Source organism: Rhinolophus hipposideros (genome assembly GCF_964194185.1).
Source record: "Rhinolophus hipposideros genome assembly, chromosome: 4".
NCBI classification, from domain to species: Eukaryota; Metazoa; Chordata; class Mammalia; order Chiroptera; family Rhinolophidae; genus Rhinolophus; species Rhinolophus hipposideros.
Window position 1 is genome coordinate 94,637,233 of NC_138050.1, and position 144,179 is coordinate 94,781,411.

The following is a 144,179-nucleotide window of genomic DNA, read 5'->3' on the forward strand; positions in this document are numbered from 1 at the left end:
AAATAAGTTTCTAATCCTGGTAGCTCACATGGTGGTCCATACCATGTGTATGTCTCTGGGATTCATCTCGAATGCTCATTTTTGCATGTTTCTTCAGGTCTCCCAATGAATCCATAAGGTAATATTTCCTAAGTGATGGGCCAAGGCATGCTAGAGTGTCCCACACGAGCTAAGGGCGCCTTCCTGTTGATTGCTCTCATTCATTAGGCAGCTGGTCTGGGCCAGGCGGATGCAGGTCAACATCCCTGAGACAACCCTACCTGGACAAGAGAATCCTGAATATCCCATATCATGTAAACTTGTGAAACCTTGAGTGGACCCTTGTCATTAAATGGTATGAATCCCTTTCTGTTAAAAATAGGTAGAATTGATTCTTTTTTCTTTTTCTTTTTTTTTGTATCTGACCAGTCGGTCACCCAGTACGAGTTCCTGGAACATCCCTCTCTTCACCCAGGCTCTCCAGAAACTAAGAGGATTTTTGTGGTATTGCTTTATTATGCAGTACATGCTTCAGGATCAGGACAGAGTGAAGTAGGTGATGAGGGAGAGCTACAAGAGTTGGTTATTGAGCTAGTCTGCATTACGTGTGACTGATTTCTTGATTCCATGGGACAGTCTCCAAGAAGCAACTTAAGCTGTGTTTTAGGACAATCTATGATGGGGAAAAAAGTGGGGAAAAAATTAAGCATGAGCTTTTTCTTTCCAATGGTGAAAGCTTTGGCCCAGAAAGTGTTAAATTTCTTGCAAGTTGTGTGTGTATGAGCTTTGAATAGGGTCCAGTGGTATCGAAAGAGAAGCCATGGGTTGGAAACAGAACGCACAGGATATGAAATGTGGCACGGTCACATTATGCAGTCAGTCAAAACCCATGCAGACCTGAACTCTGTAAGGGCAGGTTGAACAAGAATCTGTGGAGGCCAAGAGAAGTTGATTTCACATAGTTGTTCATTTGGTGTAAAGTACACTTCCCTTTATTCTTACCCATTTCTACCCGTTTTGAATGTATCTTAAATGTTACTTTCTTACAGAAGCCTTCCACGAGTCCTCTAGGGAGAGCTAACTGCTCTAATAGCTTATCAGACCATTATGTCCTCTCCTCTATTGAGCCTACCAGAATTTATATTAATATGTACATTTTTTAAAATATTTAATATAAATCTCCTTTTTTAGTTTGATTATCTTTGAGGATAAAGATCATTTTTCTTTACTAATATATCCTTTATATAAAGAACTGTATGTGAAATTTAATAGGTATATTTAATTAATGTTTGTTAAATTAATAAAGGAATTGTTTTCACAATGACTTCATCATTCCTCAATCTCCATAAAGAGGAGGAAAAACAGGTAAAACATATTTATGTAAGATAAATTGAATATCTTCACTCCATGTACAGTTTCACGACAATTTGTTATGGAGTTAAGGCAGGAATGAATAGATTCATTGTTTTCAAGTAAATTCTGACAATCACGTAGCACTTTTTGTTATGAAAAAAAGTTTTCTCCCAGAAGCATCCAAAGTCTATCGGTAAATTAATAGACATTGAGGTAGCAACAAGAATTCTACTTGGTAACCTTTTCTCAAAAGTCATTGCTGGAACTCTTTCCAGTTTAAAGAATAGAACTAACATAATACATATTAATTCAAATGAGGAAACAAAAACGTTAATTTATTTTCATTTCAATAGTAATTATTATTAGAATGAGTTACTAAATTGTAGCTAAAATACTGGTAAAATAGCCTTGTAGTCATTAAATGAATCTTAATGTTGGAAATATTATGTACAAATAATATAGGGGGAAGGATTATAGAGTATTTGTGAAGTGTATATGTACAGGTATTTGAGTCCAGAGTTGGAATCCTGGTTCTAAAACTTGTTATGTATTCCAATTAATCAGGTACATTAGCCTCTCTGATTTTAATTTTTCCTATAGGAAATCCACATTGCCATATTTCAAGGACTCTAAGATGCCGTACTGTATAAAATGCATTAAAATTTTATGTACCATTTGTACAGAAAAACAATTACACTGTGACATTCCATCAATTGTAGCATAAATCCTGATCTCAGAAAGGATAAAATAAAATGGAAAGAAAAAATAATTAATTGACTTAAAATTGATGAAGTAGAATGAGCTTTTGTGAAAATTAAAAGAGATAATGAATGCACAATGCTTAACACAAGCCTGACATATCAGAGTTCAATTACATTAGCAATACAAAAGCCTGGAATTCTATACTATCTTTACAATAAGTGGGAAACATAATACAAACCATTTAAGTGATTTTTTTTTTGTCCTATATCATATATTTCCATGGATTACTTTATAAGCCGGTGTAGCAAGCACTGGTATAATCGTTTTTGTTTTTGATCACTGAATTTCTTTTGTCCTTTCAAATCCATTTCATTTGGTTTAAAAATTCAACTGTAGTGCTTTTGACTTAACAATAAAGTGTAGTAAGTAAAAAAATGACTAAAGTGAAAACAGTCTCTAAATAGGTTTGCAATCCAAAAGTGCCTGCCTTAGTTTGATGTATAAGTTTATTCATTATGTTGAAATGTGCTTGCTTGTTTAAATAGATCATCCGTGCCTATACTCTTCTTGCTTGTCATTTATACTTCTAACCATCTATCATGTTTGTCAAATACTTTCAAGATTAAATTGTGGAACACAATCTTACTTTGATTATCACAAGTGTATTTTATAGATCTATGCGTTTTTGAAAATCAGCCAGCATCGAAATAAAAGAACAACTCACTATATATAATTTTGTGAAGTGTTTATTATTATAGTTGTCTAGTTTTATATATCAAATAGGTTTTAACTCATTGTAACAGCATAGACTGAAAGACCTACCTACATTACAATAAATTACTTTTGTTTTACGAATCTTTTTTTGTGATATATGAAATGTCTATACATAACACTTTCTGAATTAGCAATAAAAGAAGATAGATATCTCATTCCTGCTGAAGGCCAACTGTAGTTGCCAAAAATAATAACTTGCTCTACTTTTACTAGTTGGTCCTACATTTTATATTTGCTTGTACACTCTTATCCCATAGTTCAATGCTTAATCTTCTCTTTCTGCTTTTACTTTTTATTTACGTCTCCGGTCCTTTAACTGTAGAACGTGAACACAAAAACAAATGTGTTATTAAAAACAAAATTCTGCAGAATAATGCATATATGTAATAGTATGATTTTTTTCACTAACAACAACACAGATATCATGCAGCCACCACACTTTTAGAATACCATTTTTCCTGGAAGAGGCTGAACTGTTAGAAGGAAAATCCTGAGAATCTGGATTCTGGATTGTAGAAAAGGTTTTTATGTGTATCCATTTGCTCCTTGGAAGTTGCTGGTGTGTCTGTTGGCATTTGTGGCATTAGAAGTCTTAGAGAAGTGATGGTCAAGAAGCAGTTGTAATAATGCCTGGACCTGACCTTGCAGGATCTCGCCACCAGCTTCATGACTATGCCAGCTGCAGTGATTGTTTTAGCCAGAGATTGCTTTCCTAAGGACTATGAAGCTTTGTTTGGGTGACAATTGTTCGTTGTGCAATGGTGAGGGCAGTGAGTTTCTCGATCTCTGCATTACGGCTATGTTACAATGCTTTCTTGTTTTTATTTTTTATTTTTTTATTCTCCAACCCTTTAAAAATAGATTGGACTCAACTTTTCTCATCTCTCCATTATTGCCTGCAACTAATTCTGTGTAATAAACTTATCTTCCTTTAAAACTGTAGGAAACTTGTATTTACTGCAGCAGTTTTGTATCAGAGGTAAGGGCAGGCATTGATGATCTGACCTGATAGAATGAGTGGGCAGTGAACAACAATCCTGATAATCACTGGAAAATGAGATACTGGTAGTCTGGGGCACACAGTAGCAAAACAGCTATGGAATTAATCAACTGTGGTCACCTGCCTGCAGAGTGTCTGTTAAAGACAAGGTTTAGTATAGCCTTCTCTGCTTCAACAGATCGTTATGGGGAAATAAGAAATACAAATACTCCGGCTTAGTCTGGTGCTCCTGACTACATAGGAGTGTTTAAAGAAAGTTAAAAATATGGCAAGCTCAGAGTTTTACACTTTGACTAAAGACACACTATCAAGGTAGCTTCTGTGACGTCCCCAGACCATCTTCTCAAGCCTCACCGTGGTTTTAGGTATCTAAAAATCACATGTGAAGTATGATCTTACCCATTGCTGATTCCCATGTTAGTGGGAGACTTACTAGGTTTTTTTGTTGGTGTGCTTGTTTTGTTTTGGTGAAATTTGGTCATTAGTTGTAAAGGAATCATCTCTAAGAATTCTGTTTGAAGTGAGAGGCTCTGAACCCCCAACCACACTGAGCTTTTCTTGCCAGGCGAGACTGTCCCTCCCCCTCTTTCTGATGTAAGTAGATCTTCCTTCCTTAGAAATCCTGGCTTATTGGAGGTATTAGTTGCTTTCTTTAAAGAAGCTACGTATTCTTCTCACTCTTCCCTAAACCCCATCCGTGTCTCCACATGTAGCTCGAGTTAAAAGCCATGACCCAGGGAGATAAATGTAACATCTGATAGAGGATAAGACTTATAAATCAAAAGAGTTGCAAGATTTTGTCAATTTATATAGACATAAAATCTGGTAATGGATTCTAAGAATTCTAGAGGAGGAAGAAACATAACTCCATTGGTATGTACATGCTGACCCCAAACTCTGGACTTGACATCTGAGCATACATAGCTAAAAGAGAGAATAAGCTTTATTTAGCTCAATAGGTTGACTAAAACTGGGTTCAACTTTGGCCTCCACTGAATGAAACTAAAATGGATACATTCTCTGAGAAAATTCCAATCTGTGGGGAACCAAATACCACTGGGGTCTACCAGTGGGAATCAAGTGCAAATATGGTTTGAGTCTGACTTTGTCTTATTGTAGGTCAAGAGTCCATCCGGTAAATGTGCCCCAGTTTCTGAGTGAAGTATTGGATTGCTTACACGCTAATCATTGGCCCACGGAGTGAGGATGTGTGATGGGGAGGGTATTGTGGGAACCTCTGAGGCTATATCTCCCTTTGAAAATGGTAGCACAAAATACAAAATCACAGAGATTAGTAGCAAACGTTTGAGAGATTCAGACTGAAATTTATAGTAGGCCTCCAAATAGCTCGCTCATTTAGTCTAAGCCAAAGACATGTAATATTTTGGAAATGATAATGGAAATGTTGAGCTTATTCAAATGATGACTCTTATTATAGATGATGTTCTACATGTGGTTTTTAAACTGAGGTGATTTGACATCGCCACTAGTATCCAATATATGTTTATCTACCTGGTGCTTGGTTGCTATTTCCTTATACCAATAATATGAGAAACCAGAAATAGGTTTTTCCACCAAGTAACAACAGAAGTATACCTTCATCATGTTACTCTGGGGTTATATCACCTAGTTCATCTTATGCCTATTTACTTATTGAGTAAGAAGTATGGAGTATCCTAAAAATCTTGATAAGATACAGACACCTTAGAAAGTAAAAGATATAAATAAACATATTTATATAAATATGCTTACATAGTTATATGTAAATTTATATTTATATATTTACCTTGTACTTCAGTGAATTTTCTAGGTGTGTTGTACTCTGGTGCAGGTTCATTTCAAGGAGAAATGAAAGTTTCAACCCTTTGATCTTCTCAGAGATAAAACAGTTTCTAAAATTCTGGAAATTTGAGACACTATATCACATTTTGGTGTGTTGCTCTGACTTGTTTACTGAGTGACACGCAGGGCCAAAGTAAGAGAAGGCCAGTTCATCTAGGCTACAGAACAATAATAGTGTTTTAAATGTCTTCTCTTTAGGAGAACCAGAAAGTCATCAATACTATAAGCATTTGTAGAATTAGTAGCAAGTATAGTGTGCATGTATATATATATATTTATTCATTATCTTGAGATACATACTTTACTATGTCCCATTATTTAATGTAAGATACACTTTGAAGATTTGCTTTATAATTTTGTTATATTACAGGATATAAAGTAGTTATTGGACGAGCTAGAGTAGGAATGAATACCATCTAGAGTACATGATAACTGATAGGACTTTGAGTCTTTTTTTATTGTGAGTGAACCTCTCTTTATATAAAATGGATGGTTTCATAATGCTGCATATATGTTGTTACTATTACTATATTTGGAAATAAAAATATATATGGAAGTGTATACACGGACATTGAGTATTCAAATAAATGGTCTGGGAAAGTACTGTCCTTTTGTTCAATCCTTCCTATACTGAAAAGACATTGCAAAGTAGAGTCGACCAATTAGGTGGATTCTGGTGCTATTTGCTCTTTCAGCGGGTGATAGAAATCACAGGGAGGTTCCTGTGAAGAGAAGCATCAGTGGTTAGGTTCCACATTCCAGTATCTAGTGACTGCTTTGTGAGTACGAAAAGGCCAGGGCCAGGGCAGTAGCTCCTTGACTTCTGAAGCACAGCTCCAACAACATAGTTTGTTCTGCTCATCTGTATCTCCAGGGACAGCTCCATGACGTCTAGCATTGCAGCCATCTCAATGCATTTGGGAACTCCTAATTTCCTGTATTAGATTCATTCTCTTTCAAGGCCTACAGTGATAGTATTTCTCAGCTCTTCATCGCTAAATTCCATCCTATAGTTCAGATACTGGGCTTTTCCAAAGACGCAATATTCTTTCATCACTCAAATCATAGCACACATTTGAACTGCCTGTATATCCTTCTTTACCATCTGGAAAATATGTTCTCACTCTTAAAGCAAATACAAAATCTATTTTGTGAAGACTTTCCTGTGGACTGCCATTTGTCCGTTGATGTTTTCATAGTTGCTTTTACATATCCATATAGCACTTATCCATCTAGTGCTGTCATTATTTGTTTAAATTTCTTTCCCTATGTTAAATATCAAGTTTTTGGAGAAAAAAAAAAAAAAGCCTATACCTTACTAGTTATCTCTGAATATCAAACATAGCTCCTGGGTGGCCCAAAGTAATTACTCTACATTCAGCAATTTCTTTCTATTCATAGCAAAAGGGATGCAATTTGTAACTTTATTGATGTTTTAATGATAGTTATATATTTATAATTATAACTATTTTTAAAACGAATGCATTATTTGATTATCTTAATTATTTTTAAAATCTTTACTATATTTTTTCTTTATTATATAATTCTTATGTTGTTATCATTCTACCGTACCTAAGTACTTACCTAAGTAGTTTAGTGTGTGTTAACTAGAATAACGAAAAAAAAGAATTGAAAAGAAAAAAATGCTTCAAGTCAAATTCTAATTCCAATTAGTTCAAATGGCTGGGGTGCTGCTGCAAGTGTTAAGAGGTAGGGAGGTGGTTATTTTGAAAATAGAAAGTGTTATAGGTAAGCTGGAGCCATTCATACAGGGAAAGGTTACATTCTACCAAAAGCTAGTGAGGTTTTTAAGTCCTCTCTTATTGAAGCCACAGGTGGCATTTGTGAATGACCACAGGAATGAGGATAGACATATTGTAAAAACTGGACGACAGCCACAGCTGCAGCATGTTCACAGGTGTGTGAAAGAGCAAATCTGTGAAGGAAATAACTGAAATAACAGCCTCACATACAATGGACGTTCTGACTCAGAGACCCTAAATTGGCTAACTGTATACATACAGATAGTATTTGATTTATTTCTCAGTCAGCGGACCTGACCAAGGAGATCTTTTTTTTTTTTTTTTTTCCTTTATGGTGTCAGAAAGAAGGGTAGTTGGGTCTCTTCATTTTAGTGAAGTTTCATAGATCAAGAAAGACAAATCCCAGATTATCCAAGAGCACGTACTGAAGAGTCATGTGGGGACAGAACCAGGAGTGCAGTTTCCAGGCTCTCGGCCTCACGTGGAAAGGTGCTGGCTCAGGTAGTAAATGGCCATCAATTGTGATTGGATGGCCATCAGCTGTGGCTAGTTGGTCATCAGCTTTAACCAGTGAGCCACTGGGCACTAATATAACTGCTGTGGCTACACTAGCAGGAAATGGGGGCTAGCAAGAAGATGGTGGCTGAGCTAGCAAGTGGCGGAGTATGGATAGCGGATTGCAGAGAGGCGGATGCCGCCAGCGAACTATAGTGGTTTGACTCCCCCATCTATGGCTCCGCGGGTGTTCCTTTTTGGCCTCACCATATCCTGCGTTCTCATGTGGGGAGCAGAACCAGAGACCCCACATGACACCCGGCATGACAGGTCACATGGAGGAGCATGCCAGAGGGATCCCGAAGGCAACAAACTGAAGCAAGTTTTGTGAGCCAACATGCAAAGCCAGAGGAGGTCTGAGAACCAAAGAGAATTCGAATAAGGAACAGTTGACCAGGCCACAAAAACAGGCGTCATTGTGGATGAACAAAGCAGAAAGCAGGTCATTGCTCTCTGCTGGGATTTCCAATGATTGATAGATCCATTTATGGGAACTTAAAACTTTGTAGGGTCATGACATGTGTGGTGAAGGGAAACGACCTGGCTGCCTTGAACTATCATAAGAACAGGAAAGTGACTTTCATGAGAGAGGACCCTGACCAGAATCAATACAGAAACTATTTTCTAAAAACATTTTTGTCTCACAGTATATTAAGTGTATAGAATAGTGATAAAAAGCATAGCCCATGGGGTCATCTTTACCTACTTTTGAGTTCTGTATTTGCTCTGTAAACTTTATTTACCATTCTAGGCCTTTGTTTCCTCTTATAGAAAAACAATACAGTACTAATACAATTAATCTCTGAATATTAGTTTTAATTGCTGAACGTAAACTAACTGTATTAATGTATATTTACAACCCATCCCATGTTGTCAGTTCAGATATTTGCAACTACTTACTTTTGTTATTTTATATGTTTTTGAATTAATAGAATTCTATCAGGTGAAATTAAGGTGAACTGTTTTAACTGGGTGAATGCAGTCAATTGTTGCAATCAAATTCCTCTACCCACAAACGAAAAAACAGGCTAATACTATCTTTTCCAAAATCGGTCCTTGTGTTGAGGTGCCCTTCACAACCTTGGACATTGACCCCCAAATTACTGTACTCTTTTTTTCTCTTTTTCTTTCTTTCTTTCTTTCTTTCTTTCTTTCTTTCTTTCTTTCTTTCTTTCTTTCTTTCTTTCTTTCTTTCTTTCTTTCTCTCTCTCTCTCTCTCTCTCTCTCTCTCTCTTTCTTTTCTTCCTTCCTTCCTTCCTTCCTTCCTTCCTTCCTTCCTTCCTTCCTTCCTTCCCTCTTTCTATCCTTCTTTCCTTCCTTCCTTCCTTCCTTCCTTCCTCTCCTGCTTTCCTGCTTTCCTGCTTTCCAAGATTTTTATTGGGGAAGGGGAACAGTGTGTATTTCCAGGACTTTATTGGGGAACAGTGTGTTTTTCCCTAATTCCTGTACTCTTAATTGATTCCAAACTCAATATTTCTGTAGTAGTAAATGTCATTTTAGTTACCTTTCATGACATAGTCAGAGCATATTGAATTCTTATTAAATTGAGTCACCATTTCACTTGATGGTTCTTTGAATCATATTTACTCAAGGAAGAAGGCTAACTTTTTCTAAGGCCAAGTATTTTCATGTTAATTAAACTTAATTCACAGCCTTAGAGTCTGTGAGAGAACTGGAATCATGTGGAGAAAGGTCACTAGTAAGGTTAACGTTTGCTTAGACTCAAGATTCGCCAGATTTTTGGCTTTACCCAAAGGTTACCAGTTAGGAAATGTACTGTTGAACTATTACCAATATTCAATAAAGCAAGTGGATAACCAGCCAAATTCATGAAGAGTAATGGTATATTGAGTAAGCAGTTGTACAATTTTTTTTAAAATTACACTCAAACCAACATCCTGAAAAATCAGTAGCAAACTGAGTGTCAAATAAAGGAAATCATTATACTTTTTCTACTGATTCTACAAAGGGTTTGGAGCTTAAAACCCATCAGCATCTCCAGTAGGACATTTTGATCCTGACAATCAGAGAAGTTGATCAAAATGCAAGTAAAGGTGAAAAAAATTTTGTGAAGTTTATCTTATACTTTAAAAAATTTAAATAAATGCATAAATATATATCTACTAAACCTCTTGCAACTTTCATTCTAGTATTTTTTCAAGTCAATGCGATATTAGTGCTAGATGCACAAATTATGTTCATTTTACAAATTTTGGTTACCATGCTTGTATATTTATACATAATGCATTTAAGTATATACATATGCATTGATGTATATATGTATATACACATAAATATATATATATATATATATGTTATATAAATAAATATAATCAAAATGGCAGAGAATCTAGCTCTAAGTAAAACACACATATATTAATATGACTACTGTAGATAAACATTAATGTTAATTATTACTGTCACAAAAATTTGTGCTAACATATATATATATATATATATATATATATATATATATATATATAATCTAAGTTTTAAAAGAAACAAACATAATTTTAGTATTTTTAATAATATTTTACTTAAGCTAATATGAAAAAATATTATGGAAAATGTATTTCCTCTATTTAAATTTCTAAGGAAGCTTATAAAAACTCTTTGAAGGTTTGAGAGAAGGAATAAAAGATAATTGTCAAAAGAAAAAAAAAATCAATGTTCTGCTTACTATTATTACTGAAATGAAATAATGAGAGCAGGATTAAGTTTCTAAGTGATATAAGAAGTAACCTCTGGAAATGACACCAGAATGACCACCCTCAATCAGTATCTCATTCCCTCAGATGTACCTCTTTTCATAAATATCTCTCTAGTCGGGTCTATGCCAAGTGCAGTGACCTAACACAGAACCAGTTACAACAAAAATGTGGAAACTTCTATCACCCTACATAAAGTCATGGGTCAATCCTTTGTAACTTTGACAGCCTACTTCTGTTCCAGAAGGAGACACAAGCTCCTCATGAAAATGGGTGCTAATTAGAGAAGATGCATTTTCTTCATTACTTCTTAATGTGATCATTATTATTTCACTGTTAAAGGTAATTTTAAAAAAAGGCAATTCACCACATTATGAACACTGTACAATAATCACACTGAATTGAAATACAGCTCATAATTAGAGAGATTTAGATACAACAGGAGTCACAACATTTCTCTCAAAACTGGTGTCAACAAAAAAATTGCACCAACAAGGAAGATTTTATTCAAAACTATTGCAATAAGGACCAAGAATATTGCAATAGGGCAGATTGAATTAAACTGCTCTGGGGGAAAACAGGAAGTAGAGATTTTAAGGAACTGGGATGAGCTAGCAAAAGAGTACTGAGAGATGTGATGAGGAAAGTTAGTCCATGGGATGAGGCCATCTGTGGTTGCTAACTAGAGTTTAGTGAAGTTAGGCCCCTGCCCTCCCACAGAAATGGGAGATAGGGGCTCTATCTATCTTTCTTGATTTCATTTCAAGTGGATGGCCCCCACATCCTTGAGAAAGATTTCCTTGGGTTGTAAAACTGTCAAGAGGCTAGGAGATTTAGATCTCAAAGGAGTAAAGAAATAATTCACAATTAAGTGTTTTCTAAAACAAAGGCTCTAACAAAGGAAGAAGAAGGGTCTACAGTCACCAAGAAACATGTCCAAAGTTTATTCAAGCTTAGCAGAAGTTAAGGCCTTCTTAGTCACTAGAATGTGATAAGATTAACAATCTCGTGAAGCACACTTGGCTGAGAGTTCACATCAAAATTCTAAAGGATTTCCAGTATATATTGAAAGGAAGCATTGCTGCCTTAGCAGAGGTAATAGTTCTAACCATCGCATATAGGTAATGCTCCGAGAAAGCTAAAACAAATTGAGTTATCAAGGAGCAAACTGCAAACTTCCCACACAATATTAATTTTTAATTTACTTTTTTACTAATTTGATTTCACATTCCCTTCCTACCCTCCCGCCCCTCCAACCCCGCCACCCCCCAGTTTCAGCACACTTGATTTCTTCTTTAGACTCTTCACTATATCCTCCCTACTTAGGAGTTTGCACTCTAAATGTCAGAATACAAATACAGCGTAGCACGGACATATCATTCTAAATCAAACATACATTAGTGCCAGTATTGTAGTTAAACAGTAATGTTATTTATTACTGTTACTGGATGTTGGTATAAATTCCAAGTAATTTCAGATAATATTATTGGGAAATAAGAAATACATAAATCATAGTTTAACTTTTTAAAAAATATATGCTACTCAAAACCATATGGAAAAAGAACAGGAGAAAATATGAAAATAATTATAATAGTCAAGTAAATTAAAAAATTTATTTTTTTCTAACTGAAATTTACTGGTAATTGAGGGTAATTTTTGTTTTTAATTTTCTTCTAGTTAATTACAACATGATTGTAATTCATCAATTCATTTGCAAATTTATTTTTCTTGTGTAAATGCAAATTAATTTTTTATGTTGTAAATGGAGTCGGTGAAACAAAAATTAGGAAAACTTTGTCTTCTACACTAATTATCAAGTAGGTGTAACAGCTGTCAAATATGATGTACTTCAAATGTCATCCAAAAGCCTAAAAAGTATTGTGGCTGCGTAGAGAGACTGACACATCATGCTAAGAAGTTTTGAGTACAGCAGGTACCATCTGTGAGAAGCTGAGCCTCCCAGACATTAAAGAACATAATCAGAAACTTATGGAGTAAATGCTGTATAAGCTGCTCTCTGAGTGAGCCCCACCTTAACATAGCAGTAAAAAAGGAGAATATTGTAATGTAAAACCCTGTATTTATATAGATCATTTTCTTGAAAATCGCTTAAATCCTTAACAGATTCTGAGCTCACCAATCCTTAAATTCCAATGAACTAAGAATTATAGAAGCACTTAATCCTCAAAATAATTATTTAGTGATCCAAGAAAGACAATTTTCTGGAGGTCCCCTCTGTTTTGTGAATAGTATGTGATCTTGATAAGCAGATTATTTTTGTTAGAAAAACTCAATCTCCAGAGACATTGGAAACAGAGTACAGAGATTCATCCTATTTCACTATACATATTTCTGTAAGGTGCCTTAAATTCTTTTTGAACTCTCTGTAGTAAATAACTAAAAACAAGATAAGAAATAGGGCACTATCACATTCAGGAGTATTCCATCGTAATTCATATATCGATGATAGCATGGGTCTACCAGACACCCTTACTAGGAATAACAGTTTTTCTAAACATCTAGTTAGTTGATAGGCAATGCTGCTCATGTGTCTAATTTGTCATTTCTGTATTTTCATTCTTCTCCATTGCTAACGGCACTCGCATAGTCGAGATCCACTCAGCATCCTGTAAACAATGGTCGCAGTCTCCACCACCCCCAGAATGCAGGATTAAGACAGCAAGGATTTTTATCTGCTTGTTCGCTAATTTATATCAAAGTATTAGAATAATGCCTCAATGCCTGGATCACAATAGAGGCTAAATACACATCTGTCTGTCAAAGGAATGAATGGATATAAATAAAATGATCTGATGTTTTGTCTTGTAACTCTACCACCCATTTTATACTCTCTTCATTGTACTCCTGTCAGTAGGGAGTCAGTTTTTCTTCTTTAAGTAATTCCCTTTTTTCTCATTTGATTTCTTTTTATTGGAATATCCTCCCCCAAATTGTTTACGTGTAAAAAACCTAAGCTCACCTACAAGATGAAAACTGAAAGTCCAAATAAACCATAAAATCTTCTTACACAGTATCCCTTAAGGACCACTTTTTCTTGTCAACTTTTATTTGAAATTATAATAGTTTCTCCAAATGCTAATTTGGCATTATTAAACTGCATATAGTGTAATGTATGCTTATTAAAAATGATTATATAATACATCAAGAATGAAAACATTTTTTTAATATAACACCAAAAAGCCCACCATTAAGAAATTACCTTTATTAACATATAAAGAACTACTGACTTATGTGGATACACAGATGACATTTTTAAACAGAAAAAAAAATAAGAAAGAGAGATTAGGGTAAAAGATGGATGAAAAATATATTTTTAAATGATTACATTTTAATTTTAGTGAAAATCATTGAATTTAATTTTGCTTGAATGTAAACAAGCGCCAATAAACTGGATAGAAATTGAATGAATTCCTGAGCTATAAACATGTCATTACAATTAGGTATATTCCTAAAACTTATCTGTAAAACAAAGAAATAATTTCTAGAGTCACAATGACTTAGAACTGTGTTTTCTACGTTAGACAATATTTTTCAATAATAGGAAAAATATGAAATGTAGAAAATATAATTTTTCTTACTTCTATCAATCACATTTTATCTTCTATGAAAAGCCCTAATACCTGTAATCTTTTGCCCTTGTTTCTGTATGACTGTTAGTTGCTATTCCATAGATATATGGATGGATGGATGGATGGATGGATGGATGGATGGATGGATGGCTAAATATTGCTCATGGCTTCTATATTTCAGAATCTTTTTTTAAAAATTATGCATTAGTTGTCTTGATTTCATGATTCTTTTCTTTTTTTTAATTAAATTTATTGGGGTGACAATGGTTACATAGGTTACAGGTTACATAGGTTTCAGGTGTACAATTCTATAATACATCATCTATATATCATGTTGTCTGTTCACCACTCAGTCAGTTCTCTTGCCATCACCATATATTTGACCCTGTTTATACTCATCTACCATCCCCTCCCCGCTTATCATCTGGTAACCACTAAACTATTGTTTGTGTCTATGAGTTTCTGTTTATTTGTTTCTCTGGTTCTTTTGTTGCTTTCAGTTTTATATCCCACATATCAGTGAAGCCATATGGTTCTCAGTTTTTTTCTGTGTGACTTATATCACTTAGCATAATAATCTTAAAAGCCATCTATGTTGTCACACATGGCAGTATTTCATCTTTTCTTATGGCAGAGTAATATTCCTTTGTGTATATGTACCTCATCTTCTCTATGCAATCATCTATGGAAGGACACTTTGGTTATTTCCATGTCCTGGCTACCATAAACAAAGCTGCAGTGAACATCAGAGTACATATATCTTCATGGATAAATGTTTTCAGATTGTTTAGGCATATACCCAGGAGAGGGATTGCTGGGTCATTCACTAGCTATTAGGGAAATGCAAATCAAAATCACAATGAGATATCATCTCATACTGTTTAGAATGGTTATTATCACCAGGACAAATAATAACAAGTGTTGGTGAGGCTGTGAATTAAAAGGAACCCTCATACACTATTGGTGGGAATGCAAATTGGTGCAGCCACTATGAAAGGCAGTGTGGTGGTTCCTTAAAAGATTATTTTAGTTTCAAAACAGGGCTCATTTTTTTGTTTGTTTGTTTAGTTGTGTCTTTAATTTGAGAATACTGTCTACTGCTTGTATACATAAAATGTATCTAGACCAGATATGTAATCTAGGGATCATGTACTCCTCCTTCAGAGTTTTGTAAAAAACTCTTCACTACCTTCAAACATCCCATTAATATGCAAAATCTGAAGCTCAGAATATGCAAAAATATTTCAAATGGCAAAAATTATCAACAAACTTAATAAGATGATAATGGTAGTACAGGATACGTATATATGTAAAAAAAAACCATAAATATATAAATAGGGAACTTAATTTTTCTGCATTCTCTAGCATCTAGGTTTTGAATATTATAAGTAAATTGGGAGTATATAGAGATCAAGAGGAACTTAGAAAGAAGGAAAGTGGTCAACTCAAATTTTTCTTTGTTTTTTTTTTTCAGGAGCTACCCACATTTTATTCAGCAAATACATCTGTTACTCCAAATATTTCTAATTGCATACACTCTATCTGGCCAGGCCATTTATATAAACTAACTGAAAACAAACGAAAAACACTAGATACAGCACTAGTTTTGTCTGTTTGTTTCATCTACATATAACCACCAAACTACTGGTAATGTCTGCCTAGACTTCCTTATTCAAAAGGATTAAGAAACCACTTTTGAGTTCAGTGAGGGAAAGATCATGATTGATTGCTAATATGTCACTAATACAAAATAGGGAGCAATATGCATTATGTATGTACTGACTCTGTGCTAGAAGGTAATATATACACATACAATCAAACATGTTCATGCAAAAGTGTCACATAATAGAATTTTGTCCCAGTCTTAGTTATTTTTACCTAAATTGAAGACCAGTAGTAAGTTGTCATGCTGTAGGTATGACACTGCCACTAAACGCGGCACATGTAGGGAAGTATTTTCTATAAAATATGAAACAAGAATTGATTTGATATACCACCAAATAAATATGCACTGATCAACATCTGACCCTCTAAATCACAGCTTAGCATATCGATTGGGTCATTTTCTCTGTTTTTCCTGGGATTCCTTTCTGATGTACATTATTATCTCATGCTACTAATAAATTAATTTCAGTGTGTCTCCTTTATTAAGTCTAGGTGTCTAAATTGTCTGTTTTTGAGAAAAAACAATTTGCATGGAAATTGAGACAATGACAGTGATGTCATCCCATTCATTTTTCACAGCTTGCCATCAGTAATGCAAAAACAAAAAACAAAAAGCTGGTAGAAGAGGGAAAAGGGGGTCAAATATATGGTAATGGAAGGAGAACTGATTCTGGGTGATGAACACTCAATTTTATATATAGACGATGTATTACAGAATTGTACACTTGAACCCAATGTAATTTTACTAACCATTGTCACCCAAATAAATTTTAATTAGAAAAAAATGCTGGTATGGCAAGATTTCTTGTCAAGGCTTTGGTGAAAAGAAGCAAACCTTTTGTTAACAAGGACGTAGTATGCGAATAAACTTTCAGGGGTTCTTGTAGACCCGAGTGTCCAACTAAATCAGTTGAATAAAATTTAAGAGCTGTAGGAAAACCTCAAAGAAGTAGGAATTTTGCCATGAATATTTCCATTCCTTGATTTTTTTTTATTTTTTGGATATGTAGTTTTCTTCTTGTATAATATATAATATGTTATATATTGTATAACATACAATATAACATACAATGTTATACAATATATACAATATATATATACACACACACACACACATGCTTTTTCAGATATTATTACATTAATATCTGAAATTAATGTAATAATGTGTCTGCCAAATAATTTAACCAAGATTTATAATATCCAGCATATGCTTTTTTTTTCCTTTTAAAAGCAGGTTAGAATAAAAAGCTCAATTCTTACCCATTTTTATTATAGGTAGAGTAAGTGGCTTAATACTTAATAGAACTTTGAAACATAAAAAAGCATAAGTTTCCATCGTTGAATGGACTATCAGCTGCTTATTGTATAATACAAAGCACTAATTGAAGAGTCAGATTATTTTATGTTAATTTTGAGGTTCAATTGCTAGTTGTGTGATCTCTGCCAATCGTTTAACCTCTTTGTGGTCACACTTTTTTCTATTGATTTTTCTCCCAGTGTTATTGTAAAGGTTGAAAAATACAATTGAGATTAAGACACATTATAAAGTGTAAAGCATTTACCAGTATAAGAAATCATTATGAGTATTCCATTTCAGTTAAAATTGTATACTGAGGAATGGAAAAAAAAAAAAAGAAAAGAAACCGAACATTTTGATATAACTGTAGCTAAAAGTATATCACATAATTACTTTTCTTGTTTGGAAGAGTTTCCCTGAAGACTACATAAAATACATTTCATTCATTATTTTTTAAATTTCTACTTAGTCTGTCAGTGAAAGCAAGCATGCTAATAGAAAAACAGAATTAGTTGCATGATAATAGCTGCATAAGATTCTGTATTTTTTCCACATAGAAATAGAATAATTTCTACAATGATCAGATTAATTTAAATGAAAGATCATTGTAACTTTGTTTCCTAATTATTTATAATAAACTTTTTTCTCCAAATTGTTTAATTTTAAAAATTGAATGAAAAGAATCACAGATGCAGTTCTGAGTAGAAAAAAAAAATCTAATTTTTCTTTTCTTTTTTTTTTTAATTTATTTATTGGGGTGACAATTGTTAATGAAATTACATAATTTCAGGTGTACAATTCTGTATTACGTCATCTATAAATCCCATTGTGTGTTCACCACCCAGAGTCAGATCTCCTTCCATCACCATATATTTGATCCCCCTTACCCTCATCTCCCTCCCGACACCCACCTTACCCTCTGGTAACCACTAAACTATTGTCTGTGTCTATGAGTTTTTGTTTCTCATTTGTTTGTCTTGTTCTTTTGTTGTTTTTGGCTTATATACCACATATCAGTGAAATCATAGGGTTCTCTGCTTTTTCTGTCTGACTTATTTCACTTAGCATTATACTCTCAAGATCCATCCATGTTGTCACAAATGCTCCTATATCATCTTTCCTTAACGCTGAATAGTATTCCATTGTGTATATATACCACAACTTCTTTATCCATTCATCTATTGAAGGGCATTTTGGTTGTTTTCATGTCTTGGCCACCGTAAACAAAGCTGCAATGAACATTGGAGCACACGTGTCTTTATGTATAAATTATTTCAAATTCTTTGGGTAGATACCCAGGAGAGCGATTGCTGGGTCATATGGTAATTCTATTCGTAATTTCTTGAGGAACCTCCACACTGCCTTCCAAAATGGCTGCACCAGTCTGCATTCCCATCAACAGTGTATGAGGGTTCCTTTTTCTCCACAGCCTCTCCAACACTTGTTACTATTTGTCTTGTTGATGATAGCCATTCTGACTGGGGTGAGGTGATATCTCATTGTGGTTTTTATTTGCATTTCTCTGATGATTAGTGATGTTGAGCATTTTTTCATATGTCTATTTGCGATTTGTATATCCTCTTTGGAGAAATGTCTCTTCAGGTCCTCTGCCCATTTTTCAATTGGGTTGTTTGTTTTTTTGTTGTTGAGTTGCATGAGCTCCTTGTATGTTTTGGATATTAGACCCTTATCGGAGGAACTGTTTGCGAAAATCTTCTCCCATTCAGTTGGTTCCCTCTTTATTTTGTCGATGGTTTCTTTTGCTGTGCAGAAACTTTTAAGTTTCATATAGTCCCATTTGTTTATTTTAGCTTTTACTTCCATTGCCTTTGGAGTCAAATTCATAAAATGCTCTTTGAACCCAAGGTCCATAAGTTTAGTACCTATGTTTTCTTCTATGCAGTTTATTGTGTCAGGGCTTATGCTTAAGTCTTTGATCCATTTTGAATTAATTTTGGTACATGGTGACAGATAGCAGTCCAGTTTCATTCTTTTGCACGTGGCTATCCAAATCTGCCAGCACCACTTATTGAAGAGGCTGTCTTTCCTCCATTGTATGTTTTTAGCTTCTTTGTCAAAAATTATCTGTCCATATTTATGTGGTTTTATTTCTGGGTTCTCAATTCTATTCCATTGGTCTATGTGTCTGTTTTTCTGCCAATACCATGCTGTTTTGATTATTGTAGCCCTGTAGTACAAGCTAAAGTCAGGCAGTGTGATACCTCCAGCATTGTTCTTTTTTCTTAAGATTGCTTTGGCTATTCAGGGTCTTTTCTGTTCGCTTCTATCTTTCTTCTCCTTCTAGTATGCCCATGATTCTTGCTCTTTCTGATGGAGTCAGAAAGTTCTTGTAGAGTTTTTTCATTTCTTTTAAGTCTCAAGTCTCTTTCTTCTTCCATCTGTGTAATTTCCAGGTTTCTATTTTCGATGTCACTGATTCATTCCTCCATCTGGTCAACTCTACTACCTAAGCTGGTTATTTCATTCTTAATTTCTTCCATTGAGTTCTTAATAGCCAGAAATTCCATTTGGTTCTTTTTTAAAATTTCAGTCTCTTTCGTAAAATGCTCATGTTGTTCTTTGATTGTGTTTCTGAGTTCATTAAATTGCCTTTCTGTGTTTTCTTGCATCTCTTTGAGGTTTTTCAGAACTGCAATCTTGAATTCTCTATCATTTAAGTCACATATTTCCATATCTTTAAGTTCCTTTTCTGGAGACTTTTCACTTTCTTTAGAGCTGTCTTGTTGCCTTCGTTATTTATGGCAATTACTGATTTATTATTTTTCTTCCTAGACATCTACAGGAGTGGCTTCTGCAACAGGTTGATAGGAAGAGGTCTTTCTTTTGTTTTCCAATACTTGTTGGTAGAATGTTTTATTTTCTTTCCGACTTCAGCCTTTTTTTTTTTCTCTCTGACACAGTAGTGCTATGTTTTCTCTGCACGATTCCAGCTTCTCACACAATGGGCATTCCCTGGGAGACGGGCCTCTCCTCTGTTAACAGTTCACCTGGGTCATAGGGCGCCACATCCCTATGGGGTTGCAGGGAGCTTTTGAAGTTCCAAAGCTCTTTCTGCACCCGATTCAGAGCCCGTATGTTTCAGAAGTTCTGTTTAGTTCTGCAGGGATCCGCCCAGATTGGTGGAGCCAGGGGCGGGGTGAGTTGTGAGAGGTGGCCCAGAGCAATGGTGGCGACCACCACCACAGCCAGTCCTGCTTCCACAGCTCCCGCCCCTTTGCCGGATCTAGTTGGGCTGTGAATCTGTGTCTGTGGTCCATAGTTCTCAGAACAGCAAATATCCTGTCCTTTTGATCTGACACTGCAACTTTATCGCTTCTAGCACCGGGCAGTTGGGGGTGGGCGAGCTCTGGGAGGGTAGGGAGGGGCGGCTAGTCTCAGTGCCTAAGGCTTCTGTTCTCCGCTTGGCAGTGAGGGCTTAAACCACCGTTTTCAGCCTTCTTCCCTCAGCCTTTGCTCCAAGGTGTCTGCCGTGAGCGTTGGGTTCAGCCGTGCTATATGCTGCCCCCTCAGCCCTGTGGGCTGTAAGCGGAGCCCTAGCAGTCCGAGTCCTTCCCTCTCCCACAACTGCGGAAGATCCGGGAGCAGCGGGCTCGGAGCACTGTGCTAGGTCTGCGTCCTGCGCCCGCGCGGCTCCGTCCCGCACTTCTCCTCTCCCTCCTCTCCCACTCACGCATTTCGCCCACCTGGAGGTGAATTCAGTAGTGGGCCTCTTCGTCTTGCCTGTCTGCTGTGCAGGGAGTCCTTTGTGGAGTTATTGTCCGATTAGTTGTAAATTCCAGGGGAGAGTTACAGAGGCTCACCTCACGCCGCCATTTTGATGACGGTCCACAAATCTAATTTTTCTAATCACAAATCTTACATATTAATTTAAATTCACATGGGTTGAAGGAAAGATGATATTTTCTATTACCCATTATTCTATAAGTATCAATATATAATTTGTAATACATTAAATTGAAAGTGTCCTAAAGAAGATAATTTTCTCTCTAATTTTAAACATAGATCTTTGTTTTAATGTGTAAAATAAAAACAAAACAAAATAATCTAGTATTTATATATGTAGTTGTGAATTTTTGAATGAAGTAGTAGCATTTGTTGGAAAATAATAAAATGAAGTAGATAACATGGGAATTGAGCCAGGGTGGCCAGGTAAGCACTCCGGTCTGACAAAGGTTTTAATAGGAGAGCAGGAATAAATGAATCCATTTGTCGTTATTTATAGCTGTCATTGATTTAATACTTAAAATGTGTTGTCCAGTGGTTGAACACATGGACATATATTATTACTTTTTAAGCTTTTCTAAAATCTAGAAAGGTAGAGATGAATATCTCCATTTAAAAGATGAGTAAACTAAAATTTTAAAAAGATTTTAGGATTTTTCCAACACCACATAAAGCAGACCTGAAATTTTAATCCATCTCTGTTTGCCTTCATATTTACACTTTTCACCATACTCTGCTACTTCCTCAAACAATGACTGATTTCTTAGTGAAAAAGGAACATCTTAAAAATTTCAAAAGATGAGAAGCAGACTATGATAATGGATTAGATATAGTGAATTAAAAATTTGAAGTTTTCTCCCTGTTGTCCTAGAACAAATAGATAGAACTATGGGGAAATTAGAAGACTTGAAAAAGGTCCAGTAAGAAAGCCTTCTGTAGTATCTCGCCAACACAATCAATGGGTGTCACTAACATTCTATTTTACATCCTCTTCCTCTAGGGATTTGGGTTGATGTGGGAAATCATCTATGTCCCAATTTTATTCTGGGAGAAACGTTAACCAAATATATTGCCATTATATAAAAAGACATGCTATTGTTCTAGAGTTTATACCCCTTTTGGCCTGTCATTAGATGCTGTCTGCCCTAGGAAAGGTGTGGCCCTATACAAGGCAGAGGTAGATTTTTAGCTTAAGGAAAATCTGGAAAAGGATAACAGCTAAGGGTTGTACCTGGAGGCACAAATCTTTAACTCCTGAAGGAGAATTTGAGCACATAACATAGTGTCCACCATGCTTAAGATATGTTACCTATTTTTATACTTTATAGCTCTTAACAATTGCGATATCCCTCTATGTCAGGTATCATCAATTTAAATTTTATACAAAAAACATTTAGGATTAGAGTTTTAAAGCTTACATTATTTGAGCTTTCATAACTAAGGAGGAATATAATGTTAGATAGTTTTAATCCAAAACTATAACTACATTTCAAATATTCGTTCTACCTTATTATGAAGTCTGTATAGTGTAAGCCTGCCATAATACATCTGTAGGATTTGTGGACCTCTTAATTAAAAAGGCTATATTGTAACATCAGATCCCATTTAATTATGTTACTCAGATGGTGACTCTTGTTGCTTTATAATGGTGGCTGGTGAGTTCCATTGCTATTGCAGTACATCTTGTCATAGTTAAGCTATAAATCCTAGATTGAGAGAGAAAGCTATGGCATCATAATACTGGGAAGTTAGAGGTTAAACAGAATTTTCTGAGACAGATTCATAATAACACAGTAAATTTCTTGAGTGAATTGAGCGTTTCTTTTTTTTTTTTTTTTTCTCAGAGAAACAGACCTGAGAATTAGGGAAACACATTTGTTATGAAGTTTAATGAAGCTTGTTCTATTAAATCAGTTTTTAGAGTCTTTTAAAACTATGTCAGCTCTGTCTTTATTTCTTCTACTTATAACAGAAAGGATTCATCTAGGGAACCAAAAATAATTATAGATTGACAAGTAGTGGTAACTATACTTTTTATTTAAATTGTTTTTAGACCCAGAGCTACTTATCATTCCAATATATGCCTTTCTCTTACTCCTTACACTAATATTTCTCTATTTATCACTTTGCTTAAAATTGACCTAAACACAGTATCAAAATTTCCCTCACCATATTCCCCTAATCCTAGAACATTATCTTTTCAATAAATCACACATTTTCTTTATCTTTAAATACATTTCAAATCTTAACAACTTCCTTGAATTGTTTTTAGTAAGTCTACACGAGATCCAGCCTTGAAAATCACCTCTTTACACGTCAACTACTAATGGTAAAATGTGTGCATAAAGCTTGTGCTTTTAACTTACACTGGTACTCACAATATAATTTCTTTTTTTGTGATGTCAACCAAGAGGAAATGCTCAATAAACAAATAGGTAATTTTTATGATCATGTAATTTTAAATTTTACTTTAAAAAAAAAAAAAAAAAATATATATATATATATATATATATATATATATATATATATATATATATATATATATATATATAATCTTAAAACAAGACGGTAATTATCAGGACTGTAAATGATTTGTCAAACGGAGTCCTAATTAGTATACATCCAGCATACTTTGGGAGAGATGCAAATATACAGAGACTGAAATATAAGAGATGCCCCATGAAAAAGAGCTCTTGAGACTTGAAATATAGAAAGGATTTGGGTAGATAAAGAAGACTATATGGCTTACTTTAGTTGTTAAGCCCCTGGGGGAAAGGTTAGCATTATGAGTAAACAAACAATGTGAGAAAACTTTGGAAGGAAGAGAAAATATTAGATTAGTAGGGGACAGTTATTGTAGTTCATAAGTATAGTAGTTCGTAAGTATTTTTATAAAGGAAAATTAAGGTGGTGGTACAGAAAAGAAAGGGGTGATAAATATATTTCACTGATAAAGCAATTCTCAAAGGAAAAATCAATTAGAGACTAAATGTAGTTAAGGCTGGCAGTGTGGTAGGGTGTCAAAAACATAATCTATGGGACTACAGTGAAGAAAGTCTTGTGACCCAGGTAATGGATTTATAGCTCACTTTGCTGTTGGGCATGCTCCTTACCTCCTGCTGTTGGGCATGCTCCTTACCTCTTGCTGTTGGGCATGCTCCTTACCTCTTGCTGTTGGGTATGCTCCTTACCACTTGCTGATGGGCATGCTCCTTACCTCTTTGGCCACAGGTTCCTCATCTGTTATTTGGGGATATTAATATGTTAGGATTAAAGGGTAAATAATTGTAGATGAGTGAGAACAGTGCCTGGCATATTAGATGCTATTTAGTAGAAGTATTTGTAAGTTAATAAGCAAATAAATACATAGAGCAATAAATATATAGGTAGATATTCTCATAGAAGATTCATAAGTTTTGAGCCCAGAATTTTGATTAGGTAGGGAAATGTAATGTTGTGGAAGATTGAGTGGTTGTTTGCAAGTTTGCTCCAGATTCTTCTCTTTTGATGACTGCTTGGTTCTAGGATGACCATAGAGTTTATTTTGACCAATTTGAATTTATCAAAGATGAAACAAGCAAAGGTCTCAGAAGTTTATTTTCACTGATGCTTACTCTTGTGCTGTGCTTGTATCTGTGGGATGACCAGGTGAACAAACTTGAGCTCTCCTGCTAGAGTATGAGAAACCACAAAGGGTAGAACTAAAGCTACCTGGTTGTCAATTTGCTAACCAATACACAAGTAATTAAGGCCATGTAAGAACACCTCGCCACTAACCAATCAACCAGCTAACCAAAAATACATGCGATGGATATTATTAGAGCTGACCCAGAACAGAGAACCTCTCTATCATTACGATTCTCCCATTGAACATGAGGGAAGCCATTAAGTTTTGTGGTGATTTGTTATATAAAAGTATACCGATACAAGAATTGGTATCTAGAGGTAGGGTAATACCAAAACAAAAACCTAAAATATGTAGCATTGGCTTTGTGACTGAGTGGCAGGCAAAGGCTAGAAAAATGGTGAGGAAGATATAAATGAAGGCATGAAACAAGAGGTCTAACACCAAAAAGAGGGGGAGGAAATTCTCAGGACAATAGCAAAGCAAGTCCAGGATGAGAACTGGTGAGCAAATAGATAAGACCAGAGTGGGATATCATAGGGCTCTCAGAGGGCTGTCATCAAGAAAAAATAAATAGACCTGATAAATTATCAAAATAGCTTTCATCATCTCTTGATTAAAATGCAGATGAATTTTTGGAGCTTTTTGAGAATATAGGAAAAATGTTCAGATGTGAAATAATAATAAACAAACATAAGAAAGAAGAACTTAAATTAAAATCAAAAAGTTATAGTATAGTGCTTAGCTCAACAGTAAACAATATTTACATAAACATAGTAATTAAATATCAAATATAAATTTAATAAAATTTGAGAGATAATCACATTGGCAGGATGAAAGAATCTACATATAAGTAAACTACTATTTGTATTTACCACCATAGAGCCAATTGGCAATGGCAAAAATGATTAATGTACCTGTAAAAGCTCACAAGAAGTTATAATCACTTGACATTAATATAGGAGTATGGAAATAAATAACAGGTGAAACAACCAAGTTACTATTTTTCTCTTAGAAATGAGTTAAGGTGAAAGAGATTTGGAAATGTTTAAACACAATTTTATGTTTTAATTATTTGCATATATTTGTTAAATAAATAAAATAAAATAGGCATAACCTCCTTATAGTTATGACGTGCTATGGGCTGAATTATGTGTCTCCAAATCATGTGTTGAAGCCCTAATCCCCAGTAGTTGAAAATAGGGCCTTTCGGACAATATTAGGTTTAGATGAGGTCATGAGGATAGCACCCTCATGATGAGATCGGTGCCCTTATATGAAGAGATGCCAGGGAACTTTCTGTCTCTCTCTGCTATGTGAGAGCACAGCAAGAAGGCAACCTCTGCAAACCAGGAGGGGAGCAGAATACTCCACCCTAGAATGTGCTACTTCATATTGTGAATCATTTTGAGCTGAAGACAATCAGGGCCCAAAAGACTCAGGAAGAGCTTTTGACTCTTTAACTGCCTAAAATAATTTAGATAGGTGGCCTGTACCAGGAAGAGAGCTATTACTAGAGATAACGTTTTTGTATCAGAAACTTACCTGCATAGCCTGGCAAACATTTATTATCAAACATTTGCTTTTATCTTCCTGTGATTTGTCTTTCTTTCCTTTGAAGCCCAGACCCTCACCGTCTTCTCCTTGAGTCAGGATGGTATATGAGCATTAGTTAACAGACTGCCAGGGAGTCACATATTTTTATGGGCCTTTCAGACTTACAACATTTGTTTTTCTCCTGTTAATTTGTCTTATGTGACTATATTATTAGACCATTCAAAGAACCCACAAAGGAAGGAGGGAAACGTTTTCCACCCTTACACCAGGAAGAGTGTTCTCACTAGAACCCTACATGCTGGAACACTAATCTCAGACTTTAGACCCCAGAACTGTGAGAAAATAAAATTGTGTTGTTTAGTCTATGATATCTTTTAATAGCATCATGAGCTGACTGAGACAACATAATAACTTGTATTAGATTGACTTTACCACCGAGAATAATTAAAAATGACTGCCGAAATAATCTGTAACTGGGAGCATTGGAAACAATCAGGGCAATCAGGAATTGAAGGACTAAAGACCTAGAGAAAAGTAAAATTCACTATGGTGAAGCTGACACTCTCTGCCTTGTTTCCCTTCAAAGTATTCGCTAATCTGTAAAAGGCATGGGAAAATGTCGAGAAGAGGCAGATGTTTTGAGAATTTTGAGAGAAATGGCTTAGAGATTTTGGTAATCTCATGGGTCCAGCCTATTGCATCTTGGTCTTCAGAGACAGACACTGAGACAGAGTTTGGGGTACAAGATACCTATAAAGACTGATACCTGTAAAAGGAAAATGGTGGGAGTAGGATACGTCAGAGGATATTGTCAAATTGCAGTGTAATCTGGGCAAAGCATTCGTCAACCCAGTGGGAGGCTCTAGAGTAAGGAATGACTGTTAACTATGTTCTGCCTGAAACCAAAATAGTTGGATATCTACTGCTGTGTTTTTTAGTCACTGCATGTAGGCTGCTCTGGGAAGGGTGTATCCTCGTGTTTGCAGACAGGACAGAGCTGATAGCTATGAGGTATCTGATAACAACACTCCCCATAGGTGGGAAGTAAGGCGTTTATTGAAGGGTATCTGGGAAATGTATCTCCTTTTCTTCCATAGTTAAACTTCTGTGTAGTTTCTTTCTACTCCTACATACACACTGATGGAGCAGCTCCTTCTGTGGGCCTGGCTTCCTGAGGGAAGATTTAGAAATGGGAGTTGAGTCAGAAGAATCAGTCCTTACCACTTCCGTTATTCTGGGATCCTCAACTGAAACACATTGTTAATATTAACTGTCAACTGTGACTGGAAAAAAAATAAATAAAAGAAAGAAACACATTCTATCCCTACTCCACTATCCATTCTAGGTTTCTCATTAGTGCCTTAGTATGTGGTAAGCGCTAGACCCTCATCTTGGAGGAGAGTGATCTCCTTCTGATCACCATGTCCTTTTGAGGACAGATGATTGTACCTTTTCATTTATAGCACAATTCAGCAAGGAGGTACCAAGAGGCACCCAAGTGGATCACCTGTGTTGCATACATATTTGTCCTTGGCCTCTCACTCTTCCCCATCATTAGGGTTAATATCGTTGCTGAGAAAGTGACTCTACTTATTGAGTGCTGACTCTACTTATTCATTGGGAGTGACCATTCCTCTTTCTGCTGCCTTGTCCCAGACCTATGTATTCTTATTGAGGACACAGAGTCATATAAAGACCTTTGATTCAATACATGTACCATATCCTGTAGGATGGTACCACATCCCCAGAGATGATTACTTCTTATTTGTACTTCAGTTATGCCTTTAACAAGCTCTCAACATTTTATCAGATTAGCATGACAAACCAGTGGTTTAATGCATGATCTAACTGGTGGGTCCTAAGTGGATCATGAGGCTACTCTTCAGTCTTCTTTTATTAAGAAATGGAATCTCTAGTCTAATGTAATATTTGTAGGATCTTGTGTATGTGAATTAAATGTTAGACAAGACATTGGATAGTTGTGCTGTTTGAGGCCCTAAAGTCAGGAAAAGCAAATCTATATATGGAATATGTATCTATTCCTGGTAGAAGAAACCATTGGTCCTTCTAAGATGCGAGAGGCCCAAGCAGCCAACTTGCCAACAAGTATTTGGTTGATCTCCTCAAGGAAGAGAGCCATACTGAGAGTACAACATAATTGTCTAATGCTGGCAAATCTGACATTCTGTGATGGTAGTAACTAGATCAATTCATGCTTTTGAGTCTGTATTTAGCCTCCATTCCTGCCTCTACTGCCACTTCATTTCTGCGTCCAACGTGCCAGTAATGGGGACAAAGATAAAAACTGGTTGATACCAACTGGCAGGGTCATGTGCTGTGCACTGTTGTTTATGCTTCTACAGTGGGTATTCTCTGGTGGTGAGCAAAGATCTGCACAGTTCTTGTCCAATTTCATGGACACCTTTGTAAGTCTCTACTGCAGATCTTATCCTTACCTTCCAGTCTTTTCCATTTTGGGTCCCTGACCAGCTTGCCAAGTCATTGTGCCACTACTCATGAATCTATATGTATTCTAATTTCAGGCCACTTATTTTTCCAAAAAAACAAAAGTGTATGTGGGTGCACTACTTAAAGTTTTGATTACTCAGAGGCTTTCCCTCAGAATCATCTAAAAATATACTCTTCAGTAAGGCTGTAGTGAAATGGCCATATATTATTGGTCTAAATCTACATATTGAGTTGGCAAATCTATAAACCAAGATTGGACATATTCCTCCTTTCATCTGATTATAGGTCCTTTTCATCTGGTCATAGGCCTAAACAGATGGAAGGGTGTTGCTGCAACAGTGTGTCTAGTCTGCTTATGCAGCTGGCTTATGACCCCGTCCCAGCTAGTGCTGGATGCTGGATCCCAGGTCTATCATTTCATTGTACAATAGGTTGTATTTGGACCTGCTGAACCGTACATCTTTGTGGGTCTGACAGGACCTTGCTCATGATAGACAGTTCTTGCTGCATGATTACCCAGTGTCCCATAGTTAAGGATTCTTCCAGGGCCCAGTAGCACAAAGGTTTTTGTTTTTTTGTTTGTTTTGTTTTTTTTTCCCCCCATAGGGTGTAGAAAACATGGCCTTGATCCTAAAACCCTGCGTAGTGATTCTCCCACTAGGACTTGGCACAGGCTGTACACAGCATTTTTTCTCACCACTGATACTTCAGAAATCATAGGTTCTGCAGGATTATATGGCTCAAGCAACTTATTCCATTTTGAGCCTGTGACAGTCTTTTTCTGCCATGGGCCCCATTCAAAGTTGGCAGATTTTTGTATCACCCAGCACACTGGGCAAAGTATTCCTATGTATAAAACATACTGGTTTCAAAACCTGAAAAGCTTTCCTGGTGTTGAGCTTTGTTTTTGGTTTAGGAACTCTAAGCTTTAATAATTATCTTTTACTTTGAAGGGGATGTCTTGGCACTCTCAGGATCACCAGACTCTTAAATTTCCATAGATGTGACAGGCCACTGAATCTAAACTGAATCTTACTTGATTTCTTATTCTTAGAATGCACGTGTCTCACCAAGTTCTCTGGACTAAGAGTCACCTCCTTCTTATTCAGTCCAACTGATAGAATAAATCCATGAGATATTCTGAGACTGTCAGGATAGTCCAGATTTTCTTAGACTGTACTGTGAGAGAGGCTGGGGGAATTTACATAGCTGGAGAAAACAACGTGTATATTGTTGTTTTTTATAAATAAAGGAAAAATTACTTCTAACACTCCTTTCCAGACTAGGATAGAAAAGAAAAAAATCACATTCTTCCAATCAGTGGTTGCATGTCATGTATCAGGAACCATAATGTATCTGCCACAGTGTTTGTGATTGGGGCTACTATGAAATGAGCTTAAGGTAGACTGCAATCAGCTTCCAGTGTCTATCTGTCCTGCCAGTAAGTAAACAAGCCAGGATATGGTGAATCCATTACCCTTATATAAATTCTTAAGGATGGCATTTATCCACCATTCTTGAGAATTTTTTTTTCTTATGGCATTTTCCCAAATGCCATAAACAAAGATGCAAAACACCTAAACAAAGCGTTAGCAAATAAAGTGTAACAATATGTTAAAAAGATAAACTATCACAATATCTTAGATTTATTTGAAGAATACATTGGCGTAACCAATAATTTAATCAGTGTTACAAAAAGTGAAGATAATGTTCTTAGTTTGACAAAGGGCATCTACAAAAAGTATGGGAAGCATCCGTCTTTAATAGTGAAGTGATGATAGTTTACCCTCCTGACATTAGAAATGAGACAGGATGACCAATATTATGTTGTATTCATCACTATACCAATGGAACCTTGCTAATGCATTAATGAAAGCATAATAAAGGTACTAAGGATTAAATGGAAAAAAAATATTATAAGCAGAAAATTAATTCAAAATAATCTGTATGTAAATAATTAGAATAAGTAGCAGAACTTGATAATTTTATTGAATGCAAAGCCAATATATAAATACCAATTTTACTTTTATATACCAGCAACAAACAGAATACTTGATAAATAATATGCACAAATAACTAAGAATTAATCTAACAGACATCAAATGCCTAAGACTTAATTTAACAAGAGATTTCAAAACATCTATTTATCAGTACCCACAATATTAAAAAAGATGTTAAATCCCTTTAAATTCATATAAATTTTGTCAATGCAAAAACCAATCAAAATCTGAGTAATGTTTTCAAAAATTAGGAAAATAATTCTAAATTGCTTTGGAATTGTAAAATGTCCAAGGATAGAAAAGAGTAGCTTGAAAGAGAGTACCAAATTTGAAGATTTTTTTCCTATCATATGACATAACTTATTACAGTACAAATGTAAGTAAGACAACAGGGAAACAGGAAGAAAAATAAAGTAATAATGAAATAGAGCCCAGAACAATAAATCATGTATAACTAGATTTATGACATATATAATACTGCCACACAGTGACAAAAGCGAGGTCATTTAAATTAATGATGCTAGGTCAAGTTGGTTTCAGTGTGGAAAAAAATAATCTTGACCCTTACTTCTCCAATATAAAAATATCAATTTCACATAGATTAAGGAACTAAAGTTGAAATGTAAAACAATAATTGTTCAAAAATATAATATAGGAGGATTTTTTTTTTATATTTAAGCTCAGGCAAAGATTTCTTAATATTAAAATAACAAGCTACCAATGTACACTCACCAGAAAGACTACCATTAAAAATAGACAATAAGAAGTGGTGTATTTATCATTGCTCCAAACTATCCATCTACCCAACTGTCCATCAGCTGTATAATAAAGCAATTGTGGTATGTTCACAAAGTGGAATACTATATTGCAATGAAAATGAATGAACTATTGTTATGCAACAATATGCAAGAAGACCACATACTGATTGTTGATTAGTGAAAGACATTAGGCAAAATAGAATATATGTGCAATTTAATTTATAAAAATCAATCCCAAGCAAACTAAACTTACATATCAGAAGTCATAATAGTGGTTACCTGTGTGGTAGTAAGGGCTTTGACAGTACAGAGGCACAGGAGAAGCTTCTAAAATCCGTATAATATCCTATTAATGGTGTTAGTGGTAATATGAATACAGTAACATTGTAAAAAATTATCAGACTGTACATTTATAATTTTCACACTTTTCTTCATTAATGTTGACCTTCAATAAAAAACAACTTTTAAAAAGAAGCTAACATAAAAAGAATTTAGGGCTAAAATTACTAGATTTAAAAATCAATGCTAGCTCAATAAATAAAACTCAAATGCATTATCTGCTTAATTGACTAAACGCTTGGAGGAGGAATTGCTAATCAGATTGATCTCATTCTTTGACCTCAATGGGAATATGCTCTTGTGAGGATGGTCATTGTGTGTTTTAGGTGTTTTTTCTCTGCCCTTAATTCTTTCTCTATTTACATGTAAAACTCTCTAAGTTCTTCGTGGTATACTCTTCAAATGTAATAATACTCAAACACAACTTCACTCATTTTTTCATTACCTTTCATGTGAACTTGTTTTCTCAGCACTATGGTCTCCTTTATTTTGGAGCTGGTTGCATCGTGGCAAGATCTTGATTTTTGGTTTAAGTTCAGGGTGAAGAAAAAGTCTGTCAGTCAGGATTTGGGGGTTAGGATACTTACTGCATTAATTAACAGAGACCTCTTTGCTAGGATTTGGAAGACAAGCTTTGCTGATGATCAAGTAGGATTTACATCTTTTTTTAGTCTTGGTCCATTGAGTGTGTGTTTAATTTATAATTTCACTAGGTTAAGGAGTGGCTGGACCAAAGAATTATTCAGTTATCTCCTGGTCCACTGTTGAAAATAGTATCTAATAGCGTCCAAAATAAAAAAAAAAAAAAAAAAAAAAAAAAAAAAAGGTCATTTAACATCCATACCTCAATGGTGACATCTGATTCATGGATTTCTGGGTTGAAGTAAAACAGAAGAGGCCTGTAGTAACACCTACAAGATAACAGCAACGTGTCCTAAACCAGCAAGTTTTCTTGTGGCAGATGATATTCTAGTATTCTAATTATGAATCAAGATTGGACCCATACACTGGGTCTTATAGTAATAAATAAAATTAAACACTTAAAAGGTATATTCTCTAATTCCCTGTGTACATGGCTATGCAATCATAAATAGCAAATGTTCTAAACCTCATCTCTAATAATATAATGCTTTTCAGTTTTATTCCTGGGCTGCTTAGATAAACAGAAGTTAAGAACAAGGAAGAAATGGAGAGACAAAATCTTTTCCTGGTACTAGAGCTCACCATAGGGCAAGAGCAGAGAGATCAACATCATGTTGTGTTTAAGAACATATCCAGGTCAAAAAATTATAGAGCTCTGTGGAAGCGCTGTATGTTACTCCAGCACTACTCTAAGGCCATGCGATGTGGTTACTGTTTGACCGTTTTCCTGCCTCCCTCCAGTGGCCTGCTGTTTGCACATCATAACAGCAGCAAACAAGCATAGAGTGAGAAGGCTAAGTTCAGCCCTGGAAAGAGAATGTAAGTGGGTGTGGGGACTGTGGGCTCGTGTGACGCAGACAGGAAGAAACAAGTTTCATCTGTTGCAAGTGTTCATCTTCCTCTCTTAGAGCTGATTTTTGTTATGTTTGAATGTCACTATGTAAGGTCCAATAAGTCTGTCATTGTTGACAATCATTTGGTCAAGTAGGATCCAAGTTTTCCATATTTCAGAGAGAAAAACAGCCCTCAAATAGCACATCACACCAGAATCAATATTATGAAAAATACAATATGACTAGGTACAATACAATATGACTAGACTGTGTACTATTCAGAATTAAAATACTCTGATGCTCTTCACTCTCTCTTTCCTCCAGAATTCATTGGCCTGTCCTTTGACTAGAAGTTCAAATGTCCCCTTAAAAGAGTCAGTGTACACGCTGTTCCGCTCGGCATTTCATCCTGTGGTGAAGTCACCCTTGACACATGGCAAGGGCTTAGGAACATGGTGCCAGACACATACTGCAACCAACTGCTTTAGGTCCATTAGCCTTTGGGATCACAGCTCTGTCTGCCACCATGGATCACTGTGCTGCTCCTGACCCTTTCTGCCCCTCTGATCATCATGATAAGTTCAACTTACCCTGCATTTCCCCATGCTCAGCTCATTCAAGGAGAAATAGCAGCTTGATGATTGACCCCTTACATCCACACATAATTTTGATTCACATGTGTATTTTCACACCCTTCATTTCTCCTTAAGTCTTTTGGTAATTGTTTTGAAAGGAAGCTCCTTGAAGATATAGGCTATGTGTTTTATTTTTTATTATTTGTATATTATTTGAACACTTAAAAATACAAGTCAATTGTTTAAATGAACAGATTCAATTAAATACTTCTTTGTGTTAGCGACTCTCCATTAATACTCAGATATCCCACACTTGACACAATGAATAGGGTCCTTAGTGTGGACCCCGAGCAGAAAGATTCATTTGATGTGAACCCTGAGAAGGAATTTATCTGCTGAGATGGGCACCCACTGGTCAACCAAAGTCACAAATTTTATAAATAATAAGAGTCTAGTGGCCATGTACTGACAGGGGCTTCTCCTGAACGCTGAATATTGGGAAGAACCTCAGACTCAACTCTCAGATTCCTGCATGTACTCGGCTTGCTTACATCATCTGAATGAGTCAGCTACTACAGGGAAACTCTGGTTTTGAGTTTCTACCAATAGACTGAGACGTGCCCAGTCCAATCAGAACTGCACAATTTGGAGACTTCATTTACGTAAAATGGACCTAATTGGGAACCAGGGCAGGAACTTTTACCACGAAAGATGGTGTGGGGACAGAGCCCCAGAAAGCAGTTTCCAGGCTCTCGGCCTCACATAGAAAGGTGCTGGCTCGGGTAGTAAATGGCCATCAACTGTGATCAGATGGCCATCAGCTGTGGCTTGTTGGCCGTCAGCTGTAACCCGTAAGCCATTGGCCACTAATATAACTGCTGTGGCTACACTAGCAGAAGAAATGGGGGCTAGAAAGAAGGTGGTGGCTGGCAAGCGTGGACTGCTGTTAGGACGGTGGGTTGCAGATTATGTAGATCCTGCTCCCTGTGTCTCCAGCCCAGCCGCCAGCAAGAATATATTGGTTTGATTCCCCTATCTATGGCTCCGTGGGTGTTCCTTTTTGGCCTCACCATATCTTGCGTTCTTATGTGGGAAGTGGGACCAGAGACCCCGCAGGCTGCCCTGAACGACAGATGGCTTTCCCTTTGTCTCAGTGGAGCACAATTTAGGTCACTACCTGAGTCTGTGTCTCCCAGACTGAGCTCCTTTTGCTCAAGTAAATGTGTATTATTCTGTATTATAGTCTAAAATTAATTTTGGTTTACATTAGCCTGAAGGTTAACTGAGGAGAGAAAGAAGCTTATGACTTAGGTAGTCAAACACTTATCTGCATCCATAAAAGGTGTGCAGGCAGAAGACATTGACAGCAAGAGATTTGCACACTCGTCTGAAATTTATATTAGCTCCCTTAAAATGATGAGTGAAATACTGTTGTAGATTTCTTCTGACTGTGTGAGTGAAATCTATCTCATTACCCCTAATCATTCGCACTTTGCTACACAATCTTAAACCAGTGGCCTAAGAACAATGCCTATGAACATTTTTTTCCATTTCTCCCCCCTATTTATTTGTTTCATAATGGAATGTTGTGATTTATAAGAAATATAGGTATTTTGGATCATTCAGATGACCAAAATATATTTCTCATATATATCTGGTTTTCATCCATGATTCCTGATTCGCAGTCCCCAAAATCCTTGGATTTCCTAAGATATAAGGAAACATCTTTTGTCATAATATTTAGTCTCTTGTCCTCAGTCTCTGAAATCACCTCAGATCCATAAAAGGTGAAATGGGTATTTGTTTTATAGCAAGCTGTTTCTACCACAACTGGCTTTATGTTAATGAGTTAACTTTTGGAAAACACCTAAGGATGGGGAACAAACATAAATAGGCGGTTTGGAACTTTCAAACCCATGCACTGATTTCTGGTGAAGGAAGAGGGGCTGAAGATTGAATCAGTCACCAACAATTAATGATTTAATCACTCATGCCTATGCAATGAAGCCTCCATAAAACCCAAAAGAGAAAAGGTTTGGAATGCTTCCAAGCTGGAGGAACTTGCTGGACTCCAAACTCCACAAAGAAACGAGCTCCTTTGTACAGGACTTTGTCCTATGTATCTTTTCATCTGGCTGTTCATCTGAATCTTTTAATATCCTTGGTAATAAACTGACAGTCTAGTGAGTAAATGGGTATCTTGAATTCTGTAGGCTGCACTAGCAAATTAATTGAACCCAAGGAGGAGGTCATAGGAACCTCTTTTTTATAGCCAGTACGTCAGAAGTACAGATAGCAATGTGGGCTTGCGATTTGTGTCTGAAATAAAGGGCAGTCTCGTGGTACTGACCTTTATTGTGGAATCAGATGCCATCTCCAGGTAAATAGAGTTGGAGTTGAGTTGAATTATAGTCTACCCAACTAGTGTTCTGAGCATTGCTTGGTGTGTGTGTTGGGGGTGGTGCAGAGAAAGTTTCTCCCTCTCCCCCAACATACATGCACACTCTTTGGAACTGGTGACTAGAACCACTGATACACAGTAATATATTCCACCCTCTTGTTCTTTAATTGTCACACCTGCAGAATGGAAGCAGTGTGTAGTATGGTAAATAGCATCAAATATGGATGTAAAACGTGTTTTGAAGTTGTAGCACTTATTATTGTTTACACTTAGAAATCTGCTGATCCTCACTGAAAGGTAGTCCATCTATAAAATAGAAATGTAGTGTTTGTTCTATTGAAAACTTGGCATTTATGACGATCAGATGAGATGAAACAATTTATGTGTAAGTATATTTAAAATTTAAAAACTTGGTCCTGAATGTAATGAAATGCTATTAATATGCTTAAAAGAGATAGAACTGTAGACCAAATAACACAGGTCTGAAAAAATAGATTGATACGATCATTTAAAAAAAAATCTTAATAGAATAAGAAATGCCTAAAGATAAATTAACTTTTCAGTATACATATCACTAGTAGGAAAATAGTGTCAATACTGGTCTTAGTGATCGAAATCAACTCTAACTGACTTAAGCCAAAAAGTGATTTTGATAAGGAATGGGAGGGACAGAGATTTGGGAAATTGGCAGAATGAAACCACCTGGAAGTCCAGTCTTGAGGACTGTTGAAATTAAGAAAGTGCCTGAAAGGTAAGAAACAGAAAGCAGGAAGAAAAATAGCCATCTCCAGGGTGGGGTAACTGGTCAATTTACTTGACCAGTTAGTCTCTGTCTCTGTCATCACCCCCTCCCCTCAGTGGTCCCTAGTGATAAGGGCCAACACTTAGCAACTGGTCACGCCAGCCAAAGGCTGACTCAAGTCTTGGATGGAAAAAGGAACTGGCCCATCAGGTTTCTAAGGTGGGCAATGATCATAGGGAAGTAGAAAATACCCTTCTATTAAGACTCTACTCAGTGGAAGAGAGGCAATTACCTTTAAGGAAATCATGTACAAGATTAGTGCCAGAAAGCCCAAAGCTAATGAGGGTCTCCTTTACACAGTCAGTATTTTCTCCAGCATACATGTGGGGGGAGAGGGAGAGATTCTATTTAAGGGAAATTGTAAACTTGAAAGTCATTACAAAAAATTCTATGTCAGTATTACAGCTGTAACTAGGACTCTGAGATTCATTTACTTTGTGTGTATGTTTCTTCCCCCTCTAAGCTACAATAATTAATTATTAAGCATAAACTAAGCATTTTCTCATCCAAAAGATGAATAGCCTACCTATTCCTTATCAGCTAAAAGCAGTTTTTGGAAAACGTTCAAGAAACTTTGGAAATCTTTTTTTTTTTTTTTTTTTTTCTAAGGAATAGTATCTCAGTCCCTGTATTCTACTTACTGGGAAAGTAATCACATAAAATATTCTCTACTGATTTCAAAATCATATGTACAATTTCTGCATATTTTTTGTCATGAAAAGATTATTAATTTCCTGGTGTTTTCAGTTTTTCGTTTTCACTCTATTCCTTTGGACAGTTAAATGACTAGATTTCCAAATGTAAATGTTGACATATCCCTTTATTTGTTGGGTGAAGATGGAGGGTCAATAATGATTGAAGAAATGTTGTTGTTTTCAAGATTAATTTATTAAATAAATAGCAAAATAACAAGAAAATGATATTTTTTATTGTACTGATTATTATAGAAACTGTCTGAAAGAGTAGGTATTGTCCAAAAAATGCTGATTAAAACACTGGCAGTGACAGTGTATTCGGGAAAGTGAATCAGAAACATCATATATGAGGATTAAAGTGGATCATCTAGAATTAAAATTTTCTATGTAAATCCACATAAAAATAGATGAAAGACAAAGTGATTTAGAAGTGTCTCAAAGCCCAAATGTTTCAAATTTAGCAATAATGAAAATTACTGATTCCATGAGATGACTTTGGTTTTCTCCAAACTGCAAACCTTTTCTTAATGCAAAACAAGATCCAAAAATTTCATTTGGTGGTTGTTAGTACCATTTTGTAAACATTTTGAGAATTTGGAAAAAACACGTCCTCCTGCTTTGGCTTCCTGTTTTCAAATCTGTTCTTAGGGCTGCTTTTCAAATATCTTAACAACCAAAAGAATGTTTGGTTCCTCAAGTAATGTGTTTATCAAGTAAGGTTGCTATTTTCTTGCATTGGTGCCAGAAGATTCTTAAGTTGTTGAAGACAATATATAATATAAAATGTTAATGTGTTAATCAGGGAAGGATTTCATTTTTACCACTATCAGTCTGGTCTGTAGAAAAATTCAGTATGATTTTAAAACACATCAGTGTTATTTACAATTATTTCTTTACATATTGCATAATTTATTACTACATATATTATATACTGTCTTCTATTGTGACAGAAGTTTATCTGTTATTAGTATTTACAGGAATGCTCATTTATCATGTTATTCTTCCATAAAAACTCATAGAATAAAGACAATTTGTTCTATGTAATGAGAATAATTTTTGTGGTCTGGGAAATAACTACATTGTTTGTCTGGAATGCAAAACAAGAAATAATTGATGGCATGTCACCAGTTTAAAAAGCTAACTAAACAGCAGAACATCAAATTAAAAAGAACCAGAAAGCAGAATAGAAAAAAAAAAAAATATGTGTATATATACAGAAAGCATTACTTAAAAATATACTACCTTCATTAGTGAGCAGAAAACTGTTATACATAATTAGAAAAGGAGAGTTGGTAATAGCAAATGTATAAACTATCTTGTGTAGATAGATTTTTAAAATTATCTTTTATGCAGTGTGAAATTTTGGACATTAAAATTATATATTTTTTAATTTTATGTTATTGGGAATAGTACTTAATGAAAGGGCTATTGACTAAAGTATTATGTTATATTTTCTAACTTTATTACTCCACCATTTCTCTATTTTCTATTTTAATATATTCCGTTTTATCATAGTAAATGGAAATACATTTTTAAAATAAAATGTGTCAAGGAAAATACCATAATACTTCTTCCATAATATGTTTTTCTCTGGAAAATAAAACCTAGTTGTTCTCTAGAAACTGGCAGTCTTCCACATCTCTTTCCAGAACATATTTCAATTTTTCTAAAATCTTTGATTATTTGCTAATGTATCCAAGAGCTTAGGCAGAAGTTTCTGCATCATTTTAACTCCATCTGCTCTTGTTCCTGGCACATTTGGCAAGGTTTTCTAAATACTAATTTTAACTAACAGAAAATCAGTAATACTTCACTATTCTATTGATATTTGGAGCATCTAGGGTCAAAAGGAAACATTTTAATTTCACGTATGACTAAGGCAACTTACTTTACCTTCTAGTAATGTCTTGTGACTTTAGAAAAGGAGTTTGTTTTTTAAAATATTTCTTCCAAGTCTTTTGTATTCTCATTTTAGAAATCAAAACTTACAAATTGCTGACATTAATGTAATAGATCGCTCTTTGTCTAAAAGCCAGCAGGGTTAAAATCTGTTTCCTGCTAAGTCATTAATCGTCTTGCATAACATCGAGGTTTTGTGATACTGAAGAACAGATATCCATAAAGAAATATATTCCATTTCCCCATCATAACTGAAAGTTAGCATCATTAAAGGGGGAGGGGGGCAGCCAGACTCCAGCTTGACACTGGGTCAAGTATTGTAGCTCATTTTCTGGAACTTTCCCATCTCAGCAATTTGTCTTTTTCTCACGACAAAGATCTGGAGATCACTACTACCCAGACTAAATAAAGCCACTAGGGAATGGAAAATTTGATGATTCAAAAATAAAAATGAGTATTTTGCTTTACGTACTGGAAAAGTGCACCAGCTATGAATTCAAAAGTGAAATAAAAAGAATGAAAGATTTCCTTATTTTTTCAGTGTTTCCTAATTGGCTCTTAAATCGCTCTTAAATAGCCAATAGAGCATAGATTTACTGTGCTATTTTTCCATCATTGTCGTCATGCCAGGTCCTGGTTTTTTACTAATAGCTTTAGGACACCACTCAATATGTAAGAAATACTTCACATTTCATTTAAAAATGCATTTTTCATGTTTATTTATTAACATGTTATCTATTTGAGGTGAGTATAATTGTTGTGACATTATTAGAATTTGTTTACCCTCAGTCACCATCAGACCATTTGTAAGAGTAAGTTAGGCAGTTCCATGGGAGTATTATTGATTATACTGGTGGATCATCATGAAAAATAAAGTAGTAAAAAACTAGTTAATATAAGACCCAATATTTTATATAATATTATATATTATATTATATTATACCCAGTCTTATTTTAAAATAAGACCAGGTCTTATATTAATTTCTGCTCCAAAAGACGCATTACAGCTAATGGTCTGGCTAGGTCTTATTTTCAGGAAAACACGGTATATGAATGTAAATACAGAATTATGTTCATGCCTTGATTACTCATTCAATTATGACATATTTAAAGTAAAAAAGAATTGCCCTGTAATAGTTTGGCTTGATATGGTACCCAGAGTTACCAAACTGCAAGGTTCTCCAGACTGCCAAGTATGCTCAAGACGTCTAACACTCGCTGCGAGTTTCTGGTGTTCCCAAACCACTTTCAAGCTTGATAATTTGCTAGAAAGACTCACAGATTACATTGAAACCTATTACGCTCACGGTTATGTTCATTACAGGAAAAGGATACAAATAAGCAACAGCCAAAGAGACATAGGGCAGAATCTGGGAGAAGGCCCAAGGTGACTTCTGGTCACTCTCTCCCTGTGTGGTCACAGACTATGATTCTTCCTCCCAACTGCAATGTGTGACATCACGCACGGCATATTACCAACCGAGCAAGCTCGCCTGAGCTTTGGTGTTGGGGTTTTTAACTGAGTTTTTATTAAATAGGCATGATTGATTGAGTCATTGTTCACTTGTTTGACCTCTAATTCCAGAGGTGTGGATGATACATATCACATGGCTTTCTGAGCCTACCAGAGATCACCTTGTTAACATAAACCATCAGGCTTAATTCCAGGTACCCACCCTAATCACAGAGGCATTCCTATCCCTGGGGCAGTTCCAAAGGTTTAGACGTCATCCAGGGACAAATGCCAGACCTAGATTTGGGTAAGGTCAAATTCCTTACTATACAGTGGGGTTTGATAATGTTCTTTCGCTATACAATGTGGGTAGAGAATTAGGGCAATTTTCCATTTGATTTAGGCCTAAATAAACACATTTTGTACTAAAATAACCAATAAAAACCCATTTTTAACATAAGTTATATAATGTATATGTTTACATTCTAGTTAATAAAATACTAAGTTAACTCAATATTAAAGGTTTTTAAATAAGAGTACAACATAGAGAATCATGTATGAAACTCATTATACACATATTTCCTCAATATGCACTTATTTCTTTAACTCAAAATTAAGATTCTTGATTCACCTTTAGGAAAGTAATATTTATTCATGTGACACGGCACCATTACTGTTCTCTTTATTTGATGGAACAAGGGAAGAAAAATTCGTTTCAAAGTCCATACACTCACAAACAACAGAAAAGTGCAAAGAGGATACATAAATCCCATTAGCAGATTGACCATCAGGTAAGCACACTGTTGTAAATATGAATTATTTGCAAGATCACATTTTCCATATGTGTGTCCTAATTTATTTGGTATTTTTCAAAAAAAATAAATAAATAACTTACTGTGAGTTTACCCCAAACAAACCTAACATGCAGCTCATGTATAACACATTTATTCAAATAGCATTTTAGCATGAATATAATATGTCACACTTTCAGTATTTTGTTATGAATGTCTCTTCCTTTTAAGGAAATTGACATGCTAATTTTGTCATAGATGAAAAACTAAAATATAGTGATCATTCTTGTGAGTTATATATTAAATACACAAACACTAACACTTGAAATGTGTTTACAGTGAGATACAGATGAGAAATCACAGTTGATCAGATACACATCAGCACTACGACCTTCAGAACAATTAAGTTGTAGAAGTTCCATTGTATGGTTACTATTACAAATTAAGTTGTGTAGATGTTCACAACTCAGTATTTGAGGATTTGTTTTAGAATTACATTTATGTGATGATGGTCATTTCTCTTTAATGTGTTCTCTACAATTAGCTACATGGTCATAAGAACAAATCAGTCTTTTTCCTTTTACTGAGTTGGTGGCTTTTTGTTGGATTTACTTGTGGCTATCAGTTTTATGATCCATAGGCTAAATAAGCACCCTCCAATGATTTTGCCATTTTGTTTGGGTTTTATCACTAATATACTATAGTAAGAAAAACTCAAAATGGTGTTCATACAAAAATTACTGATATTTTAATTTTTAAACTTATTAAGTTTGTTACATAAAAATAATTAGAATAATGGCACTTATTAGGAGAACACAATATTACTGCTTCATCATATGTTCCAGTGCTGATTTGTTCTATAATTTTAAGCTTGGGTTTGATGGTCAGCTGTGGCTCTTTGCTCACCTCCTCTTGTTGAATGTATATTTGCTGGACTAGCATGTAAACTTAAAGTCATTTCGCCATGTGAATAAGAATTATTAGCCTACACAGATGAACCAGCTGTTATACAACACAACCACACAGGTGGGGAATTGGAAATAATGCATTCCCGAGGAAGTAGATTAACCTTCAGTGCAGTCATCTTGCCCTAGTAGTAAATGGGAACTTGTGGAACAAAAACTCATACAAATTAGATACCGAATCTTCCTATCATGGAGTTGGAAAGATTGCCCAAACAGCATGTGTGATGTGGGCATGTCTTCACAATGGGCTTAAGGCTGAAGTCTAAATCACAGCCTCATCATCTTCTTTCACTTACAGATAAAAATTCAAACTACAAAGCTTAGAATCAATTTTTTTTATCTGTATGTTGTTCTCAAAGAACTAGATCTTGTAGCCCAGTACTAAAAGAACTAACCAAATTTGTGAGTTTTCTTCCAATCCTTACTGCGCATCCCTTTAGTATTTCACTTAACGGTACCTGTCTATTGATTGGTTCTTAATATCGTTCCGAATCACATAATATAAAATCCTATTTATTGCTATGCTCCTTCCTGATTGCTGTTGCTATTCCTATTATTGCTATGCTCCTTCCTTCTTGCTATGCTCCTCTCACAATGCTTCCCATGTGGTAGGGAATTTAGTAACTAGTCACTGAATTATTGCTTTTTAAGTTTAGAGGACCATAAAAGGATTTCTTTAGGAAACCACTAATCCATTTATAAATGGGAATCATATATGTTATTCTTTGTTGCAAATTAGATAGAGCAGAATTGAATGCTACATTTGGCTTAATACTACTATTCAAAAATCTGCAACATGAAATTCCTAACTCTCAACTTTATAGTTTTGTGAGTTACATTGAAAGTGTTGCACATTCTACAGTGTTAGCAAAATTATATTTTATTTTTAACAATACATATCACCCATAGCACACATGAGCACACAAAAACATATCAGCACACATTATTATAATATTCACATTCTGTGATGTGAATCTCTGAAGTTTGACTTTACTTAATTGATGACTACTTCTGAGTTTATTTTTTAGCATGAACATATTGTCTTGGAAGGTAACCTTTCTAAATCTCTATTCCTCAAATTCTGTTGAAAAGAGTAATAAAAGGGGCAGAGGATTAGCAAAAAAAAAAAGTGAAATAGGTCCAGTCATATTTTATTATATCTTCAAATTAAGTAAGTCTTAAAGGGAAAATTCTAACAGGCTAAATTGATCTTTGCTAATTTTACATTTGAGTGTCAGCAGCTTATACATATGAATATTTTGCCATCTTTCAATAAATTAGAGATTCAAATACAAAGTACTCAGAATCTTTTCATTGATTTGTTGCTCTCCTCAGAGTAATCCACTTCTATAAAGCAAACGTGTGATAACACAATAATATAGAAATAGGTGCCTTCTTTGATTTATCATCAGATTCCATTTTGTATATTCTTCCACTTTCTTATAATTTGAAAACTATTTTTTTTTAATTTTTAATGTTTTTTTTTATTTTTGTAAATAATCTAACCAACATTTTGTCTTTTAATAATGATGATAATAAAATACAAAACATCTCATACAGTTTCACATGTCATATACATAAGGAAATTTCAATTATAGAATGTAATGCTCCACATATGTCAAACCTTGTTTTTATTTCACTACCCACATACCTCTATATGAGATGCTGGGGACATAAAATGTGCCCACTTGGTTCTATGCCTTCTGGGTTGTACCAGAAGTCCTGAGTTGATAGGAATGCCATATAAGTTGATGCAGTGGGTAGTAGAAGTTTTCCTGGAAAACTCATACATTAGGGCAGCTGGTAATAACTTAGCTATAAGAAAACAATGGTGAACCACACAAATACCTCTTTAAAACCTAATTAAGTGTATCTCCAACTCAATTTCCCTTAGACAGATCCTAATAATGCTCACAAGTCACTCCAAAACAACAAATACAAGGGAAATCATGTGAAGGTGACGTTGAAGTGGAAGGATACAGGGGACTTCACTGATTAAAATTACTAATGTTATATAAATGTGTGATCATATGACTATATTGGCAATCTATATCACCACATGTAGACCTTGGACAAGGGCACACGGGTTCCCTTACATTTAAGAATTATTCTCTTTTACGGTATTTCATGCTCTATGGTAAACATTCTTCTGAATATGTTCTATTGCCAATTTGAGAGAAGGAAAACAGTCTTCTTAACTTCCTTTCTTCCTTTTTTCCTTTCTTTCTTCCTTCCTTCTTCCTTCCTCCCTCCCTCCATCTCTCTCTCTCTCTCTTTTTGCCTCCGCCTGCTTCTCTACCTGTATATTCCTAGGGAAATGACGTAACACTCAGTAACAAAGTTTTTCATATTTAAGGCATTTTATGATAGCATTTCATATAAACTTAATTTTTAAAATGTGTGACAATCTGTTAGTTTGAAATAATGCAGGCCAACTTGTTTTCTATTACCTAGCGCAGCAATCCTTTTAGTGTTGCATTGCACTCTATTTTGTCATCCAAAAAAAAACAGCGAGTAAATATCTTTGAATCAGTGAGGACTTGGAGCCTTTGTCAAACCTAGAATAGTAAGATAAATTTCAGAAATGAACTAGGGAATTGTCCAAACTTGGTGTTGGGGGGGTGGGGCAAAGGGAAACAAATAACAACAACAATGAATCTTCATTGATATCTAACATTTTATTTGGGTTCTGGAAAAGAAAAATCACAAAAAAATACATATTTCTAGGGTCCATTCTCATAGCTCTACAGATATAGAAGGTGCTCAGTAAATGTGATTATTAATCTAAAAATGTCTATCATCAACGACACAGAAGCAATAAACATTCTGTCTTCTATCACAAGGCAGCAAAGACCTCTGCCCTCAAGTTGATGATTCCGGCTTTCTCTTTTGTGCTCCCTGGAATGAGGCAGCATTAATGCTTATCAATCCAATTTTTAAAATTAAACCACACTTGTCAAAGAAAATGAACTTAGTAACAACAAAATAATTTGAGAGGTTCTTTTTTTGGTTCCAATTCTCTCTCTCTCTCTCTCTCTCTCTCTCTCTCTCTCTCTCTCTCTGTAGCTATTCATTAAGTAGTGGTATTTGGTAAACCTCAGTGTGTATATCAATAAATAGTAACTAGACTAATGGTGATAAACTGAGAAGTACTAATAATTTATTATGTAAGAAAACATAATACATATGCTAGTTATTTTCTCCATATTATGAATGAAAAAAAGTGCTTTCTATCAACAAAATATATTTTTATATGAATTTTCATCTCTGAGAATAATTGGGTATCAGAATAAGCAAGAGTATCTTTTGGGGAAAGAGGGGAGATGGAATAGCATGGTGGAAAACTGTCAGGGTGCAAAAACTACTGTCCACTTAGAGGTAGATGCAATGGTTACTTTGAGGGGCACAGCACAGAAGAGTGAAGGCTGCTTTTCATATGACCGCTTCCACTAACGAGCTCTAGTCATTTAAAATTGCCCAGTCATTTCAAATCTCTAGGTCTCAATCTCTTCACTTACAAAATGTGACTCATTAACACTTTCACTACATAGTAGTTAAAAATAGTAAATAACTTATTTGTTTGTTATGGTTTAAGGTAATTATCAGACACTATGCAGGTACAATTCTTTCCCCAGGGAGATAAGAACCTAGTGATAGGACAGTTATTTAACCACATAAGCAAATTTATGGATTATTATAACCAGAGTAACTGTGATGAAGGAGTTATACACTGGGTTTAGAGAACATGTAATATGGAGAGTTGGTCTTGTCTGGCCCAGCAAAGACGTGCTAGAGTTGGTAGTGATGCTGGAAGATTTATAGCAGTCAACCAGGTGAAGGAAGCTGAGGGATAAAATTGTAGGCAAACAAGAGTATGAAAAGGTCCATACCTAGCAGAAGCACAGTTTATTTAAGAAACCAAAATGAAGGGTCAAAGAATAAATGATAGTTAGGTATGAAAATATCTGGCAAGTGTGGTGCGGCCATTTGGAAATAAATGAATAAATAATAATAAGAAACACGGTAAACCTATTCCTGATGTCTGATAGTATTTTTAATTCATCCTTGTCCATATGCTTGATGAGAAGTACACTTCATGTTGCTGCTCCCGAGGAAGGCTGAGTCTGTTCTTGTGAATAATTACTATTTCATGTTTGGTGTTCCACCTTTAAACTTGACAGCTCAACACACAAAGTTTATACTATCTGAAAAATGTATTGGCCCATAGAATAATCAATGTGACTCTATGTCTATGGATTTTCAAGGAAAAAGGCATGATGGAAGAGTCAGGTATTTTCTTCAGTAAGAATCATTAAATGTTTCTTTAAAATTAATTTTAGTATCATTTCCTAAGAACAATATATTGCCAGCATTGCTAAAGTGCTAGGAAGAACCACTGCCAATCAATGGGCAAGTTACATTTTTTTCCCAATTAAGAATTCAAAGTTTAAAGAATAAAATGAATTTTAAATCTTTTCATTATACATTGTCCAATATCTATATCCTTAAGATATGTTTTTCTTTGCAAACCACAGATATCACAGCTGAAAGACAGAAATATTCCAACACTTGTAAGCTGCATTTTTATTTTTAAAATAATAGTTAACATTCATTGACATTTCTAGGTGCTACTGCTGTGCCTTTACACACATCATATCATTTAATCTCCAAAACTCTATTCAATACATATTCATTGAATGCATACTAGATAAAATACTGTCCTGGGCTCTAGGACAATGATGAATAATCCACCAACCAAAGGAAAAAAAATAACTCACTCACATAGTTATTAATTAAATGGGAATCACTGTTATTCACATTCTTCCGTCCAACAGAGATGAGGTATCTCCTAGGAAATTAGTGAATGAGTCGGAGATTAAATCAAGGCCTGTCTTGACATGAAAGCACTTGCACTTGACTACTTCTCACCATGTAAACCTGGTATACAGTAGAAATTCAACTAATCTTTGAACTCTTTTTATTAAGTAAAATTATTCATTTTGTATTTCGAATTTTAAAAGAGCAAATTTCATTTTGATACTATCCGGTCATTTTGGCATTCTTGAAGACAAATCTATGCCTTATTAAATTTGGCTCTTCACGGTCTGGACAAAGGCCTGGTAGAGAGCAGACGTTCACGAAACTGTTTACTGAATTTTGGCTTTTACTCTGAGTGAAAGCAAAAGCTCAGAGAAGCAGGGTGACTTGTTCAAGACTGTTCTATTAGATGTCTATAATCATCTTTTTATGACCATGCTACATCTTTCATGGTCATCTTTTGTGCCTACTTGCTGCTAGCTAAATGCTTTCTTCTTTGTTTCTTTCTTCTTCTTTGGGTTCTTCAGGCCCCTATTTTTGTCTCTCTGACTGCCTTCAACACTACCTCTACATTTTCCTAATATTTAGCTCCCTCACCTTCATTAATTGTTCTCCTCCTTGTACTTCCACCCTACACCTCTCTGACACCCAAGTTCTCCCTTTTACTCTCTCCAATTAGACAATAAGTACTCAAATGTCAACATGTGCTACGCAGCAGGAACATAGGTTTTAATTTTATTAAATGCATCTCCAAAGAGTTAAAAAAGATAGAGCATTAAACTTATAGCTCTTTACTTATCTCTTTCATCTGGTATTTACCACATTTTGCCTTTTTAGAAACCATTATTTATTTATATGGTCTCCTACGGCCTCCCAGATTGTAAAGGAATATTCAGAATGGGACTGTATCTTATGTTTTTCTCTATGCTTTGCAGCATATAGTAGGGTAACTCATGCATGGTAGTTCTCAACAAACATTTATTGAATATTCCATTTTGTTCTTTAAAAATTTGATGTTTGTGATCTATGAAGGTTCACTTGAATGATCCACTTATGAAACATTAATCATTTTCTATTTCCTCATCTTGATAGATTTGGTTTTCCAAATCTCTGAAGGGCTGGTAACTTTTCTAGTTTTTCTTTCCAACTAAAATCATAGCTAAAATACCACTGTGCATTATTATTCATATTCCATATATTCATATCTCAGATTCTTCCTAAGTCTTTAACAACTCAAAAATGTTTTCAATGTAGCTTGATTGTGATTTATTGCATCTTATAAAGCCATGGCCATTTCTACATGTAGGGAAGGAAAAGAAAAAAAACTTCAGAGAAGCAATGTTTTTATGTCTTATCAATCCCTTTGAACAAATGACAAAGAGGGAAGCAAATGAAATAGTGGATAAATTAAAATAAATGTAAAGAACAAAATGTATAAAACATTTGTTCCTGTTTAGTTCTATTTCCATGTGATTTAGATAGCCAATTAATCAGTGGAAAACTTAAATACCTGTAAAATATGGGACTGGCCAAACAAAACTACTTACTTCATTCTTAATGGTAAAACCCACACTTTAAGATAAAATATATATAGAAAGTATCTCTTAAACCCTTGACTCTTTAAACTTTCTGAACTCCTGAGTGCATTATTATAAGCCATATACAAGAGGGAATAGCAAGAAAACCTCTGATGCTAACCTCTAAAGAATAGTTGATCTAATTAATAATCCAAGACATTCCTACAAACAGGGCAAAAATATGTTGCTAATGCATTTATCAAATTGTGAAAGAATCGAAACAATGAACAAAGAACAGATTTCTCAACATTTTATGTTAGTGTAATTTGTTTCAAGATTTGACTGTTCTGTACCTATAGCCATGATGCTCCACTCACAGACCCCTGTTGAAACTAGTCCAAATATGCACCTGACAGTCTTCACTTTTTATCTATCCATGGTCTTCAGACCTTCTGACTTGATGAGCAGCCATAACCTCTTCTGACCAACCATAAAGAAAGTGAATCAGTTAGAAGTTATTCTGCTTGACCAAACACAATTAATAACAAGCCAGGATTCATTTATGAATTATTTCCTTTTACTATTTTGTTTATGTACTAACAAATTTAGGACTAAATATGTTATGAGCTTGCAACCACCTTTCTTACTTGTCCTGACTTAAGTTCATTCTTCGAACTATATCATTCTTCCTTATGATGTCTGAGTCATGGCATTGTCCGTTACTTGTCTGAGTGAATTTGGTTGAAGTGTTTAACAACGTTAGGTCTCAGTTTTATTATCTCTTGGTAGAAGAGACATGAATAAGCCTACCCTCAATATTCCTTTTTCGTCTAGGTTTATATGATTTAATTTCTGTTCTTCAATCATGATTTTAGTCTTAGCTACTCAAAAAAAAAAAAAAAAGAGAAAAAGAAAGACAGAAAGAAAGAAAAGAAAAGGAAAAGAAAAAGGAAAGCTTAAAGAAAGTTCTAGGCTACGTGTTTGTTAAATGCTAGGGAAATAGAAGTCATATTTTTAGGTATGTTAGAAAACCCAACTTACTTGACCTAGCAATATCATTTTTCTAGAAAATATATTCAGTCAACTGACTACCCAGTTAGATTTCACACAGTGCTACTTATAGATTCTATACCATTAAATTCTTGTAAAGTTCTTTGGCTTTTGTAGGTATACTGACAAGCTTTTTTTTTTTTCAGCACCTTGATATTCTACTGTACCCTTCATATATGTGACAAAGGAAAGGCAATTGACTTTTATGATTATGTGGTACAGAATTGATTCAAGGCTTAGTTTTGTTGCTTTCTTGTCCTAAAATATTTGAAAAAGAAAAAACACTCTCTAGCACACTAAGAAAACAGATGACCTCTGAAGGCTTTTACTGTCCTATAATTCTATGGATAGCTGCCTAGAAATGGAAAACCCTGCCCCATTTCCACCAGGACACTAAAACAGTAGGTGTGATTATTTCAGGAAATCATGTGGTAGATTTAAGGTTGAACAACAGTCCTCAGTGTCTTTCACATGTCTACCTAGGAAACTAAAACAGAAAACAAGGCAGCCAAATAGGTCAAATAAATTAAGCTAAGTCTATAAAAAGAAGTTAGTTCCCACTTTCCAAGTTAAATCTCATTAGAGTAAGTATCATAGGTAGGAAAACCAAAAAGGAAGAAAAGAAAATAAAGTAAAACCACTTTAAGTTAAAATAATTGTCCTCATGATAGTATTCAATGCGTTATGTCCCTTAGCCTTAAATTAAAAAGAAAGTGTTTCAGGTATATATTTTGTAGGGCCTGCACCATATGAGGAGTATGAAAAGACCCATATTCTAGCCACAAAGCACACTGCTTAAATCTGCAGCTTGGGGACAGACTTATCCCAGTGGAGACTAATTTTTAACAGAAATATATTTAAAATATAATTTTAATATTTTTGATATTACACTAAGATTTTCAGTACAGTTCATGTTATACTTTGTCTAATGGATTTGCTGTGATTGAATTATCCAAACTTTTTGATATAAGACAAAGTGGTATTTAAGACCAAATATACTTGAAGATATAAATGTGACAAATAACCAGAATAGAAATCTTATGAAAAGAAGAACAGATAAACCTATTCAGTGTGTCTGACTTTGTAGAACTCAGAATCTAGAGTCAGAAAAGAGTATACAGCCTAAGACATTCAATCTGTCTGAAGGACAATATAATGTATCATTCCATAGTAAAACAATGACCAATGGTGGGATTTTTCAGAAAACATTATGGTTCTTCCAACAAAGTGTAGTTCAGAAATAAAATTAAATATTTTTTAGAATATCTTTTTAGATTGTTTTATGGATTTCTCCTCTGACACACCCCTTTATTTATGACTTCATTTGGTTCTTCTCCTATAAAATCCCATGACATCTGGCCCTTGCCTTTGACCCAGCAGTAACATCAGGTTTTGAATTTCATGCTAACTTTGTTGTCTCCTTAAATGATCCTCTGTTGTTTCTAGTGTCTTCTCAAAAGACAGCATATAGCAATTACCCAATACATTTTTCATTTAATTCATTTGATCACATGGTCAAACATAACGTTTTCATATTGTATTTTTTTTTAAATCTTCAAAGTAGTAATTAAAAGCAATTCAGTGATTAAAGCAGAGACATCAAAAATCAGCAAAACCCTATTGATCATGATTTTTAAAATTTTATAAATGAACAGCAAAGAATATATTCAAATCCCTAAAATGGAAATGATTGACATTCATTTCTTGGCACTACTACCAAATAAAGCTTTTTTTTAGAACTCCATGAACAATTAATTACCTACAGACAGTTGTGGATTAAACACAATTAAAATAGCTTATTTTATTGTAGGATCACTCTGCAACCTGAGATAAAAGATAGTTTATTAAAATTTAATGAAAAAATAACAACTGGAGGTATTAATATTTGTAACATCGTTTAGAGTTGTCTGCATTAGACTATTTCATGGTAATTGTACTACAGGCTTGCGAGCATTTCTTTGATATCAGATATATTTAGAATTACTTCCTCTGTACCCCCATTGCATTTTACATATACCTAATCCACAGGATATTTTACAGTATATTTATTTACTTCTTCCATTTGCTTCTTTTTCATATTTAAAATTTTTAGAGAAATTTTAGGTTCACAGCAAAATTGAAGGAAAGGTACAGAGATTCCCATATACTTCCTGCCTCACACATGCAGAGCCTTCCCTGTAACCAATAGCACTTAGTAGAATGGTACATTTCTTACCTAGGACAAGCCTACATCGGCAAATCATAACCTCTAAAATTCCATGGTTTACATTGGAATTCACTCTTTGTATTGTATGTTCTATGGGGCTGGACAAATGTATAATAACATCTGCCCATCATTTTTTATCATACTGAGTATTTTCACTGCCCTAAAAATCCTCTGTGCTTTGCCTGTTTATCTATCTCACTCAACCCAACCTGGAAACTACTGATCATTTTACTGTTTCCATAGTTTTGCTTTCCCAAAATGTAGTTGGAATCAAATAATATGTAGTTTGTCGATATTGGTTTCTTTCACTTAGTAATGTGAATTTAAGGCTTTTCCATGTTATTTCATGGCTTGATAGTTCATTTCCTTTTAGTGCTGAATGATATTCCATTGTCTGAATGGACCACAGTTTAATTTATCCATTCATCTACTGAAGGGCATCTTAGATGTTTCCAAGTTTTGGCAATTATGAATAAAGCTGAGTTTTGAGAGGTATTTGTATATTCTAGATACAAGTGGTTTGCAAGATATATGTATTAGAACTATTTCTCTAAGTAAATTGCTTTTCTGTCATTATTTCAATAGTGTCTTTTACAGAGCAGATGTTTTTAATTTTGATAAAATTAAATTGACCATTTAAAAAATGTGTATCATGCTGCCGGTTTCTTATCTATCTCATAGCTATGTTTAATCTCAGAAAACAGAGATTTTGAAGCTTAAAAATGTACACGGTATGTCAATTTGAGTGGAAAATTATGCAAATTTTTGATAAGTAACAAAATATTTTTAAAGCAGTTTAAAAAACGTTTGTTGATATAGTCAAAATATGATTCTTTCAATATTTTTGTGGCTTGTAAAGTGTTCTTCATTGTAGATAGGGTAGCTGCCTCTCTTTCATTGGGAAATAGTCAAGGTATATAATAAGCCACAGCAAACTCGCTTGAAGCAAACCTGTTTAAACTTTTGTTTGTTTGTTTAGTTGTTTGTTTGTTTAAACCTTAATGTTCTCCAAAGCCTCTACTTGTAATTTAAAAAATTGTTTTGACCTTGATCATTTCATTTAAAGTTATTATTATATGTAATCCCTTATTCTACTCATTTGTTATAGAGAAGATCATTTTTACTACAACAGCCTGAGATTATATAAAGATTTTTATACTTGGAACATGCTGTTTGGGATTATGCACTTATTGAGCATCTAACAAGCAAAGCACTCTATTAGGAAACAGGCAGCATTTCTGTGGTTGAACTGGATATTAACTAGGGGTTTTCTGACAGGAACTTTATTTGGGACATTAAAACAACTGGAAATAAGTGATGAACAAAAGTTTCTCAGTGGGAAAATGTGATATAAATAATAGTAGAGGTCAAAAATTACTAACGGATTATGGTAATAACATATTAGATATGGGTAGAAAGAATGAAAGACTCCACTTGTTAATATGCTTTGGAATTGAACATAAATCACTATCAAGTTATCAAGAAGTTAGGTAACTATATTTCATGGTTATATTTTAGGCGAGCCCATTTCTTACAATTGTTTATTGAGAAATTTCATTATCAAAATATTTTGAGATACTGGAGGAAGTCATGAATCAAAATGAAAGTTTAAAGGGCAATGTAATTTAATTTTTGACTATGCAGTTCAAAATTTAAATACATCTAAATAGGTAATATATAGATACTTATATAAAAGATGAAAATAGCAAGCATAGAGGAGTATTTGTTTCTCATCACTATAAGAGTGCATAATCAGCAGAGATAATTTATAACCATTCTGGGTAGAGTAAGAACTTAATTTTTTAAATTTATGTAATAAAACAATTAGAAGAAATTTATGCTGCATTTGATACATACACATAATTTATCAAAATGATTTTTTTTCTTCTCCTAAACCTAGGCTTTCTCAATGCCGCTTGAGTTCTTCAAGCTTCTTGTAAAAATGGCATTAAACTTTTTTTCCTGATCGGCAATTTGTTTTCACCTTTAAAGAGTAAATTAATTTTCATTCCTTGAGTCCTGAAATTCTGTTTAAGGATTACTGAATAGATTGTGTGCTTGGTAAAATTCAAAGATAATGTTCCTTTTATATCTCAACATATAAAAAGGGACGGGGGGAGGCAATACATCAAATTTTCAGCACTCTCTATGAAGGTACAGGAGTTAAAGGTGATTTTTCCCTCTTCCTTTCTATATTTTTTATATTTTCTATAATGTTATTTATTTTATAATGAAAAAAAGAAATTATTTACCTTCCAAAATGCCCATATACACATAAAATGGACATTCCTATTGTATATTCAAAAATAAATAAATGAAGAAAGACGAAAGAAAGGAAGGAAGGAAAGAAGGAAGGAAGGAAGGAAGGAAGGAAGGAAGGAAGGAAGGAAGGAAGGAAGGAAGGAAGGAAGGAGAGAGAGAGAGAGAGAGAGAGAGAGAGAGAGAGAGAGAGAGAGAGAGAGAGAGAATGTAATTGTTTTTCTTTAAAAAAATAATAATGTTCCCTATAATTAAAAGGTAGTTGGACAGTAATTACTGAGTTTTGCGGGAGGTGAGTTCTAATGGGAAGGTACTTAGAAATGTTAAAAATCAGAAGTATAAAAGGAAGGAGAACTACTACAAACGGAAACTGCAGAAATTGTCACATCGCCCTACATGGTACAATATTTCTGTAACGATATGATGTTATATTAGAAGATTTGACATTTGAATCTACAGAGAACATAGGAAAACTCTTGATTAAAATAAATGAAAACTAAATTTGTGGATTATGCTTATTTCTGACTAGAAGACCTGTAGTTTATCCATTAATAGTATATGATTAACAAAAAGTTATTGAATGCATACTACATACAAATATTAAATGAATTTGCTACAGAATAGTCAATTTTTAAATCAAAATTTAAAATTTTATTTTTCTTTAGATTAGATTACAGGTTGTATTTACTTATTGATATTTACTGAGTATTTGGAGATTTCTCAGGAAAACACAGCAAGTTGTCCTTAAAATCTTGCATAATTATAGTCTAAATATAGAATATTTGCAATTACTTTTTATAAGGATGATACCAAACAAAAATTATAATACTCACATAATTTATGATTTAGAGTAATAGTATTCTTACAATTAGATTTGATTTGAGTCAATAAAATGCAGGATGAAAATAATGAAGCAACAAAGAATAACATTTTAAATTTTATCTGCAGTTTTTACTCCTGTTGTAATGATGTACTACTTATTTACCCAGCCATGGACTCTAGAAGGAAAAGGAATAGGATTTGCAGATGGTGAGGCTAAGTCACAGTAGAAACCAGTGACATGTCTTTCCCTGACTCTATCTTATCTAATTCGGCAAACTCCCTAAATATTCCCATTCTTCACTCTTCCTGCTACCTATTGATGACGATATCATAAGCAATAAACCAGTCACTGATACCCACTGAAGTCACCACCAGTCCTGATGGTGAACTACTATTATGTTTGTCAACAGTGTTGGATGGTGTCGAGGAGGCTAATAGCTTTCTTGAGTTTTCTGATGGTGCTGATGTTGAAAGCACTAACCCTCACTGCTACAGAAAGCATCAGAAATCCTGACACCACTTGCTCTCTCAAAGATGCAGGGGAGTGTGCACTGACATGTAAAGACAAATGTTTCTTTTTCTTTTTTTTTTTTTTTTTACTTTTTTATTACAATTTTCTCAATTTAGGATTAATTCATGACTTTAGAAAATTGGAACAGGAAAATCTGAGGAACAGGCACTGTAATGCACTGAGAATGAACTCTTCTTGCCAAGCTGAAACTCTGTTTTTTTTAACTTCACTATGTACCTGCAGTCTTCCCTAAATGATTTACCTTCCAAGAGGTTCTTTATTCTCTTATATAAAAATGAGGCAGGGGGTTCGGCAAGAAGGCATGCCACTAATCCCCATACACGCTGAGGCATGCATGAACCCTGGAAAAAATATAGGTGAGAATCAATTTGAGACCCTGTTACAATGGGTTTCATATATTTTCCAAAATGATTTACTTGCTCTTTTAAAGATCAAACACTTAATCTGTCTCTAAAAATTGCAACATAATTTGCATAAATTTATTCTGCAACCTGGAAGTCTTCTTAAAAGCCTATTAGCCAGATGAGATAAGGATAGGATGACCACAAAATAACTCAAAATTGAAACTCGAAGGCCAATGCATGCACCATTTGTGACTTTTCAGACCATCTTGCTCAATTTTTAAGTATCCATATGCAATGGAATTTTTGCTATGGTTCATTGTAAACTGGAAATTTCAAGACCTTAGCCAAGACTGAACCCAATTTAGTCTTGAGATAAAAACACATTATTTCTTTGTGAAATATTGAATAGATATTGTTAGATCAAATATTAAATCTCTTGTAGTTGATAGTTAAATATGTGTACTAAATGTTAAAGCTATATTGTATAAATATTGATCTAGCTTATCTATCTTTAAATGAATCTAGAGGTAATATGTGGATTGGTACTATTACAATAATTAAAGAAGACAATTTAGGTCATTCAAACAAGCTTTATTTAATACCTTACGAAGGGGGGCAGTCTCCATTCTCAAAGGTCCAGAAAACTGAGGCAGGGAAGAAAGCAGCAACATTTACAGAGAAAATAATAAGGAACGAAGAAAAAAAAGTGAATAAGGAAACAAGGAAAGACAAACAGAAAAGATATGATTGATTGGGATGACAGAGTCAAACATGTTTGGGACAAGAGGGATCAAAGAAATAAATATAGAGCCCAGAGTTGAACTGACATTTTGGAATTGGCTGACTGGATCTCCTGCATTTCTGGTCTAGCACAGACAGCATTTACAGGGACTCGAAAGTTACCTAAGTTTTGGTTTGCTGACATGGCTCCCCTGGGCAGGAGCAGGTGTATCTTGGGCTTAGAAATTTATCTCAAAAGTGCGAATGAAAACAAACACGACTTTTTTCTCTGATTCTTAAAATGAAATTTGTGGAGAAAACCTTAGCCATATGTCACAGAACAAACCACAGACTTTCGAACAATACTGGTGGTTTGGAGGCAAGAGTCTGGGAACCACAAAATTGTGTGAAATGATAATCGAGCGGGTGAATGTTTCAGGAATGATTTTCAGGAGGTTATAAAAATAGTAACACAAAATTTAGTTGTGATTGAATAAATGTGTAACAATTAAAATACTGTTTCTCAGAATTATCATGACAAAGCACTTGGAGTGTGTCATTTCATATGGAATGACCTAGTATTAAAAGCTAAAATACATATATAAAGCAAATGTTGGCTTAGAAGATGATAGGAGTACATTTCATATTACATTAGAACTATTCCTGCTTTCAACTTTTGCTATTATGTATATGTGTCATGAATACATTTGAAATAAGTCCTCTTTAAGATTAGATGAATGACCATTGTCTCCCAAGAAAAGAAATATAGCTTGCAAATAATAAAACATTTGTCCCTTAAAATACTTATTTAAAAATAGAATTATCAAATAAAACATAAAAAAAATTACCAAAATTCTGATATTCTATTTTGTAACGTATTCCCATTATATAACTGCAAGAAATATTTGTTTGATTGTTATAATTTAATCATTTGAATCTTGGAATATTTTTTCAGAGCTACTCAAAGTATGTTTGTGGATGGGCTACTCGTCTCAGATTTTGTTACCAGTCTATGAGCTGTTAAGGATCCTGTAGCAAAATTTAAAGCGACTGAGTCACTTAACTCACTATTTAGTTTGCCAGACCTTTCCACCATTCTGAATGAAGGAAGCGGTGCTACTTCCAGTTTCTTATCTCTCCCTCCATATACCTGCACTTGGAGTAGAACTATGTGTGACTTTTACTTTTTTATTCCACTCCACCTACTTCAGTAGTGGTGTACTTCCCTTTGACAACTTGCAAGAAACTTAACTTCTACATTGACTTCATTTCTTATTCTTTCTAGTAGGTTTCTCCTTTTCCATAAGCTTTGATATATGGTCTATAGAGTAAAGTTTAGAATTTAAAAGCACCATTTCTACTTGGGGGCTTCTCCCTTCTTTTCATGTGGTATGATAATGAGACTTTGATTTTATTCAGTATGCCATTCATGCTAGCTTAGCCACTCTATTGCTCATAATTTATTTTTGAAATCCACTATTGATATAAAGAAGTACTGCTGTAGTACGCTAAAATGATCTTGAAAGCTTAAAATAATTTGTCTGTGGTTAAATAAAAATGAGAGACATATGGGATAAATGAGTCTTCGATATAGTTTTATGCGTATAAAAGCATAGGAGCGTTCTCTTGTATCAAGCTCCTTCCAAAACTGAACACAGGAAGGAAAGCTTGATTTGTAGCATGTTTTTGGATTTGCATATTTATTTCTTCTTGTCTTAGAAGATAAAGCAACAAATGTGAGTAAACCTGATCGCTAGAACTATTGTAGATAATGTGCCTAAAGAAGTGTAGTTATATATTATTGGATGCACTAGATAATGGGCATACTATTCACATGTTCATAGTATATATTATAGGTATAAAGGTACACATGCATTATACACATATAAGAAAGTACATTTGTACATTTATTCATTTTCATGCAATTTTTTGGTTAAGTAAAAGCAGTACATGCATAACCTTGAAGTATGTTCCTCTATTAAAGTGTTACTTCAAAAGATCTACCATGTAATGGATTGTTTGCATAATTTTCTCTGTCTGTATTCTATTAGGCTGTTTTATTTTCCACGGAAACAAATTTCAGAATAAAAAGAAAAAATCATCTCTATAAGAAAGGTTTGTGTTATGTTGTTCTCATTTCATATAAATATTGGACAGGGGAATACACCATTTCTCTAATTGATTCTTCTTTCAAATGTTCCAACCTGTTATAGAAGAAAATGATTCTCTGGTTAAAAACCTTGACTATAGTTGTCGCGTCCAGCACGACAGGAGCAATGCGAAGCGAGAAGTGCGGCACAAGGTTAAGAAAGACAGTAGACAAGAGTAGAGTGCAAGCGGGGCCAAGGGACTCCAGCCTCAAGGACTGAGTCTGGAATTGGGCCAACACATAGCATTTATTAGTAGTCATACAAGGAAGTAAAGTTTGATTTTTCCATGGTCCTTGAGTCACGTGCCTGACTGGCTGTTCTTCCCAAAAGCCCCCATTGTGCTCCAACACGTATTGTGCCTTCATACAGTGGCACAGCCCCAGTGGATGGGATCACTGTAATGAAACCATCAGATAAGAGAGCCTGACCCATATTATTCCATCGGTTCCCAGCTTTTTGGGACCCTCCGGCAAGGAAGCTTTACCGACGTTATTCCATCAGTTCCCAGCTTTCGGAGACATTTCCTTGTGATGTCATGGGGAAGGCATGGGGAATAGACAGTTCACAGCTGTAAGGCAATATATAGTGTCACTGTTTAATGTACACACACACACACACACACACACACACATACACACAAACACACACACCAACCAGTAATCACTTCCTATGGTTGACATCATTTCTTCCTGCCGAAACAGTAGCTGCTGACCCAATAAATATTTTTTGGTTTGTTAGAGGAAGATTGCATTCCCATTTATCCACACATATGCACTCATCTGACAACAGCAGGCCCTATTATTTAATATAGCTTTTAAGAAAATGGAGACTAAGAATTCCAAAATGACAATAAACCATTTAAATTTAGTTAATTTTGTGACATATCTGGTTTTAGCATTTGTAGCTGCAATAAAACATATGTTAACTCTCCAATAAAACCTGAGTGATGCTGTATCTGTCACCTCTTTCTGCGCTGTGAAGGAGTACACAAGTTATTGCCTCTGGAACAGTTGTTCCCAGCTCCTGCGCTGATCCATAGCATTCTCCAATTTGCATTCTGACAGAGAAGCAACACATGTTACTTAAATCCCATGAAGTGTGTTAATTAAACCAAGCTTCCTGACATTACGGGGGAGAGAGTCAAATGGAATTCCACAACTGTATCTTGGGTCTCTCGAGCATATCCTGTCAGAACAATGTCTTTTGTCACTTACACAGTCACCTTAAAATTGCTTTTTTTCCCTTAAGTAGTATTCCCTGACTCTCCGTGATAGGGAAAAGTCTCAAACCAACCTAAATTGCAGATGCTCTCTGATGTTACTTATATAAATAATGTTGGTAGCTTTAGAAAACCAAGTCGAAATTCAATTTCAGAAATGACGAACACATAGCGTGTCTTACCAGTTTTACTTAATTGTAAATATTTCCTCTCATTTTCTCCGTATAGAATCTGAAGGATAGAGTATGGGAATGGGAAATAATCTCACATCCTTCTCCCATGATGATAAAGGAAAGAGATTCTCTGGGGCCTCACCCTGTACATCCCTGTCTCTGGGCTTCAGGTGGAAGAGTAGAGAATGGTCCCCTTTTGTATATACACAGCAGGGAAATGTGGAAGTATTTCCCATCACCTTTTTCTAGATTATACATGCAGTACTCGATAACAGACAATTACCATGTTTCCCCCAAAATAAGACCTAGCCGGAATATCACCTGTAATGCATCTTTTGGAGCAAAAATGAATATAAGACCCTGTATTATATTATTATATTATATTTATTATAGTTTACCAGGTATTTTATATTATGTTATATTACATAAGACCTGGTCTTATATTACAGTAAAATAAGACCAAGTCTTATATTAATTTTTGTTCCAAAAGACACATTAGAACTGATGGTCTGGCTAGGTCTTATTTTCGGGGAAACGTACGTGTGGGTAGGGAGCATTTAACATGATCCTTCTTCCTATCAGTTCAAAAAAATAAAAGAGATAAAAAAACACACACATATAAGTGGAATTTTTAAGTTGTTTATTCTCCCCTTTTCTCTTTTAGATCTGATTAGACTCCGTATGGCAGTATAGGGTAGTAGTTATGGTCTCAGATTTCAATGGTTTGTTTGTGGTTTGATTCCCTGCTTCATCATTTGCTACAGTGAAAAGAGACAAATTAATTAAAATTTCTGTTTCTCAGTGTCCTTACCTGTAATTAAGTCACCTTAATTGATAATAATAGTCACCTCAGAAGGTTGCTGTGAGAAATCAGAACCATTCATTTGTGCACAGATGTAGAACAGGGCTTGGCACGTAGCAACCACTACCAAAATGTTATTAGTTGGTATTACAAGAATCTTGAAACAACAGCTTTATGGAGAACAAATGAAAGTGTTTCTACACATTAAGTATACAGTTAAATGGAGGGAGCTAAACCTAGAGTTTGTTGCAAGGTAAACATTCGTATGTAAAATATTGAATTTCAGATCTCCACTAGGGGCCATTCTCCACCCTCAAAAAGCAGCAACTCCGAGAAAGTCACCCTGTAACTGGGAAAACCTCAGCCCATTGGAAATCTATATCACATGTCAGACCCATCTAAGAGACAAATCTAATCCTTTTGGCTGAAAAATAGCTTGCAGCAGTCTGCCGCCCTTAGTTTACTAATATTTGGAAGAATGGTTTGGTTTGGCAATCAATGTCCTAGAGCCACCCAAGACCTTGACATTATCGTTTTTCTTTGAAGCTGTAAAGAGGATTACTGCAAAAGCAGATAGTCTGTAATTTTATACAACTTGCAGTTTTACTTGTCATTGAGTTCATCGTGCTGGAAGCATATCATCTGTTTTCTAAGGATCCTTGTGAAAATTTTAATTTCTTAGATTCAGTTTTAAAAATCTGAAGTTTTTATATACTCGTGTTATAAAGGGTCTTTGTTTTTGTTTAACAACAGCAAATCCACACACTTTAAATTAATGAATGTTAGGACAAAAAGTATATACCACATTGCTTAGTATTATATAATTTGTTTCCATGTACATCATCTCACTTGATTTTTAAAATAAGCCTAAACTGTCAAGGGCAGCAATTTTTAACACCATTTTATGGAGGTGGATGAACTGATTATTCTACAAGGTGCTCTCACTTTTTCTAAGTTCACAAAGCCAGTATGAGGAAGAACAAAGTCTTAAAAACAAACCACCTGCCACCAAATCGAGGATTCATTTAACTCTATAAAATATTTGGAAGAGTACTTAAAGATAAACTGAGAATCCTAGTTTCTGAATGCCTGTACTCAAAATTGTAGTCCATTTTAGATATCACAAATACTAAAAATAGGTTACTCTAATTTTGAAAATGGATCCACATAACATAAATAATGTTAAACTGTTTAGTTCTAGAAATCTCAACACAGGTAACTACAATAATATCTTAAAGAAAACTGAATTAAAAGAAAGTAATAATTGTATGATGAATTCCTTAATATTGATTTCCTAAAGACATTCCATTTTCTGGAGAGAGAAAGAGAAAGATATTTTGTTTTATATCATAATAACTCAATTCCAATGACATTTTGCCAGATAATGGGAACATTTAAATAATATGATTTAAAGAATGTAAAACAGAACAATTCATTTTATAAGAAGCTGGAACATATGTATCTATAATGATTGTAAAGAAGGACTATAAAATAAATATTTAATGTTAGAGATTTTTCTTTTTCTTTTAAAGAGAATCTAGTAGTCTTAAAACAGAGATAAGAAAGAAAAAATCCAGGTTATAAGCAAGCAGAATATTCTGAATGTACCTAAAATGAGAAGAAGAGGAGATACAATTTCCAGGAGGAATGGATATAACTAGCTTTCTGTTAGAAATGAGCTACACAAGTCTCAGGTTCTGATCATTCTCCTTTAGCTTGTATAAATGAAAAATTCCTTGATGAATTTCAAAACACAAATTTTCAATAAGAAGTCGCATGCTTTCCCATAGCATTTAGGCCCCAAATTAATTCATTTATTTATTCATTCAACTATTTTATGTTGAGAATCTCATATATGAAGCTGTTCTACAAATTGTCAAGCACAAACCTGAATATAAGATAGGCTAAATGAAGTCACAGATCAACAAACACAAGGGTAAGTAGTTATACAAACAGATGAGGCGTATATTAGTAAAACAGTTAATATATAAGAGCATAGAGACACCAGTGTATTTGAAAGTACAAAGAATAAAGGTACTTAAAATCCTAAGAGAAAAGCTCAATTAAAGTATCATTAGAACTGAATCTGAAAAGTGTGTAAGAATCACATACCAAGGAGAAGCAATGCAGAGAGATAGGGCATTTCAAAGTAGCCTAAGCAAAACATTCATAAGGGAGTTCAAATTTTACGTATTGGGTTGCAAGGAATTGAGACCAATTTATCTGTTTTGGGGAGTGAAGTGAAAAGCAAGGAATGGCAATATATTATTGATACCTGCTTTAAAAATCAAAAAGGCAGCCCTTGTTTAGGAATGATAGGTGTGTGGCTAATAGAAGATGTTGTGATAACTCTAGATAACCCAGAAGGATTCCAGAAAGCACTTCTTTGCATGACTCCAAAGTTTGTGAGATGTCAAGCATACAGATTGAGACATGGAGTCATCAGCATCTATGACAGATGTTTTCTAAATATGGCTCTTGGAGGTCTTGAATCAATATTATGGTACTTGTTGAAAATGCAGAATTGAACACCTGATCCAGAAATTATGAGTCAGCAGTTCTGCAAGGGGAGCTTAGTAGTCTGAAGTGGCAGTAACTGATATGTCCATAGAAGATAAGAAAGAAAAGAATGAGAATATCATTGACTTGTCTAACGTTTAAAGAAAGGAGAAGTCTAGGGTGGAAGTTTTCATATAAAATTAACATGAGTATCTTGGATCTGTTAGTCTCTTGTGTGTGTGTGTGTGTGTGTGTGTGTGTGTGAATAGAGCAAATATATTGGCACATTGTTGCTTGTTTATCCCACATAGTCCAATGGTCATATACGAGGTCAGACAATTAAGTTCGCGAACTTATTGCAATGATGTTGCTCACCTTTTTTTGATATCAGAGGGATCATTCATAATGAATTTGTTCCAACTGGACAGTTAACCAAATTTACTATTTGGAAGTGCTGAAAAGGCTGTGTGAAAAAGTTAGAAGACCTGAACTTTTTGCCAATAATTCATGGCTCTTACAGCACGACAATGCACCAGCTCACAGCACACTGTGTGTGAGTGAGATTTTAGCCACTAAACAAATAACTATTGGAACACCCTCCCTTCTCACCTGATCTGGCCCCCAATGACTTCTTTCCTTACCCTAAGATAAAGGAAATGTTGAAAGGAAGACATTTTGATGACATTCAGGATATCAAGGGTAATACAATGACATCTCTGATGGCCTTTCCAGTAAAAAGAGTTCCAAAATTGCTTTGAAGGGTGGACTAGGCGCTGGCGTCAGTGCATAGCTTCCCAAGGGGAGTACTTTGAAGGTGACCATAGTGATATTCAGCAATGAGGTATGTGGCACTTTTTCTAGGATGAGTTTGCAAAATTAATTGTCAGATCTCTGTGTGTGTGTGTGTGTGTGTGTGTGTGTGTGTGTGTGTGTGTCCATATAGAGTAAAGCAGGAATTTTATGAAATGTACAGACCTTTTGCAATAATTGAGAGTGACATTTTTATTAGCTTGTGTCCTTAAAGATTACTTTTACACCTGGATTTCAAATGATTTTATTTACTAATTAAATGGTTTATATTTATTTTGGTTCTGGGTGAGTAAAGTGTTATGTAGAATAGTGAGATCCCATTTCAAAGTTTAATCCTTAGAAAACAATCTAAATAGGAAGTAAATTCTACCCTTCAATATTCTTGTGGTTATTCACTGGTTGGGTCACTTGAAATTCTGAACCTACAATAAAACATAAAAATTTCAATTACATATGAAGTATGAGTTGGGTTTAGTTCAGAAGATAATGAAATACATACATAAGTTAAAATCTATTATTTTTAATATCTATAAGAAAGATATAAGGAAATGAAGAGCAAGGAATCACTTTACCTTCAATAGTAAATATTACCTTCAATAATAAGATTGTTGCAAAATTATTATTTCAATGTACATTATATGGTGATTAGCTGACTAAGGCTTGATAAATATTCTATAATGAAATAATAATGGTGTGTTATTTCACAAATTATACATAATATTTATAACTTTTAGCTCATCTCTGTGGAGGCACTGAAAATAAACTCTGTGTCTATGAAAATCACCACTACCACTTCTTTTCTATTTATTTATGATCTATTTATTTTTAAAAGCATATGAATGTTTCTAAAAATTATACAGTTGCTTCCTTCTTGCTCAGTTTGTGTGTTTATGTATGTATATGTAAAACTGTGTTCACTTCTCCTTCTTGAACCCATTGTATAGGAAAGAAATTCATGTTATTATAACTATACTACCCCTCATCCCCCACTAAAGATGATAATATCCAGCTTTGGCATCTGCACTGCCAAGTATGAAGGTATGGATTTCTCATACGCTGGATTCACATCCTTGGGCTTTGCCAGAAGTTATGGTTTTCTTGCCATTAACTGCCCATCCAGCTGCCAACCAATTTTCTCTCCTTCCTGAGAGATTATCACAAGAGTACTTCAGTTGAATGTGTGCTGAACTGTGGCTTGATTTCTACAGCAAGCCCCCAATACCCCTCCTGTTAGCTAATATATAAATTCACACTGACTCCTTTAGCTCCTCCTCTTCTCAGCCAAGGTCAAAAGGTAGATTTTCACAGATAGTATCATGAATCCTCTTTCTTAATTTAGTTCACCTTTGTTCCAAGTAACTTTCCAATGCAGGAAATTATCAGAATGCAAAACCAGACAATCCAAAGACAATGGGGGGTGGGTGAGAAACCGAGGAGGAAAAATGATGATGTTGTCTCAAGTTTTTCTCACAAACAACATTACCCCTAATATGGGTTCATGGTTGTATATCTGATTTTTCCTTTGGCACATTAACTGAAGTTAAAGTGAAGTGGCAGATGGGTGATTCTAGTATGAATCAAGTGAGATAATATGAGAAGAGTGTTTTCTAAATTACAAAATTTTAGGATAATGTGAATCACTTCTATTATGAAGAGTGAACAAAAACAGCACTCTCATTCAGATTGGAAGTACGCATATCTGTCTACCATTAAATTATAAAGTTGTTGATATGATCACTTACCAACCTTAATAAAATATAAAGCCAGGGAAAATTAATACAGTCAGTTTTGTTTTACCTGTCTTGCTCTTTCTAGCAGAATATCCTATAATAATTATGCTAGGGTCAGGGATGGGGTGGTGCCAGCTTTTAAAAACAAAAGTTATTTGAGGTACATGATGACTAGTTTTCAGATATGAGAAAGTAAATGGAAATGAAAAAAGAGAAATAAACCAAGTTCAGTTTGACAAAAAAAATGTACCAAATTCAAATGTACTGAATTCAAATTCCTTCATAGTAGAGGGAAATCTATTATTAGTGTGCCGATGTCCTACCTCCAATTGTCTGAAGCCTTCCTTTAATGATGAACCCCCACAATAGTGGCCCTATCTAACATTTGCAATTTCCTGACTGTTGGAATCAATGGTGACATTATTACCCATGTCTCATCAAGGACATTGTTACTAGACCAGGTTCAATTAATGGTGACAAGAAAAACGATGGCAGATCTGTAAATGGAAAGGCAACTAGTAGACATATCATCAAATCTCAGAACAAAGGTGAAATCACCAATACAAGATCAAAGAATTTTCCAGAAACAGCTGAAATAATGAAGAGAAAAACTGTCATCTGAGATAGATGTGTAATACCTGGCAAGGAAACTTACCCCCAGCATACATCAATCAAAGTATTTTAAAACATTCAAATATATTCTATGAAACATTTTTCATATAAGGACCCTAATTTTAAAATAAACACCCTTGAAGAAATAAAGATTTTTTTCAACTATAGCTTTTATTGAACTATTTTTTTTAAAATATAATTTTGTGTACAGTACACTGAAACTTCCTTCAAAAGCACATATTTGTTGTTTTTATTCATAAAATTCACCTGTAATATTTTCATTTTGTAAAAAGTGTTGGAATTTATACAATATAAAATAGGATCCAATATCTAAACCACAAAATATAGCATTTACCCTTTAGAAAATAGGAATTGTTCACTTAATCAGATACTAAGTAGGAAAAAAGTATGATTTTATCTTTCTGGTATTTTTTATAGCTGCTTTCAACTCTATTTTTTATGTAGACTCAAAAAGGCAATTCCCCAAAGGAAAAATTATTCCTTTGAAAGAATTATGTGAAATAGATTTATCTACTTGCAAACAATGAAGGTAGTATACTGGCAGTGTGATAAATTTAATAAGAGCTGGTAATTTAAAAAATATTGTCTTGTATGATATCCTAACTATTCCTTAAATTTTCTATACATGGCCTCCTTGTCACATAACTAATCTCATCTACGCATAGTATCATTATAGGAGAACTATTTTGTTAAAAAATAGAAAAATACTTATAAAAATTTGATACCACCTTTTTCTCACTTGTGAAATATTGAATCATTCTGAAAAATTCAACCCCTACATTTCATGATATCATCCACAAAGTCAATTAATTTTTTAAGATAACAGTTTTTAAATAGAAGAAGCTCATTCATGTTGAATTTTTTTGCCGAATATATACATTTTAGCCTTTGGTGAATTATTTTTAAAACTCAACAAAGAATGTAGCTTTTGTTTTGTTTCGTTTTGTTTCTTTGAAAAAAAACCTACAAGCTAAATGTTCAATTTTCAAGTAAAAAAAAATGAAGTTATTGAAGATTGTTTAATCAATCTTCTTCCTTTGATAGAAGGGGAACTTTTGATGTGTCGGGTCACCATGATTCAAATCAAGGACTTTTTTTTTTTTACAGAAATCACAGTTTTATAGAAACTAATGAAGTTTCTCTCTCTCCTGCTCAATTTGACAATTTATTCTCGGCTCTGCCAATGGTTCATTATTATATTTCTGGGTAGTCTTGCTGACCGTAGAATTTGGTATCCTTCATTTGATATTTGGATTCGAACTAATAACGAATTATCCTGGTGCTGGAAAGGTTAGCAAGGTCTCCTTTTAGGGATTTGCAGGGGAAAAAAAAAAATCAGAAAAAAGAGATAAGCATGCAATTACCAGCAAGTTCATTCAAAATTACACATTTCCCTCCTTTATTTTCCTGTTTTTGAACAAATTTAATATCATATTTTTTGTCTTTTCCAGATATGGGAAAATAAGGCAATGCACTACATAATAGACTTGCTATTTAGTTGTCAATCAATACCCACGGCAACAGAGATCATCACAGAGCAATATTTATTAAAATGCACCTTTTCCCTATGTTATTCAAAGATGTTGATCTGCACTAACGTTATGAGCTGATGTTTGTGAAAGATAATGATTTGTTTTTCCATCTCTCTTCTAGAATCACTGTTAAATCTACTCATTGCTGCAAGCTAAGGTCACATAGCACTCACAGTCTTATTATAACTGACAACTACATCTTGGTTTGAACTCCAATCCAATTTACACAGGTTTTTCCTTTACACATTTTTCTCATATATTAGGTAAATAGAATGCTCACACAGCCTTAAATCAATCAAAGGGCCTATAGATGTTTTGTCGTACAAGCTGCCTCCAAACAGCTTGGCAAAGGGATCTGCCTCAGCAGTAAGAGCTGATTCCCCTTGAGCAGGCACTTGTCACTGTAGTTTTTGAAAGAACAGTGATTTTTTTTTTTTTAACATTCCATATAATTAGTAAAATTTGTTAAGTGTGCTAGTAATTAGTATCAGATACTGCCCCTAGAATTGTCTCGGAAGAATAATTTCTGAATCCTGCTAAGGAGGCTGGATGCTTGTATTTCAAAAAGCTTATGCAAAGCTGCCTGTGCAAATTGACTTCTCAAATCAGCTAAATGATCACTAGTGCTGCAAGGTCTGGATTTATCAGTGGCCTCAGGCTGCAATGACTCATTTTGCTGCTCTCCTAATTTTAGTGTTCTGAATGCACATCTCTTCACAACTCCTGATCTACAATACCTAATCTGCCTCTTCCTACACTCCCTGTAACACTTGAGTACCCAGTTCATAGGCAGATTTTCTCTCCAATATCTGTTCCTATTAAATGACTCAGCATTTTATCTGTACTCTTGGCTTTGCATTTTTCTTCTCCTTTCTTTTTTCTGTCCTCAAGAATCCATGAGAAATAAAATAATAATATAATATCTGTTCCCCCTCCTTATTTTAGAAGTAAGGGGTCATTGGTATAGATTGCAGGTATGAACAATATTGAATAACAATAATTAATATTTATTCTGATTTAACAACTAATGTGTTTGTTAAACATAATATAAATTGATGGATTTATAAAAATCTGAATGTTCACATTTAACTCATATTTCTCCAGATCACACAAAGAAAGAGATAAAAAGCTGAGTTTCAATCAATGTGCTTATTTCTCACATTTTCAACTGATGTGCTTTTGTGGTATCCCTATCACTCCCAAACCTTGCCCTTAAATATCCTCACATCAGTTTATTATTTTTGGAATATCAAGGAGTGCCAGACTTTAACCAAAACTACCCCCTCAGCTACCAAATGACAACTTCCATTTTATTTTATTTTATTTTGTTGTGTTTTTTTTTTTTTTCTATTCACCATATGTCACATTTTCAGTTAGACCTTCTCTGATACTACCTATTTATTTGTCCTACCCAGTCCATTCAGGTGCCTATATCACAATACCCCAGATTGCGTAGTTTATAAATAACTAATCTTTATTTCTCACAGTTCCGGAGGAGGCTGGAGGACTGAGATGAGGGTGCCAGCATTGTAGCATGAAGGTCCTCTTCTGTCTCACAGATTTCTTTCTGTCCTCACAGAGCAGAAGGGGCTAGCGATCTCCCGGGAGCCTCTTTTATAAGGGCACTAAGGCCATCCCATTCATGAGGGTTCCACCTTCTTGATTTAGGCACCTCCCAAAGGTCCTTCCTTCTAATACCATCATCTTTGGGGTTAAGATTTCAACATATGAATATTGGGGAGCCATAAACAGTCAGACCATAGCACCAGCCATTTTCTAATCTAGTCTCCTAATATCCAATTAATGTCATTTATAGTGATGGGCCTTATCATCTGAAAACTTGTATTAGTTTTTTTTTTTTTTTCTCAGCCTACTGTGGAATATAAATTTCTATTGAATATAGATTTCAATAGAACAAGGGATCTTTTCACCATGCTCTTCCTGCTCTTATAAAACAAATGGTAGATACTCAATAAGTACTTATTAAATGATTTTTATCAACGAATGAATTGGTGCAGATATAATTAGTACCTACTATGTGCCATGAAATATTGTAGGCATTAAAAATATGGCACGTTGCACATTGTATGTTTTCAATAAATATTTGTTAAAAATATGTCCTACAATTACATTTAGTTTCATCATATTAGAAAATGTTGGCATAGGATAATTGTTAAACCCAGAGGTTTATTGCTTGGTAATGTACTTTGGAAAAAAAAAATCAGTGGCATATGGAAAACATTAGAATTTGCAGCATAAATAATGTGAAGCATATTAACAAAATATTTTTAAATCCTTGTATCTTATATTTGGCAAAATCAAAATTTAAGTTGATTCATTGCTTATAATCTTTCTATTAATTTCACCTTGTATAATTATCATGTGAATATAAAGCTATAAATGAGAAATAATGTTCTTGTATCATGATTTATTTTTTTATACAGTAATAAGAGTGAGTTCATCTTCTAATTGTGTCTAATTTAAAGTAAAGAATATTTTAAACACTAGGAGAGCATTCTAGAATATAAATTTTGTATCTATACAAAGTTAAATAGAGAATGGATGCCATTAAGTGGAAACATTAGCCAAAAATTTCCTTTTCATCAGTTTTTTGAACATTTTAAAAGACAGAATTGTGGTGCGTTTTGTCTCTTTGTGTTCTTATTACCAATAAAATATATGAGAGAAATGTTAACTGTGGGTCATTGCCCTAATCTGATAACTCTTCTTATTAAATTACATTGACAAACATCGATTTAACACCTTTGAAAGTCCAGTCCCTTGTACAACTCTCTGAAGGACACAAAATCATTAAAAGATATGACACTTATTTGGAGTTTAAAATATAGTCACAAAAGTAAAAATTTAAAGTCATGAAATTACTAGAGATGAATTCTAAAATAATGCATAATTTTTAAGTAACATACATTAGTTACAGCGAGTGCTTTAATTTTTTAGAAAATTACTTTGGGTAGGCTTCAAGGTTAATATCAACTGTTCTTTTTAATTGTAATATCAAGTACATAGACAACTAAAGAGAACAAAACGATAAACATGGTTGAAGTAAAATTAATCTGGCCTGACTGAAGTAGATAGAAATTCAGTAAACCAGGAGCTCAGGGAAGGGATGATACTCTAAGAAAGATCTTGAATTACAGAATGATTCATTTCAAATATATTTATAAGTGAGAAAAGAGTCAATCTAATATTTTTGTATAGCTGTTAACTATGTACTGACATTTATTAGGAAGAAAATACCATCTTTGAAAATGAAGACTAATGATGACTGGCTTCTCTGTTGTGCTCCCCCAATGAGAATTATGCGAACACTTTGTATCTTCCCTTGATTTTGCGACTGACTCCATACATAGGTCAATAATGTCAACAACATTAAAATTATTAAATGTTTTTTTTTTTTTTTCTGTGTCTTCTGAGATTGGTAAAAACTGAAAGTATACTTTTTTCTTTCAATTACAGTTGGCATTCAATATTATTTTACACTAGTTTCAGGTGTACATCCTAGTGGTTAGACATTTATATATTTTATGAAGTGATCCCTCCCCCAATTAATCTAGTACCCACCTGTAATTCATAGTCATTACAATATTATTGAATATATTCCCTGTGCTGTACTTCAGAAGACTCTTGACTATTTTGTAACTACCTATTTGTACTTCTTAATTCCTTGACCTCTTTCATCCAGTCTCCCAACTATCCTCCCATCTGGCAAAAATCAGTTTGTTCTCTGTGTATCTATAAGTCTGTTTATGTTTTGTTCGTTCAGTTATTTTGTTCTTTATAATCCATATATAAGTGAGATCACATGGTATTTGACTGTCTCTGTCTGATTTACTTCACTTAGCATAATACCCTCTAGGTCTGTCCAGTTGTTGCAAATGGTAAGATTTCATTATTTTTTTTATGGCAGAGTAATATTCTATTGTATATATGTAGAACATCTTTATCTAATTGTCTATTGATGGACTCTTAACTTCTTCCATATCTTGACTATTGTCAGTAATGCTTCAATGAACATATGAGTGCATATGTATTTTTTGAATTAGTGTTTTGAATTTCTTTAGATAAATATCCAGAAGTGGAATTGCTGGGTCATAAAGTAGTTCTATTTTGAGGAACCTCCATAGTGTTTTCTATAGTGGCTGAATCCATTTCCCGTGGTCCCAACAGTGTACAAAGACATACAGATGGCCAATAAACATATGAAAAGATGTTCAATATAATTAATCATCAGAGAAATGCAAATTAAATCTACAATGAGATATCACCTCACACTTGACAGAATGGCTGTTATCACTAAATCAAAAATCAATGTGTTCATGAGGGTGTGGAGTAAAGGGAAACCTCATGCAGGATACCATCTTTTATTCTAACTTGATTTTATGAAATATATATTCTCTCCTCTTTGGAACACTTGATAGTTGCTGTGCATACAGATAGGTCTTAATATAACATTTAAAATCAGATTATGAAACCTATTATATTATCATTGTTTGTTGAAAAAGTAACTCTGTGGGAAACCTGAATAACCCAGTGTAGAGTGGTGGTAGTGAGAATGAAAAGTAAGAATCTGAGAGAATGCTCAAAAGAAAAATTGGTTGCATTTAGTAACTTTATTAACATACTTGCCAGAGAAGTCACCAGTTAAACTCTCCAGAGATCTGAATTCTTCTTGTATTTTATACAGAATTCCCTTCAGTGTGCTATTATATTCTGCTTCCGTCATGGTATTTTTATACTTACCTATATTCCCTAATGTATTATGAACACTTTGACATCAAAAACTTGTTTATTTATTTTTCAATTCTGCACCAACAATTAAATATACTTACATACAATTAAAGTGAACTAATAACTTTAGTTCCTGCATAGAGGAGTGAATATATTGTATGTCATTCACCACCACCAGGAGAAAAGACAGGAACTATAAATTAAGAATGATTTCCACTTGCTGAATTTTGGTCAGGAAAATATAAAAATAGGAATTTTTATAATTATTTTTGTAAACCAGTGAAATAAAATTATGAGTCAGAGGAAAAGTCAATGGCATAGATGGTTACATGAAAAAAGAGTTTAGAAATTACAGTATAATACATGGTTGTCACTTAGATTTCCCAGGCACTACATATTGAAGGAGACAATGATAAATTTTGGAGAATAAAGTCTTAAGTTTAAATGTTATTCACATATAAAAGGTAAATAATTACAAAGAGAAAAGAAATTGAGTCAGAGAGGGTGTTTTTAAAAACAACAGTGTCATTGCTTAAACAAAAGAATAAAGAGTTTGAAGTAGTCGTAGTCCAAATAAGAAAAGAGTTCAAAGAGGGGAAAAAAAGGATTTATAAAAGGACATTAGATTTCAAAATAATGAGGTTATTGGCTATGTTAAAAAAAAAAAAAAAACAGTCTGTTTCAGTAAACAAAAGTAATGAACTGCAAATTAAAGGGATTGAAAAAAACAGTGAATATTTACCACACACCAAAATCCGCATTAAAATGACCAGAATAATAAAAATAAGTAATCACACTAGAAAATAGAAAACAATGCAATCCAAATGCTATACAATTTTGGAATTCATGATAAAGTGAAAATGGGACAAGAATAAAAGAATAACAATAGAGAGGCACAATTCATAATCTTTAGCATGTGAGACGGTGGTGGGGATACATTGAATGAATAAGCCCAGCTACATATTTTGATTTAAAGGGGAAGGTCTACAGTTAAAAATGAGCTGTGAGATAGAAAGGCAGCATAGAATTCAGATATGTGTTTACCGCTGAGCCAAAGCAGAACTTGAAATCTGCAATGCTAAGATTTATGTTGGAGCAGTAGCCAGTAGAGTGCTTCAAACTGATCTGTGAAGAAACTAGCAGTAGCTCCAGGCAGAAGATTCCTAGTCATTCAATGCTTCTTTATGTATCATCTTTATTCACATTTAATGTGCTGAAGCAACACATTTAAAGTATAAGGGAACACAATACTCTCATGTGTCCAAAAGTAAAGGTGATCCGGACCTTAGTGAGTTGGAGTAATGATTAGAATATCAGTTACCACACTTGCAATAAATATACCATGACTGGAAGGACCAACAGAAAAAATACCATGTAATATATGAACTCCATCTCTACTGCTACTCTGAAAGTTTTCATACAAGTTCAGAAATAATGGATTTAGTTGTGAATTTCCTGGATTCTTTTTCATCCACATTCCTCCTGCATTCTAAAGATTTAATTATTTCAGTTTTTCTTTTTTGAAATTTTCTCTTTTATTGGTTTCTGAAAGAATCCATTCTCACAAATTTTAATTTACTAATTTTTTTCTTCTCTAGTTCATCGTATGGCAGATGCTGTTGTTGCCTCACACACATCTTCTCTCTTCATCCCCTTCAGTACATGCTGGCTCCAGATCCAACTGCCAAAACAGAGCTTGGTCTGGTGGTTGGAGTCCACTTTTTCACTTGCACACAGACCAGAAGTGGAAGGGAATTAACGTGCCTTAGGTGAAGTCATCGTCTATAAATACGCTAGCTCTTTGGTCAATCAATAGCCTATTCTTCACAATTGAGATAACACTAGGGAGCATTTTTAATACATGAGGGACATTGAAACGTCTCCGCCAGATCAAAAATCCAGTTTTCCACTGGAAACTAGATCTAGTAATTTCACTTAAATGGCAATTTACTGGGTAGCACATCCTGCATTGTCATATGCTGTTCTGTGTCACTTTCTCCTCCCCTACCAGTATTTCCTAAAAGCATCATCCAAATAAACTGCATTAATTGGAATCATTTCCTCAGCATCTGTTTCTCAAGGAAACCAAACTAAGAGGCATCTTTCAAGTGATTGTCCTCCCAACAAACTTCCTTCCTTCATTCCCGCACCTACACTGTCATCATCCACTCAGTTATGAAGATGGAAACCTAGCCATCATCTGTTATGTCTTCCTCTCTTCTTTTCCTTATTATACATCTCCTAAATCCATGCCTACACTATGTGACTATTGCCACATCATTCGATCATGTCAAAATCCACTTTGCTTCAGGTTGCTAAAACACCCTTCATTCCTTTTATTGATGTTGCCTCCTTCATATTTATTCTCCACATGGCCCCAGTTAAACTATAAATTAAATATGTCACAAAATTATAATTGATTTCCCAATGTTCTAGGTAAAGCTAAGCTCCTAAGCGTGTCTTCCAACAACCTTCATATCCTAACTACAATTTATCACCTCAACCTCATATCACCCCTGCTTGTTCTTTGGGTTATGTGCTTCCATGTTACTGAAGAATAAGTGGGAGTGATACGTGGTTGGAGCTAAGAAATCCTTGGAATGGGGAATATCAGTTGGTAAAGGAGGGAAGAAGTGTAAAATCCAATGAAGTAGACCAATGAAAGATTTAGAATAATGAGCAAGAACTTCATTGAGAAGAAAACAAAACTATTTTAAAGCTGTAGGTAGAACAAATGTATATCTGTAAATGTGGATATGTATCTGATGACAAATATTTGTAACGTAATGTCACTGATTTATCATAGAGATCACCTGAGGAATCATCTTCTACAAATATTGACTCTATAATGTAACAAGAAAGAAAATTTGACATTTAAAAAAATGGAAGTAGGTACAAATTGTTTTGCCCATACAGGAATGGAAATAAAGATGATTATGCTCTTCTCACAATATAAACTAAACTCCCTGAGAAATGACCACAGAAAGAACCTTACAACACTTCTTTAGCAAATGCAGTAAATGTTCTCCCTTTTTTTTATGAATTATGTGAACATTAACTTAATGTCAATAGTTATATCAACTTCATCAGTTACAAATGAAAACATGCTCTTGCATGACTTTATAGCTTGCGTGTGTGTGTCTAGGAAGAAGTTGAAATATGTGTTTCATAGGAGAGGGATGGTACACATGGAGAGAGTGTGTGCCCAGTCTTACTTTGTCTCTTTCTGCATAGAATGGAACCTGTCCCTTCATAGGTATTAGGTTGCTGCAAAACTAACTGAGGTTTTCTCAATTATTTTTAGCCTTTTAAACCGCAATTACTTTTGCACCAACCTAATATCATGCATTTAACTTGGCAACAGTTACTATTAACAAAATACAATACAACAAAAAGATCTTTTCTTTCTCTTGTTTAATACTACTTCTGGGAAATAGTACTAGTTTTCCAGAAAGATTAAAAAGGAGGGCAGTGTGGAAATGATTGCGGCGAGGAAGAATGTAGAGTGGAAAATGCCATGCCACAGCAAAGCATTTTGTAGATCATTTTCTCTGAGAGTTGGTCTAACCCATGTCCCTAATTATCATTAATATTATCATTTATTTGTCAGGTATTTTATTTACTTACTAATGTCAGTCATAGGCTATGCAATAAAAATATAAAAGATTAAGAAAAAATGTTTAGAATCAAGTAAACAGCAGATATGCAAGCAAATGATTGTAAAATACTACGAAAATTGTTAGTCTAATTTTATGTGGAAGGTGCAGTAAGAATCTGGGGTAAGGATTACAAAAATTCCAACCTGGCTAATAAAATCATCAATTTTAGAAACTTGAATTCACTGAGGGCTGTTGAAATAGAAGTAATGGAAACTTCTTAAGTCAATGCCCTGGTATTATTTGAAAAAAAACAATAGATTTAGTGCTTTTCTTTTTTATATTTATCAGTTTAAGTGTCATATATGTTTAGTCCAATGGCAGAAAAATACATTTTAAACCATCAATGATTGTATGGACTAAATTATTTTTAAATTATAAATTAACATATTAAATAAATAAATAAGTTGAAAACATAAGCAGTTATATTTAAACTTAATCAAAGGAACATCATAATATGATGTTGAGGGCACAGATGCGATCCTACCATTCACACCAAAGGAAATCACTATAGACTAAGTCGTGAACGAAATTTTTGTTTTCAGTACCACACTGGGCCATTTATTTTGTTTATATTTGTATCCTTTCATATATTTTAGGATGGAAAATATTTTACTTGTTCGTTCTTCTCCATTCTAAAAAAAAAAAAAAATTGTTTTTACCTTAACTTTATTGCCCTAAATCTAACTACCAATAATGAATTCTTATTCAAAGATCTTGGGAGGGAAAAATCACATGAGAAAAAAATATAAAAGTAATTGAGTTATATTTGCTTTCTCATACAACTTTAATATCAAACGTAATAATAAGCATTCAATTAACAAATAAGCCATGGAGTATAATATATAATACAATCATTCCACAGAAGTACATAAACAGTGTTATAAAATGGTATATGTAAATCCTGCTGTGAGGAGAGCATGGGAAAATAATAAGCCATTAAAAAAACTACAATTATTAGTACTGCAGACTTATAAATAAGAGGCTTAATTTATTACCTTTGTAACTCTACCTGGAAAGAAACAAAAATATGTTCTAAGCATGGATAATAAATAATAAGTTGCCATGCCTTTGTTTTTTCTACTAAGCTCTTGTTTATATTCTTCAAAAATTTTAAATTCAAGATTTACACATAGACAGCACACACACTTTCTGTTACCTAACACTGTTCTGCCCCTTTCTTTGGTCTGAATGAGATGACTAACACTTTGCAACTCACACCTCTTTCAATGATGGTCCCTAAAGACAATCAAAGGTAGAAAGTGAAGAAATGTTACATTTGACTCTGGCCAGAACTTGAGTAAAGAGCTATATCCGATCAATACGGACCCTGTTAATTCTGATCCTAGCCTGATGATTGTTGCTTCTGAAACTCCCTCCCCAGAGTTAAATTACTTTGTAACAGCACAAAAACTACTCAGAAAGGTTAGTAGGAAACCACACAAAATGTTTTCTTCCTAACAGTCCAGTTATCACTTGAGTTGCACACAGTGAAGGGATGAGAATATGATTTTATGGTGCAAATTTCATGCCATCGGCATCCCCTGAAGTGCTCTATAATGGAGGTTAATAGCAGTCTGGGTAATTCTGAGGCTGTTAGGTGAGTGCTCTACAAGACTTTGCCTTGGGGTATTAGAGCCCATTTTGTTGATAGGTAGAATACTAGAGCACCCCAAGGACATTCTTTACACTCTTTGGGAAAGATTTTGGTTTTTTTTTTTTTTCCATTTCAACTGGCAAAGTCACAAGGTCAGTCACATGCTCAGTTTTTTTAAATGAAAAAATGTATTCACTGCCTACATTGAGTTAGTTAGATATAAAACCTATAAATATGAATGAGAAATGGTTACTGGACTCCAGGTGTTCAATATCTAGTCACTGGTTTGGTTTCTATGAACATACAGTTATAATTAGTTGTGGAAAATTGGACATTGTCATAACCCACTGGGACAATAAATGTACAAGACGACATTGGTGGTGTGCTATTTACAAAGTTGCAAAAAAGAAGAGAAACCTGAATTTGAGATTGAAATCAGATTTGTCCATTAGATTTACCAGAATTAAAGACATATATTAAGAACAGACAAAGGGCTCCAAATGCCAAAGGTACAGCTTTTGTGACACATGAGAAAACTACCATTAATTCAGTGTAGCTATATATTAGGATGGAAAATATAGAGAAGAAAACTGAAAATAATTTAAGCTATGTTATAGAGAATCCTTTGAATTTATTTAAAAATAATTAAGGTAATTTTTTTTAAAGACAAATTGAAAGATTTGAAACATAAAGGTAACAATTAAACCCTGGGTTTTTGAGTGAAAATTTTAGTAGCAATATTATGCTGGATTGAAGAGACCACAAAAAAATTAAGAGAGTTACATTGAGATTATTAGTGAGAAATAAAAAAGATCGTTAAAGAGGTTGAGAAGGGTTGAAAGAAGAGAAGACACCTACACAAGATACATTTTAGACAGAAAATGTGCAACTGGGTAGCATGATTTGAGAACTGATATATTTGGAAATGTTTTGTTTCTTAAGCCAGTCAATAGCTTAATAAATAATGTTCTTGGGAAAGGTGAAACTAGAGATGGATTTGGGGAAAAATTTGCATACTACTGGCCATTTTGAAGTGGTGAATACCTTCAGGGTATACTTGTAGTAATTCATTCTGCTTTATTTACATTCTGCCTAAACTCATATACCGGAGATAGAAGAAAGGTCATTCCAGAGATAGTTTTAGATGTTTTCAGTATAGATAGTATTGAGTAGTTCATGAGAAGACGAAATCCCCCTTTCAACAGGAAAATAAGAAAATAAAATGGCCACGGACAGATGTATGGGGAACCTGAAACTTTAGGAGTTAGCAGGAGAAAACAAGCATATTTTCTCACCCACACACAAACACACAGAGTATTTCCATTAGTGATTTGAGGAGAAAGGAGACTGTGTTCCACATACTAAGAAGAGAAGTTCTTGTGAGAACTTCTTACCCCTTTTCTCTAGTTCATTAGTCCATTGTGAGAATGCCTTCAGGGTGTCCATCAAGCCTTCCAAACTTTACTCTCTCTAGTTACGCCTCTTTCAAATGTTCCACCTCGTACATTTACACATTTAGGAAAAATGTGTTTGTTTTCTTGTATCATGCATTACTTATGCAACATAAATATTTAAATTCCTTTCAGGTTTGCAACTGGAGCTCTATGTATGACCTTTAACTTTTAAAGGTCCGTTTGTAAGAGACTTCAAAAATTAGCGAATGATTTCATTTATTTCTTACTAGTGACCTGGGGTAACAGAAAAGAGTAGCAAGTTTTTCTGAGTGTCCCACACTTAACGCTGGGCATTCCGTTTTACTACCACCTGCTCTATCTGTGTGTGCCCAATGCTCACGCTTTATGTGGGAAGAGAATAGCAAGTAACGTGTGCTGCTGATAACTTCTAAGGTACTCAGAGAATGTGTTCGTATATATTTATGGCTCTGCATAGAATAATGTCAAATTAAAATAATTCAGACCATTATTTTCACGAGATTGACTTATTTATGTCTAAACAACCATTTTATATGTGGAAAACCATGAAAACAGCCTTTCAGAATAGGCACACACAAAAAAAGCAATGATGTTTTTACATACAGAATACATTTGTCCCACAGAGTATATAGGCATTATTTCATCATTGTTTTATTAACTTGTAGTTTATTTTTTTTTTTTTTTGAGACACATATTGGCTGAATTTGAACAGATGGATTAATGTTTTAGATTAGGCACTTAGCCACCAGCTATTTTGTGTTTAGGTTCTTTTAAGAACTATTCACCATATCCCAGCATCGATTCATATACAGAAGTGCCCATTCAAATCAATGATCCCTTCTGAATAAAAACATATGGCTAGAAACAGAAATTATCTTGATATAGCCTCCAATTTGGGTTCAACTTACATACTTTGGAGGACTATCTATCTTTATTTGTAATACTAAACAGAAACAGATCGCTGGCTGAGTAAAGAAGCATCAACAACAGTATTCAGTATATGTTTGGATAATTTTTCTGCCTTTTTCAAATGGAGACTGACAGTACAATGTGCGTTAGTGACTATGTCTCTCACTGTTCTTTATTCTTTGAATTGATTTTGTAAGGAGATTCAGAGTTTAGAGAAGATTGAGAAAAAGCTTGTCTACTTACCATGCCTAAACATATTAGAGAATTTCAAGTAAGCACACAAAATAAAACAAAATAATGAACCAAAAAAAGTTACAAATTATCAGTCAATAATGTAGGTGGACATTAAATGAGCCTAATTCTTAAATTTATCAGATGCTGTTAAACTGTAGAAACACTTTTGATAGTAAACAAGGGAAGGTAACAATCAGCCTCCTCCATGACTGCAAGTGGGGCAACAATTCTTTTTTTTAACTATCTTTCCTTTCCTTTCCCTAACCTCTTCTCCTTCACTAACATTTAAAGTCTATTTATCTATATCTTTCTACATGACATTATGACTGAAACAGTTGTCAAAAATTCATATGATCAAATAAAAATGATTTTCATGGTTCTACCATGTTTCCCCGAAAATAAGACCTAGCCGGACAATCAGCTCTAATGCGTCTTTTGGAGCAAAAATAATATAAGACCCAGTCTTATTTTACTATAAGATCGGGTCTTATATAATTTAACACCGGGTCTAATATAACATAATATATACTGGGATATATATATATATATCCCGGCATACATAATGATAAGCACTGGAGATGAGTCACTCAGTAAGATTCATGATATACTCATACACCTTCTCATGAAATCCATGGTAGATCTTCATAGTACTTAATTTTCTAAGAAAATTCTCACAAGTGATTTGTATGTATATAGAATATCAGCATATTAAACATTTATATTGTAATCCAAATGTGATCTCTTATTTCCAAAAGACAATATTTATGTATATCCCACCAAAAGGCAAATTTTTTTGTGAATTGATGTGGTCAAATAAGCATATTTAAATAATATAATTTATATTACCAAAAAACAAACTTCATATATGTCAGACAGTCTTTCATACATATTATTTCTATTAATCAAAATTTTTATAGCATGCACTGATTGACTGTTTGACATTATGCTTTCAATGAGATTCTGAGCAATAATTTATATTGTTGGTTGAATATTAGGCCCACGTGCTTAAGACAAAAGATGATCAGGTGGTAACAAGTCATTCCCATTGAAAATTGAAAAGTCTAACTTGGATCCTGAACTTTTTAAAAGACTCAAAAGAAATCCATACAAATAAGCAAAACCTAAATTGTCTTTAGGGAGCATTTTGGACTCTCCTGCTACAAATGAATACATTTACTATCGTATCATTCAAATGCTACATCAAAACTCAAAATGACTTAGGCTCCATTAATTTCATTACAGTATAATGTTATAATTACTCTAATTTATCATAACTTGTTGTTCACTTCTCATTGTGCCTGATTTATAATTAAACTTTATCATAGGTATGTATGCACAGAAAAAAAACAGTATATATAGTGTTATCTGTGGGTTCCGGTATCTACCAAGGTGTCTTGGAATATATCCCTCAAGGATGGAGGTTGTTCCTGAATGTGAAAAGCATCTGAAAGGAACAAAATAGAACAAAACAATCATCTAGGGGAAAACAATTTGGAGGAAACTGATATGATGCATTGAAAAGAAAACTTTATAAAATATATTTGTCTTAGTCCATTCCAGCTGCCGCAACAAAATACCCCAGACTGGGTGGTTTATAAACTTTTGTTTCTCAAAGTTCAAGAAGAAGGGAAATCCAAGATCATGGTGATGGCAGACTGGTATCTGGTGAGAGCTCACATCCTCAGACATGGCTTTCATTCTGCTATCACCTCACATGGTGGAAGAGGGGAGCTAGTTCTCTGGTGTCTCTTTTATAAAGGCACGAATCCCATTCATGAGGGCTTCGCCTTCATGAACTAATCACTTCCCAAATGCTACACTTCTAATGCCATTGCACTGAGCATTAGGTTTTAATATATATTCATATGTTAGGTGGACACAAACATTCATTCTATAGCAATATTATTACTCACCTACAAGGGATGAGAAACTATTGCATCAATAACAATTTAATACTATAAAAATAGTACTAGATGATAAAAAAGAGCTCATTCAAAATAGAAGTAAAATTGGAAATTAGAAAGCTGATGGACGTGAAAAAAGAGTATTGAGAAAATATCCTGGAAAATAGAAAAACAAAGACATATTAATAAATAATGAGAATGGAAAGTTAGTTTTAGGACAAGTCCACCTGGATAATACCTAAAAATTATGAGTGTTAGTAATCTGAGGAAGTGAGAAGAAAGAAAATGAAAAGATAAAATTATGAGGTAGAAAATTTAGGGTTGAATTAATGTTAAGTACACAGGGAACTAAGCAAACGAGCAGACTATTAATTTCAGAGAAAACAAAAATTGAAAAAAAATGCATTGTTTTATATACAACATGTAAGTGATGGTTGTATTGCTATAAATTCTAAATTTTAATCAAATCAAAATTAATAAATACATTTTGATGACAATGGAACATGACAAATGTATGGTAGTGATAAAATGGCTTAGGCAAGAGAAGTAAAAGAAAAATATTTATTTTCCTGAAATAAGAGTTCAAAGATTATGTCTAAAATTGAAAAACAAAAACATATTAAAATAATCATAAGTATGTTATTTAGCAGTATAATTGGATTTTAACAATAAATAGTTAAAATAATTGAAAGTCATTGCCTTCTAGACAAGAACAAGTTGTGTATATTCATTTAACTTGTTAGATTATATGCATAAAATTCAGATAAAAATATAATTATGTATATACATATATACATGTATATACATATACATATGTATATACATGTATATATAGTAATCACATATTAGTTTGGGATATACCCAAAGCCAGTTGTGAATGATAAAATAGTGTGACTAAAGAGTGACCTATTTCTAGGGTCAGTTTTATAGAGTGCAGTCCAAGTGAATAAACAAACAAATCCACAGATTTACATAGATAAATAAACGAAATGCTTCAAATTGTTAAAATCAAAGCAAAAGTTTCTATTTGATAATAGCAGCAGAACAAGCTGACAAATGTAGATTTTGAAATGTGTTGGGGAAAAAAAAGATACAACCTACCCAGTAAAACAGGAGAACACTGCCCAAAGGGAAATTTAAAATTTTATTAACCATAGCAACAAAAAAGGTACAACAGCATGCTTTTATTAAATGGAATAAATTCTGAAATGTCACACCATATAGTGTGACTGAAACAGTAGTTGAAAAATTTACGGATTGAATTCAGACTAAAAATACTCTGTATGTTTGAGATAATCATCTTAAGGGGTTATTGTCAATGCGTTCTGAATCATCAGCTCATCTTCTTGTCAATTTCACTGCATTCTAAAGACACTTGACAACTTTCATTGCAATATATTGTGAACAATCCTTCAGTCCTGAAGGAACTCATTGGCATTATCAACAAAGATGTGAAATGCCCTGTACCGGCAAACCAGATAAAGTGGATCAATAGGAACTCTGGCAATATAAACCCCTGGCATATGAGAAATGCCATGATGATGCAGCCTCGACGGCTAATATTGGCCGACTGAACAGCTCTCTATAAATGCTGCAAAAAAGACAATCAATCTGGTGAATATCCCTGCAGATGATTCAGAATTGAATAGAAATATTGCTATCTGGGTGTCTTGCCTAGTGACCTCTTAACATGATTAACTCACATATAGGATGATGTCTTTCAGCTTTTTCTACCCTATTTTCATGAATACAATCTAAGATTCTACCTCTTTAGCTGTAACATAATTGCACAGCAAGACTCCTGGACTGTTTCAAATCTGTATGGCCATCCAAGGTTGTCCTTAGCACTTGTGTCTGGCTTACCTTCCCATCCCACACCTTCTACAATGCTCATGCAGTCTTTCATTAAAAACTTAGTCTGGGTTTTTTCCGTCTAGTATGTAAGAACCTTAGAAGTTACCTGCCCTAACAATGGGTAAAAAGCTGAACAAATTGAAAAAATCAACCGAGCTGTCAGAGAAGGGAAGGCACAGGGAAAACCGCTACCCCCCAAATTGGAGAGACAGACAGTAAAATACAGAGAATCACAACTTACCAAGGCAGAAACCCAAGGAGGGAAGAAAACCTAAGTTCTAACTGGCAAAGTGTTGGACGCTCAGTGCAAACACCCCTGAGGACTTCAAAATCCAAGGAGACCCATTTGTATGGGAGCCTCTGATATGTACCTCCAGGAGTTCTACCAGGTCCTTACAATAAATAACAAAGAAGATCCTCTCCTTCCAGCAAAGGGAGGAGAAAAGGAACCATTTTGAAATGTACCACGACTTTCTGTTTTTAACAGGGCCTGCCTTTAGGAGAACGATTTTACCAGAGCCTAACCGGCTAGGGAGCAGGGAAATACACAACACCATCCCTCTCTAGATTTCCATGTCAGGGAAGGGAAAAATCTAACTTCCCTTCTTGCTAGCCATCCTGTCCACCAAAGCAGAGGAAAACTGAGAGGTACTGTGAAAGTTCACAGTCTGGAGGGACAGACTCACCTAAATACTGAAACAATCATAAGACTATAGAACACTCCCCACCCCACCCCACTCCCCCCACATCTTACCACAACATTATAAAATACCTATTTATTGCAGTTCCTTTGATGCAGTATATCTTATCCACCTTTGAAAAAAAAATTACAAGGCATACTTAAAAAAAAAAAAAAAGACAGTTTCAAGAGACTGAACAAACATGGAAACCAGAATCGTATATTACTGAACTATTGGCATCATCACATAAGAAATTGTTAAAAAATAATAATTATTATTATAATTAATATGCTAAGAACTTCATGGAAAAAGTAAATAACATGAAAGAACAGATAAAGTGTACAAAAAGATGAAAATTCTGAGAAAGAATGAAAAAGAAATGCTGCAGATCAAAAATACTACAATGGCGTTTCCTATCAAACTAGTATTGAGAGGACATGATAGCCATATTCATAAATATAAACTCGTTCATCCCTCTAGCAAATCATGGTTAACAATCTACTAAGCATATGACATTTTGTGTTGGGGATTCAAGGAAAATAAGAGTCTCTGCTTTTCGCATTTTTCAGTTTAATGAGGAGGAGCGATAGTATATGCAATATAAATAATAGGGTGCAGACGCCATATAGGAAGAGTGATGTAGCCACGAGGAATGACTTCAGTAGAATAAGATATATTCGATAATAAAGATAGGAATTTAGGGCTGTAGAAATTTTTGCCCCTTTAAAATTCAATTTTCTTATTTCTAAATTTTAAATAACAATTTCATTGTTAGCCTTTTGCCTAGAGGAGGTAATAGAAAAGTATGCCAAGATGTACTTAAGTCTATTATTGCAACCTTATTTGTTATAATAAAAAGTGGCTAAAATATAATAGAATTATACAATGGAATATTACATGGTTACTAAAAGTATAAGATATGTGTATATTTATTTACATAACATAATGCTATAATATAATTACTGAAAATGCTTATCAACGAATACAAAATGTATGGTGTTGGCCTTTGTAAAATTGTGCGTGTATGTGTTTGTTTATATAATGCATGTGAGTGTATGCACAGTAAAACAATCTTGAAAGATACTTTGAAAATGTTAATAAGGATTTCAGGAAACTTTGCTTTCTTTACTGTTTTTATTTATTTGTTAAGTGTCCATGAATTCCTTTTTAAGCCTATTTTCTATTTTAAAACACATACGTGAACATAGTAAATTAAAATGAGAATGTTAAACGATATAATCTTTAAGCTCCATTATAAAAAGTACATGAAAATTCTGTAAAATTGTGATTATCAGTATAAAAATGCGAGGTAAATATGATGGTGACAAATTTCAGTTGGCAAGGAAAGCATGGAGATATAAAGGCAGTCAGAGAAGTTTACCATGTTTAAATTGATAATTTTAGTTATATTTGAAGTAGAAATAATCTTTAAATGTATTAATTTCTTAATAGAAAGTAGTTGAGTTAATGAAAGTTGCATTGAGGATTTTGTGCGTGTGTCTGAATGGGAAATTTCTAAAGACATTTCTTGTTCAATCATTATTTTGAGCATTGCTCATAATTAGTGATGTTTTTTAAGAAACAAATCCAAAAAATGTTATTAATTATTCTAAAATATTTAAAAGACAGGCCTCAGAGATCAAAATTGATATTTTATTAAGTAATACATTTAATGAATCAACTTTATTGAAAATAAAATTATGTAAAACTGTGACAGTCTAGAATAACTGGTGGTGAGTAGACATCATACAACAATGTAATATTAACAATCTGTTTAATATGAAATGGTAATATTATCTTAATTTCTTAACGGGAGTAGGGTCAAATGTGGACAATTTACTCTAAATGTAGTTTGATAATTGTCTAAACTTTGTATTTTCGTTAAGTTTTTGACCTCTTAAATTTTCGTCTCTAGAAAGTTTCTGAGTATACACAGATAAACATAATTTTTTTTTTGGCATTTCAAAAAATTGCCTAAGTATTTATTATATATGATTATAATATAGAAGGCCCATGAATTCCAGAAAGTATCAATTTTTTTTTCTTCTGTTTTGCTGCTTTCTATGGGACTTAGGCAATGCAATTTTTTGAGTTGGAAATGTAATCCAGTGTTCTTTATTTCAAAGCTGAACAGTGGCATTATCATTTGTCAGCAAAGTAGACTTGCATGATGCCAGCCAAATTATTTCATGGTTGGTTAATTATATAGTACTTAGCATTTCTGCATTTGGCTATCTTGGTCGGTAGCAATTACCACAATAATGATGGACACGATTTGTTCTTTAATGCACAGCATCACGCTGAAAACTTAAGTGACAGATTCAGAATAAAATACACCCTGTAATACAAGCATAAACTTTATGCTAGATTCCTTATGATGCCATAATATGTAGGTTAGAGTTAGGTTCTTGCAAATAGCTGACTAAAGATTTTGACAGCTGTAACATGACTACAAGAAATTGTTTATATTTTCTCTCATTTAAAAATCAATATTTTATCCATAATTCCAAATGAGTAAGACTTTTGTTTAGATAAATAAACTATACCATGAAGAAAGTTGAATAAAATATTAACACATATTTTCCTGTTACATCTGAGGCACATGTCCATTGAGTTTATGCTTCAATCAAGCACATTCTTCTTCTAACATTCATCACTCTTAATTTATGAGTAAGATTATCAGATCATGTTGTCACTATTTAAGTATTTCTCCCATCTCTCCTGTCAAGGGTATGGTCCAACTTCATCAACTCTGAATGAATCAGTGTAGAATTATATGTACAGAATCTCTAAATGCATAGTAAATTATCAGTCCTTAACATAAATTATTTACTGAAGAATGTCAGTTACTTTAGAAAATTCATTGACATTTTAAGTTTGCTAAAGAACCTAAATTTGTATCCTGATATAAAAAATATGGAGAAAATAAGTACACACACACAGAACAAAGCTGAATGTTAGCTATTTATTCAGACCAATAGTTAACAGTAAAACATTGAGTTGTGAATATATCATTTTAAACCTTTAAAAGAAAGATTTTGATTTTTATAGCTTCTTTTATACAATTATTTCCTTATGTTATCCATTGTTGATGAACGTATGACTATCTGAAAGACAAAACTAATGGTACTTCTTGATTAAAATTTGTACTGTTATTTACATTAAGCATTAATAATTTTAAGGATATCAAAAAATGCATTGCATGTTGAGTAAGGTTTTATTTCTTGATTTTATGAAATGGCACCTATGCAAGGTACAGATTATAATTCATTCACTGTAAATTTCAGTCTTTTAATGCATACTCTTGAATTCCTTATCAGCAAAGACCTTCGTGTCAAAAATTTTCAAATTAATTGATTTCAGAAATATTAATAGGGCACTTGTAGCTTTTTACCTATGACAATAGGTCATTGCTCTCAAATGTTAAATTTAATAAATAAATCATTATTGCATCATTTAGAGTTTTAAAAAGAGTATTTTTTTATAAGCTATCACATCTATATTCACTGATAAAACTAAATGAATGAGAACAGATTTCTAGTTAAGAATTTTATTTGAAGTTATTAGTTAAAAACTAGACTATAGAAAAATGTATGTAAAATGTGTAAGATTTGCAGATGGAATACTACTCTATTTAAATATGTTCGTAAATGTTGCCATTATGAGGATTGATGGTAACACAAACATACCAATTAAAATGTTTTTTATCACAAAAAAGAAAATCAAACTCAATCTTAGTGAAAAAGTAAGGGAACTGCATAAAATTTAGCATCCCGGATACAAAGGATTAGCTATGAACTTTTAAAATATAATCATGACAATTTACCAAAATGATGAGGAAGTATTACTCTAAACACAAAAATGATTTTAATTCATGCCAAGAACCATAACAGATGGCCATTTTCATCATTAGTATTTAACATTGTCATAGTTGAAATATAAGATACAGATATAATAAGATAAAAAGTGAAATAAAATAAGATTAAAAATCTGATAAAAATATTGAAAAATAACACATAATTCTATAACATTTTGTTGATTATTTGATTCTAGGATTATGATCTCTAGGAAAGTAACCTTTCTGGAAATAATAGAGTATGGCAGTGTTGTTAGTTTCAAGAAAATGCATAAAAATCAATAGTTTCATTTTTTTATTTTAGGAGTAAATAAAAAATGAACAAAAATTATTACATTTGTACTATTGCAAAGCTGTAATAATCTTGGAAAACTTTAATAAAAAGACAGGATAGAAACTCCTATGCTTTTTGTATAACATAAAGCAAGATCTAAATTTAAAAAGAGACAAACAATGATTATATGAGAAAATTTTCAAATAATAAAAATAGCCACTCTCCTAAAATTAATATATAAATTTAATGCAAATCAAATTCTATTTCCAACAGTGCGTTAGTTTGTTTAGTATATGGAAGTCAGAATGGCTGATTAAATCCTAATAATACCTCTAATATATCTAATAGCATAATTGTTTTTGTAATTAAATTAACATTGGCTTGAGTATAAACACATATATCAATATTGACTTGGGAATAAACAAACAGATCAACAGAACTGAATTGGGATTCATGAAGTAGTTCCCAGTATATGTGAATATTTAGTGTCTTGTAAATATAGTGATTCAATTCAAGAAGAAAGAAAGGAGTAGTTAATAAATGGTGTTGACATAATTGTATCTTCATTTGGATGAAAATGTAAGATGGATTTCTATGTTATATACCATATACTGAAAGAAAAACATCCAAATACTTTTAGACTTAAGTCTTAAAAACAGGTTATTGATAAAAATATGAGAAAATCAAGGGGATTATATTTAAAATCTACAGACAATCTAATCTATAAATCAGTGATTTATAAAATAACAGAACAGTAGCTATATAAAATTTTTTTGAAAGGCTATATTTTAGAATTTATCATAAAGTCAAGAAAGTTTGGGAATTGGGAAAAATATGTTTACAGTAATATTAAATTTCAAGACCACTTAGAAATGAACTGTAAAATAACATGGAACCTGGTGAAAAATGACAAAGAATGGGCTTTGATTGTTCACATAAGAATAAATCCAGTTGTCTGGCTGGACAGGCACTACAAAAGAAGATGCCTAAACTCAGTAGTCAGTAAATTAAAGTAACAGAGAGAGAGCAGTTTTTTTTTGTTTGTTTTTTTTGTTTTTTTTTTTGGACTGGCAAAAAAATGGTGATATATCTGTTTCTTGTAGGGCTGTAGGAAGGAGAGCATGCTCAGTTCTTGTGGGAGAAAATCTGAATTATTTCTGCATTATGGAAAAATATAATAAAATCCAATATAATTTTAAAAATTTATCTTTTGACCCAGTAATTATACTCCTAGAAAATTTACTCCATATAAATAAAAGCACTCATGCATATTAAAATATGTATAAGAATATTAATTGCAGAATATTGCTCATGGTCAGAAATAAAAACATAAGAGTGTAAAAAACAAAAACCTTAAATACCAATCAATAGAATGTTAATATATGCACATTAAGGAATATTATCTAACTTTTAAAGGAATTATATAATTCTACCAGTTAAATCACATAGATTTCCAGGAGATAATTTTCAGATGTAAAAATATGTTTAAAATATGGTCCCACTGTTTTGCAAAACAACAACAAAGAGACTACAAATGTATGTGTTGTGTGTGTGTGTGTGTGTGTGTGTGTGTGTGTGTGTTGTATATGTTTTATAGGACCATATCTTTATATTGACCTGGAGGAAAATACAGAAGGTGACGCCAACATACCAATATACATGATACGGATGGAGAGAATTAGGTGAAGCAACCAGAAAGTTAGAAGAAGAAAAAGCAGAAAATACTGTTCACCCCAAAATCTGTATTCAGATATTTATAGAAGCTTTATTCATAATTACCAAAACTTGGAAACAACTAAGATGTCCTTCAGTAGATGAAAAGATGAATACACTGCAGTACAACGAGACAATGGAATATTGTACAGCACTGAAAAGAAATGAATTATCAAGCCATGAAAAGACATGGAGGAACCCTAAATACGTATTACTAAGTGAAAGAATCTAATGAGTAAAAAGGTCAGTGGTTGCTGGTGAAGAGATAGCAAGGCACAATCATGTATGTACTTCTAATATACAACTTGTTTTCCAAATTCATCTGTAAAATTATATTTATTTTCTCTTTTGTTTGGTACAGAAAGTTAACAGGGAGCTGGTTGTGTGTTGTGAGTTTGTGTGTATGTGTGTGCGTGCGTGTGCGTGTGTGTGTATTCCTGGCCTTAACATTTTTTTACTCAGTTTACCAATCTCTACCTTTCAAGCATTTACTCTGTAATGATCCACCTAATTTGGCTCGCTGATCCTGGAAAAGAGTGTCAATCAACTTGGGAACAGCTGCAAGGGCATTAGGGTGCTCAGCCTTGGAGGCTCCTTCTCGGCAGGGGGCAGAAGAACATTCTCCTAGATAATATGAAAGTAATCAGGTCCTACTGGGAGGGGAGACATGAATAGGGGAGAATAACTCACAAATATCTACTGGAGCAACTATCATTTATTAATTATTTTGGCATCAACCCAAATAAGCTAGATTGTGTTGCCTTACCAACAGCGACACCACAACTACCAACAAGCATTCCACAACCTTAGTGGTTTTAAAACATCAAAGACTTGCCTTTCCTTCACTCTCCATTTCCATCAGAGGTGGCCATGCCTTCTTCATTGCAAGGCTCTAGCTGTCTGAAAAGCCATATGAAGCATTGTCTTGATGGGCACGAAAAACAGCTGCGTGGCAGGGTAACACATCGCTTCTCTTCATAAGTCATGGGCTGAGACTGATTTCGCGGGTTAGAGTTACTAACCCATAGACAGGTAGGTCACCAAACATTGGAGAACTACACCACCATTCCCTTCAATTACAGATGAATCGCAGGGGTAGTTTTACGTCAGTTATCATATTCCACTCTCTTAAAATTGTTCATGAGAAGAATATTATTTAGTTTTACATGTTAATAAAATGGACCTCAGAAAGGCTACATTATTTGTGAGAAATATAATGTAGTATACAACAGATAACATCAGAAAGGACTGACTCAGAAACACGTACTCCTCCAAGATCACGCTATCACCAGTTTACAATCTGACTTAAGGTTATGCTGAGAAAATGAAATTGATTAAAGCAATATTAAAATTAAAATTAAGGTCTCCTAAATATGCTTTATTAAATCATAGGTCATAATTTAAGTTAGTAAGACCCGCAATTCAGTGTACATACAATTATGTTGAAAAGTTTTTCAGAAATTCTCTTTATGTATAAAACTGGTACATTCTATATATCTTCTTGGCTTCACAAATTAAAGAAAAAACTTTGCAACAAAGGATGTGAATTTAATAAAGAGTCTAAAACCCCATTAAAGATAAAATGTGGTTGACATAGACTTTAAGCAACTCATTTATCATTTTGAGTCTTAGATTCATTACTATGAAATGAAGATTTTAAACAAACTAATTTATAAATTTCCATAAATGTTTTCAGTAATCATTTTATCAATTAAGTGAAAATATTTGGAAATGCAGTTTGAGTTTATAGATTCAGCTTGGTCTCATTAAAATGGGAAATTACACCTCAAAAATTTACTAGAAACAGGATTCTCTGTTCTTCCTGTTCCTCTCAGATTTTGGGTATTGTCTTCTGTCTGACTACTACGGATGACTGACAAATCTCATGAAGAGACAAAGAGACAGAGATGGAGAAAGTGGGCAACCCTGCAGTGCAATAGCTCCTGTGTTATTTATGGTAATTGATCCATGAAAGCAAAATAGATTCTCCCCAAAAATGAGAGAAATGATGTGGCTTAACAGAAAGATCATAATCTCTGGACTTGGAGAGACCAAGATTTGACTCTATGCCTTACTTTTAACTTTGAAAAGTCACTTTATCGGGGCCCCTTTTTCCTTATTGGTAAAATAAATATACTAAAATATTACATGCACTGCTGTGAAGATTAGATGCCATTTCATGGACTCATGGACCCAGCTTAATAATGTATAGCTCATAGTTGATATATAAATGTTATTTATACTGTTATATTCTTTATTAATATTTTAAAGAGGCTAGAAGTGCAAGAGATAAGGGAATGAGAAACTGAAATGTGAAAGATTAGGCAAGAACTGAAATGAAGGAGCGTTAGCAAGGCAAATTTAGAAGTCTGGATTGATGGAGTATTTAACTAGAAGAGAAGACAGATTCTGTAGCAAGACTGTGAAAATATAGGTGTTATGACAGGGCTGCTAGAGGACAGACAATAATAACCCGCATGCCCTGAGAAAGCATTCTATCTATAAAAATAAAGTCCTTCATGTGAAACTTTTCCCCTATATCAGTTGTTTGTTCTATCAACTTTTATATACTTTTAGTGTATGCACAAATGTTTCATTATTTGAAAGTTTTTACACCTGATATATTGAGTTCATTCCAAATACATTCAAATGTGAATTTGTTATATTTTCTTTGAATGATTGTTTTTATTGACAAGCTTACTATAAGTGAAAATCATTTAGAGACATTAAACAGATGTTTCAAACATGTGTTTAGTAACGGGTTTCCCTGGCAATATAGACAAATTTGTGCCTTCTTTCTAAGGTATATTTTTTTCCCCATGCTCTTCAGGATAAACAAAAATAAGAATATTGCTAATTCATGCAAAACTTAAAACAAGAATTTATTCAATAATGAATCTAATAACTCCTATATCTTAAAGGAAACAATTTGTTTAGATATAATAATAATATTTAGGTGTTGTGTTTCCATCAAGACTCCTACTCTACTATTATAAGAATGTTGATCAATGGTATAGGGATAACTTTTGAACAAATTTGTGTCACCAACTGCCAAAGTGTGCACTTATACCAAATCTTGATTGGTCAATTCCATGAACAAAATTCCATTTTTTTTTAATAGAGAAAATTCAATAGCACTGGAAGATAACTGTATGAAACACTTTCTGCAAACTCAGCTACCTTGAGTTAGGCCAACCAAAACAACACTAATATGTTGAGAAAATGAAAGAAGCACTTTTGGTCAAAATTTACTGATTACAATCAAAAAAATTGGGATCCTGCCTCCAGTAATAAGATAATATTCCTGTAGAATACACATATGTGGTTGTTGTTATGTTCCCAGGTGTGGTAATGGCTTATGCTGATTCACTCTTTTACTTGTGAATAAAAAATGGCTGACGTATTAGTGAAACGAGCCCAGGTTAGGGATGTTCCTTCTACTCACTGCACAGATTGTTTTTCCGTTAAGAAAATAAGGAACCGTTTGTTCATGTATAGACCAAATCATATTCATGTTTAACAGTCATCTGCTATAAGCAACTGAGCTGACCAATCTCGCTCTCCTGCCCTATTCAGTAAGAGAGAAGGCAGAATGCTCCAAACTGAAGCTAACTTTTTTGTTTTTAGCAGTGAAAGGGAGAAAGGCATTATTTAAACATATATGCTAGAAATATCAGTATTATCTGAATTCATTTTAATTTTGTAGATCAGATTACTTTTTTATTAATAAATTAAACGTTAGTTTAAAATTTGTAGATGTAAATCAGGGCTCATTGTGTATCGTCTGACAGTATATAACATCAGAATATTATAAGCTTAGCCTCACTTTATTGAATTAAAATGTATATATTTAACACATTAATTTGGCATAAATGTTAAAAGATTTAATGAGAGAAGTTTTGTATGTACCTGCTGGTGAGGAGGTGTCTGTGCTGCTTCCATTAACAGAACTCTTTCAAGCTAAATTTTTGCAGGAATGGAGCTCTCCATCACTGTAACGAGGTAAAATAGGTCAAGCCTGCATGGGGCCAAACTAAAAGAAACCAATTTTCTAAATAGTTTCCCTAGCTGGAGGACAAACTCAAAAAAAAAAAAAAAAAAAACAAAGAAAAAAAAGAAAAAAAAAAAAACAAAGAAAAAAAAGAAAAAAAAAAAACTTGCCTTTCTTGAAAGTTGCAATAGGCTGTAATGGAGTAAGGGAAAAAGAAATGGAAAAGCTTTGCTTACAAAATAGGAGGGTATCTTTCAGCAGGAGTAAGAATATATCCTTCTTTATCATCATTGTCTTTCTATATTTAAGTTGTGCTTCTTTCAGTGTCATCCCAGGCATTGTACGTACAATAGATAGGAATTAAATAAGTAAAGTAAGTAAAGTCCACAAATAATACACATTCTAGGTTACTGTCAATCTATAGGTGAACATAATTACACATTTGCTTTTTTGCTTGCAAGTGTTTAAGTTATAAGTTAAAATAAAACCACACAATAAGGTGATGGCGCTAGAAACATTTCACAATGTCTTCTTTGTTGCTCTCATTTCTATTTAATAATCAATTTAAAGATAAATTTTGCAAAAACAATTTGTTCCTCAGACCATAAGTTTAAATTATTACCCTCATAGACAGGTTAATTTGATTTTGGAGTATCTTTAACATTTCTAAGTTTTAATCACTTATTTGGAAAATTATACTATACCTCTTGGGATAATTATTAGGTTGGTGCAAAAGAAATTGCTGTTTTTGCAATTATTTTTAACCTTTTAAACCACAATTACTTTTGCACCAACCTAATAAAACTACCCCAAGTCTTTCAAAACCAGAATTACAAATACTGGTTTATGTGATTGACAATAAGATGCTTGTGGCCAATGCATTTAGCTAAACCAATCAGCATAATTTATCTCTTCCCTGGAGTGACCTCTGAGTTCTATCACTGCCATTGATTCATTTTGCTTTGTTTATTCAAGTTCATATTAGCCCCATTTATCCATGCTTACGTTCATTCGTTTGTACAATAAATGTTTATTGCTTTACCAAGTCATAGTTGGTGTCATGACCCTTTCTCCTCACTCATTCCACTCCCCCTGTTTCTGCCCCTGTCTCCCACTTCCTACCTTCCTTCATTCAAGCCTTTCTCAGTCTGCTTCATTTACCTGGAGGCCTCCTCCACATGTGCTTTCTATGGCTTAGTTGATCACATCATTCAGGTCTCTGCTCAAAAGTCACCTCCCAAGGAAGCCTTTCAGGAAAGGGTGGATCTCCACACACCCATCGTTTTCTCCTTTTTTCCTTGACTTTTAAATAGCCTCTTCTGCTATTTGAGATTATGTTATATATACTGTTTGTTTGTTGTGTGTCTATTATGCTGGATTATAAATTCCATGAGGACTCATTTTGTTATATCAATTCTATTCTCAGCATATGCAGCAGTGCCTTGAGCATAATAAGTGTCATCTTAATTCAGGCTGCTATATTATCTTGTGGTAAAAAAAAAAAAAAAAAAAAAAAAACAGATTTGTTTCTCACAATTCTGGAGTCCAGGAAATCCCAGATCACGATGCTGGCATTGCCAGGTGCTAGTGAAAGCACCTTTTTCTCGTCTCCCCACATGGAGTAGTCTGGGGGTTTAGGGGGTATCCAGCTTTCTTGTGTCTCTTCTTATAAGGTCACTAACCCCATCAAGAATCATGACCTAATTACCCCATCATGACCTAATTACCTTTCAAGGGCCTCATCTCCAATCACTATCTGTCATATTAGGTATTTGTGTTCCATTAAGTATTTGGGAAACACAAACATGTAATTTATAACAAGTGTTCAATACATAATTTTTGAATGAGGGAATTTTTATAAAAATTAATATGGAAACATTCACATTTCAATGTTCTTTAACATTTTGGGTTTAAAATTGTTTTCTGTGATGCCTAACTTTTGTGTATAATTTGATACTTTTAAAAAAAGTGTTTAAAAAAACGTTCTTGGACATTGTATCTTAATTCAATTTTTAAATTTTATATTTATGTAAACATTAAATTTTGGTCTAGAATTGATTGATAACTACCTTATGTGATTTACATGACAAGAGAAAAAGCACTAATAAAACATCAACCCTAGGAAACCATTGCAAAGCTAGTCCTAGAGGAAAAGTTACCATTATGTGAAAGTTAGAAATAGAGTTAAGCTAAACTCTAACTTAATGTGACTAGGGGGCATTGAGCTAGTCCCTGAGGAGTAGAGTAATTACAAAAGAATCAGCAGTTGTCGAGTTCAGAAAAACAGGAGCAATCATTAACATGTTAAGTGTATGTAACTTAGTGGGCTGATTCTACCTTAAATTTCTAGAAAAATTATAAATGTGTCTTTTCTTCCAGAATATAAGCTGAAACTTATAATTTTAATACTATTCCAAGGGAGGAAGAACAGATGTGAGCCACCAGTATTTACATATTGGCTTTCCTAAGAATGCTTACATATTATGACCTTGTGATCTTAAAATATGATACTAAAGTCAGGAAGAAATTCCTTTGCTCTCCACATGGTCTTGTTCAAGTTACTTAAGCTATTAAACAGAATGTGCAAACAGGTGGGGCTTAAATCTTCCCCTGAACATTCAGAAGTCTGAGCTGATTATAACTTGATAAGCAGACTTGAAAACCAGGCATTGCATCCCTCAGGTAGAGCTACATTTTCACTCTGTCTCCTTAAAATGTTGTTGCTATGCCTAACTTGATGACACTTATTACAATGGTATGAGGTAAGAAATGTTCTTACTCTTTTCTGAGTCTTTTTTTTTAATCCTTAAAGTTAACATTACACAATTTAGTTTGCATCTGTTTTCCAATTAACTTTGTCGTGATTATGGCTGTATTATTTTCTTTCTTCACTTATACCATATACCTTTTTTTTTATTTTATTTTTTTTATTTTTTTACCATATACCTTTTAAAAGCAGGATTTATATCCTCTTTCTTCTATATTATTTAATTATCAGTCAAAAGATATATATTTTAAATGGATGTATGTTTTGATTGCTACTTTAAATATTTCTTAAAGCATACAATTGCTCCTAAAATTTGAGATGTGCTGATATTCAATGTGTTAAATATTGAACTCATATAATATCCCCAAATCTCCATATTTCCATATGAAGGTTTATTATACCTTTGTATGTCTGCTACTAGTGAAACAATTTGCTTATCCATTGAAATTAAATATCTCAGATTCACCTTTTTCTCTTCTCTTTCTTGACCCTCAAATCAAAAATGCAGCCAGGTGTTTTTAATTATACCTCATTAATTTCTCTCATAATGACTTTTTGTCTTGTTGCCAGCTTCCTGGTTAATATTTTTATAATGGTTCTTACTGGTGTTCCAGATTCTAATTTATATAGATTCTCTAATTTATATAGAATTTTAATAGATTCTCTGTTATACCTTTCCTTATCATGCTGGATTTATTTTTTTAAATGTATTTTAATCAAGTACAACACGGGTAAAAACCTGTACTAGATCTCATTGTAAATGGATTAATATTTAAATTTCACTTCGCGTATTTGAACTTGACTTATCTTTCAGACCTTATCTGCAACTATTACTCTTCATTATGTCCTCCCCCAAAAAATTCATATCCTTCCTTACTCATAGCTACTTTATCCTCTTGCATTTTAGGCACTAATTGTGCCAATCCTTCTCAATTAAATGCATGATTTTCCTTTTCAGTGAAATGAAATACTATCTATACTTCTGCATCCAGCTCAAATAACACTTCCTTCCTGATTTTCTTCTCTACTCTGCCAGTCACTGCAGTCATTTAATATACAGGCATACCTCACAGATATCATGGGTTTGGTCCAGACCATTGCAATAAAGCCAGTCATAATCTTTTGGCTGGTGGAGGGTCTTTTTTTAATCTGGAAAAAAAATGTAACATCTGTGAAACACACTAAAGCAAAGTGCAGTAAAACAAGGTAGGCCTGTAATACGTATACACTACTTTCATTTACAAAGTCACATTTTTCTTGGGTATATTTATTGCATTCTGTTGTATTTCACCTGTAGTCCTCAATTTCCTTATAAACCAAAAGTATGTCTTATTCAATTTTACATTTCTAGAGGTACACTAGATAATGTGCTATAGGTGGAGAAAACTCAATAAAAATAAGTGAATTAGTCAGTGAATGAAGGAAGGAATGATGGGTTCAGTAGCATGCCCACGTTAAGAAGGGAGAGATAGTGGAGAAGTAATCAAATGTTAGAAAATTAAACTAGGAGTGTGAAGTCGTAACACAATGTAGGAAATGAGACTTTACCCAGAGCTGGCCTGTTTCTTGTCCTTCTTCAAGCCTGGCTTAACTCAGCTTTCCTTGCACTATAGTGAGACCATCTCCATCCTTAAATATTTCCTCTTTAAAGTCAGGTTGTTCAAAACACATGCTGTCTCTTACTCCTAACTAAATTACTGTTCATTGGAACACATTCATAATGATACATTAGCTAGCTATCCCTAGGTAGACAGGGAGGTCCCTGTTGGAATAAACAAAGACAGTCATATCCTAAAACTTCAGGTTTTGAAATCACTCCTCTGCTCCAAGACATAATATGACAAGGCCTTGAGGTTAATCATAAAATTCGTTTAGGCCTGACAAATGGAGCTGATCTGATAGCTAAAGAGTGGGTTACTTTGCTAATTCCTCCAGGATGGGCAAGCAGAACAAACCTGGTAGACGAATTTCATTAGAAGGCTCCAGTCCCCTTCTTCAAACAAGTTCCCTTCTTCAAACAGCTCCCCTGCCCCAAACAGGCAAAGGGAGCTATAAAAGTAAGAGCTTTTGCCTCAGTCATGGGGCACCCCCATTTGGGACCTCCTCCAGTTCGGGAGCTGCAATCTCTTCTCCTGCCTCTAATAAACTATCCTCTTTTTAAAACTTTTTGCCTCTCCCTGGTCCATGTTTCCATTCTTTGGCTTCACAAAACAAGATCCCGGCTCACACTCAGAAACTGCTAGCGGATCAAAATCACCTACATCAATAATAGGTCATATATTGTTAATTATCTTTTTCATGTATACCTATTGTTTCTTGATGACAGAATCTGTATCTTTAACTTCCTTATTTCTCACTCACATAAATATACTAGTACTTTATACTTACGGAATAGACAGGAGAAATTGACTTTTTAATTGGCTTTGTAGACCACTGTAGGTTATCTAAGCTAGTAATATACCTGTGTGATGAGTGTATTTCTGTGTGTGCTTGTGTTGTAGGCAGGGTGCGAAATTCCTTCTAGAGTCCGTACTATGAAAATCTATGCCCTATTTCTCATGCAAACAAATATATGATAATAATGTATTCTATACCTTGAAACTGGTGACTAAGAGGTTAAGTGACTTCATCAAACTAATAGTCAGTAAGTGACAGGACTTTGTTAGTTTTCCAAACCTTATTCTAGATTTCAACCCAGGGTCCTTCTTGCTACACCAACTTGGCATCTCATTAAAGATCAGTTATTAGAGATCCCGTTATATTCTACTAACTATCAAAACATATTTAACATTTGTTTGCTTATGTAAGACACTCTGCTTTAATTTCAAACTGAAAAATTAGAACGAAAAAAGCAAAGGGATATTTTATTTCCCAATACGTCAGACTATTAGTTCTCTCTTAAAACCACAGGCATCTTGATAGTATTAATTTGATATATGGTGGCAGTAAACTAAACTTTAATTGATCCAGATTAAATCCATGTTGTTGTATTGCTGGCAGGAAGAGCTGAGGTGCTAATAAATAATTTGAGTTGTACCAAATGCCTTTGTGATGTTTAACATCCTCATAGTTTTGCAACACTCACTGCAGACTTAAACTAGAAATAGCAAGAATAAAAACATAAAATATATTTTGACAATATTTTGATATTTTAAAATTAAAATAAAACCTGAATTAAAGCAAATGTAAGAAACCAAGGAATAAAATAAATATATCAAGCCATATGCTGCCGAAGTACCATTTCCATTCTGAAATCTCATAACTTAACAATGAAAACACATTTCCCTGACCAGAATTATCCTGCCCAGTTGTGCATTGTTGTAATATAAAACCACCTTGCAAATGACAAAATACAGGTGTGCTTTCAGGATTTCCTCCTCAATACATCATTCAGTTTGCATAACAACTACTATTTCTCCCATTGAGCAAATGAGCCAATAAGGTGAGGTAAGGGCAGAGGTGGAAAAGGAAAGAAATAAGGGAAGAAAGTCATTTTTGCCAGCTGTGTAGGAGGACATGTAAAAGCTATGTTATCTCACTCAGCACAAAGAATCCCTGGGTTTCTTTTTCCACCACAGAGCAGCAGGTTTTCCTCCTCCTTAGCCATTGGACCCAACAATACTTCAGACACGGCTCAGTTCTTTAGCTTTTAGTGTCAAAATGTAGAATTGAAAGCTCACTATAGAGTTTTGATTTCGTATATTTCTCCTCCTCACAGAAACAAAAACCTAAAAAAGGAAGTTCAGGCTTTTCTAAAGGGATCCTGAAACCACAAATAAGAGTCAGAATTCAAAGGACATACCATTGTCTGGGTATCCTATTATCTCAGGCAATGTTATGTTCACAGACAACTTCAGAGAGCCCTGAGGGGGCTTATGTAAATTACCTCAGAGTGTGGGAGAAATCTAGTGTTATCCATGCCATTTAAATAAGTACTTGAGGAGCTCAAAGGGGAAAATGTGGTAAGCAAATGGTACACTGTGTCAAGAGACCTGGAAAATGTTAAACCTTACATAAAAATAAACCCAACCCCCGAGATTAATGACTGTGCAGAAGTTAAAACTGGATGGGAAAAAGTATGATATGTAAATGTGACAGAATTTATATTATCAGCCCTGTTAGCATTCCTAAAATATGGGTGCAGCAAGGAGATTTATTTATAAATACTGTAATGTTTTGAATTTTATTTGAAGAGACTATTGTTTTATCAAAGAACATACTGTGAAGGAGAAAGACTTTGTAAGCAGAGGGTAGAGAAAATAATCACCTCCATGACAATACTTGCAAGTGTTTGTATTTTTCTTTTTTCTCTTTTGACTTTAATTAATCTCTCTCTCTAGATTTCTCTGAGCTGGAAAAAGGTTTTATTTTTGTTTTTGGAGCTTGCTCGCCAGATGGGGTTCTTTGAACTTTCACTGCTCTAACTCTGCCAACCGCAGCATTCATAGCTAAAGATTTTAATTTGTTTTACAACTAGACCAAAGTGGAACAAGAAACTGTGTGGGCAGTGGAGTGGAGAGGTGAGGGTCAATCCTGGTGACACAGATGGCTATTAGGAAGGTAGGCATACAATGCCCATCTTTTTCTATTCCTTCTTTCTAATTACTATAAAAAATCCCTGGTGACTGAGGCTGAAATATTTTTTATTCTTTAACCATTTACCGTTATCTCTAAAACAACAGCAATCTAATCAGAAACTTGATTTTTCTTCCCATTAGACTTTTTACATCATACAGGGCAACACTTCGCCCATAGTAATTAGGTAAGTAATTGGTTGTATAAGTTTAAATTTAAATGCAGTCAAATTAAGAACAAGCTACCTTTCTTAAAGAACTATATATTAGAAAAGTCAGGCAGAAGGCTTTTTGTAAACACTTTTAAACATCACAAAGAGTATTTAATGGATTTAATTTTGAAATGATTTACTTCCCTGAAACTTACTGTTTGCATGCTACTCAAAGATTCAACTGACACCACAAGAACTAAGGATTCCTACTGATGATATCTTCCTCTCTCTGCTCCTGACCCCACCGTTGCATGAATATTAGCTTACTAGTATGACATCCCATTTTCCATTTGATGTAGGACAATATGTGATAGAACCATGAGGAAAGATGAGACAGTAGAAGAGAATTGAGAAATGAAAAATTGTTTCGTTTAAATTTGATTTTAACAGAATCTCATAATGATAGATAATAGACAAAGAAGACTTTATTAGTTTCACAACTAGACCCTGTCTGAATCCAAACAAAGAACAGTAATTTTTTCTTCCCTTCATTCCTTCTTTCCTTCCTACCTTCCGTCCCTCATTTCTATCCTTCTTCCTTCATTTTTTCTTTCTTGATTTTTTTTCTTCACTTTTTTCTTCATCAAACACTTACTGATGAGCCTCTAAGCGATAGAACAGGCATTAGATATCGTGATACATGGTTAATAAAGAGACATTTTTTTCATTTATAAATTCAAATTCAACAAATAATAGGAATTTACCATGCCAATATAACTTCTGGTCATGAAAATTCTATTCTGCAATTTTCTCAACAGGGCTGCAGATGTGATCTTCATATCTAATGTCAAGAGCAGGGTAGCTCAGCAGTCAGAGAAACAAACAAACATAGTACTATGTGGCAGGCCCTTTTCTAAGTGCTTTACATATATTAACTTATTTAATGGCCCAAAGCTTTTTCAGACAGGTAACAAGATACAGTTGAGTAAAATGAGTTTAAAACACGTTAAGCAGTCTTCCCACTTATGGTCATTACAGTTAGAGAATTACAGATCCCTGGATCTGAAACAAAGCAATTGGCTTCAGAATCCATGCTCCTATCTTCGCTAAATATATATTAAAATTTCTGATCTTATGGTTTCTGTAATAGAGTAATACTAAACTTCCTGAGCTATATGATATTTAGGTATTTTCATATTTGTTTTGTCATATATAACATCTCCACAATTACGCTGCATTTCATATTCTTAGACATTTTATTTTTTATAGACTTCATTGTGTATTATACTTATTTTGCTCATAATTGAATATTTTTAGTAGATTTCCTCTCAGTTTCTTTCTATATCTGAGGTTAATATACTATTATCAGCATCTGTTAAAATATTCCCTGAAGGGCCATCAGGACTCAGTGATTTGACTAAAGATTTATTAGGAGTTCCCTTCCTCAGATGAAATCTCCATATTGAATCCAATAATCAACATCAATTACTCTTTAATGGCATGAAAAATAAGAGGGTACATGTGTTCCTCTTCTAAAACAGAAAATTAAAAATAGAGATAAAACTGTGATTGAGTCTTTAGGAAAAAGGATTGAATCGCACATACAGAAGCTAATTTAACATTTATGGGGCATTTCAATTATGTTTACGTGTAGCTGAAAACTCACATCCACTTTGAGACAAGCCCTTGACGTTTCCTATGTCCCACGGTGTGTGTGTAAGTTGGGAAAATAATATCTACCAGGGTAAAGATAATTTAATTATCAACTTATTCATACTTATTCAAGTGTTCTCAAACTTTTGTTGAAATCTCATTCAGAAATAGTGCTCTATTCCATTAACACCGGTTTCTTTAACATCATGAGAACTATTACATAAAAAGAGTTTACTTGAACACCTCCACTAACACAAATTTTGATGAGGAATAAATGTTACATGGGAGTCGGAGTGTAGGTATTAGTGGTTTAACGTGGAAACAAATACCTCTTTGTTTCACTACTATTTGAAAATGATTATTTCTACCATATCTGGGATAGCTATGCTGAAATGGCTCCTGTGATTCATTCTGAGTCAGGTTCACAGGCACAAGCCTACCGATAATCCGCCCACAGATCGCATTCCCACAGGGCCTTATCTTTAATACCCTTCTATCAATACTGCACACCAATGATACCAAAGTAGAAAAACATGTTTGGGCTAAACAATACTGTTCATTTAACTGAAAAAATGGGAGGGGAGGGAGGAGATGTTATGTAGAAGTAAGACTAAACTCAGGAAAGAAAAGACACATTCCACTGATACTAAAGAAGACAAAGACGAATTTAACCACTTTTTTTTTTTTTAATTCATAAGCCAAATACAATGACCACCAACTGGTTTTCTTTTTTCTCCAAAAACAGGACTCTATTTGCATAGAAATAGAAAATAAGTACATAACATAGAAAATAAGTACATAACATAGAAAATAAGTACTATTAGCACACATACAAACTACCATTAATAAGTTCACTGGGGTTCTAAAAATAGAAAACTCTTACATGCAGGATATTCTCTAGAGTCAATTAAAAGTGAGAGTGGGGTCAGGGTTAGGGAGCAGAGCTGGATGGAGAAGCAAGAACCAAGATGTTATCTGTTCTCTGAACTAGCAATCAGTCCTGACTTCTGACAAAGCCATAATAAATATGTCTAGTTTGCATGACAGCATTACTAATAACTGAACTGTTATCAGGTCTTTCCAAAGAGGATGTAAGTGAAATGCTACATTTTTGCTCTTACTTTGATCAAAATTATTGAACGGTCACACTTGAAAACGTTATTAGAATGCACTGGTTAGTTTAATTATTTACATTATTTATACCTCATTTAGGCAAATCTTAAATTCATTTTTATTACACTGTGTGGGTACAAACAGGGTAGGGTCAAAAAAAAAAAAAAGGCTTGTTTCAATAAAACCTGGCTAGAGTTATCCAAGAAGTAGATAATACACACAGAAATAATTGAGAATTCTTCGTGTATGATGAAGATCGAGAACCGTCTAAGTTGTAAAATTCACTATAATCCAAAAGGCAAGTCTAGTCTTTAGAGCTGTTTATTTTTGCTAGTCCTAATACTAGCACAAGTCAAAAAAATTGATTATACTATTACTGGGCCTGAGGGATCACTGGGTGATTGGCCATATTTAGGGGCTGGCTTAGAAGCAGCATAAACCAGAGCCACTAAAAAAATAATAAATTGAATTTGATGAATTTTCTATAACACTTCTTGACATTAATGGAAGATTTGAGTGAAGTGATGAAAAGTGATGGTCCCACCAAAATAATGTGCAATAAATCTGGTTTAATGATCAAAGCAATGAACAAGCAGGTATACACAAAACTGTCAAGTTAAAATCACTTAGAACTACTAAAATTAACCACTTTTAATATCCTTAATATGCTTTAAAAATTGTAACTTTTTTCAAATCTCATAAAATCTCCACAAGGGAGGCATTATTGTTATCCCAATATACAGATAAGAAAACTGAGACTAGAATGTAAATTGCAAAAAGTCATGCATTGGTAAATGGCAGAGATGAGATGGAATCCAGGCAACTTAATGATGATATCCATGATTTTAAGCCATCACACTCTGAAGTGTGTTGAAAACAGTTTTCCAGATAGGTCAGGGAAGTAAAGAGGCAATATCCTCTGTGTTCTCAGTAGAGCATGATTTTGAAAATGGAAGCAAGCACACCTATATAGCCACAAGTCTACTTGTGCACACAGGAGGAAAAAAATGCATTAGACTTTCCTTTTTAATGATCCACAGGAACTCTTACTTCATTCTCTCTATCACCCCACATTTCACAATCATTCCTTTCTTCACCACATCAGTGAAGTTTCTATCAAACTCTTAGGTTAGTGTTTGTTTGTTTGTTTGTTTTTTGCTTTGGGGAAGCAATTTTCCAGTTATTAAAGAAGCTGAGAGCTTACAGAATTTCTTTTCGGATAATGTTTTCAACATTTGCTAAGTTATCGTAAGTAAAAGAATGAATGAAGGCTGATTTTCCTTAACCAATCTTTGTTAAAATAAAGCATGATTTCGATGACTTCTTTCCTAACTATAAAACCCAGTATTCCCTTTTACCCCTCCGTGCTCTTCAGCATCTGTTTCCTAGTTTCATCACTATTAACTGCTCCCTGAATTTTCTCCATCAAGCACATCTTTCTTTTGTGGCAAACTAATCTAAAATGATTTCTTGATGTTGAAGGACATTGTCCTGGTCACTCTTGACTGCTGCTCCCCACTGGCAGCTGGTAATCTATTACCTTTGAAAAGTCTCAGAAAGATCATTTTGATCATAGTGTGGGAATATAGCCTCCTGGTTCAAAGTAAGGAATTTGAAGCTAGACTGCCTTGTGTTTGTCAATTCCTAGTTCTTTCCCATTGAAAAGTTTAATCTCCCTGTTCCTGAGTTCTTATATAAAAAAATGAAGATAATAATAATAACACCTACCTCATTTGATTATTTTGAAGATTAAATGATTTTTTTAAATGACACTTTAAAAACTTGTCAGACATAAATGTGTTTAATACGTAGTTGCTAAATTATTATTCATAATAATATGCACTACTATATACGATTTATTAGGTAAATTTTATTATTTAAAAAGTATTAAATGTGAGCATGATCCATTGATAAGTTAACCTGCTTAATTGCATTTCACCTTTAATTGTCTGTTGATTCTTTTAAATATCTCTATGCTATTTTGCTTCATAATAAATTGTTTCTGTTTATTTAATAAGAATAAATTAGTTTGCAAATGATTAAATGGACTTTAAAAGACAGGAAATGCTTTTAATCTTAAATTTTAAAGGTACTGTTTCAAACAGAATTGGGCACAAGATGAAATTTTAAATAATTTAAAATATAGTTAAAACAAAGTTTACTATAAAAAGATGTGATTATACCATTTAATAGCTGTTAATCTAAATAAATACATTTTTAATCATCAAATGCCATTTAATTAACCTACAATAACTGGCTTATTAAATTTAAATTAAATCATTATATGAGACTCCATTTAAATTGTACATGAATGCTATATTTTACTACTACTTTGTAGTTATCTAAAGCTTTCAGATTTGCTGAAATGAAGGTTGAAAGAAATTTTTTAATTTAAACTTCTCATATATCCCAGCTGGAAAATTTATACTTCTACTTCATAAGCTTTAAGTACTATTAATTATGGGGCAGTCATGTACAAGTTAAAAACAATGTTAAAACATGAAGAAAAAAAATAAGGAAAAAAAACAAGCCTAGAAATATTGTGGTTAGTTGCTCAACCTTACTGTTCCCAAAATATATACCATATGTTTTTGTATATAGGTTTCTATTAGGTTGTTGCAAAAGTAATTGCGGTTTTTGCAATTATTTTTAACCTTTCAAATTGCAATTACTTTTGCACCAACCTAATGGGTATAAAAATTGATATCCTTTCAGTTTTAATTCAATGCTATAATTTTTATTTTTGCTCAGATTAAGATATTCCATTTCGTCTTTTGTTTCCCATGTTCCAACTTTGCAACTATTCACTTCTTCAAGGAGCTTTAGTTCCATTTGTTGGAAAATGGCATTTATAAATCAAGCGGTGGGTGTGCTTATTGATACTGGAGTGTCACTGCTTCTAGGTTTCCTTAATAGACAGGGCTAGGCAACATAAATATATAAGCTCACGCATTCACACATATCTATATTTTTTATGCATCTATATATCTGCATATATGTGTACTTAAGAAAACACATGAGTTAATCCTGATAACAGAGACTCCAACCCAAAATGACAGGATTTATATTAGAATTCTTTTTTGGGGTTTTCTTTTCTTTCTGTTTTTTTTGTTTTTTTCTTAGACAGTGAAAATCTTTGCTCATGATGTGCTTTTTAATTCCTTTTCAAATGCATTTTTTTTTAACTCAGACTCATTCAGAGAACGGTTATATGTTTGCCTAATATTAAGTATTAAGGAGAGTACAGTATTTGCCATGTATAACACATACCTCCCCCGTTTCCCCCATATTTGGCCCAAATTTTCAGGGGAAAAAATATTTTGTTTTAATTTTTTAATTCAAATTTGTATTTGTTTACATTTAGGTACTTGTTTTTTGTATTATAAAGAATTTTAGCATTTATTTTTTTTTAACATATTATGGTACAAGAAATTTTATGTAACAAATAATTACAAAACAGAAGAACAGATACAAGGTTCAGGAAATTTTATGTACCAGTAATAAATTTATGATATTTATACATCATTGAATGCTAAGAACTCTTTGTCATTGCAAGTTCATCATAAGTTCAACAAAATCAATTATTGGATTCCAGGGTATTATTTGCATACAGATATCATTATTGATTTCTAGAGTTACACTTTTAACTCATAAGCATAAATTTAAAAAATTCAAAACATTTATATAGATATGCAGTTAGTGCTACCCATGTATAATGCACATCCTTATTTTTCCCACACAAATTTGAGCAAAAAAGTGTGCATTATACATCACAAAATACAGTACTTAGAGTTTCATCTTTAGCATGTAAAGAGCTTGAAAATTGTTATTCTGTCCTAACAAGAAATAAAAAGCTGAATAGACTGAAAAATCAGCAATTCTTCTTGAAACTATAAGAGAGGGAAGGACACAGAGCAAATGTTGCTCCTAAGATTGAAGAGACAGGCAGAGCAGAAATTTCTATTAGACGCAGGGCTAAGGTAGGAATACCTAAACTGTAATTGACAACTTGCTAGACACTTAGTGTGGACGATTCTATAAGTTAAAAATTCTAGGAGGACCTAGTCATAGGGGGACACTCACCTATTGTGAGATTTATCTCCAGGAGCTCAATCAGATTACAAGGCACACCAAAAAGCAAAAACTTATTTGAAGAGCATAAATAAGCATTAAAAAAAAAAAAAAAAAAGACATGGCAAGGACATTGAAATTATCAGATGAGGAATTTAAAATAAGCATTACTAATATGCTTACGGCTCTCACAAATAAAGTTTACAGCATGCAAGAACAGATGAGCAATGTAAGCAGAGAGATGGGAATTCTAAGAAATAATCAAAAAGAAATGCTAGAGATAAAAACCAAAAAAACAAAAATAATGACAACAATAAAAACACTAACAGAGATGAAGAAGGCCTTTGATGGGCTCATTAGTAGACTGAGAAAATAATCTCTTGCTAGAGCATATATCAATAGAATTCCTGAAAATTGAAAAGGAAAGAGTACAAAGATTAAAAAATACAGGACATAATAATCAAGGACTATGGGACACTGACAAAAATGTGTAAAATTTGTGTAATAACAATACCAGAGGGAGAAGAAAGAAACAGAAGGAATGTTTGAAACAATAATGACTGAGAATTTCCTAGAATTAATGTCAAATACTGAAACACAAATCCAAAAAGTTCAGAGAACATCAATCAGGATAAATATCAAAGAAACTACACCTCATCATATAATTTTCAAACTACAGAATACCAAAGATAAAGAATAATCCCAAAAGAAGGTGGAGAGGAGAAACAAAACTTATCTATAGAAGAATAAAGATAAGAATTTCATCTAACTTCTCAGAATCCATGCAACCAAGAAGAGAGAGGAATGAAATAAAGTTTAAGCTAACCTATAATTTTGCATTCTGTGAAAACAGCATTCAAAAGTAAAAGAAATAAAAACATTCTCAGACAAACACAAATTGAGGAAGTTTGTTGCCGGTAGACCTGCCTGACAAGAAATGTTAGTTTTAGAGAGAGGGACATAATAAAGACAGAAACTTGGATCTGCATAAAATAAGAAAGAACGTTGAAGAAGAAATATGTGAAGGTAAAATAAAAATGTATTTTCTCATTCTTAATTGAGCTAACAAATAACAACTTGTTCAGAATAATACCATAAATATATTTTATTATGTATGTATGTGTATATGTCATATATTATATATGTGTGCTTATATATAAGTGAAATGAATGAAAGCCAAGATATAAGAGATCGGATAGAGGAAATAGGATTATTTTGTTATTATAAGGTACTCACACTACCTGTGAAGAGAATGAGAAGACAAATCACATACTGGGAGAAAATATTTACAAGACATATCTGATAAAAGACTATTATCCAAAACATACAAAGAGCATTTAAAACTCAACAACAACAAAGGCCAATTTAAAAAAAAAAAACAAAAAAAAAAAAACATTAGGCCAAAGACCATGATAGACACCTCACCAAAGAATATATACATGGCAAATAAGTTCATGAAAAGGTGTTCTACCTATGTCGTCAGAGAAAAGACAATGAAAACTGCAATGAGAAACCATTACACACCTGTTAGAATGACCCAAATCTGAACACTGACAGCACCAAATGCTGACAAGATTGTGGAGCAACAGGAACTCTTATTCATTTCTAGTGGGAATATGAAATGGTACACCCACTTCGGAGGACTGTTTGGCACTCCTACAAAACTTAGCATGTTGTTACCATGTGAGCTAGCAGTAGCATTACTTGGTATTTACTCAAAGAAGATGAAAACTTAAATCCACACAAAACCCAGCAGACAAATGTTTAGAGCAGATTTATTCACTGTTGGCAAAGTTTGGAAGCAACTACAATGTCCTTCATTAGGTGAATGGACAAATAAATGTGGTCCATCCAGACAATGGAATGTTATTCAGTGCTACAAAGAAAGGGGCTACCAAACAATGAAAAGACATGGAGAAACTTTAAATTCATATTGCTAAGTAAAAAAAGGACAATCTGAAAAGACTACATCGTATATGATTCCAACTATCAGACATTCTGAGAAGGCAAAATTATGGTGACACTAAGAAGATCAGTGGTTCCCAGGGATTGGGAGAGGGGATAATGAATAGGTGAAGCACAGAAGACTTTAGGGCCATGAAAACATCATACTCTGTATGATACCATAGTGATGTATACATGTCATTGTACATTTTTCAAACCCAGAGAACGTACAACACCAAGAGTGAACTGCAGCGTGAACCATGGACCTTAGGTAATTATGATGTGTTAATGTAGGTTCATCAGTTGTGACAAATGTACAACTCTGGTGAGGGTATTGATAATGAGGGAGGTCACATGTATGGGGACAGGGAGTATATGAGAAATCTTTGTAACTTCCCCTTCATTTTTCTGTGGACCTAAACCTGTTCTAAAAATAAATAAATAAAGTCAATAAAACAAAACAAATAAGCAAAAATATTTAAAAATAAAATAAAAATAAAAATAAAAGTGCAACTGACCAGGGAAAGAAAAGGATGAAGGCAAGATTTTTAAACCCTCTTTTTCTATAAAGGTCACTTTTCTCAATTCTTCCAAACTCATGCTAAAAGAAAGAGGAATTTGCATTCTAAAATTTTGAAACAAAACTTTAATAGGAAGGACTGCTGTATCTGAAAGGCAGGAATTCAGCAGCCTTTGATCATTCTGACTCAGTATAAGCAAGTCGCAGCCAGTGGGTCAGATGAGCCACCTTATTCTTGTTTTTCAATTACTGTGGCTAGAATAGTGACAGAATCCAAGGTCCTTACATGCTGCTAACCGTTTCTCTCTTCTCTCTGTCTGAGTGTGGTATTTTAGTGTTTGATTTAGGGTATTTATGTAGAAGGCCTGCTGCAGAGAATCTAATCACTTTCTTCAATTTGTATTTGTCTGACAGTTATAAATTATAAAATACCAGGAATCCCTTGTTATGTGGGGTTACTTAGTTTTGACCAACAAAAATTTTGATAAGGTCTGCCAGAGCCAACCAATTAATATTTCAATGTTATCAGTTTTTGCTTCATATGTTTCTCAACTACATAGTTTTGTACATAAACATATAGGATCACTATGTGTTCTTCATGGATTTACCTTTTATCATAATATGTTGTCTCTCTCTGCCTCTGGTAGTTTTATTTCCTCCCAAATCTATCTTATGTGATATTAATATATTCATTCTTACATTGATTAAACCAATGTTCTCATGATATATCTTGTTATATCCTTTTACTTTAAATTAATTTGAAATGAGTTTCTTTTAGACAACAAGGAGTTAGGTCTTGTTTTTTAATCCATGCTGCCTACTTTTCTTCACCTCTATTTTAGGAAAAAGCAAAAAGGAAACCCAAGAAACTCACCAACATGGCATGTGTCACGTCCCAGGGACTTGATCCAATGTGTTTACATCTCTTCAAGTTTCAGAGACTTCTTTTGTTTGTATTATAAATAGGAAGTAGGGAAAGTTATGTCGATTTTACTTTCCCAGTAATAGAAAAATATGTTGATTTAAAGAAAAAAAGCTTTTTATTGTGATGATGATGGGTGGAGGAAAAACCTACCATTTTTATGTCACTATTCTAAAATAATTTTTCCACACACATCACACTTATATCATATGTGATATAAAGTTAGAATACAGACGAGAAAGAGAAGATGACCATGTAGGACGGAAGTGTCTGTAGTTAGAGATAAGCAGTTAAGGAATTCTGAATCCTCCCAAACTCTCTGGAGCACACATATAGAAGCCCATCTATAAAATATTCTACCAAGTAGGAGGCATTGGACTACAAAGAAGAGAAAACTGAAATTAACTGTGGTTCAAATCATACGGCAAGTGATAATCAGTATCAAGTAGTCAAAGATAAGCTGCCCTGGCTTTTTTTTTGATAGCTCAACAATGTCATGAAAGACCCAGGCTTTTCCTGACCTTCTACTCTGAATTCCCAGTGTGTCCACTTTCCCCTTCCTGAGAGCAAACTGACTACTTTGGCCAAGTCATCACACCTAATCACTCTTTGTACAAAGGTAAATAAGAGCAAAGGTTGTGAGATAAGATCATTGATCTCACTGCCTCTCTCCTTCTTTTGGGAACAAAAACTTTCAACAAAGCATGCCTAAGCCAACATTATGTAGTATGGTATTAGCTCAAACTGAGCTGAATTCCAGCTCTGCAAAGGAAGCTCAGGGGAAACAAACACACACACACACAAAATGTATCTGAGTGGAAAACACTGGAAGATAGGCATGGCAGAGTATGTTTCAAATGGTCAGTCAATAACCTGTGCACGCAATACTTGATAATCAAGAGTCTGACACAGCGCTGAATGTGACATAATTAAAGTCCCATTTTACTGAGACTCTGGCTCATTTCTTTATTAATATTTCTAGGTAACTGTGAAGTAATATGAATTTGAGTATCACCCAAGCATTATAATAATTACTTTTTAAATTTATTTCTACACTAATGTTAATACATAGACATCAAGGTGAAATCATGTCCCAAAATCAGGATTTCCAAAATGTATTCTATAAAATCCTAGTCCCATAATAATTTACAAGAAAATAATTTTCTGAATGCAGATAAATTTGGTAAATCCTTCAGACTCTACTAGTTCTTGGAGTTTCATTGAACATATATCAAAGGCTCTGAGAAGTTCATAAATTAAAAATAAATGTTTAAATGTGTTCAGCTCAGTATTTTCAACACATGTAACAATTTATCCACAAGTAAACTTATTCATAATGCATAGGAATTGTATTCTAGAAAATGAATTCTGAAAAACATTGTCTCTGCCATGAATAAACTGTTCTAAGAATACAAAATTAGTCGGGGTGAATTTACCTAATTTCATCATCGCTAATATTTAAAATAGCTTGAACCCCTAGAGAATCCTTCATTTGCATCAGCGATAGTGATTCTATCGCTGCTCTTTACAAAACTCTTTCTTTTGCATTCTGTTATTTGATCACAATAACCTTGTAAGGTAGATTTTATCATAATTGCCAATTATAGATGAAGAAAATCAGAGAGGCCAAATAACTCATTTGCTTACACTCAAGCTGAGTGACGGCGCTGCAAATAGGACTTAGGTTTAAAGGTTTTTCTCTACAACTGAACTACTGTCTATTGAGAACATTAGTTAAAGTCTTTGAGCCCAGGTGTTCTCAGCTATAAATGAATTATGATTATGAGGGTTCAAATAGCTGACGCTTAGTAACTGTTAATGAAGGCATAGCAGAGGTGATCATTATTATTACTTTTACTATTCTGTTACTATTACCATATTCATGAGTGCACTGCAACTGTACCTCAGGGTAAAAATTATCTAGTTCAGTGGAAAGATTCGATTTCTATTTTTATATTCCAACTAATACCTGGCTCCTTCGTAATCGACGTGGACAATAATAAGATCCAGAGAAGTTTCCACACACTTCATCATGCCTTTTGTTTTGACACATTGCCTTTTCTTATTCTCTTGCCTCAACCTAGAATTCCATTCCATTACTCATTCACCCTTTAAAGAGCTGATGCTCCTCATTCAAGATACATCTCAAATGCTATTTCTATTGTGAAATTCTAATTTTATGTTCCACTGATAAGTTAGTTGTTCTCCTCTCTGAGTTCGCACCCATATTTTAGCATGAATATTGTACTGCACGAATACTGTACTGCACTTTTCTATTTTCTTTATTGTTTCCTTGCTCTATTGCAAGCTTTTTGGAAGCAGAGTCCATGGTTTATTCATGCCTGTATTTTTACTGTCTGGCAACATACTCAGCGCAGAATATGTTTGTTACATGGCATTTCCTATTTTGTTTTTCATAAACTACAAATCAAAAACATTCACAAAGTCTTTCCAAGCTTTTTCAAACACATGGTTTGAGCATTATTTTATTATTATCATTTAAAAGGGGCACAATACAAAGTGACTGCAAATATTCATCACTTAAGTGAAAAACAGTAGATTCTGTTTTTAACTAGATCAGGTTATTAATAAAATCAATTGAAAATTAATCATATGCTTTAAAAATGGGGGTTACTGCTAGAATATCAGACATTTCTATCATTGGCAACCGTGGTAACAAAAGTTGTTTTTTTATTTGTTTGCTTTGGGGGGTTTCTTCGGTGGATATATGTGGATATTTTTATTCTCTTTAGTTTTCCATGAACATAATCTCTGCCACTTTATCCATTCCTTCCATAAATTGATGTGGTCTTTTCTAAAGTCACGTACAGATTAATTTTAGCATATTGAGCCAACAACATTACTTTCAGTTCTTTATGGCCAAAATCTACGTTTCCTTCTGTTTCAGAAATACTTTTGTAAAGTGCCATCTCTTTCATCCTTTAAAGGCTGTCTGAAATCTCATATGAGTTACCAGGTATCATTGCATATGTATCTAAAAATGCTGGAGAGACTTCCCAAGATATCTTTATAGATTCAATACATGTTGTCCAAAATACAGAACACTTTTTTGAACACATCTAGAAAGCTGTGGTATTAGATCACAGTTGTCGTCAGGGTGGCTTCTTGGAATTTACAAAAGTTTCAGACTGAACGTGATGCATAGATATTTGAAGGCCGTTTCGTGTTATGCCCTCAGACTTGGACCTGGGGAGAAATCATTGTTACAATGGGCTATGTATTACAGTATGACCTACACGTTAGCATCAGGTCATATAACTCATGTTATAATGAGTCTATCATTTTTGAATATATATTTACTCACCTGGAATTATTTTCTGTGAGATCCAGGATCTTGCTGTTACTCCATTGCCACTAATGTATCAATGTAGAAATAAGATAACAACCCAAAAATATTCTATTCTAAAATTAGACAAGAGCTTGCATGTATTGGAAAAATATCTTGCCCAGAAGTGTTAGAAAAAAATTGTGCACCTACCCAATTCTTAATATCCCATGAGAAATTAGAAGGAATCTCCCATTCTGGCAGAAAAGAAAAAGAGACCAAAAGAGAGAGGTCTATCTCCATTTCTTCAATGTGCTCGGAGGCAATAAAGCCACACAGAAATCCATGAGATAATTGGAGCAAAGAAACCCTTGACAGTGTGGCTATAATGAACACCTTCTCACTCTCGTGAAGATTCTTATCCCAAAGGTACCAGAGAAACACAGAGAGCTGCTGGACAGCAAATTTTAGAATTAAGAAGGTAAGAATTGTCTCTAAAAATATCCTTGGGCAGATGACCCAAGACTAGGAGTTTTTCCCAACGTCCTTTGAAATAATTTTGTGCCCTATAAGAATGACAAGAGCTCGATAGGGTGGAAAACCCTGAAAAAGTTTGCGATTAATTTTCCCACCAACTCACTGGGATGGGTGCTTCAAAGAGAAATTAGACCAAGTTACAGATAACAAAGTTTAATATTTGTACACATATCTATTGTAATGTTCCTTGAATTAGCACAAGATTAAGATACATCCTCTCTTTCATGCAAACCCACCAAATGCAGATTCCTTTCTAGGAGTATGGAAGTATTCTTTCTGAGTCTTGAGAAAATCACATTCACACACATGTGTTTTAGAACACAAGAGAGTAACCTGAATTCCTTTGTGTTGATAGTTCAGTATGCATGTCATTTGTCCATAAATTAGATTTTAAATGGCCTCTTGTGGTACCATATTGAAGAGTGAGTCATGAATGACAATTTGCAATGTGCTGTAAAGTCTTATTAGTGCCAACCAGTAGCTAATGAATGTCCCAGGCATCAGGTTGAAAGGGTTAATTAAGCACCAGCACTTTCCTTGGTTTATCCCTGAAATCATTTTGCAATAGTATCAACTTTATTTTTCTATTATTTAGGTAAGTTTCAGAAAGTATAATCCCGGCAAACTGAGAAATAATACCCCTATGCCATTTCCCAGTCTTAGAGTAACTGTAAGTATGCTGGCTAGCTTGGTAGCAATTATTTTGGAAAATCCTGGAGTTGATAATAGTAAGAGGCACTGGCTTAAAATGATATGACTTCTGAGTCATAGAAGCTATTTGGCAACTGTGATGGACAGCAGAACTTGTGGCTGAGATCTCATTAGTAAATAGTCTTGGGAGATTGTCGTCAGGTTCTAAGTGGTAAAAATGAATGACAGTGGTGTATGATGTTTTATTTGCTATTCAGAAATTTACCTGCAACCTAGTTTGCTTCACTTCATAGAGGTTATCACTAAGTTGAATGTTCAGGTACAGATTCAACGTGGTCACTAAGGCTCTACTCAGACATTTCTCATATCAGAATGTCCAAAAGCAAAAAGGAATTGTCAGAAAGCTTTCAATAGAGATATGTTTGTAGAACCAGGCAAAAGAGCTGTATCTTGGCCCACTGTACATCTTGGAGAGGCATTACAAAGTATTCCCACCAAAGGGATTTCTGTACTTTTTAAATCCATAACTTAACATATACAAGGTAGAGCATGATTGATTCAGACCCTTCAAATTAGACAAGCATTGTTTAAAGAATGGAAAACAGCTTTCTCAGACATAGACTCTGGTTTGTCTTTGAGTAAACGAGAATGCTTGTTATTAACAAAGAATGATAGATTACAATGAGGATGACCTGAAGAATGGGCTTTGTAGCCTTGTGACTGTCATTAGGAAAATTCTTATTGAATTAAAACATGCACAGAAAATTTAACTGTGAGTCCCAAGTGAATAGCTAGGCTGGTTAGTAACCAGGAGATCTACGGGGCTCTAGGCTTAAAGACGTTAGGGAATCACTTTTGAAGTTTAATGTACGTGTCCCCATAACATACATCTCCTTTGAACCAGCACCACCACTGACTCAGCTCTAAGGAAAACACATTTGTTGCATCTAGGAAGCGTTGCATCTGTTCACGCCCATTTTGCTGGAACTTCCACATCCTTCGCAAGTCCCGTTGCCTGAACAGTATGTTCTCTTTTGTATGTAGCCAACTCCGTTTGGCAAGCAATGTCCTGGCCATCTGCAACTGATGCATAACTAGTTTGGTTAATCGCTCCCAACGACATTCACTGCATTTTTTTTCTCATTTTCAATTCATTGGTCCCAGGTCATTTCATCTTGCAGGGAGCTGCATTTACAGGTAGCTAACACAACTAAGACGACGGACACAAGCTGCTGGATACCTGAGCAGTGAGCCCCTCACCAGAACAAGTAAGGCCCATTAAAGAGCTTTGTGCTGAGCGACCATGAAAGCCAAAGCAGTGACAGTGTCTTGTATTATTCACAAACTGCAGATAGAAGAAAACAAACACCCAACTGTCAAGCACAGCAAGAAGTCCTTATATTCTTGAGCCTGGAAGGTCTTCTTGGTCAAGGGTCTAATAATGATCAAATACGAGAGTAGGTGCTCATAGAAATAGAATAGAGCAGGAAGCAAACCTTCTGTAGAGATCTCCAGGATTTTCGTTTTTGGATTTTCGTTTTTGATTTTCGTTTTTGCTCTTTTAGAATTCATAATGACATGGTCTTTGAGGGGCCAGGTCTGTGTATTTCCTCATAGGCCTTGAGGACATTGTAATGTATCTGTAATCAGATGGCTAAATATTCTGGGGAAGGAAGAAATAACCAGAAATACATGAGGATACCAGGAAGATACAACTTCATGTTTTTAATGTCACAGGAAGTGTTCAGTTATAAAGAAAGATCACTGACATGACGATTGGCTGCAACAATACTTTGTATGTACATAGAAATCACATAATGTTAAAACACATTTACCATGTATTATTTAATGATATCCTCATAAGAATTCAGTGAGGTGGACAAGCATCAATATTTTGTAGATTAAGAGGTTGGAGTTAAAACAAAAGAATGGGCATGTCCAGGATTACCTGAGGATTAGAACTAGTCACCAGGCCTCATGTCCTGACCTCTGCCCCTTCCTTTTGCACAAACCACACAGTGCTGCTGTAAGTATCTGCCAGATTTTGTTTTTTTTTTGTCAAAAGTGATAAATTATCTATGAATCCAGAATATTTCTAACCGCTTTAGGATAAAATCGAAATTTTGCCATCCTACTTTGTATCCATATATTTATTTCATGTAATTCTCACAAGACCTTGTGAATTAAAAGGTTTGGAAAATTTTTTTCCATTTATCACCTGAGGAATATTACACTAGAAAAGTTAACAGCATAAGTTATATAGTTAGTAAGTACCTGAACCATATACATCAAGCAAAAATCCATCTTTTATTTATTTATTTTTTTCAAAATCTGCAATAGTTTTTTACATGTCTTTTTAGTACCTATGTGAATAATTTATGAGTTGTTTTTAATAAAGTTACAATATTGACTACAAGTTGATATAGTTTTGGCAATAATGAAGCACTTGTTACAATTTGACATCAAAGTACATATATAAGAATTAAACAAATCTCTAGATCCAACCTTATCTCATCTTTGCAATTGCTCAGACGATACTTGTCAGTGAGGAAACCTCAGGCAACATTTTTCTTCACTTGAGTAAAAATCGAGACATATTTTTATTTATTTATTTATTTATTTATTTATTTATTTATTTATTTATTTATTTATTTTTTGGCTTGTCCCTCTGGTTTCCTTTACTTGTTTGACTGGTAAAACATGGAACATTATTTTTAACATTAATAACTTTGCAAAGAATCTAGAATTAAATGAATTTCTGATCAGTTACAGGGGTTTAGAGAAACTAATGAACATAATATATCATTTTCAAATAAATAATTAAATAGCTTTTTGGAATACAAGAAAATGTGACCTATTAAGAAATCAGAACGTATTTTGACTGATCAGTGTTTTACTGTGGAATAAACATTACGCTCCTCTATTATGGCAAACCAACTTTCTTACTCAAAAACAAAAATAAAAATGTACTCTTGTGGAAGAACAATAATTCATCATAAATGAATGAACACCTTCAACAGGTACGATAGGATTTCAGGCATTCATTCATCACGTGTTGATCATGTGCCAGCCACTATTCTTGTTGCTTAAGACACATAGTGAAAGAAACATTCTAGTGCCCTTCTCGTGAGGAGCTTCCATTCTGAGTCCCATGACGGTACCATTCAGATGAGAGATGACATCCAAACTTTATGCTGGCTGAGACACTGCCATTTCTTTTTCATGTTTCCCACACCTCCCCATTAGTACCTCTGTGAGAATTTTGCCATAGAGTTCTGACCTGCATTCACAAATTTGTTTGCAAATATATTCTAAATCTTTTCTTGCTTTCCTCCTGGCGACTTTTCCCAAACAGCTCTTATTTGCAGAACTGTGTTAATTTATGCATTCTAACCTCTATGTCAAAAATAACTTGGTTCTCTTGGGTGAAAAGAAAAAAATCTCACCAGGAGTGACCTGCCTCTTTATCTTCATCAAAAGGGACTCTGAAACAACTTGAGATCTTTTACTGCCAGCCTATCCCTATACTAATGTAGCATTTCACAGGATTTCTGCAATAACTGTCTTTGGGTCTTCTCATAAGAGCCCTATAATAGCCATAAATATTCCTCAGGAGAGCAAGATAGAAGCTGAAAGGCCTATAATAGCTATCATAAATGAATAATAAAATGTGGAAAGGACAAGCCACCATGAAAATGGGAAATGAATATGATGACGTGTGTACTGTATTTGAAGTAATTATTGGAGTTTTATATTTACAGAAATTCTCCACAGTTTTTTGTGGTGTCTGCAAAATTTAGCAAAGGCTGCATATACTGTAAAATTGGTGGCATGAAAAGAGGTGGTTCAGCACAATAAAACTTCAAAAGCTTCTCTTCATGTATCTTTTAGAATTAAATCAAATACAACCATCTCACTACACTGACTTCTGAAATTTATCAGTCCTAACAACAAATTCAATGCATGCAAAGCATCAAAATAAACTTTGCTTATGTGTGTAAAAAAAAAAAAAGTGCCAAATAACAGAACTTTGCACTATCATCAGAACTCATCAAATAACTGGCAGGGGACTTTGACAGCTATGATGAAAATGTGATTTGTGTGGGGGTGGGGGATGGGAGAGTGAATGTGTTAAAGAAGGACATTTTAAAAATGAATAATCACTACATGGCTTTTGGTTAGAAAAGCAAGAAGAAAGAAAAATACATGCAACATTATGTTGTACTTAGTAGGAAAAGCAATTTCCAAAATCCTAGTGGAAATGGAGAAGTAAGACATATTATATGTAGAGGAAGAGTGTAATGTTTCCTAACTAAAAGTTGTTTATCCCGCCAGGAAAAGAAAATTATAAAGGAACAGCTATGAGAAAGAAAAAAAAAATTCTGGGAATCTTGAGAGAAATCACTGAACAGAACAAAGAATTCTTTTGAAACATTGGAGTGAAAGCAGTCTATTAGTTCTTACTAACCTGCTGTATACTATGCTGAAGACTTAAGGGCCTTTTTTTCCACTTGTAAAGGTTAGCATATGGGCAAGTCTCCTTTTCAAATGAGAGATTAATCATGAAGAAACCTGTGGGGAAACATTTTATTTACAATCATCTGTCTTTGCGTCCCAGACTTCTTTTTATATTAATTCCAAGAAAGACCTTTAGAAAATACCTTTAGAAGAGATTTGCTCAAAGAAGGTGTTTTTATTTAAGGCAGTTTTCATGGTTACAAAGTCTTAAGATCACAGAAAGTGTCTTTGACTCCATTCTAATCTGTTGCTTCCCAAAGTCTCCAGCATCTGGCTTTCCTTTTCCATGTAGCTTGTCAGCCCATTAAGTGGATTCTTTTATATCAATTCTTGCAAGAATTATTTTCTTTCCAGTCCATTTTGCCCATGCCAACTAGATTAACAATCCACACCTACACATTTCATCAAGTAGCTTCCTCAAATCCTTCCACCATCTCAGCACAACCTATCTTTTTAGCCTCATAAATATTCCACACTAGTCAAAAATCATTGACTCCGTGACCTAATCGTAAATGTGTGTATGTCTATTCTTTATTCCACATTTGTCTCACCTGTCCAATAGTGTAGGTTCATCTCAAGTTCTCTATCATCTATGAACACTTGGTTGACTATAGCAAAATCTATAATGACTGAACCACTCATAAGACTTCATTTTGACTGTCTCACATTGCTTATATTTGTGCGTATCTCCTCTCCTAAAGTATATGGCTGATTTCTGGAATATATTATTTTGGTAAAACACAACATTTTGTGTATAGTTGATCGGAATTAATGATACAGGAGAGGTAGCATGTCCCTAGGTAGACAGGGAGGTCCCTGGTGGTATAAACAAAGACAGCTATATGTTAAAACTTCAGGTTTTGAAATCACTCCTCTGCTCCAGGACATAATATAACAAGGCCTTGAGGTTAATCATAAAACTTATTTTGGCCTGACTAATGGGGCTGATCTGATAGATAAGAGTGGGTTACTTTGTTAATTCCTTTAGGATGGGCAAGCAGAACAAACCTGGCAGACGAATTTCATTAGAAGGCGCCAGTTCCCTTCTTCAAACAAGTTCCCTTCTTCAAACAGCTCCCCTTCCCCAAGCAGGCAGGTATAAAAGTAAGAGTTTTGCCTCAGTCATGGGGCACCCCCTTTTGGGACCCCCCAACCCCCCCCAACCCCCCCTCCCCCGCTTGGGAGCTGCGACCTCTTCTCCTGCCTCTAATAACTATCCTCTTTTTAAAACTTTTTGCCTCTCCCTGGTCTGTGTTTCCATGCGGCTTCATGAGGCAGGATCCCGGCCCACACTCAGAAACTGCTAGTGGATCGACATCACCTACATCAATAATAGGGTCTTTTTTTAAGCCCAACTTATAATTTCTTCAAGGTGGGAAAAAAATGAAGATATGATGGTATAAATTTGATTCCTGCTTTTGGTTCAAAGTAATTAACTCAGAAGTCTGGTTATAATGGAAACAAACACTCAATTGGATAATTTTTAAATTTGAAAATCTGATACAGATTTCCCTATTTAATTTACTTCTGCTGATATACATGAAATTGTGTAAAACTATGCATGTCTGGGGCTTCTCATCAATGAAGCACACTACCTAGCCTCTTAACTCTGTCTTCTCATTTACACCGTGAATGTAAAGCTTTCTGCCCATTCTACTTTTTAAGACTGTTGAGAGCAACAAATGTAATAATAGGTGTCAAATTAATTTGAAAAGTGTATGCAAATGTGAAATATTTTTTTTATGCTGGTGCAGGCGTTTATATTTTTTAGTGTTCTCTGATGCTGATGAATTGATGTGGCAGTTAGCTTTTTTGTAAATACAGTACTCTTAAGTCACATTTCTATTTTTTTTCTTGTTTTTCTCTGCCTATTGGCTTTTCAAGATATATCAGCTACATCTAGGGCTAAAACAATTACTATTAAAATATTACATACAACTTGATCAAATGGAATGGTTTTGGCGATCTTAATTGAATTCATTAAATTCATATCCTGTCCAACATCAATATCTTGTAGGGAGAGCAGATTCAGGCTTGGGTGTTTCTCCTTTGAATGAGTAATCATAATGTCTGAAATCAAAGACTCAACATTTTATCATTTTTGTAATCAAAGATCAATAAACCTTTTATTATACATATACGTAAATTATCAGACTTTGTCCACCCTATATGTACGTCCTAGTGGGGTCCAATAATAAGCATTGTTTTCTACATGATGTTTATCAAGCATAATTTGATAAATGTTGAACAGACTGATGAATAGGTCTTACAAAGGAAAATCTAAGAGTTTATATTTTATTATTTCTGCCTGATTTGCCAAGTCAGTACTTACTCAATGTATTCTGTGTTTTAGAAATAGTATGTAGTCTGTTTTATTCAACAAATATTGCCCAATTCTGTGATGAGCACTTGCAGAGTTCCTGATCATACCATATACATAGGTAAGCTATTACCCCAGATCGAAAAAAAAAGTGTTTGCTCTTAAATTCTCAGTCTAAATCTTATCTTTTTTTTGAGACTTTTCAGGTTTCTCAAGCAGAATTACCTACTAAGTAGTTCTCCCTACATCACTTTCTTAGATATTTGTCTGTAAATTATATGCATTGCTTCATAATTACCTTAATGGTAAATATAACTGTTATGGACATTAGACAGTGGGTTTCATGAGGTCAGGAACTTTGATTCATCTTTGTGTCACCAAAGTCTGGCATATATTCCAGGTAAACATTTTTCACAGCAAATATTCATTAAAGGAAAAATAATTAGGTTGTTCGTACGTAGATGCAAATCGTATTTACTTCATTAAAATGTGTATCTCTTAGGAAATACGTTATTAAAATTGAAGTTCGCTATAAAAGCTTTATCAAAATCCAACTTTTCTTTCTCCAGAATGTGTCTTAGTTAATCAAATCAAAAATCTGTTTTAATCTTTGCTCTCTTTCACATTGTAGTTGCCATGACAATATGAGTTGTGATGGCATGACAGAGGCTAAGTGTAGACGACACGTTACGTTTCCTGAGACCATCTCCTGTGTTTCCTCATGCTTCTTTGCATAGTGGCAGAATTGACTATGGTACATTTAAGCAAAGATGACTTGAGGCCTGCGGTGAATATCCTCAGATATTAGACTTATAGTAATAAGACACTTGACGGTACTTGGAAATTCATGGATTTCAAAGTGTCACCATTGTGCTCATTGCCACAACAATGACTTGATTCTGGAAAAAATGTTTCATAGATAAAAATTTGTCATCTATTACCACTCATCTCACATTCTCACATTTGCAAGCTTTTTTCTCTGCTCTGTAGTCAGGGTCCTTTTCTATTCTACCAGTGACTCGTTCACATTACTGCTGTCTGTCATAAGCAAAGTCTATTAGAACGTATTTTACCACTATACTAAAATGGTTTCATGCATTCTATTTCATTGCCAATGTTAACTGTAATAGAATCCTAATCAAATGAATAACTCATTAAGCCCAGAATTTCAGGTATCAATACGAAAGCACTGGAGGGAACTTGGAGGGCCAAAGAGCCTTAGCGGTGATCCTAAAATTACAGTGCATATGCAAGCACTAGCTTCATTTATAAATTTAAGAATTGTATGTATGACTCATTTCTGTGTTTCTTTCATTTATAAATACAAATACAAATTATCTATTTATCTATCATCTATCTCATAACTGCAACTGAATTAAATTGCTTTCACTGTACATACACATAAAAAACAAACTGGTTATCTTGTATAGTATATTTATTGTATATTTTATACTTACAAAGTATATCTAAAAAGTATAATTTCTGAGAGCTTATGTGAATGGGACTGTTAAGTTTTATTATAATAAAATATATGGGACAAGTTAGTGGTTCAGGGATTAAGCATTTCTGGAAGTTATTCTCTAGAGATAATAGTATATACCCTCTTTTTCTTTAGGAATAGGTTAGGTTTTTGTTTGTTTGTTGTTTAGTTTTTGTTGTTGTTGTTGTTGAACTTACCGCATTTTAAAAGAGAATATCACAGATGAATGTTTAAAAATACAGAGTTAAATTTCCCTTCCATAATTTCTTTAGGATTTTAAGACTCTTATAGCTCAATTAATATTTCTGTTTTGAAGTTTAGATACTGACTTGAGGCTGTTTGAAATAAAGTGACCTTCAGAATACTTTTTTGCCTAAGGCTAGGAAGACAAGACATAGGGCTGTGTGAATTTTCATCAGGGAACAGAGTATCAGCTTCCTCAGCTGAATAAGGTTTAATAAGGCAGCAGAAGAAAATATTACTACTGCTACTACTCCTGTAGCTCCTAAGCCTATGTTGCATTAAAAGAAAACAATCTATTGGTGTACTTCATGAATTCTGACATCAGCACTGCAAACTTTATCAGTGACTTTTTTTCCTCTAATTTGTACAACTCTTAGAATCTTTTTTAGCAATTTAGTATTATTTTAGTAAAACCTTGGACTAGCCATACCTCTACCTCTTCTCTCTGATGGGGTAGGTAGACAGATAGAAATAAGCAGGAGAAGGAGAAATTTAGCCCCAGTTAGAAAGCACTTTGCTGTAGCTCCTACTTGGGTCAAGGCCCCTTGCAGCTGCCCAGCGGGATTCCAGGCTCACAGGGACAGCTATGGATGTGTTTAAACCAGGGGGATTTGTTTACACATGTCCCTAAATCAAAGAGGTGTGTTTACACATGCCCCTAAATCGAAGAAATGATTGCTAAATGCCAGAGGACCAAGCAACTCGGGGAGAAAGAGATAAGAGAAGGGTCAGGGGAAGGCAATTCTGCCCATAGAAATAAAAGCCTTCAGACACTGTAAGACGGAGCTGCTACCCTGCCTTGGGTCAGCCCACGCCGGGTCTCAGAGTGTACTTTCTTTTAGTAATACATTTCTGGCTGTTTATGTTGCACAAAATTCTGTCTCTTGATTGAATTCATTCCTTCAAAAAAATGGACAGCCGTGGTTCAACATCATTTTCTGGTAGCGTCTTCAACTTGTTTCCTGAGAATAAGAACATATCCACTTGGGGGTGGGGAAGGTTTGACTATACAGAATAGAATAGGTACTAAATAATACTAATCAAGGTTATACATTATAACCTTGTATAAAAACTGTATTAAAAGTACGCTGATGGTAACCCCTTTGAGCACCTCTTGTAATTACGGAAGTCGAACGTGACTTGTATTCATCTTTTGTTATTGGTATATATTATTACAATTTTAATACAGTTTTTTCCTTTCTTAAAATGTGTCTACATTTTTTGGCACCCTCTGTATACATATTTAACTATAGTTGACAGTCAATTTTATTCTACTTCAGCTTCAGATGTATAGCGTATTGGTCAGGCATCTACACAGTCTACAAAATGCTCTCCCTAATAAGTCCAGTGCTCATCTGGCACCTTAGATAAACTTTACAACATTATTGAATTATATTCTTCAAACTGTATTTCATATCCCTGGGATGCAGAGAAGGAGCTCTCCTGAAACCAGGAATAGGCTGATCATCTCAGTGAAACCCAGCAAGTGACAGCAAGTGAGGCCCAGGGCAGCAGGGGTAGTAGAGATAAAACGGGAATTCCTAGTCTGCATACAGAATAGGTAAAAGTTCTCCAGTCCTCATCACAACATTGGCTGTTAGATGGTTGGAGCCAGTTCTTGCCTAGGGAAACAAGAAAAGGTAGACCTTTCTTCTTTAAAGGGATTGAATAAATCGGGCTTAATTAGGTCAATTAGTTTTTGTATTGACAATTTAGTTAAGCCCTTCTCATTATGGCATTGAAGGTTTTCTCCAGATAAGAATTTGATCCTGTCCACTCTTCTTAAAAGGTAGTGCTAAAGAAAATAATACTCAAATTTAATTAAGACTTTATCATGCACAATATTTCTAAAACAACAATAAAATATTAAAGCAACAAATAAAGCTACTAAATGAAGTTCGATATTTTTCTCTGTAGTTGTTTTGTTCTTAAAGTGCATCTCCCTATTAAGCAGCAATTAAATGATCTGTTAGAGAATCAATAATCATTCATCATTATGAATTGTCATATAAATAATTAAGTGACAAAGTTTAGCTCATTGTTTCAATTCGAAGACACTGGTATTGTAACAGTTAACATTTTTTTTTTTTTTTTTAAGGAAATGTAGCAACAAGAAAATGGAGGGTCCTCTATGCATTTTGTTTTAGGTGGTGGAAAATGAGCTATCAATTCTCTTAATTTATGGCAGAGTTTTATTTTGCCAACAAATGGCTCACCTTTCATGACCTAATGCATAGTTTTAAGTAAAGGAATAATATTCAAAAGTGCTGGTTGAATAAACCATTTCTACCTCTTAATATTTCATTTCAAATCACATTAAAAACCACATGTTATAACATATACAACTTAATTTTACTAAATCTTGCTTTAATATTAAAATTCTAAATTTTTACTTAAGTTGCAGGTTCTTATTTTAACTTAACACTTTAGCCTTAACTTGGATTTGAAGTGTATAAACCCAACTGTTTCTCCCAGTTGGTGTTGTCTTGAGCCAACACTAATTATAGACTATTTTTTTTCTCCAAATAGGACCAAGGAGATATCTGGTATCATGGAATTTCACATAATTGACAAATTATAATATGGATAAGTAAAATCTCTTAAAATTTGATTGAAAGTGCATTTAATTCGTAGGTAACAATACAACCTATCTTAATTATGGACAACCTTAGAGTAGAAATCCAATTTTTCAGCGGTCTGTGGATGGAGACAGTATTGCTACTCTATTGAGATACACATTCAAATTCCTAAAAGCAAGTGTAGAAACGATTGACAATAATAACCAAAGTATTTTAAAAAATAAGTAATAAATAATACTTAGAATAATTATCTATTATAACTCTAATATAATTTTTCAAATTATTTGGGTTTGATTAGGTGTAATTTATACAACGCCAATGTTTTTAGCAACTGTAATATACTTCATTTTATTACACATTGGATCAACATACTTTGTCTGATGATGTTATGTATCACATAAAACATTAGTTGTTAAAGTTTAGTATAGAGATCCAAGACCTTAAATTGTATAAAAGTATGCTATGTGTCTCAAGTTCCACATTTTTATTCTGTACAAAAATGATCAATACCACACAAAAGATAAATAAAATTACTGGTATGTTATAAATAAAGTAAAAGCTTTAAACTTTCTAATTTAATTATTTCATGCATTTGAATTATATCTTGAAATCTAAAAGAAAATAATATAAATCCTTAAATTCTGAATATATATTTTGATAAACAATGAAATGAATAAATTGTTCTTTCACCAAAGAGTGCAGTGGCATATATAAGCTCCATATTTCCCGAATCAGGCTTTGTTGGTATTTTGTCATTGTTGTTGCTGGAAAAGTTAAATATGCCACTATTGGAGCAATATCAGTGGAAGTGAAGAAGTACCTCCAAAAATCTGTTTCTTCATAAAAACAGAACACTGGGGAAAACAAAAACAAGAAAAACAAATTTTTTTTAGAATTGTTGAAATTAACCAAAGGCTTGCAAAAATTTGCAGTATTCATTCAAGAAAAAAGTGCTGAATTGGTAAAAAAACAAACAAACAAAAAAAAGTGAGATTTGTGGCATTTTTACTTGCCTTATTTCAATTGCTCTGTCCCCAGTTACACAGCAGCCTTGAATACCAGGAGCTCCACAATTATAGTGATAGTCAGCAGTACAGGAACCATGTAAAACAGCACATGGATTTGGACCAGCTCAAAACCCTCATTCCCAGACAATTGTCAGTGTTTGGAAGTTCCCTGGAAAATCACACTTTTAGAGGTTGTATTTATTTGACCTGATTCTGAAATTGTTCTTTGCTAAGAGACTTTTCCTGTGGGCATTTGTAGAAGACAATCAACTGTGATTGCTTAACATTGCAGCTGTCTGAAGTGATAACAATAGGGACTAATAAGGATTTGACCAAAAAATAAAAAAGGAGCGATAGAAAATAAAATATCATCAAGTGTCTCCTAAAGCTTTGACATATTTATGGAAATAGAAAAAGTAATGCATATATGTACACGTGTACACATCCAGGAAAGACTTAAAAAAGCCCTGACATCTCAAAGATGACCACAAAGCTCTGTGTAAGAAAGAAGTTGAAGCTAAGGCAGAATTGTAGACTGTTCGCCTGAGAATTGAGTGTGTGATTCAACAGGCACTAAAAGCCTCTTTGCAAAGGACTGGAGACTTGTTAGTTGAAGATGTTTCAGGTAAAACAATCTACACAGTCAAGAAGCTCCAGAAACTAAATAAGATCAACTCAAAGGCAGCCATATCCAGACACATCACAATCAAACTGGAAGATGACAAAGACAAAGAGAATCTTGAAAGAAGCAAGAGAGAAATAAGTGACTCATCACACAGGAATCTTTAATACAATTAAGTCAATTTCTTATCAGAAACCATAGAAGTTAGAAGGTAGTGGAATTACACATTTAAAATACTGAAAGGGAAAAGATAATCAACTAAGAGATTATCTGTATATCTAAGAAAATGAGTCTTCCAAAGTAAAGGAGAATTTAAGACATTATATATAAAGAAAAACCAAAATAAAATTGTCACATCAAAGCTGTCCTATAAGAAATACTAAAGGAAACCCTTTAGGGTGAGATGAAAGAATACCAAACAGGAACTCAAATCCACATGAAGAAAGAAAGATATCAAAACAAACAACAAAAACAAAAACAAAAAAGAAAGAAAGATATGTGGTAAAAGTAACTATATGTGTAAATATACTCGTAAAACACTATTTTGTTTGTAATCCTTTTCTTCTCCTATGTGATGTACAAAGCAATATCTACAAATCTATTTTGAGGGGTATATAATGTACAGATGAAATTTGTATGACAATAACACAAAGGAGGGAGGTAATGGTGCTATATAGGAGCAAAATATTTATGTAAATTAAGTTGGTATTAATTCAAATTGGACTGTTGTAATTAAGATGTTAACTGTAATCCCAAGGGAAACCACTACGAAAAAATTTACAGTAAGTGAAACAAGGATATTAAAATGATACACTAGAGAATGTCTACTTAATATAAAAGAAGAAGGGAATAGGGGATTAGAATAACAAAAAAGACATAGACATATAGAAAAAATAACTAAATAGTGGGCATAAATCCTTTATTATCAGTAATTACACTGAATACAAAGGGACTAAAGATTTCAATCTAAAAACAGAGGTTGGCAGAATGGCTTAAGAAAGAAAAATCCAACTATATGCTGTCTACAAGCAATAAACTTTAACTTCAAAGACTCAAATATATTGAAAGTAAAACGATGGAAAAAATATACAAGCAAATAACAACCAAAAGACATCGGTGATGGCTATAATAATATCAGAAAATGTATAATTTAAGATGGAAAATATTGCCAAAGAAAAAGAGAAAATATTATAATGATAAAAATGTTAATCTATTAGGAAGTTGTAAAACATAATCATTTACACAATATAACAACAGAGTCCCAAAATACATAAACCAAAAACTGACAGAATTGATGGGAGAAATAAAATATAAACAGAAAATTCAACAATAACAACTGGAGACTTCAATACTCCATTTTAGTACTATATAGAACATTTAGACAGATGATCACTAAAGAAATCAAAGACTTGAAGAACATCATAAAACAATTAGACCTAACCGACATCTATGACTTCAGAGCACAAATAGAAAACCTTATGTTTATGGTAAATTGATTTTCAACAAGTGTTTCAAGACAATAAAGTAGAGAAATAATAGTCTTAAATAAATGATGCCAGAACAACTGAATTTGGATGCCTACCTCATATTTTATACAAAACAACAAAAAACTTACCAAAACCTAAACGTAAGAGCGAAATTATAAAACTCCCAGAAAAAAACGTACATGTAAATCTTTGCTAGATGGAGTAGGCAATAGCTTCTTGCATGTGACAACAAAAGCACAAGCCACAACAACAACAAAAAAAGGTAAATTGGACTATGTCAAATTTTAAAATTTTTGTCCTTTAAAGGACAACATCAAGAAAGTAAAAAGACAATGTACAGAATGGGGATAAATATTTGCAAAACAAAAAGGACTGCAATTCAGAGTACATAAAAAGCTCTCATAACTCAACAATAGAAATTAAATAGCCTACTTTAAAAATGGACAAAGTATTTGAATAAATATTACTCCAAAGGAGATATAAAAATGGTAGATATGCACACAAAAAGATGCTCAACATCAATGACCTTTAGCCAAAAGTAAATCAAAACCATAATGAGAGACCACTCCATATCTACTAAGGGAACTATTTAAAAAAATTAGACAATAACAGTGTCTGTGAAGAGGTGATTGACAAAGAGAACTTAATACACTGTTGGTAAGAATGAAAAAATGGTAGTTGCTTTTGAAAACAGTTTGAGAGTTAATCAAAAAGTTAAACACAGTTACCATATAACCCAAATACACAAGAGAATAGCAAACATAAGTTCACACAAAAAGCTGTAAATACTCATAAATGTTCATAGTAATATTATTCACAATAGCCAAAAAGTGACATTACATAAATAATTATCAACTGAATAAACAAAATGTGATATACCCATATGATGAAATATTATCCAGTCATAAAGATGAACGTAGTACCAATATGTGCTATAATATGTATGAATTTTGAGAACATTATGGTAAATGAAAAAGCCAAACACAAAAGGTAGCATACTACATGATTCCATTATTATGAAATATCCATAATAGGTAAATCCATAGAGACAAAAATAGGTAATTGGTTCCAGGGGCTGAGGTGAAGGGTGAATGGGGTGTGATGGTTAACTGATACAGCATTTATTTGGCGGTAATGAAACTTTTCTGGAATTTGATGGTAGTGATGGTTGCACAACTTTCTGAATATTCCTAAAATCATAGTGATATACTTTTAAAATGCTGACTTTTATGGTATGTGACTCATTGTCAATAAAAGATAATTGGGGAAAAGTCTGCTTTTTTTTGTTTTCTCTTCTCTTTTAAAAGATAGTCTCATTCCTGCATTTTTTTATTTTACTACTTCTGCTATGAATTGTTCTTATCGGCCCAAGGTTAAATTTCCTATTTGACTTCAAAATTGCACTAGAAAAAGAGAGCAAGAACAAGAGAAAGTGAAAGAGATACATAGAATTATTGGACTTAAATGGATTTAATTCATATAATTTTTAGCTTCATAAAATTCACTTACATAATCTTTCTGCCTTTCTAGCTAGAAATATAAAAACACATTCAATAAGAATATTCAAACGCAGTCTCTTCATTATACTTTTACTAGTAAACGTCCCTTCATTTCTATCAAGTACCTTTTAATTTTTAGAGCTGCACTGATCTGGACGTTCACCACACTTATCATATATGGCTCGTAAGCAATTGACACGTGGCATGTGTGTAAAATACGCACTGGTTTTTGAAGACACTATGAAATAAAATGTAATGTAAATATCTCATTGATAAGTTTAACATAATGTGTTGAACTGATAATATCTTTGATGTATTGTGTTAAATAAAACTGTATTAATGGTGATTTATCCTTTCTTGAAAGTGGCCTCTAGAAAATTGAAAATTACCTATGGGCTCATATTACATTTGTATTGATCAGTACTTGTTAGGAGAGCATCTTCCCACACAATCAATCTTGAAACCTGAAGTGTGTGAACATTATTCTTTATTTGATAAATTTTAAAAATGTATATGTGACTCTCAGCACTCCAATCACTTTTGGAGTGAACAAATACATTTATCTATAAAACAAAGAATGTGTCACACATTAAGAGTTAGGTATATTTTAAAATTATTATTTACCCTTTATTTCCTCTACTCACGTATTTTATTGTAAATTCTGAATGAAGATACCTGTATATCTAAAAGCTCTACTCTTAGGTTCTGTAATTTAGATTTAATATAAAGGGATTTGCAACATTTGATAAATTTCTAATTTCCAAAAAAAATAGAGTCATTAATATATTTTTAAAGTGTGTTCAATTATCTCTCTTTTCCCCTCCATTGTACACTTCTTCACCCTGTCATCACCTACCCTCTAGCTTCCTATTTGGTTTGGCCAGTAAAATGCCAAGAAAGAAGAAGGAGAGAAACTCTGGGCATTTATTTTCCTGTTTCTCTCACAATTAACCTCAGTTGGAGCTTGGCTGAGTTTCTCTGCCTGAGACCAGAGGCTGAAAAGCAACCCCTGTTTTATACCTGTGGTTCTCTCAGTGGGATCTGGTAAAGACTAGCTGTCAAAGGCTTCCCACGTGGGTCAGTTCTTCATCATTCCTTGCTCCCTTAACCTTGGCAATATTTCAGTACAGAGTCCTGCCCTTAAATTCTCTTCAGTCACCAGTTTGAATGCACCACCTATTTCCTGTCAGACCCTTGATTGACACGGAGAGTATCCTATCTATGCTGTATCTATTATTTCTACATTGGACTCCTCTAAGACTCAGTGTATTTAAGGATAAAAACCCTGAGGGGACTCATCTCCTAAAGTGTGAGAGATTAGACTTTTGCTCTTAGAAGTTTTTAAAGGTTCCTGAAAAGTTTTATATTTAAGTTTTTCCTCTAGGTCCTTAATATGATTTTGCAACTCCTCCTAGATATCTGTGTAAGAGACTAAGATTTTTTTCTTATTTTGGTAAACTTATTTTCCCACAGAGGCTACCCCTGGCCAGGATGGAAGTTTTCTATGCTGTCATATGTCACAGAATATAATCTAGATAAGTGGGCATCAAATATTTTTGATTATATACTATTAAAATAATTTTCAAAAGCAATGTACCTCATTATGTATTTTTAACTTGACATCTAAAATATTTTATCCAAAATTTAAATATAGCTGCAAGGGATGTTATTTTTTGCATTGTAAACATAGATATTTTAACATATTGCTCTCACATAATTCATTCATTCATATATGTTCAATGGTATCAGAATACCACAAGAATTTGGTATCATCATCATTCAATTTAAATGTCGATGAAAAAGCTCTTCATCAATAAATGGGAATTTTATGTCATTTTTCTCTTCTCTTTGTACTCATGTTTCCATTTCATTTCACTCACAGAATTACAACTTAATGTAGTCTTTTTATTCTTGGAAGTATTTTATTGATACTCCTTCATACTTTGCTGAACAAAAAATATGTATAAATTAACGTTGAAGACTCACTAAGATAAAAAGAGAGAAGACACTAATTAACAAAATCAGAAATGAAAAAGGGGAAGTTATCACGGACACCACAGAAATACAAAGGATTATCCAAGAATACTATGAAGGACTATATGCCACCAAATTTAATAACTTAGAAGAAATGGACAAGTTCTTAGAAACATATAGCCTTCCAAGGCTGAATCATGAAGAACTGGAAAATCTTAACAGGCCGATCACCAGTAAGGAAATTGAATCAGTCATCAAAAACCTTCCCAAAATCAAAAGTCCTGGACCAGATGGCTTCACCAGTGAATTCTACCAAACCTTCAAAGAGGATCTAATACCAATCCTGCTCAAACTCTTCCAAAAAATTGAAGAAGAGTCAGTACTCCCTAACTCATTTTATGAGGCCAACATTACCCTGATACCAAAACCTGGTAAGGACAACACAAAAAAAGAAAACTACAGACCTATATCTCTGATGAATACAGATGCTAAAATCCTAAACAAAATTCTAGCAAATCGAATACAACAATGCATTAAAAAGATTATTCATCACGACCAAGTGGGGTTCATCCCCGGGGCACAAGGATGGTTCAACATTCGCAAATCCATCAATGTGATACATCACATAAACAAAATAAAGGACAAAAATCATATGATTCTATCAATTGATGCAGAAAAAGCATTTGATAAGATACAACATCCATTTATGATTAAAACACTTACTAAAATTGGTATAGAAGGAAAATACCTCAACATAATAAAGGCCATATACGACAAGCCCTCAGCTAATCTCATAATTAATGGTGAAAAGCTGAAGCCCTTTGCTCTACGTTCAGGAACACGACAAGGTTGTCCCCTATCACCTCTGCTTTTCAACATAGTGTTGGAAGTCCTCGCCAGAGCTATCAGGCAAGAGAAAGAAATAAAAGGCATCCAAATTGGGAATGAAGAAGTTAAATTGTCACTCTTTGCAGATGACATGATGCTATATATAGAAAACCCTAAAGACTCCACCAAAAAGCTATTAGAAACAATCAATGAATACAGTAAAGTTGCTGGCTACAAAATCAACGTACAAAAGTCCATTGCTTTCCTATATACCAACAATGAAATCTCAGAAAAAGAGATAGAAAAAACAATTCCTTTTGCAATTGCAGCAAAAAGAATAAAATACCTAGGAATAAACTTAACCAAGGATGTGAAGGACCTATATGCTGAAAACTATAAGACATTTTTGAAAGAAATTGAAGAAGACACAAAGAAATGGAAAGACATTCCGTGCTCATGGATTGGAAGAATCAACATAGTTAAAATGGCCATATTACCCAAAGCCATATACAGATTTAATGCAATCCCCATTAAAATCCCAATGGCATTTTTTAAAGAAATAGAACAAAAAATCATCAGATTTGTTTGGAACCACAAAAGACCCCGAATAGCCAAAGCAATATTAAAAAAAAAGAACAATACTGGAGGTATCACACTCCCTGATTTTTCCTTGTACTACAGGGCTACAATAATCAAAACAGCTTGGTATTGGCGGAAAAACAGACACATAGACCAATGGAATAGAATTGAGAACCCAGAAATAAAACCACATAAATATGGACAGATAATTTTTGACAAAGAAGCTAAAAACATACAATGGAGGAAAGACAGCCTCTTCAATAAATGGTGCTGGCAGAATTGGATAGCTACGTGCAAAAGAATGAAACTAGACTGCTATCTGTCACCATGTACCAAAATTAATTCAAAATGGATCAAAGACTTAAGCATAAGACCTGACACAATAAACTGCATTGAAGAAAACATAGGTACTAAACTTATGGACCTTGGGTTCAAAGAGCATTTTATGAATTTGACTCCAAAGGCAATGGAAGTAAAAACTAAAATAAACAAATGGGATTATATGAAACTGAAAAGCTTCTGCACAGCAAAAGAAACTATTGACAAAATAATGAGGCAACCAACTGAATGGGAGAAGATTTTCGCAAACAGTTCCTCTGATAAGGGGCTAATATCCAAAATATACAAGGAACTCATGAAACTCAACAACAAAAAAACAAACAACCCAATTGAAAAATGGACAGAGGACCTGAAGAGACATTTCTCCAAAGAGGATATACAAATGGCAAATAGACATATGAAAAAATGCTCAACATCGCTAATCATCAGAGAAATGCAAATGAAAACCACAATGAGATATCACCTCACCCCAGTCAGAATGGCTTTCATCAACAAAACAATTAGTAACAAGTGTTGGAGAGGCTGTGGAGAAAAAGGAACTCTCATACACTGTTGGTGGGAATGCAGACTGGTGCAGCCGCTATGGAAGGCAGTGTGGAGGTTCCTCAAGAAATTACGAATAGAATTACCATATGACCCAGCAATCGCTCTCCAGGGTATCTACCCCAAAAATATAAAAGCATTTCTCTATAGAGACACGTGTACGCCAATGTTCATTGCAGCTTTGTTTACGGTGGCCAAGACATGGAAACAACCAAAATGTCCTTCGATAGATGAATGGATAAAGAAGTTGTGGTACATATACACAATGGAATACTATTCGGCGTTAAGGAAAGATGATATAGGAGCATTTGTGACAACATGGATGGATCTCGAGAGAATAATGCTAAGTGAAATAAGTCAGACAAAAAAAGCAGAGAACCCTATGATTTCACTGATATGTGGTATATAAACCAAAAAGAACAAGACAAACAAATGAGAAACAAAAACTCATAGACACAGACAATAATTTAGTGGTTACCAGAGGGTAAGGGGGTGGGGGGTGGGTGATGAGGGTAAAGGGGATCAAATATATGGTGATGGAAGGAGAACTGACTCTGGGTGGTGAACACGCAATGGGATTTATAGACGATATAATACAGAATTGTACACCTGAAATCTATGTAAATTTACTAACAATTGTCACCCCAATAAAAAAAAAATTAAAAAAAAAAATTAACGTTGAATTTCCCCCCATAACATAAGCTCTATGTGTTAAAAAGGAAATAATTAATATATATATATATATATGTTTATGTATATATTTATATATTTATATATATATATTTATATATATTTTTATATGTATTTATATATATTTTTTTTCTTTTGCATTGAGGTCCAATTTCATTGCAAATCAACATAAGTATATTAAAATTTTAACATATCATTATCAAACATAAAAGTAAAAATGTTTAATTATGCACACGTTTCTTAATGAAATGAGTATGGTTTATTTATTCCAATTATTTTTTTATATCCACACATAACTATTACTTGTTGCTAGAACAGAAATAATTTAACCTTAAATCACCTCTTTTTTGTTTTCTTCTTGGATATTTAAACATTGAGACAACTTGTTCACATAAATAATTAATGAGAATAAGAGCTTTGCTATGTCAATACCGCTCAACTTTTTGATTTCTAAGTGTCAGGGAATCACCTGACCTGGGAGAGAAAGAGCTGAGCTGGTAAGTGTCGGAGTAACCATTAAATCAAGAAGTCAAAAATGAAAGAGTTAAGCCTTTTTAATCACTTGCTGAGATGGCATAAGGAAGAATGTAAAACTGAGAAAAAAGTCAACTGCCCTATTACCCCATGGCACAGCACACAGGTAGAGAGCCACATGGATCAGTACAGACTTGGCCCGTCACATTATTGGAGGAGCTCTGAAGAAAAGGCTCTGGCAGTTTATGGACAATCATGGGCAGAAGGGAGGATGGGAGGGAGAGTGAAGAGGGAGGGTTGGGAATGGAAATGTATTTGATACTGAATCAGAGTGGGGAAAAGTGTCTCAGGTTTCTCCCTCTCCCCACCTAATGAGGCCTCAACAGAGGAGACTGAGAATTACTTCTGCCCAAAGCCTCAGACAGAGAGTCTTCAGAATGAAGACTCCAAGGGCTAGAAATGCAAATATGCTAAGAGGGTGGGGGAGGGGGTTGCTTGACTCCTTGACTGTAACCCCTGTCAGAGGCTGCAATGCATGGACTGTGCACCAAGTCTGATGTGGAGAAGGCACCATTTCCCCATTAGGTTTGCCAGGCTGAGCCTTTGTAACTGCCTATAGTTATCCCTAAAAATATCATACTTGGTTTTTTTAAACAGGGGCCAGGCTCCTAAGTTATATGTTAAATATCTCACTGATCTATCATCAAAACTTATGCTTAATGATATTTCAGCTGACAACGGATCAGTCATCTTTCAATTATATTGAAAGCAAATGTTTCAGTTGACATATTTAAAACGTTCAGCACTTATTTTGCAAAAGTATTTGCTACCAAGTTGTTAGAAAATGTGGGTAGGAAAGTAAAACCAAACCTCAAACAAGGTGCCTCCACGGTCAGATTGATTTGGGGATATGGAAATCAATCCCTTGGGATTATCTACACACTTTCCTTCTCCTACGCTCATCAGGTACCCCAAAGGGGTGCATATACTCAGTCAGAAATTTGGCATGATGACACATAGGTTGCAAATGGAAGAGCCAGGACACAAATCCTGGCAATCTGCCTGGACAGTCTAAGTTCTTTACTGCCTGAGGTACAGGTTTCAAGATCTGCCTTCATGGTTTGATTTGGCCATGTAAAGAATAAAACGTTTTACTTCCCACACCTCCTTTCTTAGGAAGTTACTGGACTCTACTAGCACAATATGGATGTAATTCAGAAGGATGATATTCATATGATACGTGTGCAGCAGATCAAGAGAGCCACAAGTCTCGTTTGCACCAAGAGGGGAGAGGCAACAGTGGGATTCACCGAGGAGCTCATTCTGCCAGGTTTTGGCAGAATTAAGTTGTTAATCTCCCAGGAGCAAACAAAATGGTGTCTTTACGTCTACACAAAAGTCAATTCAGGTGGATTCAGTATGAAATAAAAAAAACAAAAAAAAACTTATGTACATTTTAGAAGAAAATAGAGAAAAATAGCTTGATTTCCTCAAAACGGGAACATTTCTCAAAGAAGATACAGACAAAAAAAGAGCACAAACTCTTAAGGAGAATGGCATTATATGTTAAAAACTATATGAAAAACAAAAACAAAAACATGTGTTGACCAAACGTCTGTTTTAAGTAAGTGAAAATAAAAGTCATGCAGTGAAAATGTTTAAAAATTGAATAAATGTATATTCTGTGTATATACATTTATTAACACACCAATAAGAAGAAAAATGATAATAGATAAATGAACAAGTATACAAAGAAGATATCTGTAGAAGAGAAAACCAAAATAATACTGGTAATAAACAAAATGCAAATAATTAAGCAACAAAGATATAGTTAAAACTCTGCAGTTTCAAAAAAATTTATATGTCTGACAGCTTCAGCTCTTGGCAAGAATTTGGAGCAATGATATGTGGGTTGTGAAAGTATAAATTGTTGAAAGCAATTTAGTAAGTCATTTGGCAGTATCTATTAAAATTCAAGATATATGCATATGCCAATAACCTGAAATATATATATATATATATATACGTATATACGTATATATATATATATACGTTTATATATATATATATAACCTGAGATATATAAGTGTATATATGTGTATATATATATACACACAGATATATACATATATATGTGTATATATATATATACGTGTGTGTGTATATATATATATATATATATATATATATATGCATACACACACAGAGGGTGCCAAAAATGTATATATGTTTTAAGAAAGGAAAAAAACTACATTAAAATTTTAATACTCAATATATACCGATAACAAAAGATGAATGCAAGTCATGTGTATACATTTTTTTTGGCATCTCCAGTATATAGATATAGAGATAGAGATAGATAGAGATAGAGATATCCCTGAAAGAATCCTTCTTGAAATTCACAAGTATACATGTATAAAAGTGTCCATTGGAGAAATATTCATATAAAAAAAAAAAGAAAACAGAATCTTAAACACTCATCAACTTCAGAGTATATAAAAACTTGTGGTAAGTTCATGCAGTAAAATACTACTACACAGCTGAGAAAAATGATTTAATATGAGATGTAGTAACATGAATACTCTTAAAACATAATATGGATGGAGAAGCAAACTGGTGAATGGTATGCACAATATGGTAACATTTAAATAAAGTTATAGAACATAAAAATACACTATATGGTGTTCAGTGACATATGCATATGTAGTGATATATTCGTTTCAGAATTCAGGACAACAATAAACCACACATTCAGAATGGGAATTGGTTCAGACTGGTGGCAGACAAGAGAAAGAGTGTTGGGAGCAAGCAAATGATATCCAGCGGTACACAGATCTATTTCTACCTTTCAGTTCTTAACCTGGCTTGTGGAAACTTGTTCTTCTCTTCATAATTGTTCATACAGTTGCCCCTAGAACAACGTGGGGGGAGGGTGGGTTGGTAGGACCACCCCCACACAGTAGAAAATCCGCATATAATTTTTGTCTCTGTGCTGGCCATTTGTATCTGTGGATGGAAAACTGTTTTCTGTCCACGGTTAGAAATCCAGGTTTGAAAGCTTCAGGTGGGAGTGTGAAAATACTGTTTTGCATCTGAAGTTGACTGAATCCTCACATGGGAAACCCGCAGATACCAAGGGCAGACTGTATTTATTGGAAAAACAAAACAAAACAAAAAACACTTATAAGTGCACCCACACAGTTCAAACTTGTGTTTCAAAGGTCAACTGTAATGCTTCTAGAGAGTTGTTCTTTGGAAAAGAAGTAGACCCCAGAGACTACATAGTATTATGGGGAGTGTAGAAAAATGTGATGACATGATAAAAACCACCACCAAAAAGACAGTGAAGCATAAAGCTGCACCAGAAAGTCATTATCTATCCAAGGACAACATAAAACTGCCATCAAGAAAAGGCCACATTTGAGTAGGAAGTAAGGGACTGCTAGCAAATTGGAGTATCTTCTTACCAGTCATTGAATTTTATTTACTCAATTACTATCTGTGTCAAATTTCAAAAATGTGAATTACCTTCATAATAAATAGCTCACCAGGCTTTTGCAAATACCAAGTAGGGAACAAACAACATATTATAGAGAACTAGTCACTCAGACAAGTTCCCTTTTCTTATTAGCCAATAGAAGTGGACAAAAAAGTAATTATAGATAAGTTTCCAGTCATTTCCACAGATATGAGATAGTATGGCACATAGAAATTACTAGAAAATGATTTTCTATTACTATCATTTAATTGTGTATATAGACTACAGTGTACATATCATCAGTCTTAATAAAGTAAAGCCAGTAAGTCACACGACATAAGGCAAAGAAAAGCGGGTGAACCAAAGAATAACTAATGCCAAATCTTAAGAGTGAAGAATCAGATGATTATTTTTATAGTGGATGGTATGAAAAACAAATTAAGGTTTAAATATGTCATTTGATATTTTGACAATGACTCATCAAGGAATTTAGGAATATAATCGGGGTGATATTTATATACTGACATACTAAAATCAACTTTTATAGCTGGTTAGACCAATCAGAATGCACCCACCCACCAGCGTTAGTGCTGGAGCAGAGCTCTGAAAGCCCCTCTTTCCTAGATGTGTACAGGGTTAACAGAGGGTACTCAAGGTCCCTTGGAAGTTGCTGCTTTACTAACTTTCAGACATATTTCAATATTTAACAACTCTAAAGCTGTACTGATATATACCAACTGAACAAAAACTCTAGGCACAATTGTTGTTGGAGATTGAGGGGGAAGACTGTACCTGATTTTTTAAAATCCCTTGTCATCATAGCAGGAAGCCACTCATTTCTAAAATAAATAAAAATAAGCAGCAGTTTAAGCATATTCTTATCAGTTACTAACCTTCTAATAATTTCCTTATGCTAACTGAAGACTTTAGCCCTGCAGCAGCCCCACATTTCCTATCATTCCCCAAACATATTGTCATATCTGTTTCTTTACTTGTATATCCACTGACATTTGTTTTCTCTCCTTCTCATCTGTATGTCCCCAAACTTATCAATTCCAAAATATCTAATTCCAAGAAATCCAATCCCACTCACTTGGCGCAATCTCCTTCACTTCCAGCTCACCTGCTCAGGTAGAGCCTGAGTATTCTCTCCAACATATTCAGCCCACCACTCTCTCTAACATCTTAGCCTTCTCTTATGTCCAGCTTAGATTTGCTGATCCATAGAAATGCATACTCCTTTGCAAAAATATTTAACTTCCACTCAACTCACCTTCTTTCCTGCTCGTCCAGAAGAACCTCAACAATTATAAAGACTCAACAAGGTCTACTCCAAAGCAAGTGTGTATACATGAAAACAAAAGTCACACAATCACCTAGGCTGATGTAAAATGAAGTTTGAAGTTAAATTTACGATATCAGACATCAAGTGGACTCTCAACATCTCTGACAATCAAAAAAAATATTTTGTGGCAAGCTATTTCTATCTTAGACAATGATTTTATATGTTACCATTCCTCCTCAAGGACCTTAGCACTCCTCAACCATCCCATCTGCCTAATCTCTTTTAGATGATGACTTTACTTGCAATTCATTGAGCATATAGGCATACTCAGTTTATTCCACCTCACTTTATTGTGCTTCACAGATGTTGCTTTTTTTTTTTTTTTTTTTTTTTTTTACAAGTTAAAGACTGACCTTCCACCAGGAAAAAGATTACAACTCACTTTATTGTGATGCTTTATTGTGGTGGTTCAGAACTGAACCGACAATACCTCCAAGTTTGCTCCCACAGAAATTGTCAACTTTCAAGTCCTTCAGATTCCTGCTTAATTTCTAATTTACTTGCATGTGCCTCTTTTTTGCTCATCTTTCCTTGTATTACAT